The sequence below is a fragment of the Nycticebus coucang genome, chromosome 6 (assembly GCF_027406575.1).
Source record: "Nycticebus coucang isolate mNycCou1 chromosome 6, mNycCou1.pri, whole genome shotgun sequence".
In the NCBI taxonomy this organism is placed as follows: Eukaryota; Metazoa; Chordata; class Mammalia; order Primates; family Lorisidae; genus Nycticebus; species Nycticebus coucang.
Window position 1 is genome coordinate 53,634,285 of NC_069785.1, and position 120,695 is coordinate 53,754,979.

The following is a 120,695-nucleotide window of genomic DNA, read 5'->3' on the forward strand; positions in this document are numbered from 1 at the left end:
AAAAATTAAAAAAAAAAAGGAAAACAAGAGTCCTTTCTGTCCCACAGGTCGCAGACTCTTCTTGGTATGTTGGGAAGGGGTGGGTAAAATGAGGAATTGTTGTGGAAGTCTAAAGATTTATTTATCTTAGTAGTTGAATAGAAATCAAGAGCACATAAATATTTAATTATAGAAGATATATCACTTAAAGTTTAGTGCTGTAACCTATACAAATGATGAAGGTACGACGAATTATGTGAATAAAAGCATAACTCTCAATTGAAATGAGTACAGTGACTACAAAACACTCTATAAAATTACTTAGCAATAAAATTTCAACTAGAATTAGAATGCAGCACTGTGTCAGGTTATGGTACTATTTGTTCTTTTGATTATAATTCCATCTTTTCACTGTAGCTGAGATACATTCGGTCAATTAAAATGCCAAGACTTAATAATCTAAAAGCAAATCAAATGTAATTGATCTGCTTTAAAAAAGAAAAAATTTTTTTCTAGCCGGGATTGGTCTGTTGATGATTCCCTTTTAGATTATTAAAACTTTTTTCAAAATGGGCGGCGCCTGTGGCTCAGTCGGTGGGGCACCGGCCCCATATACCGAGGGTGGCGGGTTCAAACCTAGCCCCGGCCAAACTGCAAAACCAAAAAATAGCCGGGCGTTGTGGCGGGTGCCTGTAGTCCCAGCTACTTGGGAGGCTGAGGCAAGAGAATTGCTTAAGCCCAGGAGTTGGAGGTTGCTGTGAGCTGTGTGAGGCCACAGCACTCTACTGAGGGCCATAAAGTGAGACTCTGTCTCTACAAAAAAAAAAAAAAAAAAAAAACTTTTTTCAAAATTGCAGTTATAAAATCATTATGGTGTTGGAGAAGCTGTCAAAATTTAAAATACATAACCTAATTTTTAAAAAAAATATTTAAAAATCAATTTTATTTTCCCATTTTTTGGAAAAAAACAAAGACTCAACTTTGAAAACATACTTTATTTTCTCCATTCAGAACTTTGTAGTTTTTATTTTTACAAAATAGCAGACAAAATTTGGTTCTTTGTATTAATACAGAATATGTAATATATATCGAAATATATATTTATAGCACTTAAGTTATAAACACATAGCAAATTCAGCATCACTTAAGCAGCAACCGTGTTTTTCACATAATTAGGATTTCATAAGGAGATAAACATTGTTTTTAGCTTAAATATATAAAGTCTTTGATGCTTTATGTCAACCAGTATTTATAAAAGCTAGTCTAAAAACTACCATCACCTACAAAAGTGATGAGCTTTAGGATATAATTTTGCTATCATGCCGTAGTAAAGACTTAAATTTATAGAAAGCCAGAGGAAACGAATTACTTCAGTGCAATTGCAGTAGGTAAATTATGATTTCAAGATGTACACTATGGGAATCCAAACGGGATGCTTTTAAGTATTCAGTGCTTGGATCCTTTCTGGTCCAACCATGTCTTCATCCAGGTTTGAGTTCTGCTCCCAAATCACCTAACTGTGATACGGGGAAGTTGCATAGGGATTTTCTTCATCTCTGGGGAAAAAAAAAAAAAAGACATAGAGCATAAATGACTTTTCAAAATTACATTCAGAAAATGAGCACGTATACATATTATACAACTTAATATACACTTGCCAAAGAAGGGCAGGAATGTATCAACTTAGAATATGTGCATAGTTGTATGAAACATCGAAACTTATTAAGGCTTGGTGTTTCATACACTCAGGTGTCCCTGACTGTCTCCATTTCATTGGTGTCTCAGTTATTGATAATGCTATTTTTTGAGATATTCTCACTTTTTTGCCCTCGGTAGAGTGCCGTAGCGTCACAGTTCACAGCAACCTCAAACTCTTAGGCTTAAGCAATTCTCTTGCCTCAGCCTCCCAGGTAGCTGGGACTACACATGCCCGCCACGACGCCTGGCTATTTTTGGTTACAGTTGTCATTGTTATTTGGCAGGCCCGGACTGGATTCAAATCCGCCAGCTCCTGGTGTATGTGGCTGGTGCCCTAGCTGCTGAGCTACAGGCGCCAAGCCTGGTATTTGTTTTTTTACATCTAATTTATTTGTATTGTTGATATATTTAAGTATATTAAATTTATACTACATTATACTCATATTTATATTTGTTTGTGCTTCTTATATTCCACCTCTTTCTCAAAAGGATTTGAGGTACCTACAACAAAGACCATACATATAACAAGATGAATGAAATAGAAATAATCTGGACTAAGGAAAGGAGAAGGAAAACAATATATTAAACACAAAAAATATTATAAAACAAAATTGAACCTGGGTGTCAATTTTAGTTTCAAGCTTCTCAGTAGCCAACACGAAAAAGGAAAAACACAGTCAATTGTGCCTTCTTTTTTCTTTTATTTTTTCAGACAGAGTCTCACTTTGTTGCTCTCGGTAGAGTGCCATGGGGTCACAGCTCACAGAAACCTCAAACTCTTGGGCTCAAGTGATCTGCTTGCCTCAGCCTCCCAAGTATCTGGGATTACAGGCGCCTACCACAACACCCGGCTATTTTTAGAGATGGGGTCTCACTCTTGCTTAGGTTGGTCTGAAACTCTTTGAGCTCAAGCAATCCACCCATCTCGACCTTCCAGAGTGCTAAGATTACAGGCCTGAGCCACTGTACCTGGCTCAGTTATGCCTTTTTGAAATCATAAGAGAAAGAAACCAATTTTTAGGAGAGAGAAAGGTTTGCCCTAATACCAAATTGAAAAACCAAAAGCTCACGTGAGATCTTATGTAGGGAATAACCAGTAACAAATAACAAATAAAGTCTGACAAATTTTATAAGGCTCAGTATTGTGCAAGTATTTTCTAGGGCACGACTTCCCTTGAAGGTGTCAATGAGATACGTTCATTTGGCTGCTATCCAGAATTGCTAGCTGGACAGTGATGCTATTAAAGCATAGAAGCAAATTTTTTGTAATAAATAACAGAGACAAGAGCTCTGTAACAGATAAAGTCTTGTACAGCAGGCTGCAGCTCCATTAGATTTTATATATTAAAAGTGGCTTTCTAGAATTAAACTATACACTATAAAGCAGAAAAAAAGAAAGTAAAGAAGATTTGGGCTGAGGTGGGAGGACTGCTTGGGGTCAGGAGTTCAAAACCAGCCTAAACTAGAGTGAGACCCCATCTCTACTAAAAAATAGAAAAATTAACTGAGCATGGTGGCAGGTGCCAGTGGTCCCAGCTACTCTGAGAAGGATCTCTTGAGCCCAGGAGTTTGAGGCTGCTGTGAGCTCTGAGAAGGATCTCTTGAGCCCAGGAGTTTGAGGCTGCTCTGAGCTCTGATCAAGGCACTGCTCTCAAGATTGGGTGACAGAGCAAGACTCTGCCTCAAGGGAAAAAAAAAAAAAAGGAGAAAGATTTGGCCCAGCAAAGACATCTTAATAAAATTATTTAGCCTCTGACATTTAAATTGAGTATTTTTTACCTGCTGTCTTCTTTTAGTTTCTTGGCTGCCTGTGTTGATAACTTAATCTGCAAATCAAGTCTCTGTAGGAAATCTCTGGCTGATACTTCCTCAGGCTGCACAGGCTGAGCCTCAGACTCCTGAGGACTACGAGGTGGAAGGTCTTCCCCAGCTACCACTGGGTCCTCTTCATGAGGAAAACTGCTATCAACAGTTTCATTTTCTGGAGAATCAATGGAGTTAAGTCCATTAAACAACAATGGCTTCTCTGATATAATAGGGATGTTCAATGTTTTCTTCAGAAATATACAATCATTGGTAAACAGTTTATTGGCCCTTTTAATTTGCTCCATCTAAAATATTAAAAAAAATAAAGGAAAAAGATTAATATAAGCAAATCCAGGCATAGAGTTTATTATATAACGCAGAACTACAAATGTTCAAGAGAAAAATGTATGCAATGTTTTCTCTCGATTTGAGATTCTTTTGGTGGTCACCTCCCAAGATATCCCTAATTGTTTCAAGAGACATCAGGAAATACTATTTGCCAATGTTTAAAAAGGAAAGACTAATTTTCCCCTACTACATCATTTCCCCTACAGGGCAGCTTTTAACATCAGGGGCCTTAAATTCCCAAAGTTAAAAAATGTAAACTTTTTAGTGATTATTTAATAAATTCCATTTTTGTCTTAACATTTCTATGACTTAAAAAAAAAAATATATATATATATTTATTTATATATATATATTATCATTGCTATTTTACTTATGGGGTGCTCCCCACGTCTCTAGAATTGTGCCTGGTGAATCCAGTTGTCCCTGGATATCTGTGGGGATTGGTTCCAGAACCTCCCATGAATACCAAAATCCAAGGACGCTCAAATTCCTTATATAAAAAGGCCTAGTATTTGCATATAATCTGTGCTCATCCTCCTGTATGCTTTAAACCACCTCTAGAGGAGTTACATGATAAAATGTAAACACAGTGTAAATAGTTGCTATATTGTATCGTATAGAGATAATGTCAAGAAAAAAGTCTGCACATGTTCAGACACAACCACTGTGGCCCTAACTACATTTTCCTGGGGTGGATGAATCTGCAGATGCAGAACCCATGGCTGGGGATGGCTGACTATATAACAGATACAGGAGGTGGGAGAGACCGAAGTACCAGTAATATGGAAGAATGAGGTAGGCAGGCTTGCAGTCATTAAGAAAGGCCTCACGGACAAATAAAAGAAAAGCTCGGAGAGATTATATACCATGGAGTCATCATACAACTGGCAGATGAAGAAGCTAGAATTTAATACAGGTTTTTATAAACCTCAAACTCGATTATAGCTTGTGGATGCCTCCCCCAAACCACTGAGATGGGGAAGGGAGGTGAGGGTGAGAGATGGAATAGAATTTACATACGTTATCTTATTTAGCCTTCATCACAGTTCTGCAACCTAGATATTAATCATCGCTTTTTTACACATGAGGAAACGGAGACTTGAGAGTTAAAGAGCATGCGTAAGTCCACCACGCTAGTAAGTGCAGACAGGACGCAAACTGTGCCAGTTCTGAGCTTGTTGGAGAAATACCTACATAGCTCATCACACCTGTTACGCTCTAGCTACAGACTCCTCTACTCTGCTAGCGTGGAACTCTCACCAGGCCAGGCATTCTATATGCACCGTAGAATGTATCTCGCTTTCACCACAACTCTTTCCTGCAAAGTCTGTAATCAAGACAGTTTAATACAACAGCTAAACACACAGGCTTTGGAATCTGACAGTCCCGCTTCAAATTCTGGCTCCACCAACACAGACCGTACGACCATGAGCTTGTTACTTACCTCATAGAGCCTTCCTCATGTGTAAAGCAGATGCCGTCGACCCTTCACGGGGTTGTTGCAAGGTTTAAAGGAGGGCTTATACATGGTGGCCCACACGAACTTTATGGCCACCCTGTGCAATAAGCTCACATAGAGGATTAAGCAGAACCTCCATGGTTGACCACCTCCCTACACTGACACCTCCTTAAGACCTAATTTTCACCTACTAGCCATGTACCACGTGTATCAGCACAGTCGGCCCAGTTCTTTATGTTGACCACCTCCGTACATTGACCCGTCTGCTACAGTCCCTTGGGTGGTCAACTCACAGAGGTTCTACTGTATATGTATGTACACACACACACACACACACGTACGTGTATGCAGAGGGTGCCAAAAACATGCATACACACTTTAAGAAAGGAAAAAAGTATATTAAAATTTTAATGATATGTACCAATAAAAAAAGATTAATACAAGTTACAGTGAGAAGCTCTTATAATTACAGAAGTCAAAAGTGACTTTGAATATCACAAACATACTTTTTTTCCTTTCTTACAATGTGTACACATTTTGGGGGGGCATTCTTTGTATACAGAAAGAGAGGAAAGTAGTTAGTGGAGTGCCTGGTGGTGGACGGTACTTACTACTCTCCATGGTCTAGTGAAGAAATCAAGGCCCCCAGAGATGACTGATTTGGCCAAGTGCGTATGGCTCTTTAAAACTTTGAAATGAGATTTCTGTCTGATTCTAAAATCCATACACTGCCTGGATGATTAATGGAACCCCATGGTGGGGAGCCTTTAATGCCAAATTAGTTCTGAGTGAAAAAAATTACATTTCTATAAATGTAAAACCAAAATTCATGTAAGTGGACCCTGTTTCTCTTGCTTTCTCATTATAAGCCAAATCCACACAAACAGTATCAACAAAGTTTTCTTTTTTCTCTTAACAGATAGTACATTAAAGAAAAGAGGAGCTGGGGCAGCGCCTGTGGCTCAAAGGAGTAGGGCGCCGGCCCTATGTGCCGGAGATGGGGGGTTCAAACCCAACCCCTGCCAAAAACTCAAAAAAAAGAAAAGAGGAGGGGTGGTCTCTTGTGTTCTACCTTCTGGTTTAGGTGGAGAAGGCAAGGGTGAGAAACAGGACATCAACATGGGCAGGTGCATTTTAGAGACAAAATTAAAATCTGAAACTCCCTGGGCGGCGCCTGTGGCTCAGTGAGCAGGGCGCCGGCCCCATATGCCGAGGGTGGCAGGTTCAAACCCAGCCCCAGCCAAACTGCAAAAAAAAAATAGCCGGGTGTTGTGGCGGGCGCCTGTAGTCCCAGCTACTCGGGAGGCTGAGGCAAGAGAATCGCTTAAGCCCAGGAATTGGAGGTTGCTGTGAGCTGTGTGAGGTCACGGCACTCTACCAAGGGCCATAAAGTGAGACTCTGTCTCTACAAAAAAACAAAAAAACAAAAAAAACAAAAAACAAAAAAAAAATCTGAAACTCCCAACTATTTTGGGTCTAGTCTGGGTTTAGACTTGAGAGGGTTAAACAGCTGGAACATGTTGCCCAAGGCAAGTTCAGGTACATTCCATTCTGCCTGCAGTACCCCGGTTCTTGCCAGGCAGCATCCAGCTCCGTCTTGTGCACGGGCGTCCAGCGGCACCGAGTACTCGCCTGGCTCCAGGGTGAGCAGTGACTCAGTCCTGCCCTTTGCAGCATCACAGAGCCCTGGCTTTTGTGACAGATCACAGTCCCATCTCGGAACCACCCAGACATGCAAGACTTTGGCTGTGTCTGTCAGGGACAAAGTTCTCTATTTTTTTCCTACTGGAAGGGGACTGGCTGGAGATGCTGTGTGGAACTTGATAATGAAGCTACCTTAGAGACGGGCATGTGGCACCTCTGGATCAGGGCCAGACGCCAGAATATGCTCAGACCTTTCTGTTCCGTGAGCAAATAAACTCCATTTTGGATTTTTTTTTTCTTTTTGTTTTTTGCTCGGGCCAATTTGAGTTAGGTTTCCTGTCACTTGTAACTGAAAGAGCCCTTGCTGATACACTGACCTTTAAAATGCTTTTTGGGAGGGCAACTAACGGCTAATAGTCATTCTTTCTTGGGAATGATGGAGGACAGAAGCAGATGGGAACGCTAGGAGCTGAACTGCTAAGCAGGGCTGGGAACAGCAAAAGTAGTGCACTGTGGTTATTTCTATAGCCTCCCTGGTCTGACAAAGACCTCACACACTCTAAGAGCTTGGGACATATAGATAAGAGAATTAATAACAGGTCAGAAGAACAGGCATATAAGAGGAACCCAGGGAAGTAACCAGAAATGGGCCATAAGTTATCTGTTATGTTACTATTCTCCTTTCCTTTTTTTTTCATTAGTTGCAGAAAACCAAGACACATTAAAACCTTTTAAACCTCCCTTCACCTCCCAATCCACTCCCCACTTTTATTGAGCCTATTATAAATCTTAGGAGGCTGACCTTTTAAGAATTGCATCACTCCAGGCCCCTTGTCCTCACAATTATACTTGGTATTCTAACTGCAGCAGAAGGACCTCACGCTGATGGTGGCTGCACTCCTCTGGCCAGAGGTCATGCCAGGGCACCCTGTCCAAGCCTCCGTATCTGGGCAGTCTTCCCTTGACCCTTCAGGCCTAGGGGTAATTGCCCTGCCACTGCTCATCTCTGGGAATTCCACCATCCCAAGTTGGTTCCCTTATCCCTGCTCACCTTCTATAAATGTCCTTTCATTAAACTCTGGCCACACCGTCTGAGCGTGCTGTCTGTATCCCACTGGGACACTGAATGCAGAGCAAGACAGGCCACCGAGGCCAGGCAAGGGGCCAAAGATACTGAACAAAGACAAGGTGACTGAGTCAGGGGCTGGGTGTGGTCGGTGAAGGGCAGGGCTCCCCTAGCTCTTGTATACACTGTTGCACAGTGATTCACTCTAGAACTGCCCTTTAACCCAGTCCACAAGCTTCCAAAGTCAGGAGCTGCACCTTTATCTCAGTATCATTAGTAAATGTTTCAGGTATATATTAACCCTTGTGATCTGTGGTCCACATCAAAGGCATCAGGGACATCCAGACATAGCTAGCATCAAGGCGGGAACCAGTCTAAGGACAGGGGCAGATTTGAGTCTGAAGGTGAAAACAAGTAAATAAGTTTAATACAAGGTAATAGTTTGAAGCATAGGCTCTGCAGCCAAACTTTCTGGGTTCACATCCTGGCTTTGCCACTTTCTAATCATTCTCTGTTTTCTTATCTGTAATGCGAGGGGAATACACGTAACATATAATCATTGTTTAATTAATCTATGTAAAATATTCTTTTGTTTTTTCTACTAAAAATTTTTTTTTTATTTTTGAGACAGAGTCTCACTTTGTCATCCTTAGTAGAGTGCCGTAGTGGCACAGCTCACAGCAACCTCAAACTCTTGGGCTTAAGCGATTCTCCTGCCTCAGCCTCCCAAGTAGCTGGGACTACAGGCCCCCGCCACCATGCCCAGTTATTTTTTTGCGGCAGTTGTCACTATTGTTTAGCAGGCCCGGGCCAGGCTCGAACCCGCCACCCTCCGTGTATGTGCCTGGTGCCCTTACTCACTGAGCTATGGGCACCAAGCCTAGCCTTAAAATTTTTTTTCTCTTTCTTCCCTTGACCTTCTGCCAGGCAAAATTCATGTCAAGTATTGAGAACACCATATGGCACACAAGAAGTACTCAAAATGTTTGCAACTGTTATCATTAAGTTTGTTTAAACATAAGAAAGCAACGAGTCAGGGCAGATCCCTACATGTATTCAGCAAATGAGAAGGAAGGAGGTAGGAATTTTCTCTTACTAAAATTTTTTTCTTAGGTAGGGCACAGGGGCTCACGCCTGTAATCCCAGCACTCTGAGAGGCGGAGGCAGGTGGACTGCTTGAGCTCAGGAGTTCAAGACCAGTCTGAGCAGGAACAAAACCCTGTTTCTACTAAAAATGAAAAAACTATCCAGGCTTTGTGGCACATGCCTATAGTCCCAATTACTTGGGAGGCTGAGGCAAGAGAATCACTTGAGCTCAAGAGTTTGAGGTTGCTGTGAGCTCTGACTCCACCGCACTCTACCCAGGGCAACAGAGTGAGACTCTGCCAATAAATAAATAAATAAATAATTTTTTTCCTTGGCCAGGGGCTTTGGCTCATGTTTGTAATCCCAACACTTTGGGATGCTGAGGCGGGAGGACTAATTGAGCTTAGGAGTTCAAGACCAGCCTGAGCAAGAGTGAAACTCCGTTTCTACAAAAAATAGAAAAACTAGGTGAGTGTTGTGGCATGCACCGGTAGCCTCAGCTACTCGGGAGACTGAGGCAGGAGGATCACTAGAGCTCAGGAATTTGAGGTTGCTGTGAGCTATGATGACCTCCTTGTACTCTAGCCTGGGCAACATAGTAAGACTCTGTCTCAAAAAAAAAAAAGTGTTTTGTTTTCTCCTAAGGTAAGAATATATAAGGAACATTTCACATAAATAAACCCAGATAAATAATATAGTATGTTGTCACTGCCCTACAGTGTGAAAAAAGGCTTTGAAAGGTTTTGTTAAGAAGTTATTAAGTTTGGGCGGCGCCTGTGGCTCAGTTGGTAGGGCGCCGGCCCCATATACCGAGGGTGGTGGGTTCAAACCCGGCCCCGGCCAAACTGCAACCAAAAAATAGCCGGGCGTTGTGGCGTGCGCCTGTAGTTCCAGCTACTCGGGAGGCTGAGGCAAGAGAATCACTTAAGCCCAGGAGTTGGAGGTTGCTGTGAGCTGTGTGAGGCCATGGCACTCTACCAAGGGCCATAAAGTAAGACTCTGTCTCTACAAAAAAAAAAATTAATAAATAAATTAAAAAAAAAGTTATTAAGTTTGAGGGAGGCGCCTGTGGCTCAGTGGGTAGGGCACCGGCCCCATATACTGAGGGTGGCAGGTTCAAACCCAGCCCCGGCCAAACTGCAACAATAAAAATAGCCGGGCATTATGGTGGGCGCCTGTAGTCCCAGCTACTCGGAAGACAAGAGAATCGCCTAAGCCCAGGAGTTGGAGGTTGCTGTGAGCTGTGTGTCACCATGGCACTCTACCGTGGCCAATAAAGTGAAACTCTGTCTCTACAAAAAAAAAAAAAAAAGTTATTAAGTTTGATCTTAACGTGTTCTTTTTTCCAAGCAATGGCTTGGGCCAACTGCATAGGGTCTAAACTCTGTTACTTCTCTTTAAGTTATGGCGTGAAACCAGACATACAAAGAGCTAGAAAAGAAAAAAAAAAAGCATCACAGCCAGAAAGAAAGCAGCAAATGCCCCAGAACAAGGGGGAACAAAAACATGAATGAAGTTCAGAGGGTACTAAGCAGACATCAGGCCAGGCAGGGCCTTGTATGCCAAAGAAGGGGATTTGGAATTTATTTTAAATGTGATGAGAAGCCACTGGAGGATGAAGGAAGTGAGTGACATGATCTGATTACAGTTAAAGATCATTCCGGCAGCTGTGCGGAAAAATGGATTAGCAAGAAAGAGGCATTAGCAGACACAAGAAGCCCAGTTACGGAGGTAAGGGCTGCAGCACAGACAAGAAGCCATGGATGACCCAGATGGTGAAATGCTGTTTCCCTTTGCTTTGGAATGTTTTATATGCACGTGCTTCTATCTGAATAGAGATGTGTCTGCTGTCCTGGGAATTTCCCCTCACTTAAGACTAAGGAAAGTCATGACCCAATCCGAGGAAGAGCTGGAAAACTCTACAGCTTTCCTACCTGCCTCCATTCAACATTTCCGGAGATCCTATTAATGCTGAGACGAGAAAGTGTGTGCTTTTCAAAGTGATACAGAATTACCCTGTTTCTTAGAGACAGATGAGTAGGAGCAGCAGCCTTATCCGTCACTTTCATTCAAAGTCTTTCCTTATGAGGACTGAACAGTATGACTCAATGAAAGAGAAATTTACTAGCTGGTTACTAAGAAACAGACAACAGAATAAAAAAAGTGAAAGCTAACGGATGGACACAAGGTCGATCATGGTGAAGTTAGGTAGAGTGAGTGCCATCAATAACTTAAAAACAACTTACTGAACATGACTGCCCTGGAAATACACATTATAAAGGTGAATTTACTTCGGAGGGAATTCACCACCCTACAAGGTATCTCAACAGCAGCCACAGAGTATGGCCAAGAACTTTCCCAAAGGACACTTGGGCCGGCATCATCAGTTCACCTAGTAAATACAGTATTCAAAACTTCTTTTTCTTCCTCTCCATTCCTTAAAAAGAGAAGGCCTTCCAAAAAATTCCAAGATAACTAACATTTTCACAGCACTGTGTGGCTTGCAGACATTTTCATAAACACATACAACAATAATAATTATTTGATTATTATTTACAAAATAATAATAAATATTACTATTTAAATATTAAATGATTCTCCCAAGATGCATCCCACATCTGTCACCCATTATGTTCTAGGTGTTGGTAGCAATCATACCCCACTGTGGCCACGTGCTCATGGGAGAAATGCTTTTTTCTTTCCCTACGCTGTCTCAGAAGAGACAAATGCATAAATCAGAAAGTAGAGGGGAGGTTGCCTGGGACTAAAGAGCAGAACAGAGAGTGTGAGGAATGGGATGGACACAGGCTCCTTTCCAGGGTGATGGAACTTTCCAAACTTGAGAGAATTATGCAATTCTCAATTGGAGAGCTGTCTCAATTCTCTTTACTAACAGTCATTAAATTATGCACTTAAGAAGGCCAACTTTTGTCATTATACCTCAATAAAACTATTTAAAAAAAAAAAGAATACATGAGAAATCTACTAAAACCCCAAATCAGTCCAGTCTACTCCACCATAACCTCCCCCTTCCCGCGGCACTATTTACAGTTCTCTGCCCTTTGACCAGCTCTAAGGGTCAACAACCTCCACCAGCAGCAGGGGCTATAGTTATAAACACTAAAGGTTTACATATCCTTAAGCTTCTAACTCACAATAGCTTATTCTACTTACCATGACAATCATTTCACCTTTTCTCAGCAAGGTAACTTGTTAGGGAGAACATTAAGCAACAACTCAGCTTAGCAGCTAATTGAAAGAGAAGAGAAAACCCTGGAATAAAACTGGAAAGGAACTTAGTGAGGGCACTGGAAGGTGAGGTGGCCTCTGGAGAGGTGAGAGGACAGCCAAGCCGCCCGGGAGAAGCAAAGAGACAGAGAAAAAGGTTATGAAGACGAAAGTCCCACCAGGCTGCCTCCAAAAGTTTCAGTTCCTATTCTGCTCTCTGGAGGCTTTTCCAGAATTTCTGAACAAAAAGTTGACAGTGGCAGCCTGGAACTGGTCACTTTCCTCCAGAGGCTTGACTCCAACGAGGAGGATCACTGAAAACACAATAGCTAAATCTGGAATACAGGGCAAGGGAGGGGCCCGCGTGTCTCAGTGGGGATAAACACAGCAGGGAAACTCCAGTCCAATCAAGTTCACATCTGAGGTTTGAACTGTATTTATATAGTAATTTCTCAACTCAGCCCAAATAGTTTCGGTTTCCCAGACCCACTTCCTCAAACACCTCCTACTGCAGTAAACCTAAATGTAATTCAGTGTAAAGACTCACTGCTAGTGAGGGGAGGAAACACACACCAGTAAAAGCAGCTGTCTTTTGAAGGTTGGAGAACTAGCCTCAAACCAATCTTGCAGTTTTAGTCTTCAGCAGGCTGCACCTCTTCAACTCAGGTCTCTGCTTCTCCCAGACCCACCTGCCCAGGGCCCCATCTTCCAGGGCCTGTTCAACTTCAGGGCCTACTACAATAGAACTTCTGTAAGTTGACCGCCCTCAAAGGACTGTAACAAACTGTCAACACACAGAGGTGGTCAACATAAGGAACTAGGCCTCCGGTACTGATACATGCATGTGGTGCATGTCTGCTCTATGAAAAGTAAGTAAACTGAAGGAGGTGTCACTATAGGGAGGTGGTCAGATGTGGAGGTTCTACTGTATTTCCTACCAGGCAGGCTTTCTTACAGATTAAGTCCGCCTGTATGAAGAGAGCTCACAATCTGCCAGGCTTCAGGCTGTGGGCACAGAAGATACAAAGATGGATCAGGCAAGTTCCCAGGTTCTCAAGTAGCTACAGGTTAGTGGAAAGCAGCGGCTGATCAAGTTACCATAAATAAAAGAAAACCACATGTACTATCCTGTAGTCCTAGCATCTAGCACAGGGCCTCAAACAAACCAGGCTCTATAAAAGTAGGTTAAGAAAATAATGGATGCTTGTTATTACTGACAATTAATGGCTAAAAAAGTGATGGAAGGAAGAAAAAGTCATAGTGATCCTTTCTAAGTCACTGGCAGAACTGGGATCCATCAGGTATCAGACCTGGCCAGGTTCTTGAAATGCCACATTCTTTTTTCCTGTAGAGCAGCCTCCTGGATCCCTGGGCCCATCCCTAGGACTAAACAGGAAACAAATCAGCAGAACATTTATAGCGCATCAGCAAATCATCCAGACCTGGCCTCTCCTTACCATCGCCCTCCTTCTCAACTGCTTTGGTCCAAGCCACATTACTGCAAAAGCCCCTGTTCTATCCGATCATCCTGCTTGGCACTGGTTATTCCCATAGCCTATTCTCAAAGCAGCAAAGTGATGCTTGTCATGCACAAGTCAGCTTATGTCACTCTTCTGCTCAAATGTGTCCCAATTCAGAGAAAAAGCCAAAGGTCTTAAAATAGCCTTCAAGTCCCTGAGTGATCTGGTCCAACGATAGCCCACTGCATTCCAAGCACCAGCTACACTATTCCTGTAAAGTGTCAATTATGCTCCCACCTCAGGCCTTTGCACCACCGGCTGTTCTTCCCTGCCCAGAAGGTTCTTCACCAGTTATCTGCACAGCTCCCTCTCTTCTCTCCTCAGTGAGGCCTTCCCTGGCCACACCAGTTTAAACCATAGCCACCTCCACCAGTCCTTGCTATCTCCTTCCTCTGCATGATTTTTTTTTTCATTTTGTGTATCAATATCTGACTCAAAGCATACTTTACTTTTTTATTTACCATCTCCACTAACAAAATATAAGCTCCATGAGGGCATGGGTTTTTATTTACTTACTAATAGACCAGCAAAAGGGTAGCACTGGAGGAGAAAAAAGAAAAATTAGACGTATGATAAATACTATTAGAAAAACAAGGCGGGGTGTTGGGGGAAGCGTGCTGGGGGTGAGGGGCTGCACTTTGACACAGAGTGTTCAGGAAAGGCCTCACAGAAGAGTCTCTATACGCAGTGAAGAAAAAAGTCACTTGGCGAGGACCAGTGACATCATTTGCCCAGGGCCTGATGAAAAATGAAAATGTGAGTCTTGTTCACAAACATTTCAATATGTGACATCAGAGCATTAAACCAAGTGTGAGGCCCTTCTAAACATGAAGGCCACAGATGACACACCCACAGAGCCAGCCCTGCATATAACTATCAGAAAAAGAGTGTTCCAGATGGACAGAACCTCAAGTGGCAAAGACTCCAAGGAGGGACAGTGCTTTGGGAACAAGTAAAGAGGCCATGCTTGTTAAAAATAGAAATTCCTGGACTCCTTTTCTGGATATTCTGATCCCAAAGCTCTGAAGTCAGCTGGGACCCTTTATTTTTAGTCTTCCCCAGGACATTCTTCTCCTGCCCAGGCAAATTTGAGGAACACAATCTATTCCCCTGTCTGGAGACGTATCCTGCTGCAAGCCCTTGAGCACCACTTCAGAGAACTAGCTTCCAGTTTACAACCCCGAGCTGGCAACTAGGTCTCCATCTTCACCCATCATCAGAGCCTCTGTTCTGGGAACCTCTTTATACCTCGATTACTACTGGCTCTTAGCAATTTTCCCACCAACGGACTGAACTCTTCTGTGGACTCTCAGCCGGGTAGCTGAGGAGCTGCCTTGTCAGATAGGCTTCCCTGCGAATTCCTACTCCTCTCAGCAAGTCTGAAGAGCTATGCTGGACTCCCCTCAGATGTGGAATATTAAGGTCAACTATTTGCCTGGACTGACTCTTAATTTCTAGGTGCACCGCCTTGGGTCTCAAAGCGTCCAATATCTCATCACCAACCCTTTAAACAACAACTTAAGTATGTTATACATGATCTGGGCAATTAATATTAAAAACTTAACTCAACTTCTTTCTGTTAAGTCAGAGGAAGAAAGAAAACTTTTCTGCCTTGTGAACTTCTACCTATAATCTCATTTACAATGATAAACACATTAATATCTGCAGATATTAATTAAAGCAAGAATATCTCTTCACTATTGTGATAAGTATTACCATATTCACTGGTTCTATCTAATTAGTGGAGGAGTCTTTAACAATCTCATCAAGTGAATTTCAATCAGTTTAGGGCCCAAAATAATGAGATACATATGTAATAAACCAGTGGTTCTCAACCAGGGGTGAGTTTGTCAACAAGGGAACACTTGGCAATGTCTGGATGGGGCTGGGGGAGTGCTATAGGCATCTAGAGGGTAGATGTTGCTAAATATTTTACAGCCCCCACAACATAGAATTATCTTGTCCACAATATCAGTAGTGCTAAGGTTGAAAACCCCTGTAATGCACAATTTGTCACTATCAGTTCTAGTTCTCAATTCATTATGGTTGAACTTAACATCTTAAAATCAAAAGTATTCATAAAAGTAATGAAACATCTGATTTATACTTTAATGGAAAAGAATTATAAGTAACTGGATCTTTATAAGATAAAATAGGGATTGGAAAGTATTTGTTTAAAGGTAGAGAACTGCAGTAAGCAGATGTTTAGGAGCTATAAGCAAATCAAATGAGACCACAGAGGGCTATGGATTGCAGAGAAATTGCACAGGAAGCGGCAATAGGAAATATCATATATTATTAGGTATCATCACCCCAGCCTAATAAGGATGACGCATAAAAAATAGACAGAAAAGACCTTCCCTCTTCAGCAACCAAAATAAAAATAAGGGTGGATGTCAGAAGTAATATCTAGAAGAAAGCAAATACTTGATCACTGTGTTAATTAAAGCTGGTCTTAACGAATAAGCATACTTGGAAAATATCCTTACCTCTCATCCATCTTCTCATCTGTAAAAAGATTAATTACACCTGTCTCCTAGGCTGACTGTGAAAGTCAAATTAAATAAGATCAAGATGAAACAGGATAAATGCAATACCTGGCACACAGCAGGCATTCAGCAGAGGATAGCTACTGATGTTTCCCAACTCTGCTTTCCTCTGGCTCTGACCCAAATCAGGCCCCATGTACATGGAGAATTGTAGCTCTACGTTTCACATTTGGAAGACTCCCCAGAGGGCAGAATGGGGCTCTCCACGGCATGATAATATCAGTGGAGGGCTGCACAGCAAGGCTCTTGCTCTCAAAATGTTTAAATGACAGAAGGACCTGATAGGTAAGCCTACACCGGCTCAACTATGCAAAATAGATTACTCCGTCTCTGCTACTGGGTAAAAGGCCAGGAAGAGTTTCACTTTAAGATTTAAGAGAAAGATATAGATAAGATCATCTTTTCTTCTCCTTGTTGTTTAAGATGCTTCAGGAAAGAACACTGAAAAGTGATACAAAACTCAAATGCAAAAAGGCCACCACAGAGCTTAGAGTTAATTATAAGTAATTTTAATGAAACAATTTCCTCCTTTGGGTTTCCATGTTCTTCCAGGAGGTGTAATGCAACACACCCAATTCACACACACTTACAAACGCGTAATAAACACAACCTTCCAGCTCAGCGAGACCACAGTTCTTGGCTGCTGCTTAGCGACAGGTGTCACATTCACGGTTGCCAGTGAGCCCTGGGGTGTAATTTCACTTCTAAATAAAGAAGCATAATCGACAGAACCAGAACCATCCGGTAGGTACAAATGTACCATTTCTGACATCACAGAGCTTGTTTACATAGAGAATAAAATTCACCTCGGTCTGGCTTTGAGTAAATATACTGTAGTGTGACCGGGACTGCAAATCAGGTGAATATGGCTCCTGGTGGTGCCAAAGCCTTAGTCCTGTCTGGCCTTCCTCACGCGACAGATCGTGTCTGAGTCTGGGCAGGGCACCCGAGAACTCGATGCGGCTACCTGGGGAGGGAGCCCCAGCGGCCCGCCCCTCGGGCTGCTGGACCAGCCTCGGCGACCATTTCCGTGGCCAGCAGCGCGCGCGGCTGGGGTGGGACGCCGCCCTCCCCTCGGTGCCCCGGCCCCCGCACCCCTCCCCTCGGTCCCCCGGCGCCCCGCTCACCGTGACTCCGTACTTGAGCGCGATGCCCTGCAGCGTGTCGCCGGCGCGGACCCGGTGCTCTACATGGCGCTCCATGACGCCGGCGCCCAGAGGCGCCCGCACGCTGGCCGTGCTCCCGTACGAGCGGGTCTTGGTGCGGGCCAGGCTCAGCGACAGCTCGGCCTCCTCGGACTCGGAGCCGGAGCGCGAGCGCGGCGGGGGCGAGTGGGCCGCAGGGCGCGGGGCGCGGGAGCCGCCTTCCCGCAGGGACGGCGCGGGCGAGGAATCCGCCATGGGTCCTGCCGAGGCCGCCGGGTCGGGAGCCTGCCAAGGGGGCGGCGCCTCCTCCTCCTCCGCAGCCGCCGCCGCCTCTTCCTCCTCACCGGGGATGCGGCTGGCTGTTCCGCGGGGGCGGCGGGCGGGCGGTCGAGGCGCGGAGCTGCGGGCCCGGCATGGCGGGCACCTCCCTCCTCCGCGTCCTGCCGGCTCGGGCGCCCGCGCCACGCGCGAACCTGCGAGGGGGAGAGCGGAACGAGCTCCCGCAGCTGCCGGGCCGACTGCCGCGGCTCCTCCTCGGCGGCCTGTGCAAGGAAAGCCCTCCCCTCTGGGAAACCGGGGCGCGCTAAAGCCCGTGGCCGTGGGAGCTAAGAGAGGCCCATCCGTAGGCGCCCTGAGCTCCAGCTGGACCCGTAAGCCATGCCGACAGAACCTGGGCAGGCGAAAAGCCAAACCTTTGCTCTGCCGCCTTACTGCATCCCAGCAGGGGCCAGCTTGCTCAAACCTCCAAGCTCTGCCAATGCCAAGGCTACGTCTCTGCCCCCACCCCCAATGACCTCAAAGTCTGCGTCACAGAAAAATGTAATAGCATCAAACACACCCAGCTTCTCCAGCCCATCTCAACAGCCTGGAGGGTGAGTCTTTCAACATGACACCAGGAGGGACAGAGCTCCTGAGACCTCACGGGTGGACTTCAAATAACCCTCCAGTTGTCTGAGTTTTACTCGTCCTTAGTCCAGCGCTACCTTGAAAGCCTGACTGGACACAGTTCATTCTCCTGGCTCACTATCTGCATGTACCTTTTATTATTATTATTTTTTAATCAGTATCCTCATTGACACCCTGAAATCATAACTCACTCAGGTATTACCATTAAATCTACCAAAGACTCTTATTCGTACTCTTCATCTGAACATCCTCTCCCCTTGAACACCTCCTCCATAGACTGACTTGTACACAGGAGTGAGCGCATGTTAACTATTATCTCCTGCTTTGGTTTCTGTTGTACCTTGGACAACTCTCTAAGAAAGCAGGCCAGGACACTGGAAGCTCCATTCATTGGTTACCGTTTTAATATGTTGCAATGCTAGACAGAGACAAAGGAAATAGATTTGGGGTGACACACTCCAGGATGGGAGAGGAGCAAGTGGTCCCCACGTCACCTTCCCACTCAAAAATCCTGCAATGGCTCCCAGAGTACAATAACCTTAACGTAAACCCACACTGACATTTAAGCTATTATTTCTGTTTTTACTATTCATGTTCCGACCATACCCCATCTATATAACTCATTTTGTATGCTCCACAAGTTCCTGCCAAATAGAGCCACTTGAACTGGCCTCCTTGTTCTATTTTCATACCATGTATGCATTATTCCCTCTGCTTTTCTAATACCCTCTGTCTACGTTTTTTAAAATCTTTAATATCTGTCTTAAGGCTAGGCACAGTGGCTTGCACCTGTAATGCTAGCACTCTGGAAGGCCAAGGCAGGAGGACTGTTTGAGCTCAGGAGTTCAAAACCAGCCTGAGCAAGAGTGAGACCCTGTTTCTACTAAAAATTGAAAAATTAGCTGGGCGTTGTGGCAGGCATCTATAGGCCTAGCTACTCAGGAAGCTGAGGCAGAAGGATTGCTTGACCCTAGGAGACTGAGGTTGCTATGAGCCAGGCTGATGCCACTGTACTCTAGCCTGGGAAACAGAGTGAGACTCTGCGTCAAAAAATAAAAAATCTGTCTCAAATGTTTCTGCCTCATTCTTTCCAATTGTCCTTCTCTCCTACCTACCCAATTGTTATTGTTTCTCCTCTGAACCCCAAGTGTAGTTTGTACCTCTTGTTTAGTATTTTCCACACTGTGTTTTGTGTTTGAGTTGTCCAGGTACTTAACCTCCTCCACCAGATACATGCTTCGAGAGGCATATCTGGGTCTTACTCATCCTTTTAGCTCCAGCATTGCCTAGCTCGGTGAAACAAAAATTGTACATGATCACAAATAGTTGAATTGAGGTGTAGTAAAAAGATCCTGAAGGCTAAATTAGATCATTTAGCACAAGTCTGCAAAACAGGAACTTTTGGTGTCTATTCCAGGATCTAGGAGAGAGGATACTGACAATATTAGTAACTTTTGGGTATCTTCCCTCAAAGAGTTTACAATCTAGTGATGAGACAGCATATAACATGTTTCCTGCTAAGAAACATTACTGAAGGACTAGAAATTTTTATCTGAAGATTGAAGAACTGGGTTACAGGAAGTGTTAAGTGTTCATTAGAAAGGGTTCCATGTTACTTGGGGTAACGTTGCCAGCTATATTTCCTTTTTGGAGATTCGCAATGCATATCAGAATGCTGAAGGCTCTAGAAGGCCTGCAGGGAAGTAAGCTACTGGATTTTGCTTAACAGTGTATTTCCCAAACTCAATTAGTTATAGAACCTCTTTTTTCCTCAGAATTTCTACAGTTTGGTCTCATGCTGACGTAAAGGGGAAAGACAAGCCTCAAAAAGAAACCAGGAAGATAATTTTGAAAAGTCAGAGATTACCAAAAGACCAAAAAAGTAGGTGCCTAAAGAAAAGGGCAGAAAATGAGCCAATAGGAAAGAGTCTAGGTGATGATCACTTAATTACTTTACAGAATGTCCAAGGTGGCTGTAAAAGTGCAGGGGAAAAAGTTACCATGAAAAATTTATAGAGAGTTGAAAACCATCCCACTTCTCTCTCTCTCTTTTCTTTCTTTCTTTTCTTTTTTTTGAGACAAAGTCTCAAGCTGTCAGCCTGGTTAAAGTGCTGTAGCATCACAGCTCAAAGCAACCTCAAACTCTTGGGCTTAAGTGATTCTCCTGCCTCAGCCTCCCAAGTAGCTGGGGGTACAGGCGCCGGCCACAATGCCTGGCTATTTTTGTTGTTCTTGTTGTTGCAGTTATCATTGTTGTTTCAGCAGGCCCAGGCTGGGTTCAAACCCACCTCGGTATATGTGGCCAGCGTACTACCCACTGAACTACAGGTGCCACCCCACTTCTCCCTTATTAGGGCTAATTTCTATGCTATCCCGTTATTTTCAATTTCTCTAGCAATAAAGTATCCTAGACCATATAACATCTTCAAAATAGTTGTAATTGCTCTGCAACATAACGCCCACAATTCTCAGAATTTTCTCCATGATTCTTTTTGGTGATCTGCACTAGAGTTTCTTCTAATCCCCCAAATTAACCAATTTGAATTAATACTTACTTGATATTTTATAGTTAGGGTTTTCTTGAGTTTTTTTCCCCTAGATACCTGAGCTGTTTCCAGATATCCAAGTTCCTGTGAATTTTCTATTTCTCTCAAACTCAAAGAATAAAAGTTAATACTAAAATTTGTGGCTCATACTGAATTTTTGCTTTCCTTCTTGACCCAGAACTTCGAAGTTGCCTTTATGTGTATCTACCTACAATTTAGAGCAAACCTGACAATGGTAAAATACTAGTAACACTTGATTTGAGGAGAGAGGAAGAAAAGGAAGCTTCCTATTACTGCCTTTATTTAACATTGTTCTGGAGGTCCTTGCCAATGCGTTAAGAATCACTTTCTTAATTTCCTATTCTGATTATTCCTTGCTGGTGCAGAGACTTACAATTTATTGATGTGTGTGTTGATCTTGTGCCCTGAAAATGTGCTGAATTCTTTTATTACCTCTATTAGCTTTCTGTAGATTCTTTGGAATTATATATGTGTGTGTATGTATGTGTGTGTGTGTGTATAATTATGTCATCTGCAAGTAGAGATACTTTTCCAATATGTACACATTTTACTTCTTTTTCTAGTTTAACTAGAACTTACAGTAAAATGCTAAATAGCAGGGAAAGAGAACATTCTTGTCTCCTTTCTGATCTCAAGGAGACAACATTCAGTCTTTTTCTTCTTTTTATTTTTATGTATTCATTTATTTATTCATTTTTGAGACAGTCTCACTTTGTCAGCCTTGGTACAGTGCCATGGCGTCACAGCTCACAGCAACCTCAGACTCTTGGGCTTAAGCGATTCTCTTGCCTCAGCCTCCCAAGTAGGTGGGACCACAGGAACCTGCCACAATGCTTGGCTACCTTTAGAGACAGGGCTCTCACTCTTGATCAGGCTGGTCTCCAACCTGTGAGCTCAGGCAATCCACCTGCCTTGGCCTCCCAGAGAGCTAGGATTACAGGTGTGAGCCACTGCCACCACGCCCGGCCAAGATTAAGGTTTTAAAAAGGAAAAAAAGAGCCCGGGCATGGTGGTTCATGCCTGTAATCCTAGCCCTCTGGGAGGCCAAGGCAGACAGATTGCCTGAGCTCACAGGTTGGAGACCAACCTGAGCAAGAGTGAGGGCCCCACCTCTAAATATAGCCAGGCAGGTGGCAGACACCTGTAGTCCCAGCTACTTGGAAGCCTGAGGCAAGAGAATCGCTTGAGCCCAAGAGTCTGAGGTTGCTGTGAGCTGTGATGCCATAGCGCTCTACTGAGGGAACAAAGTGAGACTCTGTCTCAAAAAAGAAAAAAAAAAAAAACACAAAAAACTCTAATCCCATGACAAATTAGCAAGCAGTCTTTCATTATTGATTATAATGTTAGTTGTGAGTTCATAACTGCCCTTTATCATATTGAGAAGGTTCCCTTCTTTTCTATGTTTCTGAGCATTTTTATCATGAAACTGTGCTGGATTTTGTCAAATGTCTTCTGTATTGCGATGATGTTATAGCAGGGGTCCTCAAACTTTTTAAACGGGGCCAGTTCACTGTCCCTCAGACTGTTGGAGGGCTGAACTATAGTTTAAAAGAAAAACTATGAACAAATTCCTATGCACACTGCACGTATCTTATTTTGAAGTAAAAAAACAAAATGGGAACAAATACAATCAAACCGCCTCATGTGGCCCACGGGCCGTAGGACCTCTGGTAGGGTTTCTTTCTCTTTGTCTATCAATCTAATGCATTACACTTACTACTTTTTTTATGTTGAACAATCTGCATCCTGAGATAAATCCCACCTGGTCATAGTATATAATCCTTTTAATATGCTATTGAATTTGGTTTACTTACATTTTCTCAAGAATTTTTGCATCTATATTCATAAGGAATATTGATTTATAATTTTCTTTTCTTGTGCTCTTTGTCTGGGTTTGGTATGAGAATAATACTCGCTTCATAGACTGAATTAGGAAATATTCTCTCCTCTTCTATTTTTGGAAGGGTTTGAGAAGGATTCATGTTAATTCTTCTTTAAATCCTTCATAGAATTCACCAGTGAAACTATAATTTCTTTTTGTTGGGGGATTTTTTTAATTACTGATTCAATCTCTCTGCTTGGTACAGGTCACTAAGATTTTTCTTAGTCAGTTTGGATAATTTGTGTGTTTCTAGAAATGTGTTCAATTCATCTGGGTTGTCTAGGTTGCTGTATAATTATTCACAACATTCTCTCATAGTCCCTTTTATTTCTGTATGATTAGCTGTAATGTCCCCACTTGCATTTTGAATTTTAGTTACTTATGTCTTCTCTTTTTTTTGGTCAGTCTAGTGAAAAACTGTCCATTTTGTTGATCTTTTCAAAGAACTTGTGGTTTCATTGATCCTATTTTCTATTCTCTATTTTACTTATTTTCTCTTTAATCTTTGCTGTTTTCTTCCTTTGGTTAGTTTTTGCTTTTCTTTGTCTAGTTTATCAAGGTATAAAGATAGGTTATCTATTTGAGTTCTTTCTCTTTTGTTAATGTAGGTATTTACAACTATACATTTCCCTTGGAGCCCAGCCTTTGCTGCATCCCATGTTTTGATCTACTGTGTCCATAATACAGCATATTATATCATTGCATATCACAGAGCAGGGAAAATGAATGCACTACAGCTACCTGTAACTTCGTAGCTTTGTGAGAAACTGGCAAACTAACTTCCAAAGTGGTGGTACCATTTTGTGGCCCCGTGAGGAATGAATAATAGTTCCCATGGTGACACAACCTCTCCAGAATTTGGTGTGGTCAATGTTTTGAATTTTAGCCATTCTAATAGGTGCATTGTAGTATCACATTGTTGTTTTAATTTGCAGTACCCTAATGACAGATGATGTTTAACATCTTTTCATACACTTTTCTCCCATCTGTATGTAATTTTTGGTGTGCCTATTCAGATCTTTTGCTCCTTTAAAAAAAATTAGGCTAATTGGTTTCCTTTTATTGAGTTTGTAAGAGTTCTTTGTGTATTTTGGATAGGTCCTTTATCAGGTTTTCGTTCTCCAGTCTATGGCTTGCATTTTAATTCTTTCAATAAGGTCTTTATCTGAGCAGGAGGCTTTTTTAAAAACTTCAATAAAGTCTAACCTTAGGGGAGGGGGGACAAAGGGTTAGGTAAAATCCCTCCCAGTGAGTACACTGCATAGGTATATAGCACACTTCCTGTGTGAAGGGCACAACCACTACCCAGACTTTAACCTTACAAAACCTAATTGTATGTACCCCCGTATTAATCTGAAATTCAAAAAAAGAAAAATTTAACTTACCAATGTTTTCTTTTCTGGATCATGTTTTTGTTGTTGTATCTAAAAGTTATCACCAAATCCAAAGTCACCTAGATTTTCTCCTATATTATTTTCTAGAAGTTTTCTATTTTTGTATTTTACATTTAATTCTGTGATGAATCCATCTTGAGTTAATTTTTGTTAACAGTATAAATCCTGTGTTTAAATTCATTGTTTTTGCATGTGGACATACAATTGTTTCAGCACTGTTTTTTGAAAAGATGATCTTCTCTCTTTTGAGAAACTGAATTGCCTTTGCACCTTAGGAAAAAAATCAGTTGACTATTAACATATTTGTGAGACTGTTCCTTGTGTCTGTTCTTTCACCAATACCACACTATCTTGATTACTGCAGCTTCATTCTGAATTTTTTTTTTTTTTTTTTTTTTTTTGCGGTTTTTGGCCAGGGCTGGGTTTGAACCCACCACCTCTAGCATATGGGGCTGGCGCCCTGCCTTTGAGCCACAGGCGCCGCCCTTCATTCTGAATCTTAAAGTTGAGTAGTCATAATCTTCAGTGCACAAGTCTTCTACTTCTTGGCTAAATTAAGTCTATGCTCAGGTTATTTCATTTCTTTGACTTTGTTCTTTTTGTTCTTTTGTTCTTTTTCAATATTATGTTGGTATTTCTAAGTATTTTGCCTTTCCATGTAAACTATGGAATCAGTTTGTCAATAGCCACAAAATAACTTGCTGGCATTTTAATTGGGATTGCACTGAATCAATAGATTTAGTTTTAAAATATTGACATCCAATAATATTAAGTGTTCCTATCCATGAACATGGAATATCTCTCCATTTATTCATATCTTCCTTGATTTCTTTCATCAGTTTTGATTTCCTCATACAGATATCATACATTTACCTAATATTTCTTTCTTTCCTTTTTTTTTTTTTTTTTGTAGACAGAGTCTCACTTTATGGCCCTTGGTAGAGTGCCGTGGCATCACACAGCTCGCAGCAACCTCCAGCTCCTGGGCTTAAGAGATTCTCTTGCCTCAGCCTCCCGAGTAGCTGGGACTACAGGTGCCCGCCACAGCACCCGGCTATTTTTTTGTTGCAGTTTGGCCGGGGCTGGCTTTGAACCCGCCACCCTCGGCATATGGGGCCGGCGCCCTACTCACTGAGCCACAGGCGCCGCCCTCTTTCCTTTTTTTTTTAGTTGCGAATTTTTTTTTCTTTTTTTGCAGTTTTTGGCCTGGGCTGGGCTTGAACCCACCAGCTCTGACATATGGGACCGGCACCCTACTCCTTTGAGCCAAAGGCGCCGCCCTTTAGTTGCTAATATTAATGGTGTTGTTTTTAATTTTAAATTCCAATTACAGGAAAGTAAATGTCTTTTCTATATTAACCTTGTGTCCTAAAACCTTGCTATAACAAGCTATTCATTCCAGGAATGTAGGTTTTGTTTTAGTTTTAGGGTTTTGGGGGGACAATTCTTTGGGATTTTATACATAGCCAATCATGTTATCTATGAACAAAGACAGTTTTATTTCTTCCTACTCAATCTGTACATTCCTCTTTCCACTTTACTGTCTTATTGCATTAGTTAAGACTTCCAGTATGACACTGAATGGAAGTGGTGGCAAAGAACATCCTCACCTTGTTTCTGATCCTAGGGGGACAGCATCTAGCTTCTCACAAATTCAATATAATGTTGACTGTAAATTTTTTTATAGATGTTCTTACAAATTAAGGAAATACCCCTCTAATTCCAGTTTGGTGAGAGTTTTTATTTTTTGTTTTTTGGGGTAGACAGTCACTCTCTGTTGCCCTGGGTAGAGTGCCGTTACATCATAGCTCACAGCAACCTCAAACTCTTGGGCTCAAGTGACTCTCTTACCTCAGCCTCCCTAGTAGCTGGGACTACAGGCACTCAACACAAGGCCCAGCTAGTTCTTTTCTACCTTTTTTTTATTATTAAATCATAGCTGTGTACATTAATGCGATCATGGGGCACCATACACTGGTTTTATAGACCGTTTCATACATTTTCATCACACTGATTAACATAGCCTTCCTGGAATTTTCTTAGTTATTGTGTTAAGACATTTACATTCTACATTTACTAAGTTTCACATTTACCCTTGTAAGATGCACCGCAGATGTAATCCCACCAATCACCCTCCCTCCGCCCACCTCTCCCCTCCCTCCCCTCCCTTTCCACCTTCCCCCTATTCTTAGGTTGTAACTGGGTTATAGCTTTCATATGAAAGCCATAAATTAGTTTCATAGTAGGGCTGAGTACGTTGAATACTTTTTCTTCCATTCTTGAGATACTTTACTAAGAAGAATATGTTCCAGCTCCATCCATGTAAACATGAAAGAGGTAAAGTCTCCATCTTTCTTTAAGGCTGCATAATATTCCATGTTGTATACATACCACAATTCATTACTCCATTCATAGATCCATGGGCACTTGGGCTTTTTCCATGACTTAGCAATTATGAATTGGGCTGCAATAAACATTCTGGTACAAATATCTTTGTTATGATGTGATTTTTGGTCTTCTGGGTATATGCCTAATAGAGGAATTATAGGATTGAATGGCAGATCTATTTTTAGATCTCTAAGAGTTCTCCAAACATCTTTCCAAAAGGAATGTATTAATTTGCATTCCCACCAGCAGTGTAGAAGTGTTCCCTTTTCTCCACATCCATGCCAACATCTCTGGTCTTGGGATTATGTGATATGGGCTAATCTTACCGGAGTTAGATGATATCTCAAAGTAGTTTCAATTTGTGTTTCTCTGATGATTAAAGATGATGAGCATTTTTTCATATGTGTGTAGGCCGTGTGCCTGTCTTCTTCAGAGAAGTTTCTCTTCAAGTCCTTTGCCCAGCCTGCGATGGGATCACTTGTTTTTTTCTTGCTTATACGTTTGAGTTCTCTGTGGATTCTGGCTATTAAACCTTTGTCGGAGACATAATCTCCAAATATCTTCTCCCATTCGGAGGGCTGTCTGCTTGCTTTACTTACTGTGTTCTTGGCTCTACAGAAGCTTTTTAGTTTGATCAAGTCCCAGTAGTGTATTTTTGAAGCTGCTTCAACTGCCCTGGGGGGGTCCTCCTCATAAAATACTCGCCCACACCAATTTCTTCAAGGGTTTTCCCTGCATTCTCCTCTAGTATTTTTATAGTTTCATGTCTTAAGTTTAAATCTTTAATCCAGTGAGAGTCTATCTTAGTTAATGGTGAAAGGTGTGGGTCCAGTTTCAGTCTTCTACAGGTTGCCAGCCAGTTCACCCAGCACCATTTGTTAAATAGGGAATCTTTTCCCCACTGAATGTTTTTAATTGGCTTGTCAAAGATCAAATAACGGTAAGTAGCTGGATTCATCTCTTGGTTGTCTATTCTGTTCCAGACATCTACTTCTCTGTTTTTGTGCCAGTACCATGCTGTTTTGATTACTATCGATTTATAGTATAGTCTGAGGTCTGGTAGCATGATTCCTCTTGCTTTGTTTTTATTTCTGAGTAATGTCTTGGCTATTCAAGGTTTTTTCTGATTCCATATAAAACAAAGTATTTTTTTTTCAAGATCTTTAAAGTATGACAGTGAAGCTTTAATGGGGATTACATTAAAATTGCATATTGCTTTGGGTAGTATGGACATTTTAACAATGTTGATTCTTCCCAGCCATGAGCATGGTATGTTTTTCCATTTGTTAACATTTTCAGCTATTTCTTTTCTTAGAGTTTCATAGTTCTCTTTATAGAGATCTTTCACGTCTTTTGTTAGATAAACTCCCAAATATTTCATCTTCTTTGGCACTACTGTGAATGGAATAGAGTCCTTAACTGTTTTTTCAGCTTGACTATTGTTGGTATATACAAAGGCTACCGATTTATAAATGTTGATTTTGTAACCTGAGACGCTACTGTATTCCTTGATCACTTCTAAGAGTTTTGTAGTGGAATCCCTGGTGTTTTCCAGATATACAATCATATCATCTGCAAAGAGCGAAAGTTTGATCTCTTCTGACCCTCTATGGATACCCTTGATTGCCTTTTCTTCCCTAATTCCAGTGGCTAAAACTTCCATTACAATGTTAAAGAGCAGTGGAGACAATGGGCAGCCTTGTCTGGTTCCTGATCTGAGTGGAAATGATTTCAATTTAACTCCATTCAATACGATATTGGCTGTGGGTTTGCTGTAGATGGCCTCTATCAGTTTAAAAAATGTCCCTTCTATACCAATTTTCTTAAGTGTTCTGATCATGAAGGGATGCTGGATATTATCAAAAGCTTTTTCTGCATCAATTGAGAGAATCATATGGTCTTTGTTTTTTAATTTGTTTATGTGCTGAATTATACTTCTAGATTTACGTATATTGAACCAGCCTTGAAACTCTGGGATAAAACCAACTTGGCCATGATGTATAATTTGTTTGATGTGTTGCTGGATTCTGTTTGTTAGGATCTTGTTGAATATTTTTGCATCTATATTCATTAGTGATATTGGTCTATAATTTTCTTTTCTTGTTGGGTCTTTTCCTGGTTTGGGGATCAGGGTGATGTTTGCTTCATAGAATGTGTTGGGTAGTCTTCCTTCTTTTTCTACCTTTTGGAACAGGTTGAGAAATACAGGTACTAATTCCTCTTTAAAGTTTTGGTAGAATTCTGACGTGAAGCCATCTAGTCCTGGGCTTTACTTTTTAGGGAGATTTTGTATGGTTGATTCTATTTCAGAACTTGATATGGGCTTGTTCAACATTTCCACTTGATTCTGGCTAAGTCTTGGAAGGTGATGTGCTTCCAAGTATTGGTCAATTTCCTTCAGATTTTCATATTTCTGAGAAAAAAGTTTCTTTGTAATATTCATTAAGGATTTTTTTAATTTCTGAGGAGTCTGTTATTATTTCATCTTTGTTGTTTCTGATTGATGAGATTAGAGATTTTACTCTTTTTTCCTGGTTAGGTTAGCCAAAGGTTTATCTATTTTATTGACCTTTTCAAAAAACCAACTTTTTCATTTATTGATCTGTTGTATAATTCTTTTGTTTTCAATTTCATTTAATTCTGCTCTAATTTTGGTTATTTCTTTGCTTCTACTGTGTTTGCGGTTGGAATGTTCTTCCTTTTTTTTTTTTTTTTTTTTTGTAGAGACAGAGTCTCACTCTATGGCCCTCGGTAGAGTGCCGTGGCCTCACACAGCTCACAGCAACCTCCAACTCCTGGGCTTAAGCGATTCTCTTGCCTCAGCCTCCCGAGTAGCTGGGACTACTATGCCCGCCACAACGCCCGGCTATTTTTTGGTTGCAGTTTGGCCGGGGCTGGGTTTGAACCCACCACCCTCGGCATATGGGGCCGGCGCCCTACTGACTGAGCCACAGGCACCGCCCGGAATGTTCTTCCTTTTCCAGTTGCTTGAGATGTCCCATTAAGTTGTTAAGTTCCTCCCTTTCCATTCTCTTGAGGAAGGCTTGCAGTGCTATAAATTTCCCTCTCAGGAGTGCCTTTGTGGTATCCCAGAGGTTCTGATAATTCGTGTCTTCATTGTCATTTTGTTCCAAAAATTTGGCAATTTCCTTCTTAATCTCATCTATCACCCAGCTATCATTCAGCATAAGGTTATTTAACTTACATGTTTTTGTATGCGTATGCAGATTCCTGTTGTTACTGAGCTCAACTTTTATTCCATGGTGGTGCAAGAAGATGCAAGGAATAATTTCTATTCCTTTAAATTTACTGAGATTAGACTTGTGACCTAAGATATGATCGATTTTGGAGTATGTTTCGTGCGCTGATGAGAAGTATGTGTATTCAGTTTTGTTGGCATGAAATGTTCTGCAGATGTCTGCTAAATCCAAATGTTGGATGGTTAGGTTTAAACCTAAAATTTCTTTGCTCAGCTTCTTTTTGGAGGATCTATCCAGCACTGCTAAAGGGGTGTTAAAATCTCCAACTATTATGGACCTGGAGGAAATCAAGTTGTTCATGTCTGTTAGAGTTTCTCTTATAAATTGAAGGTGCATTCTGGTTGGGTGCATAGATATTAATAATTGAAATCTCATCATATTGAGTATTACCCTTAACAAATATGAAGTGACCGTTCTTATCCTTCCTTACTTTTGTTGGTTTAAAGCCTATTGTATCTGCAAATAAAATTGCAACACCTGCTTTTTTCTGATTACCATTTGCCTGAAATATGGATAACCATCCTTTCACCCTGAGTCTATATTTGTCTTTTAAGGTAAGATGTGACTCTTGTATGCAACAAATATCTGGCCTGAGTTTTTGTATCCAGTCAGCTAACCTATGCCTCTTTAGAGGACAGTTGAAGCCGTTCACATTAATGAAGACTATTGATAAGTCTGGTAAATTTTTGGGTATTGAGTTTTTCGAAAGTCCAGTGGACATTTTTAATCCTTTCGCCAGTGTGGAAGTTGGAGTTTGATCAAAAGTTTCTGAGTGAATTTACTTTTTTGGTAGAGGATTGGGTTGGTTGTTATGGAAGATAGGTCTGAGAATATCCTGAAGAGCTGGTTTGGTTATGGCAAATTTCTTCAACATGTGAATGTCATTAAAGTATTTAATTTCTCCATCATAAATGAAACTCAGTTTAGCTGGATATAGGATCTGGGGTTGAAAGTTGTTTTGCTTTAGGAGATCAAAAGTCGATGACCACCCTCTTCTGGCTTGAAAAGTTTAGTCGAGAGATCTGCAGTCATTCTAATATTCTTCCCTTTGTAGGTAATGGATTTCTTACATTAGATGCTTTCAGAATTTTCTCCTTCATATTAACTGTAGTGGAGTTAATTATGATATGCCTGGGGGATGTCTTATTGGGATTGAGTTGTGCTGAGGTTCTGAAACTGTCTGCTATCTGAATTTCAGAATCTCTTGGCATGTCTGGAAAATTCTCTTTCTTAATTTCATGGAGAAGGGCCTTCTGTGCCTTGCGAGGCTACTTCATCACTTTCAGGGATTGCAATGAGGCAGATATTAGCCTTCTTATTATTATCCCGGAGCTCTCTGAGAGAATGATCCATTTTTGCTCTCCATTTCTCTTCTTCTTCGAGAGTTTGGGAGCATTCAAAAGCTTTGTCTTCAATGTCAGAAATCCTTTTTTCTGCTTGCTCCACTCTGTTACTGAGGATTCTACTGTATTTTTCAGATCTTTGAAGGCTACAAATTTTTGCTTCAGTGCGTCAAAATCTTTGGTGGTTTTGTCTTTAAATTCGTTAAATTCTTGAGACAACTTTTGAATTTCTCCTCAAATTTCTAATTCCAACTTTTGAATTGCTCCTCGAATTTCTAATTCCAAATTTTCCTCCATTTGGTTAATCTTGTAAGCCATCCAAATTCTGAATTTGATTTCTGTCATCTCGGCCAGCTGTTTATGAATAGGATCTTCAGTTACATCTGCCATATCTTTCCTTGCGGGGAGGGGGCGATCTATTCTGGTTATTCATGTTACCAGAGTTTTTCTGCTGAGCCCGCCCCATGATTGTTTTACACCGTTTGATTTTTCCCCTGGAACTTTGTTGGGGACCTGTACAGTGCTATGGCCTGATAAACTGGGGACCTGTTTGGTGTGGTGGGGCTAAGTGGTTCTTTCTTGTTTTCAGCTGGTCTCTGTTCGACCCTAGTGAAACAGTTACTCTGGGTTGAAGTCTCAGCTGTGGAGAAATACCAGCAATTAAGTCACCCCGCCCCCCCATAGGCAACAATTGGAAAAGGAAAATCAAACCTTCCTACAACCACACACCCAGGGCACCACCTGAATAGTCCTCGGGCAATTGGCTCGGTTCAAAAGGTCCAAATCAATTGTCTCAGTCAGTACCTGTCTCAGGTGGGAGAGTTTAAAAGGTCTCTGGCAACTGGATCACAGGGTTCTGGGTGACTATTCAGATATAGCTTGCTCTGGTGTTCTGTGCAGTCAGGAGGACCCACCCAGCAAATAGATTAGTCTGAGAAGGTTGATACCTCCTTCCCCACCTTGCACCTCTGTCACACCTAGTCACTGATAGCCCCACAGGGCTATGAACCAGTTGCCTGTAGTGAACAGATACTCCAGGGGTTTGCACCTGCCTGAATCACAAGAAAATCTATTTCTGCTCAGCCAGGCCGCTGCGCTCTGTCTCTATCTAGCAGGGGGAGGTGAGGCCTGACAACCTTGGGAGCTTGATGGAGGCTGGGGGGGGTGTTCACTCAGTTCCAACCTCGCCCCTGATTCATGTTACTGACAGAACAGAACAGAACAGCTTTGCGGGAATTTGTTTCTGTCCCTGCTAAATTCCCCTGCAGAAGAGAAGCTGTTTTGAGTTCCCAGAGCCTGCGCCTCAGGCCCTGTCTTTACTCCTGCAGGTTTGTATTCGGTTACCTGTCAGTTCTAGCCTCCTGTCTTCCTTTGTCTATAGGCTGACGATCTCCTGAGGGCTGGGTGTGTCTTAGGCTCAGTAAAGCAGTCCTCTGGTTCAGCCCCGCCCTGGGAACTTCCCATCTGCGCATATGTTTCTAGTCCCCCGCGCTCCACCCAGGCCGGTACCGCCTCAGGGAAACCCTTTATTTCCAGGGCCTGTGTTTCTGTCCCAGATCTGTTCCATGGTGGTTGCCACCTGAGTAGACACCTGGCCTCCTCTGGTTGCCCACGGAGACAGGTGGTGTGACTTTGGAATATCCGGGAGTGAGCCCTATTGTTGCCAAAAGAGGACTGCTGCTCTGTGCCTTGTGGCACTGCCACTCCGGTGAGGTTCCCTCTCAGCCGACCATCCTCTCCTCACTCCCGTGGGGTGGAGTCAGCACTGACCAGCTGCAGTTTAGGCCCTGTCCAAACCCCTCGAGAAATCACCCAAGAATCTGGACTTCTGTGGGACAGGCCTCCAGACATCAGAGTGAGAGTGGAGGGAAGTGCTGGGAGCTCAGAGTTGCAGGTTGAGAATATATACAGTTTTATGCCTGGCAGGAGAATGCCATGGCACCCTAGTAGGGGAGGTAGGTCCAGTTTTTTGAGCAGGCATCCTCAAACTTTTTAAACAAGGGGCCAATTCACTGTCCCTCAGACCATCGGAGGGCCGGACTATAGTTTTTTAAAAAAAACTATGAACAAATTCCTATGCACACTGCACATATCTTATTTTGAAGTAAAAAAACAAAACAGGAACAAATACAATTCACATTGCTTCATGTGGCCCATGGGCCACAGTTTGAGGACGCCTGTTTTAGAGGGTCTCTCCTGTGGAGTGTAGTGGGAGGACCTTTGAATCTGCTTGTTTGTTTGTGGGGCACTCTGAGACATTCTCATGGGGGAGGGGACTCCTGTCCGCTTGGTGATGGATTTTGCACCTTTTGTTTGCATCCTTGGGGTCACAGCTCGCCTCAGCAGGGTTGATGTGCATTCTTCAACCTTCTCTCTTGGTGCAGCTCTAATCTACCAGGTTACTTGCTAAATTTCTGTCCTTTCACCCTCCTTCTGGACAGGAGCCTCTGTGGAAAGCTGGCTTCAGTCAGCCATCTTGTCTCCACACCCATTTTTTTCTATTTTTAAGAGACAGGTCTTACTCTTGCTCAAGCTGGTCTTGAACTCCTGAGCTCAGGCAATCCACCCACCTTGGCCTCCCAAAATGCTAGGATTACAGGTGTGAGTCACTGTGCCTGGCAGGCTGAGTGGCTGTGGCATCATTTTTATGATGCTCTCATGAATGGCTGTTGAATTTTGTCAAATGCACTTTCTGCAGCATCTATTGATATAATCATACGAATTTCATTCTTCTTTAGTTTATTGATGTAATGAGTTACATGATGGATCTTTGAATGTTGAACCAGTTCTATTTACCTGGAATTAATCCTACTTGGTTGTGGTGTACAATTCTTTTTATACAAAGTTGGATTCAATTTATTAATATTTTGTTAAGAACATCTGTATTCATGAGAGATAATGGCCTGTAATTTTCTTTTCTTGTTAATATCTTTGTCTGGTTTTGATATTGGGGTAATGCTGGCCTCACAGAATAAATTAAGATAGAAAATTGGTATCATTTCTTCTTTAAATATTTGGTAGAATTTACCAGTTAAACCGTCTGAGCCATGGTTTAAGTCTAATAAAGATTAAAGCAGAAATAAATGAAATAGAGACTTAAAAACCAACATACAAAGTCAACAAAACCAAAAGTTTGTTAAGTTGGTTCTTTGAAAAGATCAACAAAATTGACAAATCTTTACCTAGATTGATCAAGAAAAAAACAAGAGAGAAAAGACTCAAATTACTAAAATCAGAAATAAAAAAGGGGATATCATTACTCATCTTACAGAAATAAAAAGGATATGGGGCGGCGCCCATGGCTCAGTGGGTAGGGCGCTGGCCCCATATACCAAGGGTGGTGGGTTCAAACCTGGTCCTGGCCAAATTGTAACAAAAAAATAGCCGGGCGATGTGGTGGGCACCTGTAGTCCCAGCTACTCGGGAGGCTGAGGCAAGAGAATCACCTAAACCCAGGATTTGGAGGTTGCTGTGAGCTGTGACGCCACAGCACTCTACTGAGGGTAATAAAGTGAGACTCTGTCTCTACAAAAAGAAAAAAAAAAGGAAAGAAATAAAAAGGATAGTAAAGGAATATTATGAGCTTCTGTATGCCAACAAATTAGATAACTTAAATGAAGCGATAAATTCCTAAAAAGACACAAACTAACAAAACTGACTTAAAAAAAAATACATAATCCGAATAGATCCAGAACAACCAGAGATTGATTTTGTAATTTTAAAACTCTGACAAAGAAAAGCTAAGGCCCAGACAGCTTCACTGGTGAATTACACCAAACATTTAAAGAAGAACTAATCCTTCATAAGCACTTTCACAAAATAGAAGTGCAGGGACCACTTTCTAATTTATTTCATAATGCCAGTATTACCCTAGTACCCAAAGCAAAGGTATCACAAGAAAAAAAATACTGATCGATATTTTTCATAAATGTAGACACAAAAATCCTTTTATCTGATATCTTAACATTTTTAATAAAGCAAATATATTTTATTGCACACAAATTTGAACATATTTGCAGATACATGTGATTTTATTTCAGATTAATATAAGGGTACATAAGATTAGGTTACATTGTATTTGTTAGGTGAGACAAAAATTCTTTTTTTTTTTTTTTTGGAGACAGAGTCTTACTTTGCTGCCCTTAGTAGAGTGCCATGGTGTCAGAGTTCACAGCAACCTCAGACTCTTGGGCTCAAGCAATTCTCTTGTCTAAGCCTCCCGGGTAGCTGGGATTACAAGCGCCCACCACAATGCCCCGCTATTTTTTAGAGACAGGATCTCGCACTTGCTCAGGCTGGTCTCAAACTTGTGAGCTCAGGCAATCCACCTGCCTTGGCCTCCCAGAGTGCTAGGGTTATAGGTATGAGCCACTACACCCAGCCAACACAAAAATTCTTGACAAAATACTAGCAAAACAAATCCAGCAATATGTAAAAAGGATTACATACCATGACCAAGTAGGATTTATCCTAGGAATGAGTGGTAAATTTAACATCTGAAAATTAATGCAATACATTATATTAATAAAATAAAGGAAAAAGACCTATATGAACATCTCAATAGACACAGAAGTCCTCAATCAAGTCCAGCACCCTTTCATGATAAAAACATTCAACAATGTAGGAATAGATAGGAACTTCCTCAAATTGGTAAAGAGTGTTTACTAAAAAACACAATCAAGAAAGTGAAAAAGAAAACACTGAATGGGAGAAAATATTTGAAAATCACATATCTGATGAGGATTTATATCCAGTGCATATAAAGAACCTTTATAAATAAATAACAAGACAATTCAATTAAAAAATAGGCAAAGGATTTGAATAGACATTTCTCCAAAGATATAAAATGGCCAATAAGGTCAGATGCAGTGGCTTACATCTATAATCCCAGCACTCTGGGAGGCAGAGGCAGGAGGATTGCTTGAGGTCAGGATTTTGAGACTAGCCTGAGCAAGAGTGAGACCTCACTCTACTAAAAATAAACTACTCACGCCTGTAATCCTAGGACTCTGGGAGGCCTAAGTGAGCAGATTGCTTTAGCTCAGGAGTTCTAGACCAGCCTGAGCAAGAGTGAGACCCTGTCTCTAAAAATAGCTGGGCATTGTGGTGGGCTGTAGTTCCAGCTATTCAGGAGGCTGAGGTAAGGGATGCTTGAGCCCAGATGAGTTCAGAGGTTCAGTGAACTATGATGACATGGCACTCTACCCCAGCACAAGAAAGTGAGACTCTGTCTCAAAAAAATTAAAAAAGTAAAAGCTAGCCAGGCGTGGTGGTGTGTGCCTGTAGTCCCAGCTACTTAAGAGGCTAAGGCAAAAGGATTGCTTGAGCCCAACAGTGTGAGATTGCTGTGAGCTATGAAGATATCATGATACTCTACCCAGGGCAACTAAGTGAGACTCCATCTCAAAAAAAAAAAAAAAAGGACCAATGAGCATATGAAAAAATGTTCAACACCATTAGTCACTAGGAAAATGCATATCAAAATCCCACTAAGATATCTACAATTGAAAAAAGACGTTAACGAATGTTGGTGAGGGGGTTTAAAAATTGGAACACTCATCCTTTGCTGATCAAAATGTAAAATTCTGCAAATGCTTTGGAGAACAGCTTCATAGTTTCTCAAAATATTATAAAGTTGTCATATGACACAGCAATCTCGCTCCTAGATATGTAACTAAGAGAAATAAAAACATAAGCTTGTACAAAACCTTGTGCACAAATGTACATAGCAACACTATTCATAACAGCCAAAATGTGGAAGCCATCTATAACAAATGCCCATCAACTGATGGGCAGATAAGCCAAATGTGTTATATCCATAAAGTGAGTTCTATTTGATCATAAAAAAAAGAAAGTACTAACACATGCTCCAACACAGATGAACCCCAAAACATTGTGAAAGAAGCCAGTCACAAAAGACCATATGTTATATGACTTCATTTACGTGAAATGTCCAGAATAAGCACATTTAGAGAAGACATAAAATGGGTTCGCAGTTGCCTGGGTCTAGATATGTGAGGCAAATGGATGTGTATGAAGTTTCTCTTTGTGGTTTTAAAAACGTTTTACTGTTAGATTGGGTAACAGTTATACAACTCTGAGAATATAAAAACCATCAAACTGTATACTTTAAAGGGGTAAATTTATGGTACATGAACTATATCTTAACAAAAACATATATATATATTTTTTTTTTGGTGTACTATATCTTAACAAAAACATATATATATATATTTTTTTTTTTTTGGAGAGACAGAGTTTCACTTTATGGCCCTTGGTAGAGTGCCATGGCATCATACAGCTCACAGCAACCTCCAACTCCTGGGCTTAAGTGATTCTCTTGCCTCAGCCTCCCAAGTAGCTGGGACTCCAGGCACCTGCCACAGTGCCCGGCTATTTTTTGGTTGCAGTTCAGCTGGGGCCGGGTTCGAACCCGCCACCCTCGGTATATGGGGCCGGCGCCTTACCGACTGAGCCACAGGAGCCGCCCAACAAAAACATATTTTTAAAAAGAAAAAATTGAGAGAGAATGACTTAATAAGGTCTCATTACTCAGCTTCAACCATTATCCACTCATGGCCAATCTTGTTTCATCTACCCTACTCTGCCATTCTACCCCAGCTTCTACACTGCATAATTTCAAAAGCAAATCCCGGATATTATTTCCTCTGTAAATACTCAGTTTTTTCCTCCAAAAGATAAAGATCTGAGGGGAAAAAATTATGATATTGTTATCACAACCAGAAAATTTTAAAACAATACCTTATAATCAAATACCCTGTGTTCATATTTCTGCCAATTATCTCGTTAATGTGATTTATTAGTTTCTTTGTTCAAATCAAGATTCGTACTTTACATTTGGTTGTCTCTTGCGTCTCTATACACCTGTAATATTTCCCTCCCTCTTTTACTTTTCTTGCAATTTACTTATTGAAGAAACCAGGTTGTCGCGTAGTTTCCCACATACTGGATTTTGCTGATTGCATAACTGTAGTGTCATTTAACATTATCGCTATTACACAATGATTTGCTTGTAGATGCTTGCTGATAATTAAAGTATATAAACAATTTAACTCACAATTCATCAACATAGTCTACCACTTCTTCAGCCCTTAGTAACCACCATATCATTTGTAGGGTACTTGACACAAATTATCTCATTGAATCTTCATTACAACCCCATGTATTATTTACCCTACTTTAGAAATGAAAAAATGAGGCTTAGGGGGGATTAAAGAAACTTGGCCACAGTTAAACCATCAGCAAATATCTGGGTTCAAACTCAAATCTGCATCATGTTAAAACCTATGATATCATCTGTTATGTGATAATATCCCCTCACATTTCCTATGCTTGTGGTTTACAGTGGTTTGTTTTTATCAGGTCTAGGAAGAAGTCTCTTAGTCCATCCAAAAAACATGGTATATTCACATCTCTACTGAACACTTAGGATGTTTTCAGCTTCAACCCGATCTCAAATTTACTCAACAATAGGAATATTTATTATCTCATGTAACAAGAAATCCCAAAGCAGGGCAGCACCAGGGCTGATTGACTTAGTCATAACATTACAGACCCAGGTTTATCTATGTCTTTACTTGCCCTAAGGCTAGTAACACAGCCAGATACAATAACTTCCAGTGAAGACAGGGGAATGTTTCCCAGTATGTCTGTGTTTAAGAGCAAGAAAACCTTTCCCAGAAGTTCTTTCAACAGATCTCTCCTCAGGTCTCACTGCCTAGAACTGGGTCACATGCTCACCAATCTCTTTCAGACCAGTTAAGAGGATCCTACTCCCTTAGCCCATGGTAGGTTTAGGAACGTACCTCTGAGATGGTAATGAGGTCACTAACCCTGGTGGATGGACACCCATACATAAGCTTCCGTATAGGTGAAGGAGAAGGTGGGATGGATGTTAGGTAGGCAACCAACTGTACTTACTACTTGTTCCTAATGAGGCATGCTACATATTTGACTGTGAGTCATTAAACTATTTCATTATAACTGGCACTTAGAATTTGTTTTACTTTCTGCCATGTGAGATTTTACTGGCAACGTTATCAGCTTCCTCATTTGCAGGAAGAAATGGCTATGCAAGATGATCTGTGAGATCCCTTCTAGCTATTGGGAGTTCTGTTTCAATTTTATATTTTCATTTTCTAAAAAGTAAGTTGAAAAGTTAAGCCTACAAGATATGGTCCAGAAATGATGATGGGTTTCAACTGGTAAGTCATGGGTATGACTTATCTTAAAATAAGACATACACTTTAGATTTAAATAACTAAACAGACCAGAACTGGTAATATCTTTCCATTAAGTTTTAACATTAGGTTAAGTGTTCCACTTTCCTCATTCATCCATTGACTGGTTTCCACTCTGCATCATGCAGACAGAGAATGTTCAGAAATTCCTTTGCACAACTCATTCTCTTTAGTCTGGTGCCATAATACTACTGCAGCTTATATGCATGGCTCTAGGACTGTGGGATGGCACTTGCATCTCTGCTTTTGGCTACCAACTATGACTTTAACTTAAAGCATTTTTCTGTCTGCTTCCCTTCACAGCCTGTTTCTGAAGTAATGTTCTATTTGTTTTATCACATGCTACCATTTTCCTTATGGGGAACCACAGGAAACCAAGGAGACAGAGAGTACTATAGGGTACCTTTGCTACTCTTTCTTCCAATATGAATGGAATAACTTTATTATTTTTAGTATATGCCTGCTATCAGCCTTCTCTGGGAAAACTTCTGGCTTGATCTGTCAAGGGCCCCATTCTTATTCAACAGAAGGATATGAATGTAACAAATGTATAACATGAAAGTCCTGTCTGTTACACAGACGATTTGAAATAATAAATGTACAGGAAAACTTGGGAACCTGATTTAAACTGGTTTGGCCACACTTCTATTTCATTTAACTCCTTGCAATTCATATTTGCCATTCTTAGGAGGCCCAGGGTATATAGTCCATTGCCACAAATGATAGTGGAAACAACACTGGACTCTCAGCAGCTACTGTGTGCCAGTGTTCTTTATGCTAGTGCCACGAGTTTTTGAGAATTTACTTTACCTTCTTCTTTTTTTCTTTTTTTTTGTAGAAACAGAGTCTCACTGTACCGCCCTCGGGTAGAGTGCCGTGGCGTCACACGGCTCACAGCAACCTCTAACTCCTGGGCTTACACGATTCTCTTGCCTCAGCCTCCCGAGCAGCTGGGACTACAGGCGCCCGCCACAACGCCCGGCTATTTTTCTGTTGCAGTTTGGCCGGGGCCGGGTTTGAACCCACCACCCTCGGCATATGGGGCCGGCGCCCTACTCACTGAGCCACAGGCGCCGCCCCTACTTTACCTTCTGATTCAGGTCATCCTCTCAGAAAGGTATGGTCCTGCTTTGAAATATTCAAAGGAAAGACAGAGCTGAGGGTGCCCACAGAAGGAAAGTAGATGAGCTTAACAGCCAGCTGGGTGACCCTGAATAAGTCCCTGTGCCTCTTACTACTGTCACGAGAAAAAAATCCTCACTCTACCCACCTCACAGGACTGTTGCAAAAATCAAATGAGAACATGAATAGAAAAGTATTTTCACAAATGCAAAACTGTGATGTTATTTTCAAATATGGAATTTCCTCTGCGGCACTTTTTTTTTCTGGCCCCATGATGACTGCACAGCTCCTGCCAGACAATAAAGCTGTTTCACCTCCATTCACCCTTTGCCTATTTCAGACAGCGATTACACTAGCCGTGCTACATCCATCCCTTTGGTTCATTTCCCTCCACTACCATAATGCCAAACACTGCATAGTGGCAACTGGCAAAACCCAACATACCTTCCAGGCGTCCTCAAACTTTTTAAACAGGGGGCCAATTCACAGTCCCTCAGACCGTTGGAGGGCCGGACTATAGTTTAAAAAAAAAACAAAACTATGAACAAATTCCTATGCACACTGCACATATCTTATTTTGAAGTAAAAAGAAAAAAACGGGAACAAATACAATCACACCACCTCATGTGGCCCGCGGGCCGCAGTTTGAGGACCCTTGCGTGGAGGTAAGTGCCCCAAACAAAGGTTATATGTACTTACAGTGTGCAGCAAGGGTCTAAAAGGAGAGGGGTGGAGGGAGGGGGAGAGAGATATCTTGTGTAGTTAGAAATGGCCTCTGGAAGGTAACCCTACAATGCCCTGTATTTTCATAATTTTGGGTTTTGTCGTCCTATGTCACTGCATCCTATTTTCATACTTCATAAACTAGTTTTTTCTCTATCTTTGTAGCTCCCAAGAACTCAGCAGTACATATTTAGTACTCCAAGACTGACAGCAACCCGGTAGATTTTAACATTTACCCAGTCCAGAGAGGACTATAGCATTACCTCCGTAGGGCTTTCCCTGCAAAAAGTGTGCCCAAGAATCAATCCCACATAACTCCGAAGTTAGAACCTTCACGCAGGGCCACACCCAGGTATATGCTGTGGGTCTTTCAAGCCTCACAACACGTCCTCAAGCTCTGAGCCTCTTTCACAGGTGGGGACACTAAGGGACACCAAGGCTCACTGAGGCTAAGTTGTCCGGTCACCCAGCTGGTGAAGGCGCCCCTGTGGGCGTCTCCAACACCCTCACGCCCTAACTTTACATCAGCCTGGCTCCATCCCACCTCGCTTAGCTCTCTCCGGGGCAACTAAGCCACGTTCTCCCCACGCCCCTGCCTGCCAATAAAACCTACGGCCGCCGGGAGTGCGCGTCCCTGAGCCGGGTCTCACCCAGGCTCCGCGTCAAGATGCTCACTCACCCGAACGCGCCTCCTTCCCGCCCTGTGCGGAGTCCTCCGCGTCTCACGCGAGCCCGCTCGGCCTCGCCCAGCAGACGGTTGCAGGGTTCGCACGCGGGTTGGAGCAGAGGCCCCCGTGGGGGGCGGGGGACGGCGGGCGGCGGCCGCGGGAAGGCGGCGGTCGTGCTCCGCGCGCCGCCGGGACTACGCTTCCCAGCCTGCTCCGCTGCAGCCGCGCGCCCGGCCCGGAGCCGCCTGTTGATCGGCGCGCTCGCCCCGGCCGCGGCGCCGCCCTGCTCGCCTGGCCCCGCTGCCTCGGGGCTGACGGACTGACCGCCCTGCCCGCCCTGCCCGCCCTGCCCGCCCTGACCGCCGGCTCCGGGATGGGCGCACGGACGGGTGAGCGAGCCGGGGAGGGAGGGGCCGGCCCGGGCCCGCCGCTGTCTGCAGCCCCCGGCCCGGAGCGCCGCGCCCTCCTCGCGGGCTGGAGGATGCTCCGCGGCTTGGGCTGGCTGCGCGGGGCGGCCGGGCGCTGCCCGCTGGGGTGGGTCCCGAGTCCCGCACTGCGGTGCCGCAGCCTCCGCAGCCCGCTGGGCCGCAGCGGCGAGGGCGCGGTCTCTTGCCCTCCCGGGCTGCGGGGCTGGGTTTTTCCAAGCTGGGCTTTGTTCCCCACTTTCTCCTCTCCTGTGAATGTTTGATAAGCTCCTGAGGTCTTATGCATCTCCCTGCCTCGTTAAAGCAGGCGACAAGGAAGGGTGGACTCCAGCCGGCGTCTTCTGAGATCTCTGGAGCTGTCACTCGCAGGGTATTTCAGCCTCCCAGAAAGCAGCCTGATGCAGGTTCCTGAGACACTCTTATTTTTTATTTTTTTCCTTTAAAGTTACTGGTAGTATGTGCTCCCTGGAGGCTTCCTAAATTTTCCCTGTTGGCCTGCATAAATGAAGGTTGATTTTTTAAATAATAATGATGAAAAGCTCCTAATGGGAATTTTTACTTGAAGTATTCGAAGGTGGAAAAGTGATCGTATCAAAATGCAAATCAGCAACGAAAGAGGCCGTGAATGCTACGGTTTCCTCTGTGCCCATTAGACATCTGAATCACAAGACCCTTGTGAAGGGAATGAAAAGAATATTGGAGGAGGAGGTATTTCAAAAACCAGCTTCCCGTCCTAGCTTCACTATTAAGAAGCTCGTGGACTCTGGACAAGGCCCTCCATCTTTCTGAGCCTCTTTTTTTGCTTGTAAAATGGGGCATTTGGGAAATGATTTCTAAACCTCTATTCTTCCAAGATTCTAATGTCAGGGAACTGCAGAGATGAGGGTGCTTCTGTTTAACACCATTACAAAAAGCCCGATTGTGACTCTGCCCTGGTGAGGAGGAAAGATTTTTCAGGGCTTGTGCAAAACATCAGCATTTTTGCAAAATAAAACCGATTTCTTCTGTTTACTCCCTTTAGTCCAACCCAATGAATATGCATAACAGCTATTTTAATTTTTGTAAATTACTGTAAATCGGTAGGCATAAATGTAGTGATTTTTGTTTTTTATTTGCTGAAGGTGAAGTGATGGAATCTGTAGATAAAGGTTAGTCGATCTCTAGGGCTGAGCCTGAACAGTCCAATGTGGTCAGAGAGGAGGTCGGGGAGGCTGCCCCAGCAAGAAGTAACCAGAGCATCCCTATGCTAAGAAAACAGAGGATGATACTGATGGGTCATTGTGTGAAAAAGGAATATACAATAGAAGGGAGGAGAGAATCGGAAACTCAGCACTGCGCAAACCCTAAAATAACAGGTGATTCAGGTAGGGACTCACCAACTGGTACAAAACCTGTAAGTGAAAGATGGTTGGGGAATAGGATTTTTTACATTATTTCAACGTATCTCACTACAGGCTAGTTAGGGAAAATGTGCATTTACAATTTTAAGAGATTAGGAGGTCACCACCTTAATCAAATGATCAAGTTTAGCCCCAGCTCTTATGACTCTCCTGTTGAGATAGCATAAGTAGGCTATAACTTCACCGGTGTAGTGAAAAATACTGGGCGGTGGGGGATGTAAAAATGTTGTAGATTAAATTACTCATGTGGTGTAAAGATGAGTTGGGATGTGTGGACTTTGAATCCTAAAAGAAAAAAAATTGGTATAAAAGCCAGTGTGGAGACCATGGGGCTATCTGAATATGGACGGCATGTTAGGTGGTATTATGGAATTACTGTTAATTTTCTTAAGTGCAGTAATGGTACTGTGGTTATGTAGGAGACCAGGTGATCTTCATTCTTTGGAGATGTGGATATGTGAGATGTCATGACATCTGCAACATTTTTAAGAAAAAATATATAGGGTGACAGAGCAAGTTCAGGAATGTAGCAAATGTGGCAGAATGCTGACAATTGGTGAATCAAAAAGAATGGTAAACAGATGTTTGTTGTACTGTTCTTTTAACTTTTCTGTAATTTGACTTTTGGGGGAGAACAATAAAATAAGTAAATTAAGAGAAAGTATTGTAGAGGACTCTGTAATTAGTGACAGACAGCTACAGTGAATATGTGGGGAACTCCTTGGTTTCAAGTTCCCAGGGTTCTAAATCCTATGGGAAGTAGGAGTGGGGTCAGGGGAGATTCCCTTTTTTTGGTTCATCTTGGCTGCTATTAATTATTTATGCTTCAGATATTCATCCTCTCCCTCCAACCTCAAAGTATTAGTAATTCCCTAAACCTTAGAAAGCTACCTCTAGGCTCAGCGCCTGGAGCACACCAGTTATGGCGCCAGTGACATACACCAAAGTTGGCGGGTTCGAACCGGCCTGGGCCAGCTAAACAACAAGGACAACTGCAACAAAAAATAGCCGGTTGTTGGGGTGGGCGCCTGTAGTCCCAGCTACTTGGGAGGCTGAGGCAAGAGAATCGCTTAAACCCAAGAACTTGATGTTACTGCGAGCTGTGACACTACAGCACTCTACCCAGGGTGACAGCTTGAGACTCTGTCTCAAAAAAAAAGAAAGGAAGGAAGGATGCTACCGCTACACAAGAGCCATCCCTTTCCTTTCTATGTCCTCGATCTGTGTCAGTGTGCAAGGAAGTCTGAGAACATAAATGGTGGTTCATTTTATTTTGGGTTAGGGAAGCATTGGGGGAAAAAACAGATCCAGCTTTGTGACAACAGAAGTTGAGGGGTTTCCTCTCATTCCCTTTGTGTGTAAATTACAGGCAACCAGATATTTTCCTTATAGGCTATAAATAGTTCAAAGGGTTATAGAAGACGTGCAGAAGAGACTTCCCGTTTCCAGACTGAGAAAATATAATCAACTCTTTTACAGAATCCTTTGCTGCAAGGACATAATATTTTTGCTATTCCCGGATATTGTGTATATATACGAAAATGTTAATTTAGGGTATACACATTGACTAGCTTAAATGTCTAAGGTAGTTTATTTGTATGTGTCTGTGAATCTCTCAATCATTATTCCCCAAAATATATAGAATGTTAATAATAGGTTACGAGAAAAAGAAAGTGCCTAGTCACATCCGTGAAACACTAGGGTAAACAAAGCTTAAAAGTGTTTTCAAAACCTTCCTTAGATTATTGACTGTTGATAGACATGGAGGTGGGGTAGTGTCCACCTTCTGAGAGAAGTACTGGTCTTTGCCCATTTCACAGAGAAAGGAACAGAAGCTTGGAGAGGTTGTCACTGCACATGTGTCTGTATCCTCAGCCCTCGGGGTGACAGACTCCAAGGCCCATGCTTTAGTCTTCGGTGTTCTTCTTAACCTGCAGCAGTCACTAGTGGGCCCGCAGTTATAAAAAAGGACTATTTTCAAGCACGATTTAGGCTCTGGCAATTTTTGTATTATAAATTTGGGAAATTAAGAATAAATAACCTCAGATACAAGATCTTCATTCTGATAAGATCTGTTTCTCATTCCACATTTTTCTTGCTTTACTATATATTTTATTTCTCCTTATCCCACCTCATTCTCTGTCCTTCATCCTCTGCAAGTGTTTCCCAGAATATGGTGGGAGCCATTTAGTTGTTTAAACAGATAAACAGGCTTGACTGGTCCATCTTCAAATAGCTAGATTCCAAAACACAGGCTGTGGCTGTTACATCTTCGTATTTGCCCAACAGTGAGAAATGGATTTAATATGGGATCAATTCATGTTTTGTTGGAATGTACATTGACATGCTGATTTTGTTCTAATTTACTAATTTTTGAAAATGTAGATTTGGCTCTTGTGAAACTTAGTTCACTAATTAATAAAAAAATTATTATGAGGGTGGCGCCTGTGGCTCAGTGAGTAGGGCGCCGGCCCCATATGCCGAGGGTGGCGGGTTCAAACCCAGCCCCCGCCAAACTGCAACAAAAAAATAGCCGGGCGTTGTGGCGGGCGCCTGTAGTCCCAGCTGCTCGGGAGGCTGAGGCAAGAGAATCGCGTAAGCCCAAGAGTTAGAGGTTGCTGTAAGCTGTGTGATGCCACGGCACTCTACCGAGGGTGGTACAGTGAGACTCTGTCTCTACAAAAAAAAAAAAAAAAAAAAAATTATTATGAAATCTTGAAGATATATTGAAAAGAATACATCTTGAAGATATATTGAAAAGACTAAAGAATAATTTACAAAAATTTCATTATTATGAAATCTTGAAGATATATTGAAAAGAATAAATCTTGGGGCTCACTTACTGGCCCCTCCACGTAGGAATAAATCATCAATAGCACAGTGGGAGCCCCAAGTTCCCTTTCTCCAATCAAATTCCCCTCCCAAAAAGGCATTTGTCCTTTCCAGGAGCAGCCCTTTGTAGCTTTCCTAGATATGTATGTATTCTGAGGCAATTTATGGTACTATTTTATGCATTTAAAAAACTTTTCACTGGTTTTTTTTAAGAGTATTTTTTTGTTTACTCTTTTGTAAAAGTTAGTCTTTGGTTTGTGTTTAGTAAATAGGGCTATTTGTTTTGGCTTTGTTTCTGTCTTTGTGTGTAGGCAGCGCCCAAGGTTGGGCACCTCACATTGGGTCTGATTTTCCTCTTCCATACCACAGCTATCCAGTGGAAGGAGAAACAAAGAAAGCCACACTCATTTTCCTTCCCATGGTTTGTATCTTTGGGTAACAGGAAGAGTTACTTAAGGGCCCCAGGCATCCTTCCATAAGCTCACGTCTTTACTCCTATTTTCTATTTTCCTAACCACCTTCTGTACTCTTGGAAGCCTTGCTTGGCATCTGCTTCATTTCACTGTGTACTTGAGTATCTTGTTGTATGTTGAATGCTTGCCATGGGACAGACGCTGTGCCAGAGGTGAGGCTGCAAAAGTGCTTTGCAAACTTCCACTGCAGCATCTCCAGCAGGAGAAGACAAAAGTGACCCCATGGTGAGGGCAAAAGCAGACTACCCACAAGCTGGAAAAATCTGTGATTTGACTTTAAAAGCTGTGAGAATGCTGCATTCTTCTCCACTGTATGTCTATATTTGTTTCTTAAAAAATAATAACTAGGCTTGGTGCCTGTGGCTCAAGTGGTTAAGGTGCCAGCCATATACACCTGAGCTGGCAGGTTCAAATCCAGCCTGGGCCCGCCAAACAACAATGACGGCTGCAACCAAAAAATACCTGGGCTTTGTGGCGGGCACCTGTAGTCCCAGCTACTTGGGAGGCGGAGGCAGGAGAATCGCTTGAGCCCAGGAGTAGGAGGTTGCTGTGAGCTATGATGCCACAGCACTCTACCCAGGGCAACAGCTTGAGGCTCTGTCTCAAAAAATAAATAAATAAATAAATAATAAATAAATAATAACTAGCTTTTTCCCAAATCTTCAAGTCAAAATCGTACTCCAGGAAGGTACAACTTTTTTTCTTCTCTGCCTTTGAGGGTCCCCCCGCTTCCCAGGTACATTGACACAACATATGCAGTTTGTTTTAACTGGTACTATTACATAGTATTAACATGTTATTGTAATTGATTAATGTTTTTCCCGCTCATCTATTAGCTCATTTAGAACACAGGATACCATCTGTTTCCTTCACTGCTATTGTCCCAGCAATATCTGGAAAAGGTAGACTTTCTACAGATGATTATTGAATGAATGTACAAACTTAAGCTTGAGAAGGCCAGGAATGTAAAGAATCACATGGTCCCCATCTTCTGGGAGTTTGTCGGGTTGCTGGAGAGAAAACCATATATGTAACATACATGAAGATATAACAAGAAAGCAAGTGATGAACATCAGTCGGTAAAGCAAGTGATGAACATCAGTCGGTGACCTGTGGTCATACAAATTTAGGATGGGGGCAACTCTGTGGGCTTAGGTGATCTCAGAAACCAGGAGATACAGTGGGATGAGCTCTGGGCCTGTGGCTTGCTTCACCTCTTTGAGCTCATTTCCTTCATTTGGACTCTGTTACACAGTATTTAAGGGATGCCTGTTCTGGGTCAAGACCTATGCTGTCATGATTTTATCTGTGAATAAAATGATACAGTCCCCACCCTCTTGCTAATAGAGATTAGCAAGAAAGACAGATAAAACAAGTACAGTCCCTACCCTCTTGCTAATAGAGATTAGTAAGAAAGACAGATAAAACAAGTAATTGTAATAAAGCCAAAAACAGATGGGATCAAGGTGGGGTCTTGTGGTAGGTGAGCTGGGGAGTGACCCAGACATTATCTCAGGGTCCAAACAAGGTCCTCCTGAGGAAGTAACACTTACATGAGACTGAGGAATGAGCCAGATAGCAGTCGGCCAGAGGAGTGGAGTGGTCAAAGTATTCTGAGCAGAGGGAACAACATAAGACTTGATCCAGGAATTGGAAGTGGTCCAGGAGGCTGGAGCCAGGAGGAGATGGTAGTGCAGTGCTGCGTGAGGCTGATGGGGATGACAGAGCTCAGATGAATTTGAACCTTATCCTTAAGGCAACAGGAGTGCACTGCGTGATTTTAAGTAACTAGAGCAGACTTGTTTAAAAAGATCTTTTTTGCCTTTTGTGTGAAGAATGGATCAGGAGCAGGGAGGGCTGAATGTGGGCAGGATGGATGAGTGAAGTACGTAGATTCTTAACACATTCAGGTAAGGGCAGGATTTGGTGAGTGATGGAGGGAGATGTCAAGGATCACTTCCTGGGTTTTTGGCCATTTTCTTGAAATTAGAAATTCTAGAGGAGGAAAGATGATGAGATGATGAAAGCACTTCTGATGTATTTGAGGTGTCTGAGGTAGCTAATGAGAGATGTTGGTGTAGGTAGCTGAAAACATACAGGTCTGGGGTCTGCACACTAGCTCAGTGGTTAGGGTGCTGGCCACATACCCTGGGGCTGGAGGGTTCGAACCCGGCCTGGGCCTGCTAAACAACAATGACAACTGCCACAAAGAAATAGCCAGGCGTTGTGGTGGGTGCCTGTGGTCCCAGCTACTTGGGAGGCTGAGGCAGGGGAATCACTTAGGCCCAGAAGTTTGAGGTTACTGTGAGCTGTGACGCCATGGCACTCTACTAAGGGCAACGTCATGAGACTCTGTCTCAAAAAAAAAAAAAAAGAAGAAAATATACAGGTCTAGCCCTCAGGAACAAAGTCTAAGATGAAGATAATGGATTTTGAGGCTTCAGGATATACACACACATATACATACATACATATATACATGTATATATATAATTAGATACATAATAACTATATATAAAATAATTAAAATTTTGGAGGCAGATGAGTTTTGTAGAGAGAACATGTAATATAAGCGCCCATAGCTCAGTGAGTAGGACACCAGCCACATAGACTAAGGTTGGTGGGTCCAAGCCCAGCCCTGGCCTGCTAACCAACAGTGACAACTGCAACCAAAAAATAGCTGGGTGTTGTGGCGGGTGCCTGTAGTCTCAGTTACTTGAGAGGCTGAGGCAAGAGAATTGCTTAAGGCCAAGAGTGAGCTGTGAGCTGTGATGCCACGGCACTCTACCGAGGGTGACATAGTAAGACTCTGTCTGGAAAGAAAAAAAAAAGGAATAGAATTTCTAAGCAAGACCTTGAGGAATGCTGGTATTTATGGTGAAGAGAGATGAAAGAAGATCAAAAAGGAGTGGTCAGAGAAACAGGAGAAAAAACATCTGTGGTGCTAGATTAGGTGATCTTTAAGGCCTCTGTCAGCTTGGACAGTCTGTGGTCCTGCAGAGCTGGGATCTGAGCCAGGTCTCATAGCCAGCTGTGGTAGCAGGTGCCTGTTGTCTTAAGTTACTCAGGAGGCTGAGATGGGAGCATCACTTGAGCCTGGGAGTTTAAGACTAGCATGAGCAACATAATGAGTCCTGTCTCTTAAAAAAATAAAATAAACAAAGAAAAATTAGCCTGGTGCAGTGGTGAGTTCTTACAATCCAGCTACCTGGGAGGCAGAGGCAGGAGAATCACTTGAACCTAGGAGGTTGAGGTGGCAGTGAGCTGTGTTGACACCGTTGCACTCTAGTCTGGGCAACAGAGTAAGACCCTGTTTCAAAAAACAAAAAGAAAGCAGAGCATGTAGACATTCCAAGTAATATTACTATATCAGCCAACTTCTCAACAAGAAACAGAGGACATACTCAAACTGAGAACCTGGAGACATTTTAATAAAGAGGCTATGTACAAAGATGTGGGAAGGATTTAGGGAATCCAGCAAAGTAAAACTCTGGCACTGGCCACCACGGAGACCCTTCACCTCCCTAAGACCCGAGGTCAGCAAGGTCAGGAGGGTATCTTTGGAGATACAGCTGCCCATTGGGAGATGTGGGCTTCCAGACCTGACCTTCCTCTTTTCCTGCCATCCAGTTTCTTTCTGGTGCCTCCTGTTGGGCAAACAGAAGCCAAAAAGAAAGATTGTTGCAATCTGAATCCAAATAGACTGTCTTACTGGAGCACAAAGCAGCGTGGGAGGTCGATGTGGAGGGACTAGTGGAAGGTAACCAAAACAATTATCTTGGAAAATGGAAGTGTTTGAGTAAGGGAGTATGTTAGTTTCCGATTGCTGTGGTAACAAATTAGCACAAATTTAGTGGCTTAAAACAACACAAATGTATCCTACCATTTTAGAAGTCAGAAGTCTTAAACACATCTCACTAGGCGAAATCAAAAGGTGAGCAGGACTATATTCTTTTCTGGAGACTGTGGAGGAGAGGCCATTTCCTTGAGTTTCCCAGCTTCTGGGGCTGCCCACATTCCTTGGCTCAAGGCCCCTTCCTTCATCTTCCAGCAATCAGATGATTCTGACTTCAGCTTTCTGATCCCTCATATCTCCTTCTCTAACTCTTCTGCCTCCCTCTTCCATTTCTTAAGAGCCCTTTGAATTAGACTGGGCCCACCCAGATAATCCAGGATAACACCCCCATTTTAAGAACCTTAATTTAATGTCACCTGGACCCTTTTGCCATGTAAAGTAACATGGCCATGGACCTTGAAGAGGTCTGGGGATTAGAAGGTAGACATCTTAAGGTGGCCACGATTCTGCCTGTCACTGAGAGTGAATAAACCATTTTAACTGAAACAGAGGGCTCCCCCAGAAAAGTAAAGAGAGAAAAAATAGGAAGTGCAGATTAAGATCAAATTATGGGAGCTTCGAATGCTGAGTTGTCTGAATTTCATTCTGTAGACGAGAAGGAGCCATTATACGTTTTTAACCAGGGAAGTGGCTTGTTAACAGTGTTGAGAAAGATGATCCCATCATAGTGTTCTGGGTGGTTTACAGGGAAGAAAAGAAACCTTTCAAGACGAAATTAGAGTAGTGTAAGCATGAAAGAACAAAGGTGCAAAGAAAGGATCGTGTGAAAATTACTGTGCAGAAGTAGCTGCAGGAAGTGCTGACAGACTGGATGCCAGAAAAAGGGGCAGAATCTGAGGTTGGTCAGAGAATCGAGAGTGGCTGACCGGTAGGTTAATTCAGAGAGCAAATCTATTTCAGAAGAGGATAAACAGTCAGGGTTTAGCATAGAATCCTGGAATAGAAAGTCAAGTAGAATCTTATGAACTCGATACCATCAATTGTAAAATACTCCAGTATTTTATGTATCATTAAGGAAAAAATGTTGTCAATCAAAATATGATACCTACTTTCTTAAAAATACAATTTTCACTGTGTAGAAAGACCTATTTTAGACTTCTAGGTAGATTTTTAAAAATCTTTTTATTAAGATATTGATGTAACAATAAAGCGCACATATTTCAAGGGTGCAGTTTGATAACATTGACGTATACAAGCACTGTGGAACCATCACCGGAATCAAGGTGGTGAATCTGTGCAGCATCCCCAAAAGTTCCTCAGGCTCAGTGTCATCCCTCTCTTCACTCACCTCTCTTCCCTAAGCAACTCTGATTTGCTTTTTGTCACAGAAATTTGTTTACATTTTATAGAATTTTAGACAAACGGAATCATACAGCATATCCTCTTTTTGTCTTCTTTCAGTCATAATTATTATTTTTTTTTTTGTAGAGACAGAGTCTGACTTTATGGCCCTCAATAGAGTGCCGTGGCCTCACACAGCTCACAGCAACCTCCAACTCCTGGGCTTCCGCGATTCTCCTGCCTCAGCCTCCCAAGTAGCTGGGACTACAGGCGCCCGCCACAATGCCCAGTTATTTTTTGGTTTGCAGTTTGGCTGGGGCCGGGTTTGAACCTGCCACCCTCAGTATATGGGGCCGGAGCCCTACCGACTGAGCCACAGGCGCCGTCCCCACTCATAATTATTTTGAGGTTCATCCATATTGTTGTATCTATCAGTAGTTCATTACTTTTTATTGCCAAGAAGTGTTCTATTATGTGGATATACCAAAATTCATTATTCACCTATTATCACTATGGTTGTTCATAGTTTTTTGGCTATACAATTAAACCTATAAATAGACAGAAAATTTTTAAATTACATATCTCGCTTGTGCACATATAGAAAGGGAAAATTAAGTGAAATGAATTGGTTGATATTCTTAAAACTTGTTCGTGTTCAGAATCCATCTTTTAAAATCACTTTTTGACTCATAGTCACCAGCATCTGTATTTTTCCACATAGAATCTCCTCTGTGCCATCAAGAGTGGTAATTTTAAAAATCCATAAAAGAACTAAAAGGCATTGATTTTCTGGGCATTCAAGCTTGCCTTGTAATTATAAGGAACTATTCTAATCTGGATCTTTCTCTGGGAGTGCTTCTAAACACTCCTGCATCACCAACTCCCATAATGGTTTGTTTCCTGGGTGTGTGTGTGTTTATTTGTGGAGGGTTTCACTCTTGGAGTGAAAGAGCATCATCGTAGCTCGCTGCAGCCGTATACTCCTGAGCTTAAGTAATCCTCCTGCCCCAGGATCCCAGCTGCGAGTATAGGTGTGTACCACCGCACTCAGCTAATTTTTCTATTTTTGTTGAGATGGGGGTCTCACTCTTGGTTGGGCTGGTCTTAAAAACAACCTCAAGTGATCGTCCCACTTCTTCCTCTTAAAGTGCTAGAATTACAGTGTGAGCCACCATGCCAAGCCTTGCTTCCTAGGTTTTAAAAGAATGTTGTACAGTTGTCCATGACATCCATTCACTAGTTATGAAGCTGGTGCTTTGGATGTTTATGCGTATGTATATATGTAGGCAATGACAAGTACATCTCAACTACTCTGGAGCAATGGTGATTGTAGGATACCATCAACTGTGAGACACATCTCAATTTCAGAAGGTTAAATGTGGTAAATAGTGCATCTTAGAATCCATTAAGCACAGTAATTCAGCCAGTTCATTTGTTGAATAAGGGCCAGGCAGATGAGATCTTTGACCAGTGTCACACAGTAAATTAGTGGTAGCTGGGACCAGAACAAAGTATATAGAATCTAGTTGATTTTTCTGATTTTAGTAGGATTTTTACTGGAATACAGTGATTAAAACTTAAAAGGAGGGCTAATGGAAGAGAAAGAGAGTTGCATTGCATGTAGAAAGGGTACCTAAGTAGAAAACCACAAGTCTGAACATTGTGAGCAGTTGAATTACCATCAATTGTAAAACATTCCAATGTTTGGGGGTGGGGTTGGGGAAATAACATTCTAATAGTCTGTAAGTGGCCCACTTAATAGTCTGTAAGTGCAGCCAGTCACTTTCCATGCCAACCCATTCATTCTTCATTCTTACCGTTTGAAGTCCTATGAAAAACGGTGTGCCCAGATCACTCCCCTGCTCTTAAGAAGTGGTCGTGGCTTCTCATTCCTAATAAAGTCCAGGTCCCAGAGCAAGGCACATAAGGAAGGTCCTTCACAGATATCCTGTCCTTGCCTTTAGTTCTGCCCTCTCCCTCCCCAGCGATCTTCCTCTGGAGCCATGCCACCCATCCCACCAGCATGTCTCTGCTTTCTCATCCTGTGCTTCTCTTCATTCTGTTCTCTTCTCCTAGAATGGCCCTCGCCCACCCATGTTCACCTTACACCCTCATCCTTCAAGGCTCAAATGCAACTTCTTTCTCGCAGTTTCCCTTCAAAACTGCCTCCCTCACTCAGTGATTATTTCCTCATGTGTTTTTAAACCTACTTTGTACATTACTTCTAACATGCATCATTTGTGTGTGTCTGTCTCAATAAGCTATTATCTCCTTGGGAGAAAGGGTTGGATCTTAGGTATCTTTTTTTGCTGTTTTCTAGAACTGTGCCTGGAAAATAGTAGGTATACATTAAATATGTATTGCCTTGATAAGTCTGATTGATGCCACTACCTCCTGAGAAGAAACACAATAAGTCCATTACTGTTTCCTGAATGAGTGTTAATCTGCAAGGGGAAAGAGAGAGACTGAGTAAAAATTTCATTTTGAGTGAAGGTTTAGAAGTGAGGTGGTATAAAAAGTGTAGGGAGTTAAAAGGTCTAGCACACTGTTTTTCAACCTTTTTTATCTCATGGCACACTTAAATTATATTGATCAAAAAAAGGAGAAAAAAATAATATACTTCTTGTGCTTTGAACTTCTTTCTAAAATAATTTAATTAACGATCCTTAAAAATTTCTGAGGCACACCTAAGATCCTCTCATGCTGCACCAGTGTGCCACGGCACACCAGTTCAAAATCACTGATCTAGGGGTATAAAGAAAGAAGATTTAGGAAGGGTAGCTTAAAGAAAAAGAAAGCAAATGGGAATAGAAATAGAATGGAGGATAAAGAAAGGAGAAAAAAAGAGAACGGTAGTGAGAGTGATTATGTGTCCAGGATTTGAGAATCTTAGTTTAATTGCAGAGGAGTTACTAGATAATGCTTCTCACACAGACTTTGCAGACTCTTTCCTGAATGAATCCCATTTTGTATTCTTCACATCACTTTCTCCCTGAAGAGAAGCAAGTGTGCTTCTTACAACTGCCTTACAATTAGTGCATTGTTCTTCACTGTTTTTCTGTGGAAAGCTGGGGGAGGCAGAATAGTAATGTGGAAAAGCACTCACTACACTGGGGATCAGAGGGCCGGGCTCATGCATCCCAGGTTTGTGACCTCCGCAAGGCATTTGGCCACCTCCACTTCAGAATCATCGTCTGTAAATGGGAATGGTAATATCTGTGCAGGCTTCCTCACAGGGTTGTTGTAAATATCAAAATAGGTGAAATAATATATATGAAACACTTTGTAAGCTGTCGGGTTGCTCCGGGAATGCAGATGGCAAGACCTTTCAGTTGCATTACTTGCAGTGGACTCCACTGACAGCATCACTTTGTCTCCTGTTAGTAAGTCCTGTTTACTGAGAGATCACAGTGTTTCTCTTTTATTAGTAGTACTCTGAAGCCTCAGGAAGCTGGACCAATTCAATGTGCACGGCCCATGAGAAAGGGATATAAGAAGCCATGGCACTCCCTTTTCAAAAAGAGCTGGAGAAATACAAGAACATTGATGAAGATGAGCTTCTTGGAAAACTCTCAGAAGAGGAACTGAAGCAGTTGGAAAATGTTCTGGATGACCTAGATCCTGAGGTTAGTAACATGGAGCTGAAGCAGAGTGAGTCAGTGATAAGAGGGGATAAATGGCATGGTTTGGTCCTTAAACAGTAGTAGAAATCCTTTAGCTCCAAATGCAAATTTTCTTCCCTTCCCCTGATTGGCTCTGGGTCATTTACTAGTTTATAGAGAACCTGACAGCCCCCACCGTGTGATATGGCAAATGTATTTCTCAAAAACCAGTTCAGTTTCCATTGGTTGAGGAAAGACTTGTCTCCTTTAAGGAAGGAGAGAAACAAATCTTACTGAATTTTTTTCTATGTGTTAATACCCTTTGCTGGGAGTAGAAGACCTTCAAATAAATCACATTATCACCATTTTATAAATGAGGAAACAGTCTGGGAGAGGTAATTTACATTAGATTTCATATTATAAAATGTCAGAGACCTGGTGTTTAAACCAGGCCTTTTACCCCAAATGCAGATTTTTATTTTAATTATTTTTTTTTGCAGTTTTTGGCTGGGGCTGGGTTTGAACGCGCCACCTCCGGCTTATGGGGCCAGTGCCCTACCTCTTTGAGCCACAGGCGCCACCCCAAATACAGATTTTTTTAAATAACTCATTTCTTTGAAATACATAAGTAACTTGAAATCTTTGATAATTCTACAACAATGGATGGGTTAGAATGACTATAATCATAATATCAAATAAATTTAAATGGAGTTTTTAATATTTTTATGAGTTCTTCAAAAGCTAAGTTGTTATATTGTTTGTTTAGCAAGTCTTTTCTGTAGCCCTAATGGTATTAAACTTATCATTGGAGATATCCAAATCATGATTTTACTAAAAATAAAAATATGACTAAAACAGAATTATGTATATGTAATGGCATTCTGATGTGTCAGGTATTTTGCATATTATATTTACTTTTATTTTTTTTTAATTTTATTAAATCATAGCTGTGTACATTAGTATGATCATGGGGCACCATATACTTGTTCATAGACCGTTTGACACATTTTCATCACTATCCTGCTTCTTTTTTTAACTTAAGGAAGGAATCTAAAAGCTTAATCAAGCAGATACTAACATCTACCATAGGATTTACTTACCTGGTTGGATGTTTCTGCAGGAGAAGGGTTAGCCGCATTGGCTCCCTGTTAAAGTCTCCATATTCTTGCCTGTGTGATCTGCTATGTAAGTTTGTTTGTTTTTGAGACAGAGTCTCCAGCTGTCACCCTGGGTGTGTCGTGGTGTCATAGCTGACAGAAACCTCCAAAAAGAAAGCAAATGGGAATAGAAACAGAATGGAAGATAAAGAAAGGAGAAAAAAAAAGAACAGTAGTGAGAGTGAACCTCTTGCCTCAGTTTGTCTATTTTTAGTAGAGACGGGGTCTCACTTTTGCTCAGGCTGGTCTCGAACTCATGAGCTCAAGTAATCCACTCACCTCTGCCTCCCAGAGTGCTAGGATTACAGGCGTGAGCGCCCGGCCCTGTTATATAAGTTCTAGAGGCTGCTCCAGCTGTCTGTCTCTGCTTGTGCTCTCTGGGAACTCTCTTCTAAGAGTAGAATGTTAGAACAAGTACGGCCTTAGAGACTCCAACTCTCAGCTTATACCCGCATTTCTGCATAGGTGTATTTCTCCCTGGGTCCCCCACATACAGTGAGTGGGGGCTAAGGGGAGGGAGGAACAAAGTGCCAGTCTGGCAAACATCCTTCCTTCTGTTCACACCTCTGTCCTGTCAGAGTGCGATGCTGCCAGCTGGATTCCGACAGAAAGACCAGACACAGAAAGCAGCCACCGGCCCTTTTGATCGCGAGCATCTCCTCATGTACCTGGAAAAAGAGGCTTTGGAGCAAAAAGACAGGGAGGACTTTGTGCCCTTCACTGGAGAAAAAAAAGGTAAGGACCACAGGCAGTGTGTCTCAGGACAAGGGCACTCTTAATGTATTGCTGTGGAGAGTTAAGCAAGGGAGCTGTCCTGGAAATGGGAAATAAGGCCGTGAACTGGACTCACCATTAAAAAGAATCATTGCTGATAAATACAAGCCAGTCTACATTTGCCCAGCGACTGTACAACACCAAAAGTGAACCCTAACATAAACCATGGACTTTGGGTGATAAGGATGTGTCAGCAGAAGTTCATCAGTTGTTACAAATATATCACTGTGATGTGGGATGTTGTTAGCTGTTGTTGTGGGAGGCGGAGTGGGATTATATGGGAACTCCCTGTACTTTCTGCTTAATTTTGCTACAAACCTAACACTTTCCTAAAAAGTAAAGTTTAATTTAAAAGAAAAAAAGAAACATGGGAAGAATAATAAGCTAATTAAATGAATACTTAGGGCATCACAGTCCTCAAATTAGTTCAGAGAAAAAAATCTCAAACCCCAAGGAAAGTTTTGAAAAATGTGACTCAGCAACACACCTGAAAGAGAACATCATGGGCACTGGTGTGTTTCTTTTGCTCCGGTGCTTTACCAGCTATAGAAGTCCCTCACGGCCTTTCTCCTCCACGTCCAGAATAGCTATAGCACCACACCCCTAACCTGAGAGGCTACCACTAAAGGCCAGCACAGTCATTCATTCATTCAGTGTCTCCCAAACACCTCCTCTTTGTAGAGTCTTGTGCCAGGCACTGGGACCACAGGGGGAATAAGACCCAACCCTCAAGGAGTCTGTGGTCTGTTGAGTGACACATGACGAGAGAGCTGGGAAGGCGTGAGGAGCACGTTGGGTTTGTGCATGCTAGGACTGAGCTTCCAGCCCATTCAAGGAAACCTTCCTCCTTAGCTCCCAGCCCTGAGCTCCCATTGGGTGGAAGAGTGGGCATCCCTAGCGTTTCCAGCTTCCTCACTACAGACAGTGACTTGGGCCCACGACACTAATGGAATCCTTGATAACTTCATGGCAACTACAGTCTTGGTAAAATACAAGTCAGACCATGTCATTTCCCTGTTGCATGTGCCAAATCTTTACTGCGCCCTTCAAAGTGGATCTTGCCTCTGCCTACCCCTCTGATGACATCTCTTCTTCCCTTGCTAAGCCTCAGCCCCCCTTCTTCATTCATTTCCCCAGACTTGCCAAGTTCTTTTCCCATCTCAGGCCAGTCTCCTCACAGACTCTTCCTTCTGACCCACAGCATCATTTTTCTCATCCTTTGTGTCTCAGTTTAAAGGTCAGAGCCTCGGGCTTTCCCTGACCTTCGTACCTGGAATAGCCCCTTCTTTCTGTCATGACACCTGTTTATTGCTTTCACAGCCCCGTGACAGTGTTCATCACTTTGCTTATGTCCTTTGATTTTTGCAAGTTTCCCACATCAGACTGAGGTGTCCACTCTGGGACAGTGTCTTTTTTGTGGTGCTGCCACAGAAGCTGGCACGGAAACTGGCACAGGAGGCACTCAATAAATATGAGTCACACGAATGCTGCCTCTGAGCTTCTGTACCAGCCAGCCTGTGTTAGAGCCCTGTTGTCTTCCTTCGCGTAATATCCTGGCTCTCCTCTGCACTGGGCACAGTTGATGGATCACATGCCGCTGAGAACATCATTAGGAAAGTAAAGTTGAACAGTGATGAATTGGGCAAATAACCAATAACTACAGTGGAAATATGGAGCTGTTTCTATGGCAGCATAGTTGCTATTTGACTTATTTAATTGCAAAAAAAATCATAATGTCAAATCTTCAATAAAATCCCAATTAACATCAAGAAGTGACAGCATAATAAGGAGAAAGCTGTTATATTTTGTTCTCAGAGTAGAGGTCTGAGAAGTGGCTCTGGTAAATTATCTCTTGATCCAGATTAATCTCCAGATGGTTGATGGGGGCGTTAGGAGTCCACGAGTTGTCTGAGTAATAATAAATAGAGGCATAAAGGGGTATACAGTTGCATGGGGTAGCTTAGGAGAAGGTTGAAAAGTAGCACAAGTCATGGATGGAGCTGGAACATATCCTACTTAGTGAAGTATCTCAAGAAAGGAATAAAAAATACCCAGTTTACTCAGTACTGTTATGAAACCAATTTACAATCACTCACACTTTCATATGAAGAATAGATCACAACTATGGCCCAGGATGAAGGAGGGAGGAAGGGGGATGGGCGGAGGTCAGACTGAGGGAGGGTGAATGGTGGGATCACACTATGGTGCATAATGCAAAGGTGCATGTCTGATCTATTAGTATAGAGCAGGGGTCCTCAAACTGTGGCCCGCGGGCCACATGAGGTGGTGTGATTGTATTTGTTCCCGTTTTGTTTTTTTACTTCAAAATAAGATATGTGCCTAGGAATTTGTTCATTTTTTTTTTTTTAACTATAGTCCGGCCCTCCAACGGTCTGAGGGACAGTGCATTGGCCCCCTGTTTAAAAAGTTTGAGGACTCCTGGTATAGAGTATAAATGTCTTAACACAATAATTAAGTAAACGAGATGAGGTATATATTAACCAGTGTGATGTTAAGCGTTCCTAATTCTATATGAAATCAGCACATTGTACCCCATAAATGCATTAATGTATACATGATCTATGTGTTTATGATTTAAGAAAAAGAAAAGTAGCACAAGTGTATAAAATGGCCAGAGAGCAACTTTTCCAAACAAAGCAGTGTGGAATCAGAGTTGAGGATTATGCAGGGCCCCCAGAAAGACCAGTGAGAAGATCCAGGGGTAAGGTGAGGCTATCACAGGTTGCACAGCCCCAGTCCTGAGTGTGCTGTGCTGGGCACCTCTGTTCCTGGGCTGGGCTGGACTCTTCAGTGCAGCTTATTTTTGTGTAGAACTTATCGTTTGGTTGGACCCCCAGGAATGGATCTGTATCAACAGTTATCCTGAATACTGATAATTGTTAGGCCACCTGTGTAACTCATGTTTAGGGTAACCCTAAATAGTACCAGGAAAGAGCAAGTTAGAAAACCTATTTTGACTTTACACCCAAGATCATCTCAGCCAGACAGAAAATGCAAACTCCAATGTCTGAGATGTTACTGATCAGTTGATTTTTTTTTTCCATTTTCTATCTTCTGGCCATCCTCCTACTTTGTTTCCCAGGGTAATTTCCTTTTTACTGGGAAATGTGGAAGTTTATGTGATGCTAAGCCGGAATCAGGATGTTTGCAAATGAGAGAGACCTTGCTGCCAGGATGTCGCAGACTGACCATAAGCAGTGTCTCTTTCCTCCCTTTGCAGTGCCCAGCTCTGACTGGCTCCCACTTGGTTATCCAACCTTTTGACAGTATGGTAAACCATCAGGAAATACAGTCCTCATGATCAGGAAAGTCTCTTTGAGATCTTTCATGAGGGAGGGTTACTGACTTTGGGTCTGACTCTCTCCTTTCCCATAGGGATGGGGTGGGCCAGGCTAGCCAGGACAACCTGTAACTAAGAGGTGGCAATAGTGGGACGAGTCTTTAGGGAACTCCAAAGGTTAAAATGAAGGAGACTAATTTCCAAGACCATGACCAAGAAGGAGGAGCAGCTCCAAAAAACAGAAAGCTGGGCGTGAAGACTAGCACCTGTGGTCCCAGCTACTTGGGAGGCTGAGGCAGGGAGATTGCTTGAGCCATCTGGGGGGTAGTATGCAGTGCCCACAGAGTATCCCCATTAAGTTTGTCATCCATGTAGTGACCTCCCAGGAGCAGGAGACCACCAGGTTCCCTAAGCAGAGGTGAATGGCCTGGATCAGCAGAAATGGAGCAGGCCAGTACTTTCTGCTTATCTGTACTGGGATCATGCTTGTGAGTAACCATGCCTCTCAGCAACATAGCAAAAGCCCATCTCTTTAAAAAAAAAAAAAAATAAAGAAAAAAAGAGAGAGAGAAACCAAGAGTCAAATGCTGTAAATCAGTGGCGCCTGGAGCTCAGTGGGTAGGGTGCCGGCCACATACACTGAGGCTGGCAGGTTCGAACCCAGCCTGGACCAGTTAAAACAACAATGGCAACAACAACAACAAAGATAGCAGGCCATTGTGGTGGGCACCTGTAGTCCCGCCTACTTGGGAGGCTGAGGCAGGAGAATCACCTAAGCCCAAGAGTGTGAGTTCACTGTGAGCTGTGACACCACGGCACTCTACCCAGGGCAACAGCTTTAGACTCTGTCTCAAAAGAAAAGAAAAGAAAAAGCTGTAAATCATTGAAAAAGAACATGAGTGGTCTGAGCTATTGTGATGATGGCTCTAGAATATCCTAAGTTTACCTTTGTCAGCCGTGGCACGTGTGGGATGAGGAAGGGCTGGCCTGGCTGGAAGTCAAGAGCAGGTACTGTGTCATCCTCCCAGCACTATGATCCACCAGTCTAGAAGTTTGGGCTGGGGATGGGATGTAAATACCAGCATTTTCAGGAGTGAGTAGGAGGAAAAATAAAGGGAATCTGACTGACAGGATGAAGTGGGAGGCAGTGGCAGAGAACGCATCTGTGGGAGGCCCTGGATGGCTTGCTCTCACGGACTCTCATACTAAGTATAGCAACCCTGATTTTTCCTTAAAATCAGGCCCGCTTCGGTGTACTTCAGAGAGGTGTCTGGATCCAAGCACCACACTAGTCCAGCTGACCTCAGATAGAGCATCCTAGTGATCTACAATCCCAATTTAAGTGGGGGCAACTGTGGGGGGTCGCCAGTTTGTCCCCTTGGTGCTATGTTTATAAACCCATTCCGAATATTGGCAGGGCCTAAGGCAAGAACACAAATAGAAGCCCACATGCCATTCCTGCTAAATATTTAAAAGCTAACAACAGTTAAAATATGTTATAGCCCTCGACAAATATACCTAGAAGGCCAGTGTTCTTGGACTTCCAAGAGTTCTATGCAGGGGGTGTTTGTCCCACCCTGCCAAGGGCCTCAAACACACATTGCACCCCCTCCTCGCCTGCCTACATAGCTGAGCTTCATCCATGCTCCCCCACAAGTAGCCTCTGTTGGCCTGGGGGACACACCCTAGCTGCGTGCCCTACCTTTAGGAGGAGGGCCAGGGCAAGGGGCTTGTGCAGGCCCTGGAAACAGGCTCAGGGCTCTTTGGGCAGGGAACTCCAGGGTCACAGGTCCCTGGAGTGTGATCTAGCAGGTGGCCCTGTGAGCTGCATGGGAATATCTATTTGGTCCTTTGGCTTCTCCTTTAGTGGGGAGAGATGCAACCAGAGGAAGACTGGAGTGAAGCCCCCTGAAGTGTGGGGCCCAGGGCAAGGCCCCTCCTGTCCAGGCCTAAGGGCAGTGCTGCCAATAACAGAGAGGTAGAAGCCACCTGTTCCCTCTGCGTTTAAGGACTGTAGTCTAAGATCTCTGTGTGGCAGACTGCAGGATTCCTCTTCCAGTGTTCCTTCCCTTTAATAGTGGATTGTTCACGTTGGCACCATTCCTGTGATTCAGGAATCAGTTGGATATAAAATGCCTTAACTATACGAGTCTTGGGTGGCGCCTGTGGCTCAGCAAGTAGGGCGCCGGCCCCATATACCGAGGGTAGTGGGTTCAAACCCGGCCCCGGCCAAACTGCAACAACAACAAAGAAAATAACTGGGCGTAGTGGCAGGCACCTGCAGTCCCAGCTAATCAGGAGGCTGAGGCAAGAGAATTGCCTCAATCCAGGAGCTGGAGGTTGCTGTGAGCTGTGACACCACAGCACTCAACTAAGGGCGACAAAGTGAGACTGTGTCTCAAAAAAAAAAAAAAAACAGTCTTAATGGCCAGAACTACATTCTGTACTCAGTCTGCTTACTCTACCAATAAGGAAGTGGCACACCATACTCTTTTTCTTCTGGTTTAAAGGGAGAGTCTTTATACCCAAAGAAAAGCCCATAGAAACTCGTAAAGAAGAAAAGGTGACCCTTGACCCAGAATTGGAAGAAGCTTTGGCCAGCGCCTCTGACACTGAACTCTACGATCTTGCAGGTTAGTCCTCTGCTCTGGGAACTTTCCTGTCTGGCTCTGTAATCTCCAGGTGTGTGCTGGTACCCACAGCAGCAGCCTTTGAGCTTCTCTGTTGCTATTCATTATTACTGGGATACCACATTGACTCAGCCTCATGTAGCTGTAAGATTTGATGCAGGTGACTTAACCCCTCTAAGCAAATATTATTTTGCTCTATCTCAGCTATAAAATGCCCCAATAATACCTATCCTACAAAATTCAAGAGCTTCTGTGAGAAATCAAAGGGAACAAATGTGAAGGAGTGTTGAGAACTTAAATAATGAAAAAAAAAGCCCTTACGCTTTCTGATGAGCTTTCCCATTTGACATTTTATCATCACAAAATTTTTATGAGCTCTCACCCTTCTCCACAGTTAAGTTCCATTTTTGATTCACACTTATAGGTCTGTTAGCTTTCTAGTTTTCTTAACAATAGTAATGGGGTAATGATAATTATTATAATTGATTTTACATGCACATATTAAAAAGTTCAAAGAGTACAAGAATATGTACTGAAATGTGTATATGAGACTAATTATCTAGGCCTTCTCCCATTTCTTATATAACCTTTGAGAAAAATTCCCTGTATGTACCAGCATATTTGTACATTAAATCTTACCCTGCCACCCACACACAGCTTATTAGTCACCAGAGGAAAACAGTACCTTGAACACCAGTCCGGGGACACACTACAAGGGGGACTCTCCTTAACAAATCCAAATATTGTAACCTAGTTGTTTGTACCCTAACATTAACCTGGCATTTAAAAAAAACAAACAAAAAAAAAAAACAGTTTATAGCTTCAGCAAGGATTCTCATTCTAATTCCACTGGAAGACATAGATAATAATAATCTCTTTCCTCCCAGGAGAATCGTCTAATTCTAATACAGCCGACCATCCCAGCTATGTTTTCATTCCTTCTGTGATGAAGTCAGTGGTTGATAATTAAGTTCACATATTTGAACCTCTCTCAGAGGTCACTGCAAGAATTGAGGGACTTGCATCCCCTAGTAAAGAAGGTGCTTTACAGTGACTGGTTTTAAGCCCTCTGGTTACTACGGAGGGACCCTGTTAGGGTTACTGTACCTCTCAAAGGTTGAGAAATTACCCAAAGGGAAATGCAGGGCTGGGCTTGAATCCCCAGGAAATGCCTGGGAAAGGAGAAAGAGAAAAATACCAATCATTTGGAAGATACTATATCCTGAAACTCATACAGTAAAACCAAGGAGATAATTCAAAAAGAAAACTGTCCCTTATTCATTCTCACTCAGCCTCTTTCCCTCATCATCTGCTCCCTAGGAACTCAGGAGGAAGCCTGGTTGGGGTGGGGGGAGCTTCCCGTACCGGGGGCATCTTGAGTGATGGGCTGATAGCCGTTGAGGTTTAGGTAAGAGTGTTGATGTATTGCCCATGTTACTGTGGCATATGGAGAGCAAACAGTTCATCAAAGGAATGGCAATGGGTCTCCAAGACAGGGCCACACAAATTGTCCTTTTCTTAGTGTTGTCACCATCCAGAATCTAGTTCTCTGCTCTGCTGGTCTAGAGATTTCATCTTGTTAGTTTATATAGAATCAACCAGATTGGAGTGGAGTGTGGTAGTAACTGGCCCACTAGCCAGATTCACAGATAACAGATAAACAAAAATTAAAACTTGGTAATGGGAGCCAAATTATAATGAGATGTTGGGCGAGCATTGGGCCAGAGCAAGAAGGCATGTTTATCAAATAGGACACCTTCTCCCTAGACAATGCCAGAGACACAGTGGCAAATTCTAATTTATTTAACAAGAGTTTGCAAAGCACTTAAAACAGTGCCTGTCAGATACATAACCAGTCATTTAATCTTTTCAAGAAGAAAGCATAATTATTATCCCATTTTACAGATGAGGAAACTGAGACTCAGAGCCATTTTGCAACTTCCCAAGTCACGTAGTTAGCGTATGACGGAGTCAGGATTCAAACTGTGGCTGGCTGCTCCAGAGCCCCCCTCTTATCCCACGTACCTTGCTGGCTCTAACCATTTGTCCTACCTCGTCCTGTGCTGCCTCCTTCCTTCTGATGTGTAGCTAATGGTAGAACTAAGGGTCTCAGAGGCAGTCCTCTGAATGCCACAGGTGATCATCTCTTCAGGGACCTCTCTCCAGGTTGCCATCTCACCTGTAATTTCCTTAGCAAAGGGAAACCTGTGTGGGCAGCTGCAGTTTCAGCCTGCCCACCATTCATTCTCTCCTTCACCACCCCCATGTTGTTTCCAGCATACTTTGCTGCCTCCTGGTGCAAGCTCTGTGTAATACAAGAAACTAAAAATCTCTTTGTGCTCGGCTGACCTTTTTTTGCGGATGTCTCTTTTATTTCCCACCCTGGAATGCTTTACATGGGGGAAAGGACATGTCCTTTTACTACTGAGAGAAGGGGAGGCGTACACTGAAAGAGGCCCACAGTCTTCTGCATTTGCCTCTAGAAAGTGGTTCTCAACCTTCCTAATGCTGCAATGTATTTTCGTTGTTACAAAGGGGTCGCAACCCACAGGTTGAGAACCGCCGCTCTAGAAAAATATATGCCATAATCTACATAATGTTAGGTCTTAAAAATCCTTAGGCTCAGTCCCTCCTTCTCATTTAACAGATTAGAAAACCAAAGGGTTGTGTCTACTTAACTAGGAAGTCTAAAGCAGTTTTTTTAGTAAATTGTGGATATAACTAGGCTATCATTTCTGAGATCTTAAATGATTCCACGTGTTTAGATGTTGAAAGACAAGTGAAGATCACTGGTAGTCGTGGAAGGAGGTTTTTGGAACACGTTTATTTAATACTACACATGTATCACACACACTGTGCAAACAAAGAGGAGTCGGAGATTTATCTTTATGTTGTAAAGGGGCAAATTAACAAATAGACATCCTAACATCCCTCTCCAAGTTTAATGCTCATTCACTGATTGTCTTTGTTTTCAGCTGTCCTTGGAGTACACAATTTACTCAACAATCCAAAGTTTGATGAAGAAACATCCAACAATAAAGGCGGCAAAGGACCTGTAAGAAGTAAGTTGATGAAAAAAAATTAAAAAAAAAAAAGTAAGTTGATATGGAATACATGGTTTTGTGAAGCTTTGGGGCCTCCAGGTATTGCTGGTAGCAGAGAAGCCTGCTGACTCCTGCAAATTTTACACTTGTCATTCATTTCACTGGGATCACTGGGCTCTGAGCAATCAAACCAGAACACAGCAGCTGAGAGTGGGGGCTCTGTCTGGCAGTGTACCTAGCACCAATCATTGTGTTTTGTCCAAGACACAATTTCTCGATAGGTTTGTTCAGTCAGAAAGATAAAATTACTAATAAAAAATATGGGTAGTCAACAAAAACGTGAACAGTTTCATGTTCAAAAGGATATTTCAATCAACCATGGTAGCTTCTTTATTTGAGTGTCTTTTGTCTCAATAACAGATGCTTGTCATTAGAATGTGAATACCTCCTTCCCCTAGATAGCATGAAAGGCTGGCATGGACTTACTGGCACAGGAAGTTCCAGACCACCGTATTCTATGTCCAGATTTCTTGGGAAGTGCACAGTTAGACTCACTCATAGTTAGTCACCTGCTAAGTGCCTACTATGTGTCGGAAATATCCTAGGCTTAGGTGTGAAGATAAAAGATGGTCCTGCCCGAAGGAACTTATCTGTGCAGGTTAGAGATGGACCAATAATTAGGTAATTTCAGGACAGTGTGATCTTGGTGCTATGAAGACTCCCAGAAGATGACAGCTTTTCATAGCTTAGTTATATCTGATTCTCTTGACAGAAACTTGTGAGATCTTTCTAGTTTCAGTAGAATATTTATGAAATATCATTTATAGTGGGTAATTTACCCAGATAGTGGGCAGTAGTCCTTTTAATTTTTTCTTTCTGATTTATTATGCATACACATGAAAAATGCCTATCCTTTTAGCTTCAGTATCAGAGGGTAACATTCTGACAATGTGTTTGCTTATAACAGTCTAGTACACGAGTTTCTGGGCTTTTACATGTACCTATACACAGAAATATTAACTTTTTTTAAATTGGGCTCTCTTTCCAGCACCTGCAGCTTTACCTTATTCTTTCAATGAACACATAACTTTTTTTTTTAATTGTTGGGGATTCATTGAGGTTGAACACATAACTTTTTAAATGAATAGATGAATAGCTTTTAATGTGAATCTGTGAATATATTAAAGAATAGATTCTGTTAATGAATAAATCACAAATAGATAGTGAATTGCTATGTAATGATGCTATAATTTATTTTATTTTTATTTTTTTTGAGACAGAGGATTCACTATGTCACCCTCTATAGAGTGCTGTGGCATCACAGCTCACAGCAACCTCAAACTCTTGGGCTTAAGCTATTCTTTCACCTCAGCCTCCCAAGTAGCTTGGACTACAGGCACTCACCACAACACCCAGATATTTTTTTGTTGTTGCAGTTGTCATTGTTGTTTAGCAGGCCGGGGCTGGGTTTGAACTCTCCAGCCTCAGTGTATGTGGCTGGCGCCTTAACCACTGATCTACAGGCACCGAACCATAATGCTATAATTTACTTAACCTTTTTTATATTGATGAGCATTTTGTTTATCCATGTTATGCTGTCACAAGTAGTACATCAGAGAATATCTCTAAATATATATTTGTATACATTCATGCAATTTTTTCTGTAAGTTTAGACTTATAGATGCTGGGTCATTGGAGTATCTACATCTTAAATTTTATAGATAGTGCCAAATTACTCTCCCAAAAATGTACGAAAATGCTTTTTCCTCCACATTGCTACTAACTCTGAATGTTAGCTCATTTTACATTTTTTGTTTTTGAGTTAAGGCCTTGTTAGAATGTTATTGAAGCCAATAAGGATAAGCATTTTTCATCTGTATGCATGGTAAACCAGAAAGAAAAAAATTAAAAGGACTATTACCCACAATCTGGGTAAATTACCCTCTATAAATGATATTTCATAAATATTCTACTGAAACCAGAAAGATCTCACAAGTTTCTGTCAAGCGGAATCAGATATAACTAAGCTATGAAAAGTGGTCATCTTCTGGGAGTCTTCATAGCACCAAGATCACACTGTCCTGAAATTACCTAATTATTGGTCCATCTCTAACCTGCACAGATAAGTTCCTTCGGGCAGGACCATCTTTTATCTTCATATCTAAGCCTAGGACATTCCTGACACATAGTAGGCACTTAGCAGGTGACTGATGTACGAGTGAGTCTAACTGTGCACTTGACAGAGTCTTACACACTTCAGCCAGGCTGAAGTGCAGTGGTGTGATCACGACTCACTGCAACCTCCAACTCTCAGGCTCAAGCGATCTTCCCGGCTCAGCCTCCTGAGTAGCTAGGAAGGACTACAGGCATAGGCTACCACACCTGGCTACTTTTTAACTTTTTTTAGAAATGACATATTCCTATGTTGCCCATGCTGTTCTCAAACTCCTTGGGCTCAAGGAACCCTCCTGCCTCAGCTTCCCAAAGTGCTGAGATTACAGGTATGAGCCACTAGGCCTGGCCTGTTTTTAGATCATTGCTGCTAATGAAATGGTATTTCATTTTTTATGTCAGAGTTTAATTATTTTATATATTTTTAATGGAATGACAAATGATTAAGTATATTATTTGTTCATTTTTAATTGGGTTATCTTATTGATTTATGGGAGCTCCATATATATTGGGATATTTACCCTTTGTATATTAAATATATTCTAAATGTTTTCTGTTAACTGCTTTTGAAAATTCTTCCATTTGTCTTAGATTTCTTCCTTTTCTCTTCCCATACCTTCCTCAAAACAAAAGCCCCAAAATGGAAATCAGGGGAGGGGAAGGTATGTCCGAGAGGCCAGAGGGGTGTCAAGGCCTAGGAAATGAAGAGACTCATTATCGTCTCTTTTTTGTGTCTCAGATCCTAGAGTCTGTAGTATCTATAGTATTATGCACATCTTATATTTTTATAGGTAGACAGTTATTATAGTCTGTAAGAGGTCCAGATTAGCAGTACCCGCCTGTGGATATTTTAGGGGTTAGGGTTTACTGTAGGGCTTCCTGTACGTTTAGCTCCATGCAGTGCCAGCACTGAGAGTTCTTGTTGCATTTGAGCAACGTCAGCCTTTCAAACTTAGACAGAGCTATACCATTCCCATGCTTGCTTAGTTGAAAATAAGCTTAATACCATTGACTTTAGAATATTATTGTAATGAGAACATACGAAAGACGTGTCATTTAGGGGGAAGACGTCTCTGATTTTGATAGAAGAGGCTTTGTATTTACTTTAAAAAAATTAAAACTTGTGTCTTAGATGTGGTCAAAGGTGAGAAGGTCAAGCCAGTATTTGAGGAACCACCCAACCCCACAAATGTGGAAATAAGTCTGCAGCAGATGAAAGCCAATGATCCTAGCCTGCAAGAAGTCAACCTCAACAATATTAAGGTATTTCATTACGACTGTCATTCTTTTTCCTTTTCTTTTTTTTTTTTTGAGACTGAGTCTTCCTCTGTGGCCCTGGATAGAGTGCTATAGAGTCATTATAGCTCACAGCAACCTTCAACTTTTGGCTCCTGTGATCCTTTTGCCTCGCCCTCCTGAACCCCAGGGACTACAGGCACCTGCCTTGGCTAGTTCTTTCTACGTTTTGTAGAGATGGGGGTCTCACTCTGGCTCAGGTTGGTCTTGAACTGCTGAACTGAAGCATTCTACCTTGGCCTCCTGGAGTGCTAAGATTACAGGCGTGAGCCACCAAGCCCAGTCAAAACAGTGATTTTTTTAGATTTCTTTGAAAAGAATTAAGGGTTAAACATAGTACATTTGTCCTAACTATTCCTGGATAACAAATTTCTCCAAAACTAAGAGGCTTCAAACAAAAATCATTTATTATTTCACACACTTTTTGAGTGTCGGTAATCTGGGAGTGGCTTAGCTGAGTAGTTGTGGGTCAGGGTCTCAAATGATTATGTAGTAAAGCCCATATCAGGCTTCACTGGGCCAGAAGACCTCAGTTTCTTACCACATGGGCCCCTTTATAGGGCTGCCTGAGTGTCCTCACATCATGACAGCTGGTTTCCCCCAGAGTGAGTGATCCAAGAGAGAAAGAAAGAGCAAGCAGGAAGCCATGTACCTTTTATGACCTGGGCTCTGAAGTCATACATCATCACTTCCAATAACTCATGCCATTCTCAAAGGCAGGGGGCGAGTATATATGTGTATGTGTAAACATTGCCTAAGGTCTGTTTTCTTCATTCTTACTCGACCAGTTCCGAGCATGTAATAATAGTAACTGATTTTTATTGAGTACTCACTATGTGCCATAGCCTTTGCTAAGTACTTGAAATTTATTATCTCATTTAGTCCTTAGTAGGATTTAAAGAGGTTAAGTTGCTAAGGTCACAGAGCTAGTCTATAGTGCAACTAGGACTCTTGTCCTCCTCCAGCCATACCTCTAGCCAATATACGGAGCCATATATTGCCTCCATCCCCATTGGTCAGTAGGTGCTAAGTGCTATGTAAGAGGAAGCGCAAAGGTGAGTAAAATCCATTCAGTCTTTACTCTGAACAGTTTGTATTAGGAGAAAAACGCTAAACAGATAATTACAACATGATGTAGGAATCCCCCAAATGTGATGGAACTGCAAGAAGGAAAAATTTAAATGCCACCTAGGAGAGCAAATAAATGAAGGAGGTGATATGTCAGCTGGGTCTTGAAAGATGAATAGGAATTAGTTGAAGAAAAGAACAAAGGAATTTTGAAGTAAAGGGAAAGCGTACTTACAAAGGCAAGGAAAACAGAAAGACCATGGTATATTAAAAGAATGGCAGGTAGGTCAGAATGACTAGAATAGGGAGATTAGAAGAGAATAAGGGGGGAGTTTAGTTATGTGCATAATTTCTTAGGAAGAACAGGCGACATCAGAATGTACCATTGTCTTGAATGGTTGTGAACGCTAAGTGGTGCTGTCAGCTCAGAGTGGCTAGTTGATAATGACTCTTTCAGAGGAGGGTTATCATGTAATTAGCTGGGTAGATATATCTGGTATTTAAAAGTTGTGGGTTCTTGGCTCAAGCAGCTAAGGCGCCAGCCACATACAACTGAGCTGGCGGGTTCAAATCCAGCCCAGGCCTGCCAAACAACAATGACGGCTGCAACCAAAAAATAGCCGGGTGTTGTGGTGGGTGCCTATTGTCCCAGCTACTCGGGAGGTGGAGGCAGGAGAATCACGCTTGAGCCCAGGAGTTGGAGGTTGCTGTGAGCTGTGAGCCCACAGCACTCTACCCAGGGCGACAGCTTGAGGCTCTGTCTCAAAAAAAAAAAGTTGTGGGTTCTTAACTTGAAGTGAGTGTGCTGTAGAATGGATCATCAACTAGTCCTGTTTTCTCTGTCTTAGAACATTCCAATTCCAACTCTGAAGGAATTTGCAAAGGCTCTGGAGACCAATACTCATGTAAAAAAGTTCAGCCTGGCTGCAACCCGCAGCAATGACCCTGTGGCCATTGTGAGTAAAATGTTAGAAATATAACATGACTTATTTAATTCATAAGAGCTTTTTAGTTCTTTTTATCAACTAACAATTTTTAGATGTAGAAATTTTATATTCTGCAGAGTTAATAAGCAAAATTATAGTTGCCATGTATAATTAAAACTTAAGAATCCAACTGTTGGGCACTTTCAACTAGAATTTTCTCAGCCCTATACTTTTTAGAGAAAGAAACAAGTTTGGCATTTAACTAAACATTTATGGTTTGTTCTGTGTTTGGTTCAAGTTTTCTGAAACTTGGCATCTATAATAATATTCTGTTAGAGTCATTGGATAGTAGGCCCTAAAATCATATAGAAACTTGGTGTCTCTAAAAACATATAAAAATATATTTTACTTTAAACTTTGTAATGGATTAATATGTGTCTAAAATATTTTAAACAATCTAATCTTGAGATTTTTTTTGATACTCTGTTAACCAGAATATGATAAAAGCCAACCAAAAGCTCTGTTCCTTCTATTCACTTGATTTTATTTTTATTTTGTTTTTTGAGACAGAGTCTTACTTTCTCCCTCGGTAGAGTGTCATGGCATCATAGCTCATAGTGACCTCCAACTCCTGGATTCAAGCAGTCCTCTTGCCTCAGCCTCCTGAGTAGCCGGGACTACAGGCACCGACCACAAAGCCCACCTAGTTCTATTATTAGTAGAGACAGTGTCTCGCTCTTGCTCAGGCTGGTCTCAAACTTGAGCTCAAGTAGTCTACCCGCCTTGGCCTCCCACAGTGCTAGGATAATAGGCTGGCCCCCTTCTATTCATTTTAGATAATTCAGCCAAATAAGGAAGCCCCTTGATCCAAGTAAATACTTCCACCATCACTATCAGATTTTTGTTCCTCCTATTAATAGCTAATTAGTTATTCTTTCTATTAATTCCTCCTGTTAATAGCTAATTTCTTGAGGAATTAGTAAATGCCCCTATTAATCTTTGTGCTTTAAACACATCTCACTTAATTCTTACTATAATACTATGAGGTATATACTATTATTAGTTAATACTTCAACAAATGAGCAAATTGAGCTCAGAGAGGTTAAGGAAGTTGCTTGAGGTGATACGACCAGTAAGTAGCAGAGCCAGGAGTTACCACCAGGTCTTTCTGGTTCCACAAACAAAATGCTTACCCATCAAGCTATGCTATATTTACACAAAATGCCTCACTGTCAAATCATTTGCTAAAGTATGTCCTTTTTCTAGAGCTTGTGTAGAATCATCCTGTGTAGCATCACCCTGTGTAGCTCTGTAGCATCTAATACCCAGCCCTTACATCAAGCTAAAAAAACAAAAGTTGTCTTGACTTGATGCTTTGATTTATAGTAATAAATCTTCTGGAAGATCTAAAATAGCATTTACAACAGATGACATAAAAGTAATGACTACCTATTATGGTCCTGCCACAGAATAGGTGTTTGAAAGTCGTTGTTAAATGAATGAAAGATCATGACCTCCAGCCTCTCAGCAGGAGGGAGTATTTCCATGATAACAATGCAAACTTGTGATAAATACCAATGTAAAAGAGGGCCCAAGGTACAAAATTAGTGTTTTCACTAGTGATTATTACACATCTAAATTTGTAGGTTGAAAGCAGTTTTAAATTTGAAACATCATTAAAACAGAAAATCATAGAACTAAACCATTGGTAAGGTAAAATAAGCAATTTAAGGATTCTTACCTGTATATGATTTTGTCCTGTCTCTGCTCTTTAGTAGATTTGTTTTCAATAAAGCAAAAATATTCACAATATACTTTGTATGTAAGTGAATAAAGGGATTAACAGAGAAATGATTTGTCACTTCTGTTTAATATATTATTTTCAGTAAAATTGGAGGTGTAGGCATAGTTTATAGTCCATTGTCAATGGAATACTGGTAAATAACCTAACTTCTATTTTAGGTCAAATAGATAACTTGCCAAGGGGACTAAATTCCAAATATAATAGTCTTTTTGATGCTATTTTTAATGCAACAATTGTGTGTTGCGTGCCTATGACAAGCACTGTGCTTGGAGCTAGATTTTGGGGGAACATTTTTAAGAAACATTTGTATTTTAATTTCTGAATATTAGGGGGTACACGTTTCATCTACTTGTTTTTGTTTATGTTGAGTCAAAGTTATACACAATTTAACCTCTTTTGTATCATGCTTTTTATTTATTATTTATTTAATTGCAGTTTTTGGCTGGGGCTGGGTTTGAACCCACCACCTACGGCATATGGGGCCGGCGCCCTACCGCTTTGAGCTACAGATGCCGCCCAGTATCATGCTTTTTAAAAAGTAATTTATTGCTGAGGAGTATGCAGGGAACAGGAAATGCTTGTACGCTGTTGGTGGGAATATAAAGTACTACAGCCATTGTGGAAAACAATATGGCATTTACTCAAAGACAGTAGAACTACCTTATGATCCAGCAATCTCACTTCTGGGGATATAGCCAAAAGAAAGAAAATTAGCCAATCAAAGAGATATATGTGTGCATGTTTATGGCATCCATTATTCAAAATAACCAAGATATGGAAGTGTCCATCAACAGGTGAATGGATAAAGAAAATGTAGTATAAATACACAATGGAATATCACTCAGCCATAAAAAAAGAATGAAATCTTGTCATTTGCAGCAATGTGGATAGAACTGGATGTCATTGTATTAGGTGAAACAAATTAGGCCCAGAAAGAAAAATATCACATTTTCTCACTCGTATGTGGGAAATGTAATAAAGAAGTGGATCTCACGGAGGCAGAGAGCGGAATGGTGTTACCAGAGGCTGGGAAAGGAAAGGGGCAGGGAAGGACGAAGGGCCATTTGTGAAGGGACACAAAACACAATGGGGTAGAAAGAATGAGTTCTAGTTTTCAGTAGTACAGCAGGGAAATTATATTAACAACATTTTTACATTTTAAAACTAGGGGAAAAAAAGAACTGTAATACTCCCTACACAAAAGATAAATGTTTGGTTTGAGGTGATGGATATCGCAGTTACCCGATAGGGTTTTTATACATTATGTACAGGTATCAAAATATCACATGAACCCTAAATTTTAAAATGTATTGGTATAGTCACAGTACAGTCTGCAAAACAGAAGAACTTCAGGAAATATGTATATTCATCCATTCTTTTATATGGGTAGAGTTTTCAAAATACGATTTTATTTTATTTTTATTATGTTTTTCAGACACTAGGTCGTGCCATATTGCCTGGGCTAGAGTGCAGTGGCATGATCAAGTTCACTGCAACCTCAAACTCCTGGGCTCAAGCAGTCCTCCCTCAGCCTCCCGAGTAGCTAGGACTATGGCATATGCCACCATGTTGGCTACTTTTTTATTTTATTGTAGAGACAGGGTCTTGCTGTATTGCCCACGGTGGTCTTAAACTCCTGACTTCAAGTGATCCTCCTACCTCAGCCTCCCCAAGTGCTAGGATTATAGGCATGAGCCACCACAATTGCCCTCAAAATATGATTTTACTACTGATTTGTAGTGAAGACTGTCACTTCTTTTGGAGATTTTTCACTTTTCCTTTGTTCCAACTCTAATGGATGTGTGGGTCATACCACCCTCCTCTCTTCTCTCCTCCTCACTTCTGCCCAAGGGTAAGCAGAGCAAGGAGAAGTGGAACCAAGGGAAAGAAATGAGGGTTTTAGAAAACGTTTTCTTAGTTGTCACTGTGCCTGGGTGACTGTTTCATTGGAAGCTTCTGTCATAGCCTTCATTTTTATCATTGAAAAGGAGTTTCTAGGGGATGCCATTGGCATACCTCAAACCTTATGCCGCTTTCGTATTCCAGATTATCATTTTGATATGTTGTTAGAATCAGCAAAACAAAGCCCTGTGTGATTAGCGTTCATTTAGACATGTACTCATTTAAAACTATTTTGTATTCAATAAGAAAGCATTTTATTTCAGGGTTTGTGGAAACCACAAACAAATAAAATTCATGACAGTTTTTTAAAACACTCTCTGAGAATGTTGTACATTTGAAATGAGACATTTTTTAGGCTTATAAAAGCACAGTAGTTTAACTGTCGGACAGCATCATATACCATGGAATATTTGACATCTGCTGTAACTTCTCTGGGCCTTAGTTTCCTCGGAGATAATTGATGTTTGCTGGCAGTATCAGGAAAATTCATATCCACCTAGAAGCAATTAACACACTATACCTTTGGGAGGAATAATTGTTGTCCTTAGGGTATAAAGAGAAAAATTTCTTTTAGACTTATGCCTAGAAGGCTGCATGTGGTCCACGCCACACCTGCCTGCCCCCAGATGGTCCCCCTCCCACTCTGCCTTTGTCAGGAAATAATCTTCCTATAGGTTGGTTGATTACCCCACAGGCAGTAGAGATCTTCAAACTGTCATTATGGCTGCTGCTCACTGTTGAATTAAAAATTATCACTAAAGCAAAGAGCTTCAAGAGACTTTGATTCAAAAATAGTTTCAACAGGGCACTTCTGGGATTGTTGTGAATGTAGACAAGCAACTTGTATGAGAGAAGACATCATCCCCGTTTTACAGATGAGGCAACTGAGGCTCAGAGAAGTTGAATGAGTTAACTAAGATTACATGCAGGTGGCCACGCAAGGATGTAGATGTAAGTCAGCGGTAATCAAGGTCAGTTTACCATGCCTAGAGCACTTCCACATAATCACATCTGTCACAGTTGAGTATTGTTAGAACTTGCCCTCACTGAATGCAGTGATGGATTCTAATAGGTCCAAATAGATAAAAAATATTACATTATTTACAATGATGCCACAAAAAAATTAAGGGGTTAGGACAGTTTAAGCCACAAATATAAGCTACGTGTATCATTTTAAGTTTTCTAATAGCCACATTAAAAAAAAAAAAAAAGAAAGAAAGAAATAGACCAGGCCTGGTGGCTCACAGCTATAATCCCAGCTCTCTGGGAGGCCAAGGCAGGTGGACCCCCTGCGCTCAGGAGTTCGAGACCAGCCTGAGCAAGAGGGAGATCCCTGTCTCCACTAAAACTAGAAAAACTAGCTAGGCATAGTGGCAGGCACCTGTAGTCCCAGCTACTGGGGAGGCTGAGGCAAGAGGATCTCCTAAACCCAAGAGATTGGAGTTGCTGTGATCTATGATGAAGCCACAACACTCTACCCAGGGCAACAGAGTAAGACTCTGTGTCCAAAAATAAATAAATACGTAAATAAAAAAAGTGAAATTAGCTCTTCAACTTAAATGGGGTTGTAGCATATAAACTTACCGTAAGTTGGCAATGTTTTTCTGGATGTAGCTGTGTCATAAATTGAAGAGTATACTGAATGTGTATTGCTTTTGTATCATGGTAAATTTGTTTTTTGGTTTTTTTTTTAATTGTCTTATGAGTTTATTATAAACCGGTTTCATAGGCCACCAGGAAATAAAAGGGCTATGTACAGCCTTACGGGAAACAGGCAGGGAGCTGAGGAGGGCCAAGATGAGTCTAGGGCCTTGGTGGGTGCATTCCCGGCTGGGGCCCTGTAAGGGAAACCAGAAAATCCGGTGAGACTCCTCGAACAACAGCATAACAAACAAACAAGTCCGTGGTAACATGGCCCTGAGGAATCGAGCCCACGGCTCTGTGGAGCTACTTCCATAACTCTGTGGCCAAGGGTCAAAGAAGGCCTCGCATTTCTGGAGGAGGAGTCCACATCCCTGGAGGGGAAATGCCCATCAGGAGTCCCTTGTCCAGAGGGAATCCCCACTGTGGGACCCATGGGAGGCCTCATACCAGGAGGCGGGCCCATCATGCCTGGAGGGGGTACCCCTCAGCCCATGGGTGGGGGAGGACCCCCACGGCCAGGTGGGTACTGGGTTGGTACCTGCAATACTAGCTGCGGCAGCAGCTGCAGCAGCGGCCACAGTACCTCTTCTCATCACCTGTTGGGATAGCCCACCAACCCCCGGACTGGCCCAGCAAGTCCTGCAGGAGCCTGGGGCCTGGGAACCCCAGCGGGGATTCCTCAGCCAGCAGCCCTGCCAATCCCTGGACTCCCAGCAGCGCCAGCAAGTGGCACTGGGGCAATACCAGTATCTTTAGGAGCCGGTCTCTCTACTGTCATTGAGACCAGGTTCTCCCTCGTAGCAGCACCAGGCCAAGGACTCATTTCTCTTCCCTTTTTGCTTGTTTGGAGTTCTTAGGCTTGATTTTTCTGAACTCTATATCATGGTCACAAAGGATCAAACTCATATGCTTGTTGAAAGCCTTGACGGTGCGGATGAAGATCCGGCCGTCGTGCAGGATGCACCTCACCCTGTAGTCCGTATGCTGCAGCATCTTGCTGCCCTTGCCCATGGTCGTGGTGGCGGTTCTGAGGGCTCTGATCCCGCCGGATTGCATCTGGAGAGGCCTAGTCACCCACTAGCAGCCGAATTCCCTCCCTATCATGGTAAATTTGAAAAATCAAGTAGAACCATCATAAGTCAGGGGTTGTTAGTGTTTTATTTAAACTAATATGTCCAAAATATTTCAAAATGTAATTTGAAAATGTGATGAGGTATTTTACTTTCCTTTTTTTCAATACTACGTCTTTGAAATCCAGTGTGTGTTTTACATTTACAGCACATTTCAATTCAGACTATCCATTTTTCTGGGGCCCGAAAACCACATGTTTCTCATGGCTACCATTTGGACAGTGCAGAAAAATGCATTTCCATATAATCCATAAAGTATAGAAAGCAAAATTCTCCTTAAAAATGTATTTCTCCTCTATTTATATAACATTCAAGAAATCTAGTCTTTGTTTTTCTAGTGTTATTATCCCTAGCACACATAATAGATGCTCAAATATTTGCTGAAATGAAGTTGGGCCACCAGCCCAGAGTTGTTTGGCCCAGGGTTGTTTCTCCCCTGTTTTGTTCAGTATGAGAAAAGTGGTTTCTTGAGTTTAAAAGGAATTGGCAAGATTCTGGCTTCTTGCCAGGAGGTCCTGCAACTTTTTTGTAAAGGCCTAATTGCTCTGACATTCTGTTATTCTAATAATGAAAGTAAATCCCAAGGCTTCCAGCATGCATAAGGAAAGGCCTGATGCATATCCCTTTGGTACTCTGATGAAAATTTGTACACTTAATTTTAATTAAAGACCTAGCACCAGATAAATGTATTGTGATTTACGTGGTGTGTCACAATGTCAGTCCAAATCCTTGAGCTTTTTTTGCAGTTCAGGCAACTGCCTGCCTAATACACAGGATTATTCTTTCTAGTCGAATGGTTCTCAACCCAGGGCAGTTTTGTCCTCCTGGGGACATTTGGCAGTGTTTGGAAATATTTTTGGTTGTCGTAACTGGGAGAAATGCTGTAGGCAGCTAGTGGATCTCAGAGGACAGAGATACTGCTAAATATCGTATAATACACAGGATAACGTCCCACAACAAATCATCCTCAAGTCCCAAATGTCAGCCATGCAGAGGTTCTAGTCCCATGTTGGATTCCTTCTTCGTTCTTCTTGTCTTTTCTACTGATAATTAAAATAGCTGATAAATTTCTTTGTTCTACTCCCCAGAAGCAATCATTGCGAACAGTTTGTTTTTCATTCGTCTAGTTGTTATCTTCATGACTTTAATTTTTTTTTTTTTTTTTTAGAGACAGAGTCTCACTTTATTGCCCTTGGTAGAGTGCTGTGGCATCACAGCTCATAGCAACTTCCAACTCCTGGGCTTAGGTGATTCTGTTCCCTCAGCCTCCCAAATAGCTGGGACTACAGGTGCCTGCCACAACACCTGGCTATTTTTTGTTGCAGTTTGGCTGGGGCCTGGCTAGAACCCACCACCCTTGGTATATGGGGCTGGGTGCCCTACCCACTGAGCCACAGGTGCCACCCTATCTTTATGACTTTAATTAAAGGGCTGTCGATGCTGACTGCACATTACTCACCTAGAGAACGTTTCAAAAATGCAGATGGTCATGCCACAGCCTCAGAGTTTCTGATTTAATTCAGCTGGGGTGGGGCCCAAGCATTGACATTTTTTTTTTTTTATTAAATCATAACTGTATACATTGATATGATCATGGGGCATCATACACTCGCTTCATAAACCATTTGACACATTTTTATCACAGTGGTTAACATAGCCTTTCCGGCGTTATCTCAGTTACTGTGCCAAAACATTTACATTCTACATTTACCAAGTTTCACAAATACCCCTGTAATATGCACCACAGGTGTGATCCCACCGATCCCCCTCCCTCTACCCACCCCCCCCCTTTCCCACTTCCCCCAGTTGTAGCTGGGTTATAGCTTTCATGTGAGAGTCCCAAATTAGTTTCATAGTAGGGCTGTGACATTGGGTACTTTTTCTTCCATTCTTGGGATACTTTACTAAGAAGAATATGTTCCAGCTCCATCCATGTAAACATGAAAGAGGTAAAGTCTCCATCTTTCTTTAAGGCTGCATAGTATTCCATGGTATACATATACCACAATTTATTAATCCATTCGTGGATCGATGGGCACTTGGGCTTTTTCCATGACTTAGCTATTATGAATTGGGCTGCAATAAACATTCTGGTACAAATGTCTTTGTTATGTTGTGATTTTTGGTCTTCTGGGTATATGCCCAGCAGAGGAATTACAGGATTGAATGGCAGATCTATTTTTAGATCTCTGAGTGTTCTCCATATATCTTTCCAAAAGGAATGTATTAATTTGCATTCCCACCAGCAGTGCAGAAGTGTTCCCTTTTCTCCGCATCCACGCCAACATCTCTGGTCTTGAGATTTTGTGATATAGGCTAGTCTCATTGGAGTTAGATGATATCTCAAAGTAGTTTTGATTTGCATTTCTCTGATGATTAAAGATGATGAGCATTTTTTCATATGTCTGAAGGCCGTGCACCTGTCTTCTTTAGAGAAGTTTCTCTTCAAATCCCTTGCCCAGCCTGCGATGGGATCCCTTGTTTTTTTCTTGCTGATGCGTTTGAGTTCTCTGTGGATTCTGGTTATTAAACCTTTGTCAGAGATATACCCTGCAAATATCTTCTCCCATTCTGAGGGCTGTCTGCTTGCTCTGCTTACTGTGTTCTTAGCTGTGCAGAAGCTTTTTAGTTTGATCAAGTCCCAGTAGTGTATTTTTGAAGCTGCTTCAATTGCCCGGGGGGTTCTCCTCATGAAATACTCACCCAGACCAATTTCTTCAAGGGTTTTCCCTGCATTCTCCTCTAGTATTTTTATAGTTTCATGTCTTAAGTTTAAATCTTTAATCCAATGAGAGTCTATCTTAGTTAATGGTGAAAGGTGTGGGTCCAATTTCAGGCTTCTGCAGGTTGCCAGCCAGTTCACCCAGCACCATTTGTTAAATAGGGAATCTTTTCCCCACTGAATGTTTTTAATTGGCTTGTCAAAAATCAAATGGCGGTAAATAGCTGGATTCATCTCTTGGTTCTCTATTCTGTTCCAAATATCTACTTCTCTGTTTTTGTGCCAATACCATGCTGTTTTGATCACTATCGATTTGTAGTAAAGTCTGAGGTCTGGTAGTGTGATTCCTCCTGTTTTGTTTTTATTTCTGAGTAATGTATTGGCTATTCGAGGTTTTTTCTGATTCCATATAAAACGAAGTAATGTTTTTTCAAGATCTTTAAAATATGACAGTGGAGCTTTAATAGGGAGTGCGTTGAAATTATATATTGCTTTGGGTAGTATGGACATTTTGATAATGTTGATTCTTCCCAGCCATGAGCATGATATGTTTTTCCATTTGTTAACATTTTCAGCTATTTCTTTTCTTAGAGTTTCATAGTTCTCTTTATAGAGATCTTTCACGTCTTTTGTTAGGTAAATTCCCAAATATTTCATCTTCTTTGGCACTACTGTGAATGGGATAGAGTCCTTAACTGCTTTTTCAACTTGACTGTTGTTGGTGTATATAAAGGCTACCGATTTATGAATGTTGATTTTGTAACCTGAGATGCTGCTGTATTCCTTGATCACTTCTAAGAGTTTTGTAGTAGAATCCCTGTTGTTTTCCAGATACACAATCATATCATCTGCGAAGAGCGAGAGTTTGATCTCTTCTGACCCTATATGGATACCCTTGATCGCCTTTTCTTCCCTAATTGCGGTGGCTAAAACTTCCATTACAATGTTGAAAAGCAATGGGGACAATGGGCAGCCTTGTCTGGTTCCTGATCTGAGTGGAAATGATTCCAATTTAACTCCAGTCAATATGATATTGGCTGTAGGTTTGCTGTAGATAGCCTCTATCAGTTTAAGAAAAGTCCCTTCTAGACCAATTTTCTTGAGTGTTCTGATCATGAAGGGATGCTGGATATTATCAAAAGCTTTTTCTGCATCAATTGAGAGAATCATATGGTCTTTGTTTTTTAATTTGTTTATGTGCTGAATTACATTTATAGATTTACGTATATTGAACCAGCCTTGAGACCCTGGGATAAAACCAACTTGGTCATGATGTATAATTTGTTTGATGTGTTGCTGGATTCTGTTTGTTAGGATCTTGTTGAATATTTTTGCATCTATATTCATTAGTGATATTGGTCTATAATTTTCTTGTTGGGTCTTTTCCTGGTTTGGGGATCAGGGTGATGTTTGCTTCATAGAACGTGTTGGGTAGTCTTCCTTCTTTTTCTACCTTTTAGAACAGGTTGAGTAATATAGGTACTAATTCCTCTTTGAAGGTTTGGTAGAATTCTGACGTGAAACCATCTGGTCCCGGGCTTTTCTTTTTAGGGAGGTTTTGTATAGTTGATGCTATTTCTGAACTTGATATGGGTCTGTTCAACATTTCCACTTGATTCTGGTTAAGTCTTGGAAGGTGGCATGATTCCAAGTATCGGTCTATTTCCTTCAGATTTTCATATTTCTGAGAATAAAGTTTCTTGTAATATTCATTAAGGATTTTTTGGATTTCTGATGAGTCTGTGGTTATTTCGTCTTTGTTGTTTCTGATTGATGATATTAGAGATTTTCCTCTTTTTTTCCTGATTAGGTTGGCCAGAGGTTTATCTATTTTATTGACCTTTTCAAAAAACCAGCTTTTTGATTTATTGATCTGTTGTATTATTCTTTTGTTTTCAATTTCATTTAATTCTGCTCTAATTTTGGTTATTTCTTTTCTTCTACTGGGTTTGGGGTTGGAATGTTCTTCCTTTTCCAGTTGCGTGAGATGTCCCATTAAGTTGTTAACTTCCTCTCTTTCCGTTCTCTTGAGGAAGGCTTGCAGTGCTATAAATTTCCCTCTTAGAACTGCCTTTGCAGTGTCCCAGAGGTTCTGATAGTTTGTGTCTTCATTGTCGTTTTGTTCCAAAAAATTGGCGATTTCTTTCTTAATCTCATCTCTGACCCAGCTATCATTCAGCATAAGGTTATTTAACTTCCATGTTTTTGTATGGGTATGCAGATTCCTGTTGTTACTCAATTCAAGTTTTATTCCATGATGGTCCGAGAAGATGCATGGAATAATTTCTATTCCTTTAAATTTACTGAGGTTAGACTTGTGACCTAAAATGTGGTCAATTTTGGAGTAAGTTCCATGGGCTGATGAGAAGTATGTGTATTCAGTTTTGTTGGGATGAAATGTTCTGTAGATGTCTGCTAAATCTAAATATTGGATGGTTAGGTTTAAATCTAAGATTTCTTTGCTCAGCTTCTTTCTGGAGGATCGATCCAACACTGCCAAGGGAGTGTTGAAATCTCCGACGATTATGGAGCTGGAGGAAATCAAGTTACTCATGTCTGTTAGAGTTTCTCTTATAAATTGAGGTGCATTCTGGTTGGGTGCATAGATATTAATAATTGAGATCTCATCTTGAGCATTACCCTTAACAAATATGAAGTGACCATTCTTGTCCTTCCTTACTTTTGATGGTTTAAAGCCTACTGTATCTGCAAATAAAATTGCAACACCTGATTTTTTCTGATTACCATTTGCCTGAAATATGGATGACCCTCCTTTCACCCTGAGTCTGTACTTGTCTTTTAAGTTGAGATGTGACTCTTGTATGCAACAAATATCTGGCTTGAGTTTTTGTATCCAGTCAGCTAACCTATGCCTCTTTAGAGGACAGTTTAAGCCATTCACATTGATGGAGAGTATTGATAAGTCTGGTGGAATTTCGGGTATCGAGTTTTTCAAAGGTCCAGTGGACATTTTTAATCCTTTCGCCAGTGTGGAAGTTGGAGTTTGATCCGAAGTTTCTGAGTGAGTTTACTTTTGTGGTATAGGATTGGGTTGGTCATTGTGGAGGATAGGTCTGAGAACATCCTGAAGAGCTGGTTTACTTATGGCAAATTTTTTCAACATATGAATGTCATTGAAGTATTTAATTTCTCCATCATAGATAAAACTCAGTTTAGCTGGATACAAGATCCTGGGTTGAAAGTTTTTTTGCTTTAGGAGATTAAAAGTTGATGACCAGCCTCTTCTGGCTTGAAAAGTTTCAGCAGAGAGATCTGCAGTTATTCTAATATTCTTACCTTTGTACGTTATAGTTTTCTTTCGCCGGGCTGCTTTGAGAATCTTCTCTTTCATGTTAACTTTAGTGAAGCTAATTATGATATGTCTGGGGGATGACTTATTGGGGTTGAATCGTGCTGGGGTTCTGAAGCTGTCTGCTACCTGAATTTCTGATTCTCTAGGCATGTCTGGAAAATTTTCTTTCATAATTTCATGCAGAAGGGCCTCTGTGCCCTCGGAGGCCACTTCATCGTTCTCAGAAATTCCTATAATCCTTATGTTGCTTTTTTTCGAATTATCTGAGAGTTCTCTGAGTGAGTGATCCGTTTTTGCTCTCCATTTCTCTTCCTCTTTGAGAGATTGGGAGCGTTCGAAGACTTTATCTTCAATGTCAGAAATCCTTTCTTCTGCTTGCTCCATTCTGTTACTGAGGGATTCTACTGTATTTTTCATATCTTTGAGGGCTGTAGGTTCTTGCTTCAGTGTGTCTAAGTCTTTGGTGGTTTTGTCTTTAAATTCGTTAAATTCTTGAGACAATTTTTGAATTTCTCCTCGAATTCCTAATTCCATTTTATTAATCTTGTCTGCAAACCAAATTCTGAATTCGATTTCTGACATCTCAGCCAGTTGTTTATGAATGGGATCTTCAATCACATCTGCCGTATCTTTTCTTGGGGGGGTTGATCTATTCTGGTTATTCATGTTACCAGAGTTTTTCCGCTGGTTCCGCCCCATGTTTATTTTACTCCCTTTGGTTTTTCCCCTGGGGTTTTATCAAGGGCCCGTACAGTGTTGTGGCCTGAAAAACTGGGGCCCTGTCTGGTGTGGTGGAGCAAAGTGGTTCTGTCTTGTTTTCAGCTGGTTTCTGTTCGATCCTATTGCAACTTTTACTCTGGCTTGAAGTCTCAGCTTTTGTTTGCGTCCTTGTGATCACAACTTGCCTCAGCGGTGTTGATGTGCGTTCTTCAACCTTCTCTCTTGGTGAGGCTCAAGTCCACCAGGATACTTACTAAATTCCTGTCCCTTAACTCTCCTTCTGGACGGGAGCCCCTGTTGAAAGCTGGCTTCAGTCCGCCATCTTGTCTCCCTCCCCGACATTTTTTTTTAATCTTCCAAGTCATCTATACCCAAAATAGAAAACCACTAATGTACAGAAATTTACATTTTTGGTTTATCATCTTAATTTTTGATTCTCTGTTATAAAAGAGGAGGGCAATTCTATACTCACTGTTTTCCATCCCTCCTTTCACTTCTCCTCTAAATTGTAGCTATTCCACTTTTTCACACATTTGAGCTTTATGCATTTTATATGACTGTATTCTATGTTTTGTATTTAGATTGTTTCAAAAAATTAAAAATCCACTAGCAACATTTACAATTGTATGACTACAGAAATGTAAATCTCTGGTCTCATGGGCCTTTATAGTCTAGTGACCAGTACTGGTCTGATTCTTGTTACTTTGTAGGTAACTTACTTTTTCTTATTTGTTCTCTTTTCTCTTGAAATTTTGATATTTCACTTGTGTGTTCATTTATGAGTCTCCTTTATTCATTCAAAGCACCTGTTGGTTTCTTTCAAATAAGACTTATAATTTTCTTCAGTTGGGAAGTTATTCACTATTAATTATTTGATAATATCTTCCTTTCTGTTTGTTGTTGTTTATCCTTCTGGAACTCCTATTAGAGGAACCTCTGCATCTTTCCTCTATATGTCTTCAACATTTTTCTCTTATTTTATAATATATCTCCTTTTCTTCTTACAAAGAAAAATAGCCTCAGTGTTATCATCTAGATCACCAACCATGGTCTTCAGCCATGCTCATTTTGTGCACCTATTACTTTTTTTGTTTTTGTTTTTGTTTGAGACAGGGTCTTACTCTGTTACCCAGGCTGGGGTGCAATGATGTCATCATAGCTCACTGCAACCTGAAACTCCTGGTCTCAAGCAATCCTCCTGCGTCAGCCTTCCACATGGCTGGGGCTATATGTACATGCCACCATGCCTGGCTAATTTTTGTATTTTTTGTAAAAATGAAGTCTTCCTCTCACTCAAGCTGGTCTCTAACTTCTAGCCTCAAGTGATCCTCCTGCCTCAGCCTCCCAGAGTGCTAGGATTACAAATGTGAACCACTGCAACTTGCCCTGTTACTTTATTTCACTGTAGCTTTTAAAATATTCAAAATGCTTTCTTATGCCTCTTATTTTAAAGAATAATAGCCAATGTTTATTTTATGGATATAATCTACACCCCCCCCTTCCTTCTTTTTCTTAAGGAAAGTGTAGAGAGTAATACATAATTACAGTTTTTACATTTATTTCTGTTCCTTCTATGATATTATCTTGTTTGGCCAACTTGACTTTTCTCTTTCATAATGTTGCTTTTCTTAATATGTCTGGTGGCTGTTGGTTGATCCTTCATATTTTTGAATGGAGAATGAGATTGGTTTGTATAAACTAGAATAGTTTCTTCTGCAGTTGTTATAGATCTGTTTCACCAATGGATTCCCCTAAAAAAGGAGACTCCTTTATTTTTCTCCACTTTTCATCGTCTGATAAGCTATATATGTATATATTTTTTTAATTTTAGAGACAGAGTCTCATCTTACCACCCTCGGTAGAGTGCTGTGGCATCACAGCTCACTGCAACCTCCTGGGCCTAGGTGATTTTCCTGCCTTAGCCTCCCGAGTAGCTGGGACTACAGGCATCTGCCACAATGCCCGGCTATTTTTTATTGCAGTTTGGCCGGGGCCGGGTTCGAACCCGCCACCCTTGGTATATGGGGCTGGCAGTCCTACCCACTGAGCCACAGGCGATTTTATTTATTAATTTATTTACTTTTTTTGTGGTTTTTGGCCAGGGCTGGGTTTGAACCCGCCACCTCCGGCATATGGGACCGGCGCCCTACTCCTTGAGCCACAAGCGCCACCCTTATTAATTTATTGACTCTGTTTTTTCCACTGCTGGAGAACAGTAGAAACCTGACAGTCTTTTTTGAATGAATAAATGAGTGCTTTTTTCAGCAGGCAGGTGAATTGATAACCTTCTCTGTCATGTGTGTGTAAGGAGCTGACAGACAGCCTAGAGGCCCTGCACTTGCTGCAGTTAGGAAGCCTTCACTCAGGAAAGCAGGATCCTCCCTTATCCATGGGGGATATGTTCTAAGACCCCCAGAGGATGTCTGAAACTAGGGATAGTTCCAAACCCCAGTTATACAATGTTTTTTCTATAGATGCTTACCTTTGTTAAATTTTTATTTATAAATTAGGCACAGTAAGAGATTAACAACAATAACTGATAAGGAAATAGAACAATTATAATAATATGCTATAATAAAAGTTATGTGAACATGGTCTTTCTTTCTCTCAAAATACCTTATTGTCCCCTTCTTGTAATGATGTGAGGAGATAAGATGCCTACATGATGAGATGGAGTGAGGTAAATGCCGTGGACGTTGTAATGGGCTAATTTTGACCTTCTGACTATACGGCAGAAGGAGGATCATCTGCTTCAGGTGATTTTGGATCATTGAGTCGTGACGACGTTGATGGTTGGATGTTAGGAACAGGCAAGGACTGTATACAGCGTAGCTATGCTCACAAAGGGATGATTCATGTCCCAGGTGGAGGGAGCAGGAGGGTATACAATTCCATCACACTACTCAGAATGGAGTACAATTTAAAACTTAATGAACGCTTGTTTCTGGAATTTTCCATTTACTGTTTTCCAACCGCAGTTGACTGCAGGTAACTAAAACTTTGAATCGGGGGACTACCGTACTTCCTTCCTGGCAGGACTGCCTTCTCCTCCTTTCTCCCACACTGTACCTGGTTTCTGTGCTGCTTCTCTCCCAGGCCACAGCACCCTCACTATAGTTCCTCCAAGGAGATTTTTCACTGATAGTCATGCCTGAGCTTCTCTTTTTTCAGGAAAGCACTGGGAGGGGTGGTGAGGGGAACATCTGCTCTAATTGTTTCATCAGTTCTTAAGGCAGTTCCTCAATGAAATGTTCCAAACAGGACCTACCTCTGACATTTCAGGCAATAGCTTACGCTGTGCGGATTTCTCCACCAATCTTTCTAATTTATGTTATTTTAGCAATTCCTCAAGATAATGGCATTTTGTTTTATTTTCTTGCACCAAGAGAGTTACAGTTTCTTTTTATTTTTATTTTTTATTTTTAGAGACAGAGTCTCACTTTATTGCACTCGATAGAGTGCTGTGGCGTCACAGCTAACAGCAACCTCCAACTCCTGAGCTTAGGCTATTCTCTTGCCTCAGCCTCCCAAGTAGCTGGGACTAGAGGCTCCTGCCAGAACGTCCAGCTATTATTTTGTTGCAGTTTGGCTGAGGCCGGGTTTGAATGCACCACCCTCGGGATATGGGGCCGGCGCCCTACCCACTGAGCCACAGGTACCACCCTGAGTTGCAGTTTCTTAAAAAGTGTATCTTTTCTTCATGGAGTTGGGAAACTCTGGGAGAAAGGGGATCAGGCAGGTGTGATGTGTGCAGTCTAATGTCTCAAACTGGAGTCTGCAGTGGTTTTGCCACTCTAAGTGGTGATTTTGTTCCAAAAGTTATTTTTAAGAAATTCTCGTGTATAATGATCTGAAATAATATAACTAAACTAGAAGTACCAGTCAGGGGTAGTTTCTTTTTTAATTCATTCACATAATGGTAAAGGGGAAAATAAGGTCATTTGTCCTTTCTCAAAAAAATTGACAATAATATAGTGGGATTTTTTTATTTTATTTTATTTTATTGTATTGTATTATTATTTTTTTTTTTTTGTAGAGACAGAGTCTCATTTTATGACCCTCGGTAAAGTGCCGTGGCCTCACACAGCTCACAGCAACCTCCAACTCCTGGGCTTAAGCGATTCTCTTGCCTCAGCCTCCCGAGTAGCTGGGACTACAGGCGCCCGCCACAACGCCCGGCTATTTTTTGGTTGCAGTTTGGCCGGGGACGGGTTTGAACCCGTCACCCTCAATATATGGGGCCAGCGCCTTACCGACTGAGCCACAGGTGCCGCCCAAGGGATTTTTTTTTTTTAATGTTCTTACTTAACAAAGAAGTTGACAATCATATGTCAGAATCTTTTTTTAAAAGGTTTTTTTGCAAGTATGTACAGTTTGTAAATATGTACTAGTGGGCTTTTATTACAGTTTTAAATTATTATCTTTGTTACTTAGAGGTGAAAATATGATTTGACTAAGATTTTCTTGAAGTGCTGTAAAAAATATCTGTACTTTATTTGGAGGTGAGGACTTTAGTAAATCAATCTTTAGGGACCCTAATAATGGTCATTTTTTTTTGCATAATAAGGCTTTTGCAGATATGTTGAAAGTAAACAAGACCTTAAGAAGTCTAAACATAGAGTCCAATTTTATCACTGGCACTGGGATCCTGGCCCTGGTGGATGCCCTGAGAGAAAATGACACCTTGACAGAGATCAAGATCGACAACCAGGTAAGAAAGGGGGGCAGAGTGAACTCAGTGCTTTGATGGCGGGGTGTGCAGTGAGGAGAGGATGCCACCAGGAGCCAGGTAAAAGACAAGCTTTTGTGTGTGACTTGATCTGACGCCCTGGCTCTCTGTGTAAGTTGTAACCGTGTCTGCCCATGGCGAGTACACGGAAGAGCATGTTGCGAATTAATGCACACTGGGCAGCCTGAGAAATAAGGGGTCAGTTGTCCCCTCAGCCCTAGGCGAGGCTGGCATCACAGGAGAAAGCAGAGGTGATGGCAGAGCTGCTAACGGTCTCTTTGTTCAGCCGTCATCATTGCCTTCCAGCTTGACTCTCAGCCCAGTCCTGGCCCAGCCTGGCTTTCGGCACTCACAGGGACAATGGTTAGAAGGAGAATGCACGGTGGCTATGGCCAGAGACTCAGACCTCTTGTCCTTGGCTGGAGATTCCCAGATCCAAAAGAGCAGGCCCAGGCTCCTGCAGTCTGGTGCTGGCCACAGAGAGCCTGTGCATCGGAATCAGAGTTCCGGAAGATGGTCTGGCTGAGCGCAGCGGACCACACCCACAGTGGGATGAAGGTCTCAGTGTACAGCAGCATCTCTCAGGTTCCCATCTACAGGCAAAGCAAGCTGCTTTCCCTAGAGCTGCCACTTCCTGTGCCTTGGAGACCTTCTTTTCCCAGCATCAGCCTGCAATGCCTTCGGAATTGCTCTGCCCACAGACAGCAACTCTGAGCTGTCAGTCATGATGCTGTGCCAGCCTCCTTTGATGCAGGCAAAGTCTACAGTGGGGTTCCAGTGAATCTGAGGGGTCCAGACACTGTATCGTGAAAAGAAAGGGTCCTGGCTCAGCGCCCATAACTCAGGGGCTAGGGCACCAGCCATATACGAGGCCAGTGGTTTCGAACCCGGCTGGGACCTGCTAAACAACTATGACAACTGCAAGAAAAAAATAGCCGGGCATTACAGCGGGTACCTGTAGTCCCAGCTACTTGGGAGGCTAAGGCAAGAGAATCACTTTTAACCCAATAGTTTGAGGTTGCTGTGAGCTGTGACACCACAGCATTCTACCAAGGGTGACATAGTGGAACTCTGTCCCCCCCCCAAAAAAAAGCGTGGCCCCTGCGCAAGGATGACATGCAAATTTGTAAAGCATTCCATATTTTTATTAAAAATAAAAAAAAAAGAAAGAAAAGAGAAAAAGAAAAGAAAGGGTCCTGGAGTGGACCAGGGAGAAGAGAGAACAAAGCGACTTGTGGTGTGAACATTCCTCTTAGGAAGGGAGAGTGGGGGAAGGGTTGGGGTATTTAGAACACACTTTAGGTGTCTGGGGGCTGTATCTAGGAAATTCCCTGGTATAGACATTGTGAGGTCTGATAAAGCTCCAGAGTGCCACCCAGCACTATTGCCTAAGCCCAGAGAACCCCAGCAGTTCCCTGGAGGCCCTACTCTCCATCTTAGCTAAGCAGGACAGCAGGCTGTTTCAGTGCAGGTGCTCTGGTCCTGGTCTGAGACTTGTTGCCAGAAAAGCAGGCAAACCCCACAGGGAGACAGGAGCTTATTCATTCTCATCCTGTTAGAAGGGTTGCACCATCAAAGCAGGTTTTCCAAATACAGAGGTGTGGAGGGCAACCTACAAGGGGATGTGCTACATGCGTCCCCACACACAAGGGCATTCAATGCTGTGTGTTCTGATATAGTCTCAGCTGCCTGTAAATTAAGAAAGTAGCATCAGGGAGGAGAAGGATAGGAAAATAAGCTAGGGAGAAATACAAAGTGAGTGAAAAGAAATGATAGCTCAGGGCCAGATACAAAGTGAGTGAAAAGAAATGATAGAAACTTACCCTATGTTACATTGCTTCACACCTATGATTCTAGCAATCTGGGAGGCCGAGGCAGGTGGATTGCCTGAGCTCACAGGTTCAAGACCATCCTGAGCCAGAGCAAGCCCTCATCTCTAAAAATAGCTGGTGCCTGTAGTCTCAGCTACTTGGGAGATTGAGGCAAGAGAATTGATTGAGCCCAAGAGTTTGGGGTTGCTATGAGCTGTGATGCCACAGCACTTTACCGAGGGTAACAAACTAACATTCTATGTCAAAAAAAAAAAAAAAAGAAAGAAAAGAGAAGAAATGATAGCTGAGGGCTATCTGGTGAATTGTCCAGTATAAAGGAAGACGTTAAGAGGGCTCATAGTAAATATTTCTAAGAGATCTAAGACAGACGTGGATAACTTGGTCTAAAGAATATTTAAGTTTTTTGGGTGGCGCCTGAGGCTCAGTCTGTAAGGCGCCGGTCCCATATACCGAGGGTGGCAGTTCGGCCCGGGCTGAACTGCAACCAAGAAATAGCCGGGCGTTGTGGCGGGCGCCTGTAGTCCCAGCTACTCGGGAGGCTGAGGCAAGAGAATCGCTTAAGCCCAGGAGTTGGAGGTTGCTGTGAGCTGTGTGAGGCCACGGCACTCTACCGAGGGCCATAAAGTGAGACTCTGTCTCTACAAAAAAAAAAGAATATTTAAGTTTTTGTATTGGTTTAGGCCATTGTGAAACCCCTATCTGAAATAATGTCACAGATACTCCATTCCTAGTTTCTTACAAGATAACACTCAACTAAGGTTGTTACATAAAATACAAATAAATTTGACCTTCAAATAAAGTATAATTTTTAATATATGTCATGAAATATTTGTGACATCATCATATTACAAAATTATTCATTATTTATCTGAAAGTCAAACTTAAGTGAGCATTCTGTATGTTTATTTGCTAAATCTGACAACCATATACCCAGTGAATGAACTGGGATCCCAAAAACTTAGAATAGAGCAGCTTTTTATAATGTGTGTGAGGAAGACCATGAAATACAAAGAACTTGCTGTCTTAAATCCCTTCCAGGTCAACCTTGTCACCCCTCCTCAGCCATCTGGGAATGGATGTGTGTAATTTTTCAACTTTAGTCCTCCATTACGCTTCTGAAATGACTTCTCTTATGTGAGACAAAAAAAAAGATTAAGCTAGAGGAACTGGAAGAAATCATTTACTTTACTCAAAGAATGAGGAAATTCAGAGTCAAAATTTGTCTTACATCAATATTTTGTTCATTGACTCATAAACTATTAGAAGTAACCAAGCCAGGCGTGGTGGCTCATGCCTGTAATCCCAGCACTGTGGGAGGCTGAGGCTGTGAGCAGCCTCAGCTAGAGTGAGACTCCCATCTCTAAAAATAGCCGGGCATTGTGACGGGCGCCTATAGTGCCAGTTACTCGGGAGGCTAAGGCAAGAGACTGAGGTTGCTGTGAGCTATGATGCCACGGCACCCTACTGGGGGCAACAAGATGAGACTTTGTCTCAAAAAAAAAAAGTAAACTCAGAAGGTCAGGCATGGTGGCTCACACCTGTAGTCCTAGCACTCTGGGAGGCCGAGGCAGATGGATTGCTTAAACTTGAGAGTTCAACACCAGCCTGAGCAAGAGCCAGACCCTATCTCTAAAATTAGCCAGGCGTTGTGGTGGGCACCTGTAATCTCAGTTACTTGGGAGGCTGAAGCAAGAGAATTGCTTGAGCCCAAGAGTTAGAGGTTGCTGGGTGGCACCTGTGGCTCAAAGGAGTAGGGCCCCAGCCCCATATGCCAGAGGTGGAGGGTTCAAACCCAGCCCCGGCCAAAAACTGCAAAAAATAAAAAATAAATAAAAAGAAAAATTCTCAAGAGTTAGAGGTTGCTGAGAGCTGTGACATAGTGAGACTGTCTCAAAAAAAAAAAAAGAAGTAACCTCAGTTTCCTCTGTGTAATGAGGGTTTGAAATAAGATAATATCTGAGGCAGTTTCCTCAGGCAGGCCCTGAGGCTGAGACCAACTGGGCATAACAGCAGCAGGCACTGCACCAAAATGAAGGCCTGGGAGAAGGCACTCCATTGCTTCCTTTCCTTCTTTAATTTTTTTGTTGTTTTTTTTTTGTGACAGAGTCTCACTCTTTTGCCCTGGGTAGAGTGCTGTGCTGTCATAGCTCATAGCAACCTCAATCTCTTGGACTCAAGTAATCCTCTTGTCTCAGCCTCCTGAGTAGCTGGACTACAGGCGCCTGCTACAACATCCTATTTTTTCTATCTTTAGTAGAGATGGGGTCTCAGTCTTGCTCAGGCTGGTCTTGAACTCCTGAGCTCAAGCAATTTACCTGCTTTCCAGTGTGCTGAGATTACAGGTGTGAGCCACCGTGCCTGACCTCTTCCCCCTCTTCTTTTATATGACCTTTTCCCTATATAATTCTATTCAGCTTCTTAGAATCTAAACCCTTTATGTAGGTATTAGCATGCTCCTATTCCCCAAACAAAACATAAATAAAGGTAGTATTCTACTATTCATATTTCCTATTTTTCTATAGCAGATGATGTGAATAGTTCATGCAATTACATTATAAAAGGGGAAATGATGCATCTATTTTACTACTTGGCCAAAATGTCATCAAAGATTCAGTACAAAATAGAGAAAACCCCTAAAGAGATTACAGTTGACATCTATATAAATAGAACGTCCAAGTCAAGGAGGAATAAGTTTGGATTTGCCTTTTGTTCAAAAACCAAGTAACTATAGGCTGACAAAAAATTTAAACGACCGAGAAAATAGCTACTTGGAGAGAAGGGACTCAAGAGGCTTAGGAGTATAGGTGTCGGGTAACTTTTGTTCATTAACATTGCGCGTTACCCAAGTCCACAACTCAAAAGCACCACTTTGGCCCACTCTAGGGGCTCAAGTCATAGCTGTGGCAGCCTCAACTCTAACTCAGGTCTCCTTCTTTGGTTCAGTCCCATTGTTCTAAACTGTATGTCATTTGCTAAAGTTGCTCATGAAACTTTGAGGTCAACACCTCTTACTTTTTTTTTTTTATTGTTAAATCATAGCTGTGTACATTAGTGCAATCAAGGGGTACAATGTGCTGGTTTCATATACAATCTGAAATATTCTCATCAAACTGTTCAACGTAGCCTTCATGGAATTTTCTTAATTATTGTATGTAGACATTAGTATTCTGCCTTTAGTAAGTTTCACCTGTGCCCATTCTAAGATGCACCGTAGGTGCGGCCCCACCCATTACCCTCCCTCCACCTTAACCTCCCCCCTCCCTTTTTTTGGTACTTCTTACTTTTTTTAGCTGCCACTCCCTCCAATGGACCCAAATTACTTAGAGCACTGATCTTCACAACGTGAATGCCCATAATTGTTATTGTCTAACTGGAAATATCACATTGTGTTAAATCTTTGGGGAAAGACTTGTTTAACAGGCTACTGGATGACAAGAATGAGAGGATCAAAGAGGTAAGCCTTAAAACTTACCTTCTCCTAACTGGCTTATTGTACCCTCAATGAATCCCCAACAATAAAAAAAAAAAAAAAAAAAAAGAATCATCTTAAAAAAAAAAAAAAAAAAAAACTTACCTTCTCCTTCATCCATTCTGCACTTAAGTTTTCCAAATTTAAAAGGCATGTATTTTTAATATATTGCAAAGTAATCAAAATTGTTTAGTACTGGCACAAAAATAGACAGTAGGCCCTGGGGGCTCAGTGGCTCATACCTGTAATCCCAACATTCTGGATGGCTGAGGCGGGTGGATTGCTTGAGCTCACTAGTTTGAGAACAGCCTGAGCAAGAGTGAGACCCTACCTCTACTAAAAATAGAAAAATTGAGGCAAGAGGATCGCTTGAGCCCAGGAGTTTGAGGTTGCTGTGAGATCTGATGCCTTAGCACTCTACCCAGGGCGACAGCTTGAGACTCTGTCTCAAAAAAATAAATAAATAAAAGACCAGTAGAACAAGAGTAGATTCTAGAAACAAACCTGAGTATACCTAAGAATTTTGCAATTATATGTCAATGCTTTGAGTAGATTCTAGAAACAAACCTGAGTATACCTAAGAATTTTGCAATTATATGTCACTGTTTCAAATCAGGGAAGAATGAAGTAAAAGATAGAATGACAGTTTGCTAGCATCTTGGAACAAAATTAAATTGGGTCTCTGTCTTCATTCTTTTTTTTTTTTTTTTTTTTTTGGAGACAGTCTCATTTTGTTGCCCTTGATAGAGTGCTGTGGTATCATAGCTCACAGCAACCTCAGATCCTTGGACTCAAGTGATCCTTTTGCCTCAGCCTCCCAGGTAGCTGGGACTACAGGTACCTGCCACAACACCTGGTTAGTTGTTTTTTTTTTTTGTAGAGACAGAGTTTCACTTTATAGCCCTCGGTAGAGTGCCATGGCATCACACAGCTCACAGCAACCTCCAACTCCTGGGCTCAAGCTATTCTCCTGCCTCAGCCTCCCGAGTAGCTGGGACTACAGGCGCGCGCCACAACGCCCAGCTATTTTTTTTGTTGTTGCAGTTCAACCGGGGCCAGGTTTGAACCCACCACCCTCGGTATATGGGGCCGGTGCCTTACTGACTGAGCCACAGGCACCGCCCACCTGGTTAGTTTTAAAGAAGGGGGTTTCACTCTGGCTCAGGCTGGTCTCCAACTCTGTAAATTTAAGAGATCCGCCTGCCTCAGCCTCCCAGAGTGCCAGGGATTACAAGTGTGAGCCCTGGCACCCTGCCTTCTATCTTCATTCTTATGCAAAAATTCATTCCAAATGAAATGAAGATTTAAATATTAAAATACATGAAATCATAAAACAACTCAAAAGAGAGGCTGAGCACGGTGACTCATACCTGTAATCCCAGCACTCTGGGAGGCCCAGGCAGGTGGATTGCTCTAGCTCAGGAGTTTGAGACCAGCCTGAGCTGGAGTGAGACTGCTGTATCTAAAAGTAGCTGCATGTTGTGGCAGGCTCCTATAGTCTCAGCTACTTAGGAGGCTGGCAAAAGAATCACTTGAATCTAAGAGTTTGAGGTTGCTGTAAGCTGTTACACAAGTACACTCTACCGAGGGGTGGCAAAGTGAGACTCTTGTCTAAAAAGAAAAAATCAAGAGGAATAGAGAGGCTTCCTAAACAAGACATAAAATCTAGGCCTGGCAGTGGCTCACACCGGTAATCCCAGCGCTTGGGAGGCTGAAGCGGGTGGATCACCTGAGTTTGAGACCAGCCTGAGTTAGAGCAAGACCCCCATCTCTAAAAATAGCCAGATGTTGTGGTGGGTGCCTGTAGTCCCAGTATTCGGGAAGCTGAGGCAAGAGAATCTCTTGAGCCCAAGAGTCTGAGGTTGCTGTGAGCTATGTAGGGCACTCTACCAGGGACGACAAAGTGAGACTCTGTCTTAAAGAAAAAAAAAAGACATAAGGGTCTAGGAAATTAGTAAAATTTGGCTACATGAAAATGGAAATAAGTCCTTCTAGTAATCAAAAAGAAAGTCAAAAGACAAACTAAGTGAAGTATTTTCAGAACATTTGACAAAGGGCAAATCAATTTAAAAAAATAAACTGTAAGCTGGTAGAAAAACGGGCAAATGGCATGAGTTGGTAGTTGCCAAAAAAAAAAAAAATGGAAAAAGAAATATAAATACGTAAGAAAATTAATTGTTCTTATCCTTATTTGAGAAATGCAAATTAAATGAATTAAATGAATACAAGTTTAAATATAAATTTTTACCAAATGGATTGATAAACTTTAAAAAAATCTGTAATAGGTGGTGCCTGTGGCTCAAAGGAGTAGGGTGCCGGCCCCATATGCCAGAGGTGACAGGTTCAAACCCAGCCCCAGCAAAAAACTGCAAAAAAAAAGATCTATAATATTTCATTTGGGCCAGGGGAGGTAGCTGAGGCCTGTAATCCTAGAGCTCTGGGATGCTAAAGAGGGTAGATTGTTTGATCTCAAGAGTTCAAGACCAGCCTGAGCAAGAGTGAGACCCTTCTCTACTCAAAGTGGAAAAATTAGCCACATGTGATGGGCACCTGTAGTCCGCTACTAAGGAGGGAAGCTGAGGCATGAGGACCGCTTGAGTCTAGAAGTTTGAGGTTGCTGTGAGATATGACACCATGGCACTCAACTCCAGGGTGACAGAGTGAGACTCTCAAAAAATATATATATATAAATATAATATTTCATTTGGCTAGGAGAAGGAAAACAGTAACACTCATACAACTGTTAGCAGGAGTAAAAGTTGTCATAACCTTTAACAGTAAGTTGGTAATATGTCACAATCTGGTACATGCTTACCCTTTGACCCAGCTATAATTTGCCCTATAGGCACACTTACAGAAATGCCCAGGATAGACTGTGTGTGCAAGGGAAGTTCACTGCAGCATTGGTTAGAAGAGTGGAAATGGAAAGCAAAGTAATAGTAAGTCACTAGGGCCTGACTAAATATATTACGATCCTTCGCAATGAAGTACCATGCAGCTCTTTATAAGGATGAGGTGAATGGTATATATTTACCAACATGAAAAAATATCCTTAACGGCAAATAAGAACCATGTTTTAAAACAACAGTGAATGGCTAACAAACATATGAAAAAATTCATCATCTCTACATATTAGAGAAATGCAAATCAAAACAACCCTGAGATATCATCTAACCCCAGTGAGAATGGCCCACATCACAAAATCTCAAAACTGCAGATGCTGGCGTGGATGTGGAGAGAAGGGAACACTTTTACACTGCTGGTGGGACTGCAAACTAGTACAACCTTTCTGGAAGGAAGTATGGAGAAACCTCAAAGCACTCAAGCTAGACCTCCCATTTGATCCTGCAATCCCATTACTGGGCATCTACCCAGAAGGAAAGAAATCCTTTTATCATAAGGACACTTGTACTAGACTGTTTATTGCAGCTCAATTTACAATCGCCAAAATGTGGAAACAGCCTAAATGCCCACCAACCCAGGAATGGATTAACAAGCTGTGGTATATGTATACCATGGAATACTATTCAGCTATTAAAAAAAAAATGGACACAAAATCTCAAAACTGCAGATGCTGGCGTGGATGTGGAGAGAAGGGAACACTTTTACACTGCTGGTGGGACTGCAAACTAGTACAACCTTTCTGGAAGGAAGTATGGAGAAACCTCAAAGCACTCAAGCTAGACCTCCCATTTGATCCTGCAATCCCATTACTGGGCATCTACCCAGAAGGAAAGAAATCCTTTTATCATAAGGACACTTGTACTAGACTGTTTATTGCAGCTCAATTTACAATCGCCAAAATGTGGAAACAGCCTAAATGCCCACCAACCCAGGAATGGATTAACAAGCTGTGGTATATGTATACCATGGAATACTATTCAGCCATTAAAAAAAATGGAGACTTTACATCCTTCGTATTAACCTGGATGGACGTGGAAGACATTATTCTTAGTAAAGCATCACAAGAGTGGAGAAGCATGAATCCTATGTACTCAATTTTGATATGAGGACAATTAATGACAATTATGGTTATGGGGGGAGGGAAAGCAGAAAGAGGGACGGAGGGAGGGGGGTGGGGCCTTGGTGTGTGTCACACATGCAACACATGATTGCAAGAGGGACTTTACCTAACAATTGCAATCAGTGTAACCTGGCTTATTGTACCCTCAATGAATCCCCAACAATAAAAAAAAAAAAAAAAAAAAATGGAGACTTTACATCCTTCGTATTAACCTGGATGGAAGTGGAAGACATTATTCTTAGTAAAGCATCACAAGAATGGAGAAGCATGAATCCTATGTACTTAATTTTGATATGAGGACACTTAATGACAATTAAGGTTATGGGCGGGGAGGAAGAGCAGAAAGAGGGACGGAGGGAGGGGGGTGAGGCCTTGGTGTGTGTCACACTTTATGGGGGCAAGACATGATTGCAAGAGGGACTTTGCCTAACAATTGCAATCAGTGTAACCTGGCTTCTTGTACCCTCAATGAATCCCCAACAATAAAAAAAAAAAAAAAAGAAAGCATAGTCGTACCTGTGATTGGATTGATGTATAAAAGCGTAGAAAATGCTTAGAAGGCTACATACTACGTGTCAAACTGGCTTTCTCTATGGGGAATAGGAGTGGTATAGGAAGGTGACTATTCTATTTTATATACTTTTTTATTTCCTTTTTCTTTTTTTTAATAAAGGGAATTTCCTTCTTTTTTTTTTTTTTTTTTTTTTTTTGTGGTTTTTGGCTGGAGCTGGGTTTGAACCCGCCACCTCTGGCATATGAGACCGGCACCCTACCCCTTTGAGCCACAGGCGCCACCCTTTATTTCCCTTTCTAAGCAAGCCTGTACTTTGTACTTTTCAAAAAAGTAATGACTATATTATGAAGAAATATATTATGTTAATTTTAAATTCCTATACTTACATGCCCCTATATTTAAGGAAAAAAACAAATTCCACCTTTTATTTTTTTCATTTTATGTCTCAACTTCAACCAGTCAACACAAATAACTTGAGGATTTCTCACTAACTTAAACACTTGGAGATTTTTCTGTAGCCCAATAACCCCTTCAGCGTTTGGTAATTCATCTGACCATGGGCATGGTTCAGACCACAATAAAGCCTGTTTAGGATTTTCTAGTGAGATTCTGCTGAGACAACAGCCCATAGGTTGGTGATCTTTAATTATCTATGGATCCTAGAATTAATAATTTAGTAATTGGGCTGGCTGCTATAATATAGTTTTACTATTAAAAATACCCTGTCATTTTTTTTTTAAACCACAGATACACGGTGAATTGGAAACACTGAACATTAATTTTGTTTAACTTTATCTCTGACCTCGTCCTTTCCAATGACTTGCTTAGTTTGTTCAGCACAGTAAACCAGCAGATTCAGCTGACTGTTGGATTTTGCTTCTAGACAAGGAACAGGACTCAAATGAGTCTATGGGAGAAAATATGTGAAGTGACACTGACCCTTCTAATTAGGAACTTTGGGATCTTGGCTTTCCTGTGCAAGTAACCATTCCTTTTCCTTTTTGGCCGTCCTGTGTGTGTGTCTGCACCGGCAACCAGAGGCAGCAGTTGGGAACAGCTGTAGAGATGGAAATTGCCCAGATGCTGGAAGAGAATTCAAGAATCCTCAAGTTTGGATATCAGTTTACCAAGCAAGGACCACGGACAAGGGTGGCAGCTGCCATCACAAAGAATAATGACCTGGGTAATGCAGCCATAATCTGTGCTGTTTACAAGGCGAGCTTTCTCGTCTCCATTTCAGATGCAACATCTCACGGATAGGGCTTTTCTATTCCATTGACCTTTGGTGTCACTTAGTCCTTCATGAAAGGCACGTTGTCATGTGCTTACGGTTACTCATGTCCTCACAGTGTTTTAGTTGTACCATAACATTTTCACAGAAAGAACTATTCTTTTTCCAAGATAGCCTTTGACCTTTTTGCTCGATTTCTTTTGTGCATTTGCTTTTCCTTTACTTATTTCTTATATGTAATCACTCTCTGTTATCTGCACCGGAAAATGGTCCTGGAAATTCTGAGTTTACTTATGTTTGACTTCTGACTGCTTTGGTACTTAGATTTAGATATGGGTATGTCTGATACTTGGATACCTTACCTGTGGAATAGACTAGTAGAGCTACATTGTAACAGTTAAACTTAGAAGTGGCTTTTTCATTTAGCCCCTCTCATTTTCCCTTGCTGGGTTTTACAGAGGATCCCTGTCATTTCTTCCATTAGGATGAGGTGAGGCACATCCTAGTCAATCATAGCACAGAAGGATGGAACAGACTGGGAAAGCTTGTTCTGGGGAAACTGCTGACGCCTGGAGCAGCATAGCCAAAGGACATTGAGGAGTTGACAGGCCATCTGGCCAGCAGTTAGCCAAAAGCAGCTTTCAGCTGCAGTTATGAGGTTCAGGGACAGAATGTGAGACCTTGGACAGGGGAACTGAGCAAGGTGTTCCACTAAGTACAGTGCTGGCCAAGAAGATTCATTTAGTGAACAAGGTGGAAGCTAAGGGTTAGAACCAGAGGCAAGTAAGGGTGAATGTCCAGTTCCCTGCTCAGACATGCTTAGCCAAGACCCTGAGGCCCAGCTGAGGTGCACTGTGTGGCATCAAGAAGCTGGTGTGGCATGTGCGTCACTTGCCTGTGGGGTGCACAGGTTGAAGCCAAGAGGCAAACCAGCAAATAGGGCTTCAGGGCAGGGTGGAAGCAGCCGACAGAAGGCGCCTGGGAAAAGCATACTGGGCCCGTGTCTGAACAACATAGAGACCAAAGAAAAACAGGACAAACTAGAGGTTTGAAGGAAATGGAGAGGCAATCCTGAACCCAAGAAGTAACAACTAGGGGCAACAGCTTTTGTCTAATTTCCCGCAGTAGCAGGCTGGGCTTTTTGAAGTGGTGCTTTGGGCCAAGACCACAGCCAGGGCACTTTTTTGCCAAGTCTAGGAAGCTTTAAGTAGCTCTTTCTTGTGACCAAAAGAGCTGAAGTGAAGAGGGTTGCAGAAACTGGGAAACAAAGAGTCTGGGTAATTTCTTTGATCCTAAGTACCAGTTTAAGGGAAACTTAATCTCTGAGTTTGCTTGCTGTTTGAAACACATCATCTGGGCAGCACCGGCCCCATATGCTGGAGGTGGCAGGTTTAAACCCAGCCCCAGCCAAAAACTGCAAAAAAACATTGACACTTCAGAGTTTTTGTTTAGAAGAGGTTTAGAAAGTTTGAGCTTCTGGGCCAGGTGTGGTGGCTCATGCCTATAATCCTAGCACTCTGGGAGGCTGAGCTCAGGAGTTCAAGAGCAGCCTGAGCAAGAATGAGACCCTGTCTCTACTAAAAATAGAAAAATTAGCTGGGTACTGTGGTAGGCAACTGTCACGAGGCAGGAAGATCGCTTGAGTCCGAGAGTTTGAGGTTACTGTGAGCTGTGATGATGCCATTGGCACTAGAGCCTGGGCTACAGAGTGAGACTCGGTCTCAAAAATAATAATAAATAAATTTATAAAGTTTTAAAAATAACAAAAAATTGAAAAAAATAAAAGAAACTTTGAGGTTCTATTTTCTTCCTGGTTTTCAACCCATAATCAGAAACATAGATTGTGATTCAGTTGACCTAAGGAATTAGTTAAAGCCAGCTGGGGACTAAGTTGCACAGAAGCTGTGAAGATGATGAGCTGTGGTTAAATGACCATGAAATATTGAGGAGTGTGTGGGCGGCTCCTGTGGCTCAAAGGGGTAGGGTGCTGGCCCCATATGCCGGAGGTGGTGGGTTCAAGCCCAGCCCTGGCCAAAAAAACTGCAACAACAAAAAAATATATATATATGTATATATTGAGGAGTGTGTTGTTTCATGGTTCTATTTTGGGCTTTGTTTTTAGGAAAGTTCTAACAGGCAAGCACCCAACTATCAGACATATTTTTATTGAAATTGTAAACTCTCTCAGACACTGGATTATATTATCATTTCCATTCATCGTCCTAGTAAATTGAGTATTTAAATTTGAGCTCACTGCTCCACACCCACACAGTGGTTACACTGTGTTTGCTTGCTGTATATGCCGGCACATACACCAAGGCTGGCAGGTGTGAACCCGGCCCAGGGCCAGCTAAACAACAGTGACAACTGCAACAAAAAACAGCTGGGAGTTGTGGTGGGCGCCTGTAGTGCCAGCTACTTGGGAGACTGAGGCTAGAGAATCGCTTGAGCCCAAGAGTTTGGGGGTGCTGTGAGCTGTGACGCCCCAGCACTCTACTGGGTGACAGACATAGTGAGACTCTGTCTCAAAAAAAAAAAAAAAAAAAGAAGGAAATTCGAGCTGACCGTGTCCTCAAGTGTGTGTGATTGCTATTTTTTGTGATTGCTGTCATTTATTTGGAATTTAAGGAATAGTCCTTCAATTTATCTTTTTAAACCTTTCTTTCTTTCTTACCTAGTGCGTAAGAAGAGAGTTGAAGGAGACCGAAGGTAAACTTACCCAAGAAGAGGTGAAGTCTCACCACGTTGCGGCCATTTAAAAACAAGCAAACAAAAACTTCCCTCCTTCCCCATGGGGACCATATTATCAAAGGTTGTTCATTTCCGTTCGTCACACAACTAATAATTTAATTGTTATTCTTTTTTAGCACTACTTATTTATCTTGGATTTTTTAATATATATAATTGTTTTATTTGCACGTGGGCACCTCTGGCAACTTGACCCATGGACTGATGAAGATCTTAGAGCGTGACAACAGTTGGAAATGATTTTAACCACTTTCATATGGGGCTTTCTTACATAAACATTTTTTTAATTACTGAAAGGTATTTAGTATATAATATGTATTTGTAACTGTGATTATGATAGAGGCCTATCTCTGTTTACATGCGTAGCTTTGAGTTAGGCTAAATATATCAGAAGTGTTCTGCTGACCACTTTAAATTGCCAATCTTCACTGGATGAGAAAATGTGACCAACTTAGCACAAATTCTCTCTTAAGTCCAGGAAAAAATATCACTAAATGCACCTACTCCCCTAATTAAAGATCAGTGGTACAATCTTTATAAAGCAAGACAACATTCTGACACTTTAACACAGCATTAGCAAATAAACATAAAATATTTATTAACCCACAAAGGTAGCTTCAATCCAGACTTGCAGGTAACAAAATGAATTAGCACACCTACCTTTATTGACTATTCAACATAGATTGAATCCATCCAACACAATTCTAATGAATAAGTACTTACAAAGCAATTTTAAAGTTTTTCAGATGTGATAGGATTATTTTTAAGTTTTTAATAAGAGTACATTCCTCATAAAACAATAAGAATTGCACGTCAGCAAGGTTATCTGATACAAATTATTGCGTTAGTTTGGCAAATTTTAGAAGCATTCATTGCTTTTATTCAAGATCACAGGATAAAATATGAGCATTCGGTTGAATTATACAGATTTTTGTCTGTATGGCATGATCCATCCAGATATTTGCAAACATCCAGAAAAAATTTGAATTATTACTTATCCAGATGTGTTTCATCTCCAAGATAAAGCCTGTGAAGGTGCAGCGAGATGATTGCCTTGTAGTGTGCACTGATCTTTTAGTATAGCACTGTAACGCATCATTGCTAAACTAAGGAGATGGTTAACTATAGCCTTTGGCGCCTGGTGGAACTCTGACTCTGCCTAAGGAACCTCTCTCCCTCTTCCTTCCTTCTCTCCTCCCTTCCTTCCAGTATGTTCTTTTTCGTCTTCTTTATTCTGTATCTGAGCCCTATAATGATGGCATCCCTCGTGTTGGTGACTTCCTGGAGCTAAAGAGATTGCTGACCCAGGCAGAGGGTGGGCCTGATCCAGAATTTTACTTACTGAGTATTCCCGAGTTGCTTGGTTGCAATAAAACAAATTAATGAGAAAATAATTAATACATTATTCCATCTTGCTTGTAAAGCACATGGAATCTGTTTAGGATAGCCCTTATCAAATTATGCCCTATCACAATGGATAATAAAGGATTAATTTTGCCCATGATCATGAAGTAGTTACCACTTAAATACTTTGGGCAGATATGAAGAGGAAGCCCTAGGCTAATTTCATGATTGCCAGGCTCCCCAAAATGTATGCCAGACATAAACCTGTATTATAAGTGTCTCTAAAGTCCTTTGAAACATCTCATTTTCTTGGGAATTTTTTTATACTTTTGAGGACATAATAAGCAGAACCTTCTGACACTGCTGGAACTCTAAGTTTACCACTACATCTCCCTATCTATCTAAAAAGCGTAGTAAATATTATTTGCTACTTTTCCATCTGATTTTTCCTTTCCTCTCACCCATTTATGTATGGGGTGTTGGATCTGACTTGTATAGGCTTGCCAATTATTAGATTTTCAAGAATGTTTGCAAACTGTTTGCTCAACACAACCATTATTAAAAATTAAAATGAAACTGGGAGTGGTGATGTGCACCTGTCATTCCAGTTATTTAGGAGGCTGAGGCAGTAGAATCACTTGAGCCCAGGAGCTAAAGACACACCTGGGCAAGGCAGGGAGACACTATGTCTTTAAAAAATGTTTTAGATGGTATGTACTTATAATTAAATGAATAATATTAAGGACAAAAGTAATAAATGCTGTATTAAAAAATACTATATAGTACATTTTACTATCTCTTTTCCTTTTTTTTTTTTTTTTGAGACAAAGTCTCACTCTATTGCCTGGGCTAGAGTGCCTCAGCCTCCTGAGTAACTGGGACTATAGGCACCCACCACATCTGACTAATTTTTCTATTTTTAGTAGAGACAGGGTATCACTTTTGCTCAGGCTGGTCTTGAACTCCTGAGCTCAAGTGATCCTCTCACTTTGGCCTCGTAGAGGGCTGGGATTATAGGTATGAGCCACCATGCCCAGCCAGTATTTTACCATCTTTAATGCTCTTGAGATTATTTGCATCCCTTGTGTCTGTATGGTGGAAACAGTATCTAATAGTATGCTATGTCGCATCTCTTTCCAGCTCCAGGTTCACTAATTTCTTGTTAGTAGCTTGAAATTGGCCATAGTGGGAGTACTTACACCACAGATATAAGCAATGTTTTAGAAATTGAGGCTTTTTTCTCTCCCTCTAGATTGCTGGCTGATGAACATTCATCAGCACACCACTGAGTGAAACTATATTAACAAAATCCCTTTTTGATACACATATGTTTTGGTTACCATGCTGCCAAAGGAAAGAACGTTTTTCTCCCCTTTGGATTTGTTACAAACTTATTTAAATGCTGAGTCCTTGACCTGCCTCTATGTAACGCTTTTTTCTTGCCTCGACACCTAAGAACTCTTACAGAGTGTTCCCTGTGTCTCCAGAGTTCTATAGACTGGGGGTTAAAGCAGTCCACTGTGGCAGAAAGCAAGAAGAAAAATCAGAATTCAATAATAGCTGTTTCTTCTGTATAAGCAGCTGTTAACAGTATTAAAGAAAGATAATGGAGGGCAGCGCCTGTGGCTCAGAGGAGTAGGCCGCTGGCCCCATATCCCAGAGGTGGCAGGTTCAAACCCAGCCCTGGCCAAAACTGCAAAAAAAAGAAAAAAGAAAAAGAGGGACTTTACCTAACAATTGCAATCAGTGTAACCTGGCTTATTGTACCCTCAATGAACCCCCAACAATAAAAAAAAAAAAAGAATTTCAGCCTCCAGGAGAACTATTTACTAGGACTTCTCTAAGAACAGTATTTTCCTTCTAATGAGGAACAAGAGATGTTCAAGATGTGAACACTCAAGTTTTACTAAATAAAACAGTTCTGAAGCAAAAGAACTTTTTAGAGAAAAAGAAAAAGAAAGATAATGGGACATTATTGAAAAGATAACCCTGTTTTTAGCTTGTAAAATAGTTGAATCACGTGTGATAGTCTATGAAATCAAATGTTTATTACTAATCAATTTTTATTATGTGTGTTTTTGAGGTAGTTTGAAAGATGACATTTCTGTGAGTATTCACATAAGATGGGTATTGGAAGGTAAACATACACTTTGGGGGGCCTAGCAATTATTGAATTAGTCCCGGGCTTCATCTGCCCAAAGTGTTTAAGTGGCAGCTCCTCCATCATCATGAGCACAACTAACCCCTTAATTATCTTTTTTCTTTTTTTTTTTTTTGCAGTTATTGGCCGGGGCTGGGTTTGAACCCGCCACCTCTGGCATATGGGGCCGGCGTCCTACTCCTTTGAGCCACAGGCGCCACCCTAACCCTTAATTATCCATTGTGATGGGCATAATGTATATAAAATATTTTTATATGTATGTAATTTGCCAGATACATTTGGATGTTTGACAATATCTGGACAATTGATTGAAGGGAGAAGGTCCCTGAAGGTCCCTTCAGGACCACTTTCTCACTCTCCTTCCCCTTTTAGAGTTGTTCAGGTCCACATGAACTGTACAGTCACTCACCTGGACTTGCAAACTCATATCACCAACACCTCTCACAGCATATGTGGAAGAGGACTTTTAGGAGGTGAATTTTAGAAGTCTAGAAATCATATGATTAGTCCAACACTCCATCTCTCTCTCATCCGCCTAAAGTATGTGTAACAGAAGCTCTTTCATCCTCATCAGTGTGATTAAATCCTTACTTTCACCTTTGAAAGGTATAATGTAAATAAGAGTGTGTGTGTGTGTGTTGTCAGATAGCGAACTAGGTATCTGGCTACATCTGGACAACTGATTGAAGGGAGATGCTCTCTCCCCAGCCCCACTTCCCTTGCCCTTTTTAGAGTTGCTGCAAGCCCAGGTTAAATATGAAATTACTCCCTGGAGTTTGCAGATTATGTGACCAACCACTACATTTCATAGCTGTGTGGAGGATGATTCTGAGGAAATTTATATTAGAAGCCTAGAGATCATTTAATTGTTTCTGCACCAAGTCTGTACATCTGCCTAAAGTGTATAACATTTTATCCTCAACATGATTAAGGCCCTTCCTTCCATCTTGGTAGGACACATTGTATGTGAATATTTTGTGCGTAAAGATCACTAAATACTGTAGTGGAGTCTTTGTGAACATCTGGACGATTGACTGAAGGAGGCATCCGCCTGCCTTGCCCTCGTCTGAGTTCCTGTGGGCCCTAGTTAGACAGGGAATCGCTAACCTGGAGGTGCACACAGCTCACCTTACAATAAAAGCCCATCTCCATTTAAACACTCAGATATTATCCCAGTGCCTGTACTCCTGTAACCATTTTCCCTAAGGGAAGGCTGGCACACCATCCCAAAAGAACAGCTGCTTCTCTTCCCATGGCAACATGACCCCCTGACAGGGCACCAGCTGTAGAAAAACCAGTGTCCTCTGAATAACTGCCAAGGGAACATTTCAGATACTCAAACTGCAAATGCTTAAAACCAGTGTTAAGCCTCAGCATGCTTTAAATCTAAGATAGCCCTTTGGAATTTACAAAGGCATTTGTAGATATTTCCTTTTTCATGGACAGGATGTACGTTTGCCCTCTCCTTGGCCACAGTGAAAGAAGTTTAAGAATCCAGATGAATATCATTGTGTATGTGTTCCTGGGTTTGGAGAGGAGATTTGAGTGCCTTTTTGCAAAGAAAATCCGATCTTTAGTTCAGATATGTATAGTATCAGCAAAAATGGGCAGGAAGTGGGAAGTTGAGAACCCTGGGTTCTGTGGTATGTTACCTATACTAGATAGGACTGTTTCTGGACTCAGGTTTTAAGTCATGATCCCAAAGCTTCCTTCCCCTCTTCCGCTAACCGTGCCATAATAGCTGTTTTCATTTTAATGAGCAGAGAGCTAAGAGGAAATGTCCTAGCTCTGCCTTCCACTAGCAATTTCCCTTTACCTTCCTTTATTGCTCCTCATTTCCAATATCCCTTCTACTCCCTCCATCCCCAAAGATAAAGAATTGAGACACCCCCCCCACACACACAAAGGGAAGGTGAGGGAGTGCTCAGAAGCATGGAGCTGAGCCTCCTGCATGAAAATCACACAACTGGGCCTCCTGAAACACTGACCAGAGAAAAGTGCCTGGAAACTCAAGGATGTATATTCACTGCTTTCTTGCTCTCCGATTCTAGATCAGATTGAGTTTTACTTTGTGATTCAGGAGTTTAGTAAAGTGGAGGGCCTGACTGAGGTGGGGAAGGAGGATGGAAATTAAAGGCTTAAATTTGTTTAGTAGCAGAACTGAGCTCTGGTCAGCTTACCTCCTTCCCATCCCCCGGTAACAGCAATGATTGAATAATCACTAGATGGAGAAGGAGTTGCAAGTTTGTAACCTGAATCTGGATACTGTTCACGAATAGAATAGCACGTGTACCAGAGATTATGAGAGTTGGGATACGTTGTTGACTTGGGGGAGGATAAAGGACAAGTTGAAGACATAGAGATAGAAAAGAGTAAGTAACTAACTAGACTTTTCTCTGGTATCTTCCATGGTAGTTATTCCGAGCACATTGGCTCAGCCAGCAGGTATGGTGAAATGGCACCATACCTACAGATTTGGAGATTGAATCCTAATCCCATTACCAACACTTAGCAGGTGTATGATCACGGGCAATTCATTCTATTGCCTACCAATTATAGACTATATAGGAGAAGAGCACTGGATTTGGAGTCAAGAAACTTGGACACTTGGCTCCATACTTTCTTAGCAGGGTAACTTTGGGTGAGCCATTGGGCTCTTAAGCCTAAGGTTCTGCAGCTATCAAAGGGGAATACCTTCACTAACTACCTCACAGAGTTGTGGTGAGAATATAATCAAATAATTGAATGAAAATACTATCTAAACTGGAGAGTGCTATCAGAAGTGGGAGATCATTTTTATTAACAATTGGCTGTTCTCACTGCCTCTTGAATCTGTTTTATGCTGACCAACAATTACATCTTCTACATCTTCTGGCGTATGGAGAATTGAGACATGGATATGACGTAGAGGACTAGAATTTTTCACTATCCACACAGAGGTGAAAGAGGTGGTTGATGAGGGCAGTGGGTGTTATTATAAAGATACCAGTGATGTATATGGTGGGGTATTTTCTTGGGTCACTGTGTTGGTGCCTTGGGAAATGGTTAGAACCTTGCAGAAGACCTAAGACTGGACACATGGAGGAAACAAACAGTAACTAAGAACTGAGGGAGAGTGACACACCACTGCCTTCCTGTCACTGCTGGGAGTGGGGGAGGCTAAGACTTCAGGCATAATTGAAGGCCTAGGAAAGAAAATTGTCCTATGGTTCAAAGAATTTTCATGCCTAGCAGCTGTGTAACAGGCACTAACTCTGATGGTGAAGTGGAGAAAGTACCACCTGTTGTGAGATCCGTTCTCCAGGGCAGCAGCTGCCTTGTTATCACCAGCAAACTCAGCCCTGGTCGGTATTATCTCTGCTGTGAGAGGTACTGAAGCATGGCCCACAGGACTTCCATAAGCACTAGGTTTCATAAATCTTTGTATTTTCAGTACCACCTAGTAAGGTGCTTTGTACATAGTAGGTGCTTAATAATTGTTATCCTCCAGCTCCATAAGAGTTGACTTTGCCACCATGTAATATTTTGGGGAAACAATACTCATTTGGATGCCAGCTACCTGTGACTCTGGGCAACACTCCTAATCTATCTTGTCCTCGTTTCGTGAAGTGGTGGCTTAGATGCTCCCTGACGTCCCTTCCTGCTCCCAAACTTTATGACCCTGTGATTCTAAGTCATTTTCATTGCCTCCGAACATGACGAGTGACACCTCCCCTGGAGCTTCCTTTCTCTCCAGAAGGCTCTGTTTAGAGAAAGAGATCTGAATATTCTACAGACGGTTACTTGTTCTTCTTCAGCAGTTTGTACTGTCTTCAGAATAGTTGTCGATGAGTAGCCTTTTCTGAGAGGCTATTTCAAAATACACAATTATTTTTCTCCTCAGAAGCAGTAGGGAAAAAGAAGAGGGAATACTGAGCACAGCAGGTAGCGTCCTTTTCATAGGCTTTTCTTTAAGATTTCCGTCTGCTTGTTTCTGAGCACGTGTTGACTGGGTCACAGAAGCCAATCAGAAGTGCGCTGTGCAGATGAGAGATGCTGGCCCAGGACTGGAAACTTGCCGGTGGAGGAGCTAAATGTGGGCAGACAGGAATTGACCATATGGTGAAATGAGGTGGACAGAAAGAAAACTAACTTTTATTTTAGTACCAAATGTTGCCAGTGACAATCTTTTAGTTCAGAAAGAAGTTATCCTGACCTAAAATTCTTATCTTTGCCACTTTGGTTTTTAAAAAATAAAACCTTATACACATGAAATAATTATGTTTTAATTACCTTAATCTGGGTTTAGACCAGGGCTAAGTTTGCTTTATCTTAATTCTGTTTCATCTGTTGAAGGAAAATGAATAAGCAGCATTGTTCATTGCATTTAAAAATGTAAAATACTTGCATGCCACTAATCTGTAACGTTTTACCAATTCAGATGCCTGTAATGTGTGATCTTATGTGTACCTGTATTGTTTTGAACACAACAAAGGAAATAATACTTTTGTAAACTGTTTTAGGTTTTATTGGTAACATTTACTTGGCTAAATGCACATAGTTATAGAGAAATCCACATAGTTTCATTTTTCATTTGAAACTTTTTAATCAAAGGTAGACTATTATTGATTAGGGGATTAAAGACTAATTCGCCTTTTAAATGTGAAGTTGAGCCTTGTGTAGAAAGTAAGATGTGTGGTAAAAACAAAATGTATGAAATACTTTTACCCTCATAATTATCAAAGCCCCCAGTTGGCCCAAATAGGTGCAATTTTTGAACCTTTGGAATCAGCCAGCCAGACCTAATGCTAAGGTAAATGTCAACTGTTTTAATTCATTCAGATCTTTCTGCTTTCAAAGATATAATGTATCTATTTGTGTCTGGAATGATATTTCCAAATGAAATGTAAAGAATATGGGAATTAATAAACTTTCCTTTCAAAATAAAAGCAAAGACTTTTTTTTTGTTTGTTTTGTTTTGTTTTTTTGTAGAGACAGAGTCTCACTTTGTGGCCCTTGGTAGAGTGCCATGGCATCACACAGCTCACAGCAACCTCCAACTCCTGGGCTTAAGCAATTCTCTTGCCTCAGCCTCCCAAGCAGCTGCAACTACAGGTGCCCGCCACAATGCCCGGCTATTTTTTTTTTTTTTGGTTGCAGTTCAGCCAAGGCGGGTTTGAACCCGCCACCCTCGGTATATGGGGCCGGCGCCCTACCGACTGAGCCACAGGCGCCGCCCTCAAAATAAAAGCAAAGACTGTTTTTAATCTGGCAAAATTGTAGAAAGTGTCTCTTTAAAATAAATGCTTGGCTAGCAAGAATAGAACAAGGGATCCCATCGCAGGCTGGGCAAGGGATTTGAAGAGAAACTTCTCTGAAGAAGACAGGCGCGCAGCCTTCAGACATATGAAAAAATGCTCATCACCTTTAATCATCAGAGAAATGCAAATCAAAACTACTTTGAGATACCATCTAACTCCAGTGAGACTAGCCTATATCACAAAATCCCAAGACCAGAGATGTTGGTGCAGATGTGCAGAAAAGGGAACACTTTTGCACTGCTGGTGGGAATGCAAATTAATACATTCCTTTTGGAAAGAGATATGGAGAACACTTAGAGATCTAAAAATAGATCTGCCATTCAATCCTGTAATCCCTCTAATACCCAGAAGACCAAAAATCACATCATAACAAAAATATTTGTACCAGAATGTTTATTGCAGCCCAATTCATAATTGCTAAGTCATGGAAGAAGCCCAAGTGCCCATCGATCCACAAATGGATTAATGAATTGTGGTATATGTACACCATGGAATATTATGCAGCCTTAAAGAAAGATGGAGACTTTACCTCTTTCATGTTTACATGGATGGAGCTGGAACATATAAAGTATCTCAAGAATGGAAGAAAAAGTACCCAATGTACTCAGCCCTACTATGAAACTAATTTAGGGTTTTCACATGAAAGCTATAACCCAGTTACAACCTAAGAATAGGGGGAAGGGGGAAAGGGAGGGGAGGGAGGGGGGGAGGTGGGTAGAGGGAAGAGGATTGGTGGGATTACACCAGCGGTGCATCTTACAAGGGTATATGTGAAACTTGGTAAACAGTTTGTGAAGCTAGTGAATGATGCCCCATGAATATATCAATGTACACAGCTATGATTTAATAAATAAATAAATAAAATAAATGCTTGGCATTAGGCCCTTATTAGATGAGCACATTTGCAGATGGAACTATAAAGTGCCCTTATTACAAAGAAGATGAAAAGAAGTAGACAGCCACAGTTAGCCACAACAGGGAAAAATGAGAACTTGTTACCAAAGAAAAATGCATACATTTGGCTAAATAGTTAAAATTTGTTAGAATAAATGGAAGCAGGAATATAGGTAACCCAACTGAGTTCACCATTTTACCTTGAATTTTTTTACATTACCTTTAGATTTACATTGTTAAATACATCTTTTTGTAGCTATTCTAGGAATATGTAATACTAAACACTGAAAGTGATAAAGTTACATTGTAAAGGTTTGACCTTGAAAAATAGGAAAAACTATCTTCTGAACTTCCTGCTGAACTCTGTCCCAACTCCCATCCTTAGATGTCCTAGTTGAGGCAGATGTTGAGGTCCAATTAAGAACCATAAAGGGCCTATGTCTAATTTCTATATTTGCTGCTTCACACCTTCTCTTGGACAAGGAAGTATGATAATTATTTTGATTACAGTATTCTCCCTGTCAGTCTATTGGGTTGTAATGAATAGAGGTTACAAGTGTGCAGCCTCAGGTCAAACTTGCCTGGTTCAAATCTCACTTCTATTGTATAAATTTATGCAAATTCCCAAGCCCTAATTTCTTCATCTGTAAAACAAGTAATAGTACTACCTCACAGTAGTACTATTAAGAAGCCTAATGTGTAAAACTATTTAGAACAGTTAGACAGAAGGCACTTAGGTATGACTGTCCTAAATTCTAACCTAAATAAATATCCAAGGATATTAATGCCAGCAAAGTTCTCCATTTTATGCTGACAATGTCAAGAATTTAATGGGTCCCAGCAGGTGGCTCACACCTGTAATCCTAGCGCCCTGGGAGGCCAAGGTGGATGGACTGTTCGACCTCAGGAGCTTGAGACCAGCCTGAGCAAGAGTGAGACCCCCATCTCTATGAAAAATAGAAAAACTAGCGGGGTGGGGTGTTGTGGTCGGCACCTGTGTACCAGTTAGAATGATGAGGCATGAAGATCTCTTGAGCCCAAGAGTTTGAGGTTTCTGCGAGTTATGACACCATAGTGCTATACCCATGGTGACAGAGTGAGACTCTGTCTCAAAAAATAAAAAATACAATAAAATTAAGGATTTAAATGAGGGGCGGCACCTGTGGCTCAGTCAGTAAGGCGCCGGCCCCATATACCGAGGGTGGCAGGTTCAAACCCAGCCCTGGCCAAACTGCAACAAAAAAATAGCCGGGCGTTGTGGCAGGCGCCTGTAGTCCCAGCTGCTTGGGAGGTTGAGGCAAGAGAATTGCTTAAGCCCAGGAGTTGGAGGTTGCTGTGAGCTGTGTGATGCCACGGCACTCTATCCAGGGCCATAAAGTGAAACTCTGTCTCTACCAAAAAAAAAACAAGAATTTAAATGGGATTGAATGAATCTATTTAATTTTCACTGTCCATTCTGTTCTGACACAGACAGGTCCTCTCCCCTCACTCCAAGACTTGAATGCAAACAAGATAAAGCTGACTCAGAAGTTATGCCTGGCCGACCTTCTCATTTAGCTCAGATCCTTATGATTTCCCTAATGTTTCCACTTGTTTTGTTTGTTCTGCCTACTGAGGTCCTCTCTTTTGGACTTGGCAGTTTGGCTTCTGGAGCAACTCCTTGACTTTTAGGTCTGTTTTATGTTAGACTTGACCCTTTAATGGACAGATTTCTCTAGGCTTGATAATTCAGCCTTTTTCTATGGCTGTAAAAAGTGGTACCCTACATCCCTTCTGCCCTGGCTACCAACACACTGCCCACTCCACCAATCAGGGAACATGTTCAGATGCCCACAGCCCCTGGGAAGTGTCCCACACATCCCAGGAGCTCAGTAGGAACTAGATGTCTGTGCGCTTGCATAAGGTTGGGCTATGCTTCAGGTGCAGCCAACCTGAGTCGGGCAGATGGTGTAGGAAAATCAGGCAGGTGTATGATTCAAAAGGTGTAGTAGTGGGGAGGGGATTCTGCAAATTGTAGATCACTGGACTTCCTGATCCTGAGCAAAATATTAGAAAAGTATATTGGTCACTTCAGTAGTTTGTAAGGAACATGAAGCAGCAATCTTTAAAAACCAGCACAAAATCACTCAGAAAAAAGGATAGGAAATCTTTTTTTCTTTTCTTTTTTTTGAGACAGAGTCTCACTTTGTCGCCCTCAGTAGAGTGCCATGGTGTCATAGCTCACAGCAACCTCATTGAGGAAATCTTAAGAGTAAGGTCAAAAGTCAAGGCAGGTGGATTGCCTGAGCTCACAGGTTCAAGACCAGCCTGAGCCAGATCAAGACTTCACCTCTAAAACTAGCTGGGCATTGTGGCTGGCCCCTGTAATCCTAGTTACTTGGGAGTCTGAGGCAAGAAAATCGCTTGAGCCCATGGGTCTGAGGTTGCTGTGAGCTATGTGCCATGGCACTCTACCGGGAGTGACAAAGTGAAATTGTCTAAAAAAGAAAAGTCAAAAGAACACACTTTATTTGGAGTTCCACAGGATATTTTAACAAAGTCTCATGACATTCTTGTAAAATATGGACTGCATAACAGTGCAGCTAACTAGTCAAACAGAGTCTTTTTTTACCCTTGATTATAATGACTGTAATAATTTCAACCAGATGTGCTTAACAACCACAGAGATCTTTCCTTGACATGTCTTGATTAGCAGTTTATCAGTTATTTGAAAGTAATACTAACAGAATAGTGATAAAGTCATCACTTGTTTTTTTTTGTTTGTTTGTTTGTTTGTTTGTGGTTTTTGGCCAGGGCTGGGTTTGAACCCGCCACCTCCAGCATATGGGGCCAGTGCCCTACTCCATTGAGCCACAGGCACCGCCCCAAGTCATCACTTGTTAATCACTGGGTGGGGACAAGCAATTCTAAGGTTCAAAAATATCAAGCCAGTGTGTGATCAGATACAATTTAACAGAAGCAATAGTACTGTTTTCTACTTTTACTCCAAACAACCAGCTAAAAAAAAAAGATGGGATAGGAAAGTATAACCTTACATCTGTGTAGATAGAGATTTTGGTGTTATAGTTGTTGAAAAGCTTAATGTAAATGAGAAATGCAATGCATCTGCCTAAAAGCTAGCTCTATCTTAAGTGACATTAGACAAAATGTCTTGGTATTTGGCAAAAGATCTATTATTTGGCCTTGGCTTCAAGTCTCAGCTTTCAGAAAGCTTCAGTATTACTTCCATCATCTTTGAACCTCAGCAAGGTTGGTGTTTATATGTTCATAAAAGTTATTCATTTATCAGTTTACAGTGTCACTGACATGGACAACGTATGTCACTTAGATTTATTATTATTATAGAACATTCATTTTCAGATACCAGCAAGTTAACCTGAGTGAAGACTATCTGACTTATTTGTTTGTTGAAATTCTTTCAAAGTATAAATGTATAGTAATTATTGGATGAGTAAAATGCTGCAAAAATTGTTGATTATGAAAGATTTTACTTTATGGTCAAAATCAATTAAGATAATTATTAAGGGAGCAATGAGGAGAGGTTGATTAATGGGTTTAAAAATAGTTAGAAGGAATAAGTTCTAGTGTTCCATAGCACAGTAGGGTGACTGTAGTTATCCAGAATTTATTGTATATTTCTTTTTTTTTTTGTGAGATAGTCTTATGTTGTCATCCTCAGTAGAGTGCCATGGTGCTATAGCTCACAGCAACCTTAAACTTGAGCTCAAGCGATTCTCTTGCCTCAGCCTCCCAAGTAGCTGGGATTACAGGTGTTGGCCAAAACGCTCAGCTATTTTTAGACGTAGGGTCTTGATCTAGCTCAGGCTGGTCTCGAACCTGTGAGCTCAGGCGATCCATCCGCCTCGGCCTTCCAGAGAGCGAGGATTACAGGCATGAGCCACCATGCCTGGCCTAATTTTTTGTATATTTCAAAATAGCTAGAAGAGAAGATGTAGAATGTGATCAACCCAAAGCAATGAGAAATGTTTGAGGTGATGGAGATGATCCCAATTACCCTGATGTGATCCTTGACTCATTATATGCGTGTATCACAATATCACACATATCTTATACATATGTATAATTATTACGTATCAATAAATATTTAGTGAAAAACAAAAAGAAACAATTGCACATATTTAAAACTTTCAATAGATAAATAGAGAAATAGGTTGACAGTTACTATAAGTATAAAGAGGGAATGTGTTGGCTAGGTAACTTAGTATGAACAATATATCCTTTTTGAGCCAATTAATGCTTATAAAAATTTAAACAATACAAGGAATGGTAAGTAGAGGTTATATCATACCATAACTCTGGTCTTCATATAAATATTTGTAGTTTTGAATATTTTATTTCATTCCATTTAGGACCTGGGTCATAGTCATTGACTCACCTCAGCTGAAATTTGACTCTCTGTAGAGAGAAGGGCAGAAAAGGGCATTTAGAGCCAAAAAAATTTGCTTGAATCCTTTCTATAAAATCATATGCACCCAGCCATAGTGTTTGTCTTCTCAGATTTTTACCTCTCACTGCTTTAACCAACTCCAAGCTCCCCATATGAAATCCTTACCTTTTAGTTTCAAGTTTGACTTTAGCTTAAGTTTTCTCAGCTGTCCTATAAATTACATGCGTCTGTTTTTCTTAAGTGCTTACATACACCAAAGAAACTATTTCCTAAAGTAACCCTTTGATAACAAGAAAATTGCTACTGGCATTAATTTGCATATGATGATTCAGTGTGACATGCTTTACTTTGGCTGGAAGTTTTAAAGATAACACTAATTAGGGCTTGTAATACATTAAATACAGTTGGAGTGTCATTTTTATCAATCACTTTCATCTAACCAAGCTCTGAAAACTAACAGGACCCATAGCCTGTCCTTTATTCAAATATTTTTACCTAAAGTCTTCAGATTTTTTTTTTTTTGCACGTTGGACTTCAGCTGTTTTCCATTACTTGAAGTGGGATTAAGCACAGAAGGTTGAGGGTGCCAGGCCTTCTATTTCAGAGCAACTTTCTTTAAGGAGGCACTGCAGCAGTCGGCTTTTGCTAGATAAGTCAATAGAGACAAACCTACCTAAATCTCAATTTCCTCTTTGCTCACATTACTTTATTAGGCTTCTGTGTTTGGCTGAGGCTCTGACCATGCAACTTCTTATTCTAGGATTCAGGCAGAAGGACCAGCCTCTGCTTAAGATATTTCTTTCTCTTGGTGGAGGGAAAGAACAAGCACACTAGTGGGACATAACAATGACTGACTCTTAAAGCTTCCACCCAGAACTATTGTGTTGTCACCTTCCCTTGTATTTCACGGGCCAAAGCAAGACTCATGTTTCTAAGCTTTGCAATTGCAATCTGACATGTGTCTGAAGAAAGAAAGAAAAACTCATCACTAGATTATAGCAAAGCCTGAAAATGCCTACAGGATGACACTGAAAGTCACACAGCAGTGAGTAAGGCTGTCTATTCCTCTAGAAGACAGAGAATATTTTAATCTACTGCAAGTATTTAGTGGATTTACCTTTTCCTTTATATAAATATAATTTCATGTTTTTCCTCTTTTTTTTTCTCCAAGAATTGTGTTTTATAAATATAAGCTAATAATAGCAACCCATAAACTATGATCTTTTTAAAAGAGAGCTCTGTCTCCATTTCAGGAGGATTTTCCCAGGATCTTACTCTCCTGGGTAGTTAACCTTTTCATAGCTGGTATTATGTCTGCATCAGATCACTGGCTGGCCTTTACAGGTGAGCCCTCTGGTCTGTGCTCTGAGATGAGAGCAAGAGGGGGAGGGAAGAATCCAGGGCGCTGCCCTGGATTTTCTTACTTTAAAGAATTTGATGAGATTTAAGGGACATAGTAGTCTAATCAGCAGTGGAAAGAATGTTAGAATTTGAGTTAGGGGCGGCGCCTGTGGCTCAGTGAGCAGGGCGCCGGCCCCATATACCAACGGTGGCGGGTTCAAACCCCGCCCTGGCCAAACTGCAACAAAAAAATAGCCGGGCGTTGTGGCGGGCGCCTGTAGTCCCAGCTGCTCGGGAGGCTGAGGCAGGAGAATTGCCTAAGCCCAGGAGTTGAAGGTTGCTGTGAGCTGTGTGACGACACGGCACTCTACCGAGGGCGATAAAGTGAAACTCTGTCTGTACAAAAAAAAAAAAAAAAGAATTTGAGTTAGGATACTTGTGTTTCTTTTCTTTATCTCTAGTTACAGGCTATGTGACCTTGTGCAAAATACTTAACTTTTCTGAGTCTTACTTTTTTCAACTGCAGATATAAAGTATACTAAGTAACTCTTTGCTTAGGGTTATTTGGAGGATTGTATGAGATATTATAAACAAAATGCTGGCACAGTTCTTGGTATGTATTAAGTATGTAACAAATATTAATTGAATCTGAATTCTGTTAGAAATTGCTCTCAGAAATGTATCTTAACAATAAAATTGCTTCTATCTCCAAGAACATTTGAGAAATTGGTTCACACAAAGATGTAAGAGAAAATATGGTGTAAGATCTGCAAAAGTGTTGACTGTCTTCTAAGAATATTTTAAAATACAATTTAAAAGGGTCCCCCCCTCTTTAAAATCCCCAAAGATCAGATAGTTGCATTAAATTCCAAGGTGTTTACTTAACTAGGGTGTTCCCTGCTCTATGGGGAAGAAGCAGATGCCAGGAGAGGTTTAACATTAGGCGACTCCCATACTGGAATGTACCTCAAGTAGGCACTACAGTTCACTTCCTTGGTTGCATTTTTGAGAGGTGTTTCAAAAATGTTTCAGAGGCTTTACTACTGAGGATGTTCCGCTCCTGAAGAGCGGGCCAGGAAAATTTCCAATGACTGAATGAAGGACACTGCTGTTCCCTCTTCTGAGTCCTCTACAAAATGTAAAGCCTAGCCATTTGACTAGGCCGCTGTCTTCCCCTCCAGACTAC

General features: G+C 41.6%; 2 protein-coding genes and 1 pseudogene across 6 annotated transcripts; 1 reads left to right on the top strand and 2 right to left on the bottom strand.

Moving 5' to 3' along the window:
• Window positions 1-959: 959 nt before the first annotated feature.
• Window positions 960-42,186, bottom strand: LYSMD2 (LysM domain containing 2). Of its 4 annotated transcripts, XM_053593132.1 has the most exons (4): window positions 42,054-42,186; window positions 17,511-18,001; window positions 3,457-3,788; window positions 960-1,535 (listed from the first exon to the last, which is right to left on the bottom strand). In XM_053593132.1, the coding sequence occupies exons 2-4, from the start codon at window positions 17,781-17,783 to the stop codon at window positions 1,493-1,495; spliced, it is 648 nt and encodes a 215-aa protein (XP_053449107.1). In that variant the 5' UTR covers window positions 17,784-18,001; window positions 42,054-42,186; the 3' UTR covers window positions 960-1,492. The 4 variants fall into 4 exon arrangements, with proteins under 4 accessions (XP_053449107.1, XP_053449106.1, XP_053449110.1 ...); XM_053593131.1 differs by lacking the exon at window positions 42,054-42,186 and having other exon boundaries at window positions 17,511-18,164; XM_053593135.1 differs by lacking the exons at window positions 17,511-18,001; window positions 42,054-42,186 and adding an exon at window positions 12,494-12,690.
• A 189-nt stretch (window positions 42,187-42,375) lies between these two features.
• Window positions 42,376-112,499, top strand: TMOD2 (tropomodulin 2). 2 transcript variants are annotated; one of them, XM_053593129.1, is made up of 10 exons: window positions 42,376-42,431; window positions 55,738-55,935; window positions 57,647-57,803; window positions 63,654-63,776; window positions 66,749-66,835; window positions 70,122-70,252; window positions 72,202-72,309; window positions 90,082-90,225; window positions 101,121-101,265; window positions 103,992-112,499. In XM_053593129.1, the coding sequence occupies exons 2-10, from the start codon at window positions 55,810-55,812 to the stop codon at window positions 104,024-104,026; spliced, it is 1,056 nt and encodes a 351-aa protein (XP_053449104.1). In that variant the 5' UTR covers window positions 42,376-42,431; window positions 55,738-55,809; the 3' UTR covers window positions 104,027-112,499. The 2 variants fall into 2 exon arrangements, with proteins under 2 accessions (XP_053449104.1, XP_053449103.1); XM_053593128.1 differs by having other exon boundaries at window positions 42,380-42,431; window positions 55,741-55,935.
• LOC128587214 (small nuclear ribonucleoprotein-associated proteins B and B'-like) lies at window positions 77,789-78,637 on the bottom strand (annotated as a pseudogene).
• Window positions 112,500-120,695: the final 8,196 nt, after the last annotated feature.

What these genes read in the sequence shown, in the direction of transcription:
- LYSMD2 (XM_053593132.1), bottom strand. Translation starts at nt 17,783, where the DNA reads ATGGCGGATTCCTCGCCCGCGCCGTCCCTGCGGGAAGGCGGCTCCCGC. An exon ending in CGCTCAAGTACGGAGTCACG is followed by an intron (nt 3,789 to 17,510) that starts GTGAGCGGGGCG and finishes TTAATATTTTAG; the next exon opens with ATGGAGCAAATTAAAAGGGC. An exon ending in AAACTAAAAGAAGACAGCAG is followed by an intron (nt 1,536 to 3,456) that starts GTAAAAAATACT and finishes TTTTTTCCCCAG; the next exon opens with AGATGAAGAAAATCCCTATG.
- TMOD2 (XM_053593129.1), top strand. Translation starts at nt 55,810, where the DNA reads ATGGCACTCCCTTTTCAAAAAGAGCTGGAGAAATACAAGAACATTGAT. An exon ending in CTTCACTGGAGAAAAAAAAG is followed by an intron (nt 57,804 to 63,653) that starts GTAAGGACCACA and finishes TCTGGTTTAAAG; the next exon opens with GGAGAGTCTTTATACCCAAA. An exon ending in CACAAAGAATAATGACCTGG is followed by an intron (nt 101,266 to 103,991) that starts GTAATGCAGCCA and finishes TTTCTTACCTAG; the next exon opens with TGCGTAAGAAGAGAGTTGAA.